Here is a 144,179-nt window from a genome sequence, read left to right on the forward strand (position 1 = left end):
TGCAATACCAATTAAAATACCAAAGACATTCTTCTCAGATCTGGAAAAATGATGCTGAAATTCATATGGAGACACAGCAGACCTTGAATAGCTAAAGCCATCTTATACAACAAAAACAGAGCTGGAGGCATCACAATACCAGATTTCAAGAAATACTATAGGGCTGAGAAAAAACTTCTAAGATCAATCCCATTCACAATAGCTACAAAAACAATCAAATACCTTGAAATAAACTTAACCAAGGATATCAAAGATCTCTATGATGAGAATTACAAAACTTCAAAGAAATAGATATCAAAAAATGGAAAAATCTTCCATATACATGGATTAGAAGAATCAATCATAAAAATGTCCATTCTTCCAAAAGCAATTTACAGATTCAATGCAATACCAATTAAAATACCAAAGACATTCTTCTCAGATCTGGAAAAAATGATGCTGAAATTCATATGGAGACACAGCAGACCTTGAATAGCTAAAGCCATCTTATACAACAAAAACAGAGCTGGAGGCATCACAATACCAGATTTCAAGAAATACTACAGGGCAGTTATAATCAAAACAGCCTGGTACTGGTACAAAAACAGATGGATAGACCAATGGAACAGAATAGAAACACCAGAAATCAATCCAAACATCTACAGCCAACTCATATTTGATCATGGAGCTAAAACCAATTCCTGGAGCAAGGACAGTCTTTTCAAGAAATGGTGCTGGGAAAATTGGATTTCCATATGCAGAAGTATGACACAAGACCCTTACCTTACACCTTACACAAAAATTCACTCAACATGGATTAAAGATCTAAATCTATAACCTGACACTATCAAATTATTAGAGAACATCAGAGAAACACTGCAAGATATAGGCACAGGCAAAGACTTCTTGGAAAAGACCCCAGAAGCAGAGGCAGTCAAAGCCAAATTTAATAACTGGGATTACATCAAATCAAGAAATTTCTGAACTGCAAAAGAATCAGGAAAGTTAAGAGGCAACCGACAGAATGGGAGAAAATATTTGCAAACTATGCAACAGATAAAGGATTAATAACCAGAATCTACAAAGAGATCAAGAAACTCCACAACAACAAAACAAACAATCCACTTAGCATGGGCGAAGGACCTAAAAAGACATTTTTCAAAAGAGGAAATTCAAACGGCCAAGAAACACATGAAAAAAATGTTCAGGATCACTAGCCACCAGGAAAATGCAAATCAAAACCACAATGAGGTTTCATCTCACCTGGGGTCAGAACGGCTTACATACAGAAATCAACAAACAACAGATGCTGGCAAGGATGTGGGGAAAAAGGAACCCTAATCCACTGTTGGTGGGAATGCAAAATGATAAAGCCACTACGGAAGACAGTTTGGAGATTCCTCTGAAACCTGAATATAACCCTACCACATGACCCAGCCATCCCACTCCTCAGAATTTACCCAAAGGAAATTAAATTGGCAAATAAAAGAGCTGTCAGTACCTCAATGTTTATTGCAGCTCAATTCACAATAGCTAAGACATGGAATCAACCTAAATGCCCATCAAGGGAAGACTAGATAAAGAAATTATGGGATACGTACTCTATGGAATACTACACAGCGGTTAAAAAAATGAAATCCGGTCATTTGCAACAAAATGGAGGAATCTGGAAAACATCATGCTGAATGAAATAAGCCAGTCCCAAAGGGACAAATATCATGTTCTCACTGTTCTGTGAAAACTAACTGAGCACCTAAAAGGAAGCCTGTAGAAGTGAAACTGGCACTATGAGAAACAATGATTTGATCAGCCCTTGTCCTGACTGTCAAGGAACAGCTTCCTATATTATTCTTTTTAGTAATTCTTGTTCTACTTAATACCATTGGTTGAACTCTTTAATTAACAAACAATTATTCTTAAGTGTTTAAATCCAATAGAAAATTGATCCCTGTTAAAAATAAGAATGGGAATAAGAGAGGGAGGAGATGTACTGTTCAACACACACTTCCTTGGACTTACCCATAAGGGTAAAGCTGAAAACTTGCCATGGAACTCCAAATCCCATTAAGTTGGCAGGTACCAATACCATCTTACTAGTTATAGTGATCAGTTTAAGTGTATAACTGATCAGAAAGATAGGATTAAGGGTCAAAGGTATCACATAAATAAGACCAAGTGTCTGTTAATAATAACTGATAGAATTAAAAAGGAGAGAATGATCCAACATGGGAAGCAGGACACACAGCAGACTCACAGAATGTCAAATGCCTTGAATAGCACTCTGGTCTCAGATTCAGCTCTTCAGGTGTTCGGATCCGGCTAAAAAGCCCATGAGAGTGTTTCAGGCATGGAAAGCCAAGATACTGTGCAAAAAAAAACAACCTAAATGAAAGATCTCTGTGAGTGAGATCTTGGTGGAAAGAAGGGGCCCTCAGAGAAGTAGCTACCTTTCTCTGAAGGGAGGAGAGAACTTCTACTTGATTATGGGCTTGTCTAAATAAGGTCAGAGTCTATGAACCCAAAAGGCTTCCGTAGCCTTGGTAGCTCATGGCAAGAGCCTCGGGTGATTACTGACGTCATAATAAGAGTGTCAATTGTTAAGTCAACAACGAGAGTCACTGTGCACTTGCTCTCCATGTAGGACCTCTGTCCTTAATGAGTTGTACTATGAGAATTAATGGTAAAACTAGTCTTCAAACAGTTTTTTATACTTTGTGTGTCTGTGGGTGCAAACTGTTGAAATCCTTCCTCAGTATATAAAGATAATTAAAAGTGAATCTTAATGAAGAATGGGATGGTAGAGAGAGTAGGAGGTGGGACGGGAGTAGGGGTGGGAGGGTGGGTATGGGGAGAAGAACCACTATAATCCAAAAATTGTACTTATGAAACATATTTATTAAATAAAAGCTTTCTATAAAAATTTGATATACTTAACAACAGACACAAAAAGTAGAGATTAAAAGGATTAAAAGAGGTAGACTACAGAAACAGTAACCAAGACAAAGCTCATTGTAAAAACAATGCCACGCCTGTAACAACAGGCACACCTAGGATCCAAACTGTGGATTCTATGCCATTTCCCAAGAAAAAGAACCAGGACTCTTGGGGAAATAGTTTCTTCCAGATTCGAGGCAAAGAAGGTACACAAGGAAACTGGAACATTTTGTTGTTTGGAAAAGCAACGAAAAATGAAGAACCAAATTTTAAAATGGGCAAAGGACTTGAAAATACATTTCTTCAAAGGATGTATACCAGTAGTCAATAGGCCGATGAAAAGATAATCAGCCTCATTAAGCATTAGAGAAACACAAATCAAACAGATACCAATTCCTACCCACTAAGATGTAGAAAAATTGGAACACTTTTGCACTGCTAGTTGGATTATACAACAATATAGTCATTATAGAAAGAGGTGTGCACTTTCTAAAAAAAAAAAACTGCAGTTTTCTTGATATTTCCCACTCTGGTGACCCAGCAAATCCACTTCTGGGCACATACCCAAAAGAACTGAAAGCAGAGGCATGAACAGATATTTGTACACCATGTTCATAGTAGCTTTATTCACAAACAGCCAAAAGGTGGAAGCAACCTGAGATATTGAAATAAAAATAGACATATAATGAAATGAAACACAGCAGAGAGTCTCTATAAATAGACCCACACAGGGGCTAGTGCCTTAGTGCAGTGGGTTAATCTTCCACCTTCAGTGCCAGCATCCAATATGGGCATTGGTTCTAGTTCCGGCTGCTCCTTTTCTGATCCAGCTCTCTGTTATGGCCTGGAAAAGCAATAGAAGATGGCCCAGATACAAGGGCCCCTGCACCTGCATGAGAGACCTGGAGGAAGCTCCTGGCTCCTGGCTTCAGATAAACGCAGCTCTGGCTGTTGTGGACACTTGGGGAGTGAACCAGAAGATGGAAGACCTTTCTCTCTGTCTCTCTCTCTCTCTCTCACTGTCTGTAACTCTGACTCTCAAATAAATAAAAAAAATTATTCAAAAATAATAGACCCATACATGTAAGTGCAAATGATTTTCAACAAAGATAAAGAGACAAATTAGTGATACTGAGATATCCACATATAAAGTCATTCATATGCAATAAAATGAACTTCAACCAATACCTCATCCATATACAAAAATTTCTTTAAAGTGAATCATAAGACTATGTATATAATCTAAAACTATCACACTTCCACGTTAAAACAGAGGACAAAACATAAACTAATACACAGTTTCAGAAGGCAGAGCAATAGTTTCCTGGGGAATGGTGGATGGGGCAACAAGAAGGGTTTGCAGACATGGCTACAAATAAGCATAAGAAAACTTTAAGGGACAATGGGAAAGTTCATTATTTTGTTTATGCTAATGGTTTCACAGGTGTAAAACTGTCAAACTTTAAGCTGTACATTTAAATATGCACAAAATTTAATAAATTGTAGACTTTACATAAGTAAGTTATATATTAATAAAACTATTTTACATATTTATAGATTAAAAATCTACTAATTATGTGAATTATAATGGATAAGTTTCAAATTAGTAGGTGTTGGAAGAGAGAGAAAGAATTAACAAATCCAGGAAAGCACTGAGGAAAAGCTAAAATGAAAAAGAGGGGCATAGTAAATGAGACATATAAAATAATACCGTAAAAACATGACCAAATACATAAGTAATCAAACAAATATGTGTGGTCTAAATGTCCTTATTAAAGAGAAAATTTTCAAATGACATAAAAATCAGCTACATCCTCTTAATTAAAAAGCTATAATTTTTAAAATAAGAGGTATGCCTAAAATGAAATGTCACAGAAGACTTGAAAATAAGGAGGCATAATGTAGGTGAGCGTTCAGTTTCCCATCAAGAAAAGACATATTCAGCTGGGAAGAGTGCAGGTAGCCGACGGCCTCCAGCTGAAAATGCCGTCAGGACCCATTTCAGCTTCTGAGCTGTGGCTGTGATCTTCCAGGGCATTCCTCAGCCAAGATCAATCTTGAAGGGGTATCAAGATTTCACCATCTATCATCTAAAAGACTATTGAGAAGCTATCTTTGTTCCAAGGCTCCGCAGTTGGTTTGGCCAACACTTGGACAGTTCTAATACTGTGATCTGAGATTCTTATTCAATCCTTTTACCCCCCTCTTTTGCTTTCAGATTCATTTCTGAACATCATGGTTGAACGTTTTTCCCTCCCCTACCCTGCTTCCTCCTCCTTTAATCTATCATGCTTGTTTTTGCATTGTCAAGTTAAGACATACTCACAGTTTTGTTCTTCAGTGATATTTAAACATAGAATTGGCCTTGCTAACTGAGCCATATCCCAACCACGGATATATGAAGGATTAACAAAAGTTCAAGGACAGGGTTAAAATGTCTGTTGTACACAACTTGATAATATTTGAATTATGTGCAGATACTTAACTGATTGGGTTTTTTGGTCATGTCAAATGGTTTGATCAAAATAATCATGTACCAACTGTGATAATATTATTTTTACATCTGAAATAAACTAAAAATCTCTTTCAGGATAAAGCCTACAATAACTTAAATGTCTGGAAGAAAGAAAAGATATTAATATAACAAAATAAACCAACTCAGACGGTATAACATGAATGGGTATTACTTTAATTTCCATCATAGTGAAAAAATACTAATGCTTTTCCTGTTCTAGAGAAAACAGATTCATTGTTCCCATAATTAGATATATTTTTCATGATATTAAAAATCCTCTGTATACATAAAACCAATCGTTTAGTCCACATAAAAATGGAGGAGAGAGTCACAGAAATTCCTGGCCACTCTTTTAGCACATAGAAACCAATTCCTCCACAGTGCCTAATTAGCTGCTTACATAGTCCATAGATATTTGTTAGTTGATAAATACATCAGAATAGAATGGACACCATAAAACACAATTCCAACTTGTCACATCTGCAAAACTACTGGCATTAAATATCAACACTTTTAGAGAGATGAATTCAGACAAAACTGACATCCTCACACATGCATTTTCTGTCTTACAAATGACAAAAATATAAACTGTTTTATTAAATAGTGTAATACTTATAATCTTACATCATATTTACTAACTAGTTGATTGAAAAGGGAAAGTGGAAACTGGAGATGTAGAAATAACAGATATTAAAATAAGAGTATAGGAAGAGGCACATTCAATCACTGTTGGAGGGAATATAAATTGATACAATTAGACATATCTTTCAATAATAAAAATACACACCCTTTGATCTGGCAATTCCACTCAAGTAAATTATCCTGCAGATATTCTCTAACAAATGTAAAGAGATAAATCCACAAGAAACATTCTAAGCAGTATAGTTTATAACACAAAACTCAAAACCATCTAAATGTCCAATCACTAGGACTGTGTTTAGTTAAATTATGACATAACCAGACATGGAATTTTATGTAGCGATAAAAAGAATGAGGTAGCTTTGCTTGTGTTGACATGAAAAGATACCCAAGACATGTTTTCAGCATTTTATAAATACAGAGCAACATTACAGTATGTCTCATGCCTGTCTTGGCAGGGATACGTATGTGCCTGTGTGTATGTGTATTATATATACATAAATAGACACATAAACACACCAACATACCATAGGCAATACACTGATCATATATATATAAAAATTTTCTAAAAGGTACATAAGAAACTGTTGATACTTGCTCCTGCATTGTTATTTCTTGAGAAAACTTGGTTTTCATTATTTACTGTATTGCACAATTTGAATATTTTATCATAAGCATGTGCTTTCTTTGTAATAACACGTTCTTCAAAGAAAGAGCTAAGATTCTAAAATTCCAATTGTATTAGGATATAAATGCAAATCCTTTAGAATGTCTTTTTCTTCTAAGGGACTGTTTTGCAATATAATGTTAATATAGATCTTCTGTTCTGGAACTATAAGCAAATCAAAGGAATATTTGGAATGCATCCTGATTCATTTTCCCTGGTGCTAATTCCAATGACCTATAAACTATTGAGGCCCATGCCATCAACTTCACTTTGTAACATCTGAGACATCTTTGCCTTGTTTGCAGTATCATAGAGTGGATTGCTCTTCTCTGTGTAGCTGGCATAGGGCTGCATTTCATCCTAAAAAATAATTCAAAGTCAAACTCAGTTTGAAAAGATCAGAAATTGTTGCATAAAATACTTGTGTTTTGTTACAGAAGCTATTTGTGTTTTCCTAACAAGTGCCCAGAAGCTTTAGTATCTGCCCATAGTGCTTATACTTGTATTTTAGGACCGATATAAACATTAAAGAGCAAAGCTTTGTTCCAATATTTTACCTGCTCCCAAAAAACTGTTGTTTACTTAAGTCTCTATGTGAAGCTATAGCTGTGAGTAAGTGGATTGGAAAAAGAACAAAGTGAAATGAAAATTATTCCAAAGCAGAGTCAAAGACATAGTTAGCAGCTGGTTATAAAAGATCAAGGATCAGCATAGTTTTTAAGTCTGGGTAAGAGGGAAATGATGATGACACTATAAGAGGGGAGCCAAGAATTAGAGATCATTTCCTGGGGGAAGAAACATGAATTCAGTTTCTCCAAAGTTTGCCCAGATGAAGCAAACATTTTGTGTATTAGGCTACAGTCACGAAATGAAAATGTGGTTCTGGAATAGAGTATAAATAGTACTTGGTAGACAGCTAATTAAGAAAATGAATGTACTTGACTATTGTAATAGTTGAATCAGAATGTTTGCATTTTTCAACTAAAACATGAATATTGCCACAAATTAAAAATTGTGCTGTTATATTTTTCAGGCTATGTGGCTTAAAAGTTTGCAAATATTCTTTTTTTATTGTTCTTGTTTTTATTTTTGTTTTTTTGGTTGATCTTACCTCCTCAACAGCAGGAGTAGCTTCTGGTTTTTGCAACTTACATTTTCTATAAAAAATAAATTAAGCCCCAGTGAGTGCAGGAAAAACCACTGTTCAGCTATAAAATGAAAAATTAAATAACTACTGACAATTGTGCTTCATTTTGATAGAAGCCATACTGAACCAGAAATGAACTATCAAAAATGAATGAATACTGTTTGTGTTTAAAAAATCCAAATAAGAAAATTCTGGTTATTGGAAAAGAAAGTAAAATTATGCAATAGGAGCACTGTGCAATAGAATATATATGACATCGCATCCTTGGAACATAAAAGGAATTGTAATTACTTTCCCAAATCAAAACAAAATATCATACATCCTCTCAAATTCTTATCCTAAATTGCCTAATTTATCATTTTTGTATGTCTAAATAACCTAGCAAAGTCCCTCCCATCATTCAAAGTAATTCAATTCTGACACCTTCAGCATACTATTCTTGATTATGAGAGGTAGTGTTAGCATCCTAATCTACCCAGTCAAGTCAATATTTGCAACTCTTTTCTAGTTTAATAACACTAAAGAAGAAAAATGACTCATTAGTCCATACCTGTAGATACAGATCAAAAACCAAATGGTTCCTATGACGACCAAAAGAATAGGGAAGATGATATATAGAATATATTCATGTGATGTTCCTTTAGGATCTGTAATTATAGAAACAAATATATATATATATATATACACACACACAAAAATATATAGATTCAAATATGGTAAGTACAGATAATGAGATATCATTCAGTACTAAAAACAGATGAGCTATTAAGCCATGAAAATACATACAAAAACCTTAATGTATACTGCTATATGAAACAAGCCAATCTGCAAAGTTTACATACAGTATGCTTCCCACTATATGACATTCTGGCAAAGGCAAAACTAGGAAAAGAGTAAAATTTGACCAGCGGTTGCCAGGTATTGGAGGTAGAGGGGTGAACAGATAGAACACAGAGGACTTTTAGGACAGCAAAACAGATTTGTGTGATGCTATAAATGTGGGTGCATTGTCATGCTTATCAAAACCCATAGAATGTGCAACAGCAAGAGTGAACTAGACTTTGAATGATAACAATATATCAATATAGGTTCACCAATTAGCATGATATGTCTGTTCATGATAGACAAGATTTTGAGTTCATAGGGGCAAGGGTTATATGAGAATTTTCTGTAGTCTTCACACAGTTTTGCTGTGAATCTAAAACTTCTCTAAAAAATAAAATCCATTATATATAATATGTATAAACCAGATTATATATCTATATATAATATTGTTTAAGGATGTCTCACAGTACATTTCATTGCACATTAATTTCCTATCATTGTAATTTCTGTGATTTCATTTCAAACACTACTGATCAATAGTTCAAAAAATTATTATAATAGAATCTCTTTATCAATTCAGACTCTAGAGTTTCCAGCAAAACACCACCCTATGTCAGGATTTTGACTAAGGATATGGGAATGGTGAATTCCTATAGCATATCTGTGCAATTTAGATCTCTCTGTTAAAGTAAGAGCAAGGTGTTTCTCACTTCCAATATTCAGAAATAACTGAGTTACTATAAGAAAAGTAGTTGGGAAAAAAAAAAAAAACAATTCTGAAGTCATCTTTCTGCCAGGGCACTACAAAAATGAATGTATAGCAGCAACTCTAAAGCATCTATTAGCTGATGACCATAGTGTAAAGTCACTCTGATAAGCACACAAGTCAACAAAGGACTTGCCATCTCTGAGAGGCAGCGGATTTCAAACTGTGCTCCCGGCGTTCCATGTATGTGGCTTGGGGGCAGCAGAATATGGCAAAGTGGAGGCTGAGCAGCCTGGCACCCAGTCCTCCCACCTCCCTTCAACAGCTTATTTTGTTTGAAAAGGAAAGTTTGGTTTTACTGTTAAAAACAGCCAACACCACTGTTTCAAAACTCTCTCAAACTAAAGAGCTCTGCCTTTGGACGAGTACCACGCAAGGAAGACACAGGAGACCTTTGCACTTATGGGAGTTTAGTCTGTATGGTCCCTTCGATTCTGAGAGCCCCTAAGTATGACATTGTACTGTAATACAGGACAGCGGAATGTCAAACACCACTGACAGGATATTTAGTCTTTTTTCAAAGACAAAAAACAAAATACCACTTTAGGAAAGAATATTGAAAGCATTGGTTTAAACACATGGGTTTCATTTCTCCACCTTTTAAAATTACTGAAGAATTAGTAAAGAAAAATTATAAAGCATATACTACAAAGACAAAGAGAACATGGATGAAAATAAGAATAGATGAAAAATTTCCACTGATCTTTAGGTTAAAAATGAATAGAAAAACAAATGACTTACCCAGTGGAATATGGAAAAACCTTAGTGCTCACAGAATTCCAAAAAGTGTAGGAAATATCAAGTACTTAAAAATAGCTAAAAGAGGATTCTGAATATTCTTTCCACAAAGAAATGATAAATATGTAAGGTGAGAGATATACCAATTACTCTATTTTGCTCATTCTATGAGGTATACATGTTTTGAAATCCCTGTGTACCCCATAAATATATACAATTATATGTCAGTTAAAAATAAAATAAATTTTAAAAAGAAATGAAGTTTTGAGTGTCAGCCTAAATAGAGGTATTCAAGGGAAGTTTGAGCTCAGAAAAGTGGGGGGCACACACCAACCCCACATCCCCTCCCAAAACACTGACAGTCAGGCTCATCCCTCCAAGACACAGAAAGTTATTTTCTACAAAACCTGAACAGTCCCAGAGAAAAGACTGTCAGATACTAGAGTAGTTTAAAACATTTATGGAAATGTGTAATCAAAAGATCTAGTTTAGTACAAAAACATTTGAAACCCATACACAGTTTTTTCATAATATACACTGTCTGTGAACTTCTGGAAGACCCTTCACATGCATGGGTATTACCACTTCCTCATTGTGTTGAAGCTAATCAGGTGACAAGCCACACCATCAGATAGTAGGGCTTCCAAACAGCTCTTTAATGTTCACTTTGAAATGAATCAATAGCCAAGGATTACCAAAGCGCTGAAAAAGTCTGGGATATGAAAGAAAGAGATCAAAACAAATATTTGGAAGACAAAAGGAACTTACATTAAAGTAGACACAGGATCAAGCAGAGGATTGAGGCAAAGAGATTGTCCAGGACAATAGCTGTGCAGCAGGTCTAGTTAGCAACCAGGACAGAGTAATCCAAGAGCACGGAAAAACTCAAGAAGAGATGCCTTCAAGAAAAATACTGCAACAGACAGAACACCAAATAAATCTGACCATCTGGAAAATATTACTAAGAGACTCTCTAGCTTTGTCAGTGAGTTTAGTGATAATTCACAATTGCTATATACATTTTTTTTTTTGACAGATAGAGTTAGACAGTGAGAGAGAGAGAGACAGAAAGAAAGGTCTTCCTTCTGTTGGTTTACTCCCCAGATGGCCGTTATAGCCAGAGCTACACCGATCCGAAGCCAGGAGCCAGGTGCTTCCGCCTGGTCTCCCACACAGGTGCAGGGGCCCAAGCACTTGGGCCATCCTCCACTGCACTCCCGGGCCACAGCAGAGAGCTGGACTGGAACCCAGCGCCCACATGGGATGCCGGCACCACAGGCAGAGGATTAACCAAGTGAGCCACGGCGCCAGCCCTGCTATATACATTATTAAGGAAGTGAAATAAAAGCAAAGCAATAATGAAGTTCAAAAAAATCAAAAAGTTGTTCAAAAAAGAAAGCATGAAGTAATTTTTTATTTGCTACTTAATAAGACTGACATAATTCAAATTAATGTGAACACTGGCCATTTAACGAAAAATTGCTCTACTACTGCATATGAAGGATGAGACAAAGAAGAAAGTAATAATGTAAAATCCTCATCTACCATAAGAGGAAGTATATGACAGTGTCTAAATTTGATAAAGAAATAGCAATACGAGTACATTATTCAGAAAAATGGGATTCATTTGAGGAGTTGAATGAGAACAGAATGACAGGGTCAGAAAAACAAAGGCAGAGCTAATATTTTTCAATTAGAGCCTTACAGAGAAATTTGAAGTTAAACTATTTATATCATATTGATTAAATAATATTTAATTATTTTAAAATAATAGCAAATGAGAGTAGAATGCAAACACAGAGTGAAGGAACTAAACAGGGATAAAGTGAATCATGGATGTTATTATAAAACATTTAAGAAATTCCACCAGAAAGAACCTAGAGGAGAAAAGCTTCCCAGACTAGAAGTGCATGGAAGGCAATTTCAAGTGACTTTACCCTTCTAATTAAAAAATAAGTGTTTGTTTAAAATTATACTTTATCCTTTAATTAAAAACCACAAATATTATTTTAGAAGTATACATCTCGGGGCCAGCATTGTGGCTCCGCAGTTAAAGTCACCACCTGGGACACACACTCTCATATCGGTGAGTGAGTTCAAGTCCCAGCTCCCTGAATATGCACATGGGAAGGCAGTGGAAGAGGGCCCAAGTGCTTCAATCCCAGATACTCACGTGGGACACCCAGCTGACTCGAGTTCCAGGGTCCCAGCTTTGGTCTAACGTAGCTTTCACTGTTAGGGGCATTTGGGGATTGAACCAATGGATGGAAGATGCCTCTCCCTCTCTCTCTCTCTCTCTCTCTCTCTCTCTCTCTCAGGCATTTGGGGAGTGATATATCTCTACACACTCTTTATCCCCTCTTAACATGATTGTTCTGAAAGAATAAAAATATCAAATACAAAACTAGGAGAATTACTAACCAGGAAGTAGATTTTGGGATAAGCTCTTGTTGCCACACAAATGGGAGACAGAGCAGGTCACAGCAGACACATTGCTATCTGGCCAACGGCACGTACTCCAGACAGTCACTGTGCCATTGTCCCAATGTTCTTGCTCAGTGACACAGTCCCCTACTGGGGCCCAAGAGACCTGCGCAGCCGGCTTCCCTGCAACAGCCTTGCACACCGCGGTTCTGTTCTTGACGGGAGACAGCGTCACTTCAGGGCAAACTGCGGAGATTTAAGGAAAAAATCTTACCATCAGGGATATGCAATTTACAGAGGTATTTGTTTTGGTGTCAAATCTAGTGATCTGAAATGCTACATACATGATGTCCCTTACCTGACACTTGGAGGCGATACCCATGATCGAAATTCCCATTAGATGCTGCCATTTGACACCTGTAATAGCCATCATGACTGAGAGCCACTGGGTGGATCTGAAGTCCAGGGTTTACATCAGGTCTGGAGGCCCAGGTGATTCTCTCATCAGTACAGTTGTTTTTTGTGATCTCATTTGTTCCTCCCTTGTAGGATATTTTGCAGATAGGCCTGTCTCTGGGGATTATTTCCCATGTTATTAGCACCACATTTGTCAATGGGATAGGATGGCAACAGAGTACAGCCTTTGTACCCATCAGCACAGTCAGTGAAGTATTAACTGGACACACACAAAAGGAGAATGACAAAGAAAAGCTGTTATGATAAGGCACTTCATGTGCTAAGTTTATCTACAACATAGTACATGGAGCTGTACTCAAAGATTACTTTGCTGCTGACCTTATTCCAGAAATATTGGACTTACATACAAAAATAATATTTGCAAAATACATGTAATGTATTAAAATTAATCCAAACATTAACTAATCTTCTCTGTATTATCTTTGCATTATTACAAAAACAGTAAGTATTGTAACATATGTTGAAATTAACATAGGACTTTTAATATATAGAAATAAATAGGAAAGAAAACAGGATTCCAAATTCTGTTTTAGAACACCAAAGCTATTCCAATAAGGACAATCTCTGGTGATAGACACTATTAGATTTATCTAATTAGTTTATAATCCATGCTCTTCAGGATAAAATGTAATAAATAGTAACGGCATTGTCTCCTTCTAAATTTTGATGAGTGAAAAAAAAAATTGGTAACATCAAAACTACAAATGCCTGTCCCTAAGGGCAGCCTTTCAGACAAACATAAATTTGGAAAACATATAGTACTTTCATTGGAAGTAACTAAGATAGTATTCAAGTTGGGCTACTTAAAAATTTTTATTTTTTATTTAGATGTTACAATCTCACAAAATGAAAAATAATGATGCCTATTGATAAGATATTTTTGTAATATTTATTTCTGAAAAAGGAAGTGTGGTATATAATTTTTTTTAACTTTTTTTCCTCTTTTTTTAATTTTGTTTAAGAAATACAACTTTAGTCTACAGCCATACCACCCCGAACGTGCCCGATCTCGTCTGATCTTGGAAGCTAAGCAGGGCTGGGCCTGGTTAGTACTTGGATGGGAGAAATACAACTTCATGCACTCAATATATACAGATTTGGGAACATGATGCTTCTTCCCCCTCTACCTCCCTCCCACCCATTATACCCTCCTTTCTTCCTCCTTCCTCTTCATTTCCCATTCATATTTTTTACAGAGATCGATTTTCAGTTAATTTTGATACTCATAGGATTATCCCTATACCAGGTAGAGAGTTCACCAAAAACCCACAGGTCACCATATTCTTCAGCTAGTCACAGAGTGGCCTTCAGTTAATGTTTCAACAAAGTTCAACCCTCCATCCCTTCCGTGTTGGGCACTAGATCAGGAAGCACATCACCTTCTATAGGAAGGGCCGAAATGTTCTGTGTCGTCTGCTTTCCATGCATGCATGAAGTACTTGAAACTGGAAGTATTGAGAGAGGGACAAAGGAAACAAATGTCATGAGTTCTAATAGCGTAGAAGCCACTGTTTCTACATTAAGATTTATTTTCTCCTGGAGTTTTTCCATAGAAGAATTTTACCGCAAATGGGTGATATTATCTAATGTGTAGCCTTCGGATGAATTTCCCTTCCTTCCTGCATAGTCACACACATGTTCTCAGATAGTGCAGCTGTGAATTTTGCTCACAGATTGTGTTTCTTTTTTTTATTATTATTTTTATTTTATTTTTTTTTTGACAGGCAGAGTTACACAGTGAGAGAGAGAGACAGAGAGAAAGGTCTTCCTTTACCGTTGGTTCACCCTCCAATGGCCGCTGCGGCCAGCGCGCTGCGGCCGGTGCACTGCACTGATCCGAAGCCAGGAGCCAGGTGCTTCCTCTGGTCTCCCATGCGGGTGCAGGGCCCAAGGACCTGAGCCATCCTCCACTGCTCTTCTGGGCCACAGTAGAGAGCTGGACTGGAAGAGGAGCAACCGGGACTAGAACCTGGGGTGCCAGCGCCACAGGCGGAGGATTAGCCTATTGAGCTGCGGCGCCAGTTACAGATTGTGTTTCTGAACTTGCAATCTAATTATCAGGATTAAATTTTTAAAATATAGTAAAATTCATCTTTTGTAAAAATTAACCCCTGAAACTATAAGCATCATTTAATACACTTGGGTACTTCAGAAAGTTTATAGGAAATAGAATGAAAAGATAAGTTTATTTAGGGATTAAAAATTTTGAAATCCATGCACAGCTTTTTCAGAATATGCATTTTACATGTATCTTTTGAAGACTCTTCATAGAAGCCAACACTTTCCGCAAACTAATATAATGTGTTCAGGAATGTTAGTGGTTAGCTGAGAGATGGCTGGACCACCCAAGTCTCTGATACATCTCACTTGTTACAAAGGTGAATGTCAGTGACGTCATCACTTTAACATAACCAGCTACAGTGGGGGAACTTCATGTAGACGATGCTTGTTTCTGCTAAACTCCGTATTTAATATCTCTCCACACCTGTTCTAGTGTCACCTGTCTCTTCTACAATACTCGAACACTTGCATTTCTGGGCCAAATGAAGATGACACACTTAGATGATGAAAGAGGTAGGATTTCAATGCAAATCTAAGATGCAATTAAATCCATGCTCTTTCCACCACTCCAACTTGGCAAAGATTTAGAGGCAACAAAGAATGTGGCTTCTTTGGAGAACACCCAGAGACTGGATCATTCAGAGCGCCTCATAACAGTGCTCACATCACCATATTCTTCAACTAGTCATAGAGAGGCCTTCACCTGATGTTTCAACAAAGGTCAACCCTCCAGCCTCTCTGTCCTGGCCACTAGATAAGGAAGCACATTACCTTCCATGAGAAGTGCTGAATTGTTTTGTGTCATCTGCTTTCCATGCATGCACGAAATTACTTGAAACTAGAAGTATTTACAGAGGGACAAAGGAAACCAATGTCATGAATTGTAGTAGGGTAGAAGTCAGTAAGACTTATTCCATGTGATACACAGTTAACCATAGCTAAAATTACACAAAAGTCATCACAAAGCCAGCACAGGGAAAAACATGCTAATATCTTAAAATTTACATTCAAAGTACGTTAATTGATTTTCCATTTATGAGATACCACTCTTTGTCAATCATTTTCAAAACACAACTCTGGAGCTGGTGTTGTGGCACAGCAGGTTAAGCCACTCCTGCAACATCTGCATAACATATGAATGCCGGTTCAAGACCCAGCTGCTGTGCTTCTGACCCATCTCTCTGCTAATGCACATGGAAAGCCAGCAAAAGATGGCCTAAGTACTTAGGCCCTACCACTCATGTGGGAGACCCCAATGGAGTTCCAGTCTCCTAGCTTTGGCCTGTCCCAGCCCTAGTCATTGTGGGCATTTGGGGATTGAACTGGCAAATGGAAAATTGATATCTCACTCTCTTTCTCTCTAACTCTGCATTTCTTTTTTATTTTTTATTTATTTATTTTTTGACAGGCAAAGTTAGACAGTGAGCTCTGTATTTCTAATAAGTAAATAAACCGTTACTCTAAAAATAAAACAAAAACCAACTCTGCATCCACCCACCACCCCCTCTGCCCCAGTCATGGAAATTGGTCCACTATGGGTATCCCACATGAGCAGCTCTGATTAAACAGCCTTCTACTGATGTCACTCCCTAAGCAAAGATATTTAACCACATAGCAGTCACTTCACCCAGATGAACAGAGTAGAGCCCCTTCCAAGAATTTTAGAATCTAGGATGGGCATTTAGCACAGTGATAGATATGTCACTTGGAATGCCCACATCCCATAATGGAATGCCCAGTTCCAGTTCCAACTCCACCATTGCCAATTCAGCTTCTTGCTACTGTGCACCCCAGGAAGCAACAGATAGATGATGGCTCAAGTACTTGGGCCTTTGCCATTCATGTAGGAATCCTGGACTGAGTTCTGGTCTCCTAGTTTTGGCCTGGCCCAGCCCTGGTAGCTATAGTCATTTCAGGAGTAAACCAGCAAATGGAAGATATCTTTCTGTGTGTCTCTCTGTCTTTCAAATAAAATAAAAATAAATTTTACTGAAAAGAATTTTAGAATCAGAAATGAGAAGCATTCGCCCACCTCTTCCTTCCTTGTTTTTCCTACTCTATAAAAAAATGGGGAAATGACAAGAAGCAAACCGAAGAACAGAGATAAGCATCCTGTGTGCCTTAACTTTCTAATTTCAGTTTCTGAGACCCACATGCATTCTTCCTCCAGGTTCTGTAGAGGTTCTTAACAAGAACAAGGGTTACATCTGATTTCGAATTTGGTTTCTGAAAAATTACTGCATTGTAGATTTTTTTGAAAATTAATGATGCAGGGGACAGTAGGGAAGAATTGAGATTCTGTCATCAAAAAGTACTCACATTACCCATGAAGCAATGTAATGTTTTTTGAAAGTGAACTTGAGGGGCCATCGCTGTGGCCTAATGAGTAAAGCTGCTGCCTGCAGTGCCAGCATCCCATATGGATGCTGGTTCAAGTCCTGACTGCTCCACTTCCAATCCAGCTCTCTGCTGTGGCCTGGGAAAACAGTAGAGGATGGCCCAAGTCCTTACGCCCTTGCACCCATGTATGAAACCTGCAGGAAGCTCCTGGATCCTGGCTTCGGATTGGCACAGCTCCAGCCATTGAGGCAAACTGGGGAGTGAACCAGAGGATGGAAGACCTCTCTCTTTCTGCCTCTGCCCCTCCTTCTCTCTGTGTGTAACTCTTTCAATTAAATAAATAAATCTTTAAAAAACATTTTAAAAAATTTTAAAAAATGAAAGTGAACTTGAGTTAGTTGGAAATGTATGTTTCAAATTCTAGAATAATTACTTAAAAGTTAAAAAAAGAAATATAACTGATGTGCCAAGAAAGGGAAAAACTTGAATCCTATGAAGTGCTCAGTTACAACCACAAAAAGCAGAAAAGAGTGAGAGACAAAAACAGGAATAACAAAGGGACAAAAAAATGTAAAAAATATATCAGAAATCACTTTGAGCATGAATTGTCTACTTACAAACAGATTGTCCAGTAGATCAAAAAGCAAGGATCCAAATACACATCTAATACAAGAAATTTATTTTAAATATAAAGATACACATAGTTTAAAACTTAAAGGATAAAGGCCGGCGCCGCGGCTCACTAGGCTAATCCTCCGCCTAGCGGCGCCGGCACACCGGGTTCTAGTCCCGGTCGGGGCGCCGGATTCTGTCCCGGTTGCCCCTCTTCCAGGCCAGCCCTCTGCTGTGGCCAGGGAGTGCAGTGGAGGATGGCCCAGGTGCTTGGGCCCTGCACCCCATGGGAGACCAGGAAAAGCACCTGGCTCCTGGCTCCTGCCATCGGATCAGCGCGGTGCGCTGGCCGCAGCGCGCCGGCCGCGGCGGCCATTGGAGGGTGAACCAACGGCAAAGGAAGACCTTTCTCTCTGTCTCTCTCTCTCACTGTCCACTCCGCCTGTCAAAAAAAAAAAAAAACTTAAAGGATAAAGAAATATATGCCATGATAACACTTAAGAAAGTGGTAGTAGTGGCCGGCGCCGCGGCTCACTAGGCTAATCCTCCGCCTAGCGGCGCCGGCACACCAGGTTCTAGTCCCGGTAGGGGCGCCGGATTCTGTCCCGGTTGCCCCTCTTCCAGGCCAGCTCTCTGCTGTGGCCAGGGAGTGCAGTGGAGGATGGCCCAGGTGCTTGGGCCCTGCACCCCATGGGAGACCAGGAAAAGCACCTGGCTCCTGGCTCCTGCCATCGGATCAGCGCGGTGCGCTGGCCGCAGCGCGCTGGCCGCGGCGGCCATTGGAGGGTGAACCAACGGCAAAAGGAAGACCTTTCTCTCTGTCTCTCTCTCTCACTGTCCACTCTGCCTGTCAAAAAAAAAAAAAAAAAAAAAAAAGTGGTAGTAGCTTATTAATTTTGGGCAGAGAAGACTTCAGAGCAAGGAAAGTTATCAGAGATAAAGAGGGGCACTGCATTTCATTATAAGTAGGTAAATTCTCCAAGAAGACATAATTAATAATCCTTAACATGCATGCACCTAACAACACAGCATCAAAATATGGGAAGAAAAAACTAATGGAACAGCAAGGATCAGCCCCTATTACCCATAAGGGCGCCCAGATAGAGTTCCAGGCTCCTGGCTTCAGGCTGGCCCAACCCTGGGATTGTGCCCATTTGGGAAGTGAACTTGCAGATGGAAGATCTCTGTCTCTCCCACTCTCTCTCTCTCTCTGCCACTCTGCCTTTCAAATAGATAAACAAATGAGTAAATCTTGAAGAAAAAAAATAGGAGGAGGAGGAGATGGGGCCACCATTGTGGTGTTGAGGGTAAAGTTACTGTCTACAACGGCAGCATCCCATACGGGCACCAGATTGAGTCCTGGTTGCTCCACTTCCAATTCAGCTCCCTGCTAATACACTTAGGAAAGCAGCAGAAGTTGGCCCAACTGTTTGGGTCCTGCACCCACATGGGAAACCCAGAAGAAGTTCCTGGTTCCTGGCTTCAGCCTAGCTCAATCCTGAGCCATTGTGGACATTTGGGAAGTGAACCAGCAGATGGAAGACCTCTCTCTCTCTCTGTCTCTTCCCCCCCAAATCTGCTTTTCAAATAAATCAATATTAAAAAACATTAGGGGAAATATTTGCAATACTCATATCTAATAAAAGATTGCCATGTAGCATATGTGAAAAACTGATACAACTCAATAGTTTTAAAATTCAATTTTAAAAATTGGGCAAATGATTTTAACCACAATCACAAAAGAAAATATATTCAAGTGGCCAATAGATATATGGAAAGATGTTCAATTTTAATAATCATAAAGGAAACAGATTAAGAACAGTGAGCGAATGATTTCACACTATAATCATGGATAAAATTTAGAAGACTACTAAAAAGTACTGGCAAGAACTAGAACTCACTTATATTACTAGTTGAAATGTAAATGATACAATAACACTAGAGACCTTCTGTCAGTTTTTTTTTTTTAATTCAAATATGTGCTCACCATATAACCTGTCCATGCTAATAACATTTACCTAAGATAAATGAAAAAATATATTTGCACAAGACTTTGTTAAAAAAAGATTTATTTATTTTAAAGGCAGAGTTATAGAGAGAGAAAGAGAAGAGAGAGAAGGATCTTCCATCCACTGGGTTACTCCCCAGATGGTCACAACAGCCAGGGGCCTGGGATTCCACTGGGGCTCCCACAGGGGTGGCCAAGGTCCAAGCACTAGGGCCATCTTCCACTGCTTTCCCAAATGCATTAGCAGGGAGCTGGATTGGAAATGTAGCAGCTGGGACTCACACTGGCATCTATATGGTATATCAGCATGGCTGGGGGGGGCCAGATAAACCCACTGTTCCACAATGCCATCCCTGCCACACAAGATTTGTGCATGAACATTCTTAGTGACTTAATTCTCTGGAAATGATGACAATCCTTTCTACCCTGTTTGTGGTGACTATTCACAGGGGTAGACAACTTTATCAAACTGTAAATTTTAAATGAATGCAGCTAAGTGCACATGTTCTCAATAATGTTGAAAGGGGACATATAAAAATAGTATCAGAAACACCCAGTTTTATTAGAAGACACATCCACACAAATAAAACCAAAACAAAATATAAAAACTTAATACTGAAAATAATGCTACCAAAAAAAATTTCCACCTAAGCCAAAGTCATCAGTAGAAATAAGTATGTTTTGTGATGTTTACTACTAGTGAAACTTCTTACTCACTTGAAGCACCAGAAGTTTCCTCTCCCAAATCATCGTTGTCATAATTTGCCTGAGCAAGCACAAGCCACCCACGCCAGAGGCCTACTGGGCATGACTGTGCAAAGCCACATTCAGGAGAGGCTTCCCCCAATAAGGAAAAAAGAAAAGGCACATGATTCTCTTGTGATGGTCAACAATTTTCATGTACTGGAAAACGCTGTGCTCTGCATGAACTACTCTCTTAAAAAAACACCTGCCAATAGGCACTTCTGAAATTTCCCAATTATCGATAAAAACTCCCAATACAGTAACTGTGAACAACCAAAACAGAACAGAGCCAGGCCATAATTCAGTAATGAGTATTACTGTCAGTATTATGTATTACTTCCAATGTGTGCAGGTGCAAAACAAACACATGAAGATTCCCTGCCCTTTCACTCTTTTGTAGACTTTTGCAGGAATAGAAATAAAGAGGTTAGGAATCTGATACATGAACTTCAAACACACACCCTGAACTTGGCTCAAAATTGTGGGTTCAGAAATGTGGCTATGATTTAATAAAATAATCACATGGTTGCAAAAGATAGTCGTGGATGATAGTTTTGACATTTCTTTACAAGACGTGACCTTCTCTGTGCTAGAATAGAGCAAATTAGAACTCATTCTTATTTCTGGTAAGATCTTTACAACTCATCACCTTTATTGTTATTTAGCATTTACTAAATTTACTCCTTCTAGGGCCGGCGCCGCAGCTCACTAGGCTAATCCTCCGCCTAGCGGTGCCGGCACACCGGGTTCTAGTCCCGGTTGGGGCACCGGATTCTGTCCCGGTTGCCCCTCTTCCAGGCCAGCTCTCTGCTGTGGCCAGGGAGTGCAGTGCAGGATGGCCCAGGTGCTTGGGCCCTGCACCTGCATGGGAGACCAGGAAAAGCACCTGGCTCCTGGCTCCTGCCATTGGATCAGCGTGGTGCGCCGGCCGCAACGCGCCGGCCGCGGCGGCCATTGGAGGGTGAACCAACGGCAAAGGAAAACCTTTCTCTCTGTCTCTCTCTCTCACTGTCCACTCTGCCTGTCAAAAAAAATAAAAATAAAAATAAAAAAAAATTTACTCCTTCTAAAAAACAGAACACAAAATAAATAGTTGAAATCTGAAAACATCCTGACATTTCACATAAGGGAAACCTAATAAAATTATTTCACTCTTCATTTAGTGGTTCAGGCCTTTGGACTTCAAAAACTGTTTTCCCTCAAATTTCCATAACTCTTCAAGGTTCTTATAACATCTACAAAGCTGAACCATTAAGGATTAAGCACTAAATCATTCCTAAAAGCTAGGAAAAATGAGAGGCATGAGTTTTACTCCTTGCTTTGTTTCTTGTTTCCTGAATTTTTCAGGTAGTTATATGAATTTGCATGCTCTCATTTTGTCCTCTGCAAATCGTGCACTCTCATTCTTATCTACTTAAAAATAAGGAATAACTCATAGGGGTCAGTATAATGGTGCAATAGGTTAAGCCACCTCATACAATACCCCCATCCCTTATAAGAGAGCTGGGCCCTGCCATCCATAAGGCAGAGAGACCTGGACGAAATTTCTGGCTTCTGGCTTTGCCTGACCCAGCTCTGGCTGTTGGAGGCATTTGGAAAGCAAACAAGTGGATGGAAGATCTCACTCTGTCTCTCCCTCTCTCTCTGTTGCTCTGCCTCTCAAATAAACAAATAAATCTTTTTTTTTTTTTTTTTTTTGACAGGCAGAGTTAGTGAGAGAGAGAGAGACAGAGAGAGAGGTCTTCCTTTTTCCATTGGTTCACCCCCCCAAGTGGGCGCTACAGCCGGCACGTTGCGGCGGGGGCACAGCGCTGATCCGAAGCCAGGAGTCAGGTGCTTCCTCCTGGTCTCCCATGCAGGTGCAGGGCCCAAGGACCTGGGCCATCCTCCACTGCACTCCCTGGCCACAGCAGAGAGCTGGACTGGAAGAGGAGCAACTGGGACAGAATCCGGCGCCCCAACCGGGACTAGAACCCAGGGTGCTGGTGCCACAGGCAGAGGATTAGCCAAGTGAGCCACGGCATCAGCCAACAAATAAATCTTAAAAGATTAAAAATAAAGAACTCATAAAATGTATTCAAAGCACATTACAGACTGATATATTCAACCTGTTGAAATTAAGCTGTACATTTCTGCTAAAGTTTCAAGGTTTTATTTAAAATGAAGGCAACTTTATGATTGAGATCTTTTTTTAACATTTTATTGAAATACAGCATATATACCAAGAAATATATATGACTGAGATCTTACACAAAGATAGGAAGATTCAACTTATAGTACCAGAGAAAACTTTATCTAGCTACATTAAGCCTATGTCTTTCTCCAGTCATTATTATGATAAAAGCAATATAGTACAGAAGCTTTTTGCCATGAATCTCTTGCCTCTAAAAGCTCAAAATCTAAACCTGAACATTTTAGTTAGTGAGTATTTTTACTATGGTCTATAAATTGCATATTAAAGATATAGATTAGGTAGGAAAAGTGTTAATTTCCAAGACTTCTTAGAGTTATGAATGAATTCAATAAGAAGCTGTGTAATTGGATTGCCTCTTTATTGCAGAGGTCCTGAAAAATGAGATTAATTCTCATCAAATGGGTTAATTATACTCATGTCTCTAATGTAGTGGTTTTTGCAGTATCTGTGAAACAGTGGAATTCTTGATCACCAGCCAGAAGCTTTAGGGTCTTTTGGAGGACAGAGCCTGAATTATCATTTCATTCCTGATACATAATTAAAATCAGTATCACTCTGCAGAAACAACTGACAGTATCACCATATTTCCCCCAATGTTATTTTTAAAAAACAAACAGGGATGGTTGGATAAGAGATCTATATGATCTTCCTCTCTACAAAAGTAACCTGAGGATGAATTATTAGTTGTTTAATGTGTTTTATTTATTTAAAAGGCAGAGTTACAGAGACAGATAGACAAGATCTTCCAAGCACTGGTTCACTCCCCAGATGTCCACAATGGCCGGGGCTGAGCCAGGCCAAAGCCAGGAGCCAGGAGCTTCATCTGGGTCTCCCACACAGGTGTCAGGGGCCCAAGGACTAGGGCCATCCTCTGCTGCTTTCCCAGGTGCAAGGACAGGAAGCTGGACTGGAGGTAGAGCAGCCAGAACTCGAACCAGCACCTACCTGGGATGCTGACATTGCAGGTAATGGCTTAACTTGCTACACCACAACACCAGCACCATTAATTGTATGATAAATATTAAAAGTAAAGGAACTGCTTTATTTTATGCATCTAGCATAGTTACAAGGTTCCCACTGGTAATTTTCATTTGAATAGCACCTGGGTGACCACATATCCATTATATTAAATCTTTGGATGGAAAAAGGGAGGCTGGAAATGACACTAATATTCATTTAATCAATAATAATTAGATATTCTAGTTCTTCTGGCTTCAGTCTGGCCCAGCCCCTTTGGGAAATGGATTAGCAGATGGAAGATATATTTCCCTCGGTTTCTCTGTCTCTCTCTCTCAAATAAATTAAATAAATAATTCTCACTATTTCTAACAAATTAAATAATTTTTAACTCCATAATTATGTGACATTGCAATAGCAATAGAGAAAAATTATGGAAAATGTCCCAGGAGTTACTTATCCCAGAATTGAGATGTTTAGAAGGCAGCCTCTCAGCTCCCAAAATGCTTTCACTTTTGTAAACTGCCCTCCTCTTCAGTATGGACCTACCAACTCACTTCTAACAGAATACAACAGAAGTGATGGAATGTCACTGCTGAGCTTAGGTTATAAAAAAGATGATGGTTCCTGTATTCGTGTGCTCTCTCTCGTTCATCTTGGATCACTGCAAGATAATAAGTATTTGCTTGTGTGAAACTTCTTATAAGCAATAGATAACTAACATAAGATCCAGTGGATGAGAAGCAAAAAAGGAGAAAAAAGCATTCCAAACAAAAGCGCTATTATAAGAAAAGATCATATGGCTACAGGGACTATAAAGTATACTAGCAGTATAGGCTCCATTTTAAGACCCGACTGCTCCACTTCCGATCCAGCTCCCCCCTAATATTTCTGGGAGAGCAGTAAAAGATAGCCCAAGTACTTGGGCTCCTACGTAGCAGATCCAGATGAAGCTCCAGGCTCCTGGCTTTTGTCTGACCCAGCCCTGGCCATTGCAGCCATTTGAGGAGTGAACCAGCAGATGGAAACTCTCTCTCTTAATCCCTCTCTCTCTTTTTCTCTCTCTCTCTCTCTCTCTTGCCCTCTGTATCTGTAACTCTGCCTTTCAAATAAAAACTTTTTTTTAATCTTTAACCACACATACAAGGTACTAACTAAGATCTAAAGATAGGCCAAAGCTAAAGACTCTCAGTTTCTGCTGTTATACTGCCCTCATAAATGATTTCAGGACTGTTTTTTTCACTGGGACAAATGTATCTCTCAACAGAAAGGTAACAGGCAAGAAAAATAATTTGCCATTTGGTGATATGAAATGCAACAGAATTTTTAAAAATAAAACATGTCTTAATAGTCTTATGTTTCAGCTGTCATAAATCCTGGCTTCTAAAAAGGAAAGAAATTAAAATACTAAATATAAGATCTCTTATTTAAACTATTTTGTTATTTTTTTCTTCTTTTTTTTAAACTTTTATTTAGTAAATATAAATTTCCAAAGTACAGTTTATGGATTACAACGGCTCCCCCCCATAATTTCCCTCCCACTCACCCCTCCCATCTCCCGCTCCCTCTCCCATTCCATTCACATCAAGATTCATTTTCAATTATCTTTATATACAGAAGATCAATTTAGCATATATTAAGTAAAGATTTCATCAGTTTGCACCCACATAGAAACACAAAGTGTAAAATACTGTTTCAGTACTAGTGATAGCATTACTTCACATTGGACAACACATTAAGGACAGATCCCACATGAGGAGTAAGTACACAGTGACTCCTGTTGTTGACTTAACAATCTGACACTCTTGTTTATGGCGTCAGTAATCTCTCTAGGCTCTAGTCATGAGTTGCCAAGGCTATGGAAGCCTTTTGAGTTCACCGACTTCAATCGTATTCAGACAGGGTCATAGTCAAAGTGGAAGTTTGCTCCTCCCTTCAGAGAAAGGTACCTCCTTCTTTGATGGCCCCGTTCTTTCCACTGGGATCTCACTCACAGAGATCTTTCATTTAGGTCTTCTTTTTTTTTTTTTTTTCAAGGTGTCTTGGCTTTCCATGCCTAAAATACTCTCATGGGCTCTTCAGCCAGATCCAAATGCCTTAAGGGCTGATTCTGAGGCCAGAGTGCTATTTAGGACATCTGCCATTCTATGAGTCTGCTGTGTATCCCGCTTCCCATGATAAACTATGTTTGTTATTTACACTCCGGAATTTTTCCAAGAAGGAAAAACTATTTTGCAAGCATCTGAAATTTTAGGCTAAAAATTATCTAAATTCATCAATTACAAGTACAAACTTAAGCATGAATAAATCTAAAGTAGAATATTGAGTAAATGAAAAATGTTACCAAAGAATATACACAATGTGATTCCATATATGGATAACACACAAGAAGGCCAAATAGATTTTACTGTTCAGGGCTCCATGTGGCTGTGATAAAATTAAAGAAAAGCAGAGAATGGCCATCACTCCAAAGGAATGATTATTGCAAAAACTGATGGCTTCTTCTAGAGAAGAGATTGGGGAATAAAACAGGTAAGAACTGGCAATAATTTGTTTCCTAACTTACATAAGTATTCACTGTGTAATTATTTTCTTTGAAATTTAGTTATATCATTCTATAGTACAAAGATATACAAGTACAAATTAGTGCTTACTTTGTTATATAACATAATTTGCACAGTTGATCATGGCATATATTTCCTATTCTTGTATTTTAGGAAACTGATTTTCATCTTTAAAGACATTTTATACTAAACATCATCTAGATATTCAATGAACATTATCTTGGGTAAAGATACAAAATTTTAGCAAATACAAATATAGAAAAAACACCAAAATTAGAATAAGAAATAGACTAACATTTTAACTCTTCCATTTGTTATCTTTGTAGGACTGAACAAATAGCAACTTTAGTTGCTTTAGTAGCAGATACCACAGCTCTCTCAAATTCCTAAAGGATGATTATTTATATAATTGAAAATGTGTATTAGGAAAACTAGCTAGCCATTTGGGGAGGGAGATAAAATATGAAGTTAAAATAAAATGAAAAGGTTTAAATCAGAAATGAAAATAGAAGTACTGGAAAGAAGCATGAATGATTTAGTTTCTTTCATCATAAACAGATGACAGAGTGACTAACATCTCGATTTACCAGGATTTAAATATTTTGTGAGACATAGGACAGTCAATGCCAAAGTCAGGGAGCAAAGTCCCAGGCATAGTGGCATAGTTGATCCCTTTAAACAAAGAAACTTTTCTAACCCTGATATAAAACATCTAAACCATAAAGAAATATACTGAGAAGTTGACCTTGGAAAGAATTTAAAACTCGGTATGACCAGAAAAAATAATGATGGCAAGCAAAAACCTGAAGGATGTTTGCCACATTTATGACAAACAAATGCTACTTTCCCTCAAAAAATATATAGAAACCATACAAAACAACAAAAAAGAGATAACCAAAAAATGGGCAAAATATATGAACAGGCTGACAAAAGATTAATATCTTGAAGGTGACATTGTTAGTAACTATACTTCTACTTCTTAGATACAATATAGAAACAAAGATAAAATACCTAGATGGTTTATAAAGAGAAAATCTGAGTATATAAGAAAAGTAGCAAGTTCCAAAACACAAAAATTTAATAATTAATTCAATGGATAGATAAAATTTAGAAAGCAATAAATAATTATGATAAATAATAAATTTGATCCTAGTTTCCAAAACAGTATAATTGTAACAACTGTATCAGTTGGTTAGGGCACAAGGCTAACAAAAACCATTTTGCTGGACATACTTCCTTTCTGCTCTGCTTGTTTTGTTTCTTTGAAGCAGTTACTGTCACATAGTCCAAAACTAGTCCATGGAGACAGACGTGTTCCCTGACCTAACACACATGTTGTGCACACATCAGTCATCACAGGTATGTTCACATGTGCCAAGACATACGTACTAGAATGGTAATTCTAGCATTTTTTAATTCCACAAAAAAAAAAAAAAAACTGAAAATAACCAAACAGTTGATCTATAGGGGACTAATTAAATGTTATAAGAGAATATATGTGAAACAGCTTTGAAAACTAAAATGAAAATTTCGTCTTCACTTTTGTCAGCATCAATAAATGTAGACACAATGCTAGGTAATTTATAGGCATCATTTGACTTAATCCTTACAGCTACTCCAGGCACTAGGTCAGGGATTTCAGATACAATGTCTCAATTTTATTATTAATTGACAGCTAATTCAAACTGAGAAAATATTACATGAGCAAACTAAGAGCGTCTGCAAGCCAGACTTAGCCTGTGAGCTGCCAAATTGCAATCTTTTATGTGGAAATTAGGGCAGAGGCCAAAACCAGAGTGTTGAAAACATTTATATTTAAGGCTCTGTTGGAGGTAGTAGATTCAGCAAAAATGATGAAGAAAAGTAGAAAGTAAATGCAGTGCCATAACGCCAGGGAAAGAGATTGCAAGATGGGAGAACTCAAGATCAAAACACGCAGGGAAAAGCCATCAAGTCAGAACTAAGAAGCTTTATGATCCGGTAACAAAAAAAGTCATCGTGACCTTTAAGAGGGCAGCTTTCATACAGAAGTATGAGCGGAAACCAGACTGAACTAGGCTGAGCCGACACAATCAGGGCAACAAGTGTAGGCTTAGTGTTCCAAGAATTCTGACCTTGAAAAAACAGGAGAAATGGTACACCTACTTTATCCCTTCGTATCAACCTTGAAAGAGAAAGATGGGGAGACACCTGGACTGAGGACTGAGAGGGTGCTTAAGAATCATGGAGAACGTAGCGTGTTTGTAGATAGAAATTGGGACCCCTGGAATTTAGAGGAATGAAGGAAGCTAACTGGTAAGTCAGGATTCTAGAGGTACTGCAGGAGAAGAGACAAAAAGCATAGTGAGGGGTTGCTTTTCAAAAGACGGATATTTCATCTCAGAGAGAGCACCAAAAGGGTCTGAATGGGTAGACACAAGAAACACGTTGTGCCCATTCAGGTTGCAAACATTTTTTGAGCATCTGTGTAGCATCAGGGAGCTATGCAGAGCTCTGGGAACGGTGGGGAAAATGAGACAAGGTCCTTGCTCTCAGAAACTTTACCATCTAGGGACATTAAAAAAGTCCTCACTGGATATTGCATAAATCAAGAGGCGAGAAGCCATCTGCTGAATATGAAAGACAACAAGGATAGATTGAATGATGAAGAAACTAAGGAAAACCAAGGATGATGCTCTTAGCCCTGGGTCCTACCAGAATCACCTGCAAAGCCTTGTGAAAATCCAGATGCTTAGGGAGTGCATTTGGCCTAGCAATTAGGATTCCAGTTGAGACACCCGCAACCCATATCAGAGGACACGGATTTGAGTTCCTGCTCCACTCCCAGTTCCAACTTCCTAGATAACGGCTCAAGTGGCTGGGTCCCTGCCGTCCACATGCGGAACCTGGATTGTGTTCCCTCTTGCCTCCAAGCTCTTGGCTAGCCTAACTCTGGTTGTTACAGGCATTTGGGGAGTGAACCAGCAGATAGGATTCATTCTCTCTCTCTCTCTCTCTCTCTCTCTCTCTCTCACTCACACACACACACACACACACACATTCAAATAAATGAATAATTTGTACTGTGCCCAGATACCTATACCATAGAAAAATCTGATTAACTAGGCTTGGAAGGAACCAGTATCTTTAATATTTAACACAGTATCTTTAATATTTAAAGTTCTGCAATCAATTCTGTCTGGAAACTATGTTAAGATTAGTGGCTTGAATCAGTCCTGGGGGAACTGCAAGAAGTAACCAACGACAGAATGGATAGAATGATTTCTTTTTGGAGAATAACTATGATTTCATTATAGGGATCTACCAATATTCTCCACTTGAACATATTTTTCAAAAAATTGTCAATACCACAAAATGGTTTGCATAATCAGATATTCTCATATTATGTAATGAAATCCCTCTGGGGAAACATAGCATTTGATGGTGAAATAACAAAATGGCAAGGAAAAAGAGAAGAAATGACTAAACACCTGAAAATTATATACACAGCACAGAACTGGAAAAACATTTTTACTGAATTTTCTCAAGTGCTACTCTTCAAACACACCCAGGTCCCCCTAACTGATGGGGGAAAAAATGGCTACCTGCTGCTTTCCCCTTGCAGCCATATTTCTTTCTCTTCCTTGCTATCTGATTTCTAGAATGAGTGATCTGTGCCCACAGCCTGTTTCCTCCCCACCCACTCCCTGCTCAATGCCAGCAATCTCTCTGCCCCCACAGCCCTGTTACTCAAACCGTCATTTTAAAACTCATCAGCCTGTTTGGCCTCTTTTCAGTGTTCCTGGGTTGCTTGGCAGGTTTTGAGACGATTAGCCATTCTCCTCTCCTAGAATCTCTCCCTTCCCTTCACATGTGCATTTCCTTCACTGTCCCCTTCCCTGTCTTCACTGCCTACTTGCGTGTCTTCTTAGCACGTGACCCTCCTCCTCCGGCACCTTAACGTGGGTATTTCCTCAAAGTCTCACCTGCTCCTTCTCATCACACCTTCTCCTTCGGGACTTCAACTAGACATCCACACAGGCCATTTCCTCTTGTTTCCCCAACTTGCTCAGACCCTCGCAGAGGCCCTGAGACCTGCTGGAATGTTCAGCCCACAACTCTGCTGCTTGCCATTTCTGCTCATTTTATCTTAAACATCACTTTCTCAGGAAAGCCTTCCCAGTGCTTTAGACCAGATTACATTTACCACTTACACATCCCTAGGTCACCCTAGATTTCTCTTAACCCACTTAACATTATTTAAGTATTTGCGATCATTTATTGAATAGCTCTCTTCCTGATACTCTAAGCTGCAGAGAACAGGATCTATGTCTCTCTTGACAGAGTCTTCCCAGCATATAGCACAGAAACCCATCTGGGCACTCCTTCAAGTCCCAGCTGCTCCATTTCTAATCCAGCTCCCTGCTAATGCACCTGGGATAGCAGTGCAGCATGGCCCAAGTCCTTGGGCCCCTACAGCCACGTGTGAGAACCAGGAGAAGCTCCTGGCTTCTGGCTTCAGTCTGGCCCAGCCTGACTGTTGCAGCCTTTTGGGGAGTGAGCCAGCAGATGGAAGACCTCTCTCTCCCTCCCTTGCTCTCGCTCTCTCTCTCTCTCTCTCTAACTCTGCCTTTCAAATAAATAAATCTTTTTTAAAAATGAAAGAATGTAAGGTGAAAGTTCCTAAAGTCCTTCATACCAGAAAACTCCATACTTCTCAATACTGCCTTACAGTTTCTTCATTGGACAAATGAAGAAATTACTGCCTAAAGACATTAAGGAATATCTTAAAGACAACATAGCCGAGGAGTTAAAATGACTTGGTAGACCATCCAACACGCGGTAGGCATCCAAAACAGAGATAAGTTTGTATCTAGAACTGGGGGAAGGGGAATGAGATTTCATTGAGAAAAGCGAAAAGCACAAAAACATTCTATGTGTGGATGATATTTAGAAAGCAAAAAGGCATTTAATAATTTGATGAATTAAATCTCAAGGACAAAGACAATATAACAAAGTCAGTAACGGCTGGTAATGACACTGTGATATTAAAAAAGAATGGATTAGAAGAAAGTTCCACATCCTCTCTGGCCAAGTAAGCTTCCACAGATAACAACTATAAAGTGACGACCAAAATATGAGAACAACTACTTGAAGCCACTGGAGGGTGAAAGAAGAAGGAAGATTCAGTGTTGACTCTTGAAAGAAGGAAATGGCCCAGAGTTGGGGGTGTAAGTTCCCGTTTTATTGATACTAGGCTCAGAGAGTGCTGTAGTTGGCACCACATTAGGCAGCTAAAACTCTGAAAGAAAAACCACAGTTTTACGTAGAACCAGAGGTCAGCTTTCAGACAAACCCTACACTGAAAAGTGAGAAAGCCAGGAAAAAAAACAGTTCCAAATCTTGCACATAAACTCCACCCGCATCTCTGCTAATCCTAGAAGCAGACCAGCCAAAGCCAAAAGAACTGTCATTTAAGATTCTCTACAGGGAGCGGGAGATGGGAGGGGTGTGGGTGGGAGGGAAGTTATGGGGGGGGGGGAGCCATTGTAATCCATAAACTGTACTTTGGAAAATTATATTTACTAAATAAAAGTTTAAAAAAAAAAGATTCTCTCCAACTGACTCAAATACTTTAAATATATGCAAATGTACTTCAAAAAGGTCATAGAAAATAAAATTAAAATGTTTATTTGATGCAAAAAATTTTGAAATCCATGCATAGTTTTTTCACAATGCAAATTTTCTATGAACTTTTTGAAGACTTCACATACACACACACACACACACACACATACACACAAGGATGCTTCCAAAAGTTCATGGGAAATGGAATTAAGAAAATTAGATCTTAATATTTTAATTAAGATAAGTTTATTTTGGGACAAAATCTTTTGAAATTCATGCATAAAAGGATCTTCAGAAAATTCATATTATGAAAAAATTATGCATGGATTTCAAAATTTTTGCACCAAAAGAAATAATCTTTAAATTTCATTTTTCCATGAACTTTTCCAGATTCCCTTGATGTGTGAGTATGTATGTGTATCAATGAACAAAACATAATCCAAGTAGCATTCACAATTCAAATACAATTATTCAACATACAGCCACAGAAACTAAGAAAAAGTGACCCGTTCTTTGGAGAAAAGACATCAAGAGAGATCAATCTCAAATTGACACAGATACTGGAATTATCAAGTAAGACTCTTTTTTTTTTTAATTTTTATTTAGTTATTTATTTGACAGAGTTAGACAGTGAGAGACAGAGAGACAGAGAGAAAGGTCTTCCTTCCATTGGTTCACCCCCAAAAATGGCTGCTATGGCCGGCACTGCACCAATCCGAAGCCAGGAGCCAGGTGCTTCCTCCTGGTCTCCCATGTGGGTGCAGGGCCCAAGCACTTGGGCCATCCTCCACTGCCTTCCCGGGCCACAGCAGAGAGCCGGACTGGAAGAGGAGCAACCGGGACTAGAACCCAGTGCCCATTTGGGATGCCGGCACCACAGGCGGAGGATTAACCAAGTGAACCATGGCGCCGGCCCCCTCAAGCAAGGCTCTTCGTGTACATATTAAACTGTGCTCAGTGATACAAAGGAGAATACACTCACAATGAATTAAAAAACCAAAAACTCTCAGCAGAGAAAAACACTAGTTAAAAAATAAACTGATGTACTAAAACTGGAAGCACAACATCTGAATGAAATATTCACTACAATGGACATATCAGAAGAGAAGAGAAAGGAGACTGTCGGTGAATTTGAAAATGCAGCAGTAGAAATAATCTCATCTGACAAACAGAAAGAAAAAATTGACAAATAAAAAACATAAGAAGAGATCTGGGGATCTGCAGTGAATCAGCCAAGGTTGTAAAACATACATAACTGGGGCTGGCACCGTGGTTCAGCGGGTAAAGCCACCGCCTGCAGTGCCAGCATCCCATATGGGTGCCAGTTCAAGTCCCGGCTGCCCCACTTCCAATCCAGCTCTCTGTTAGGGCCTGGGAAAGCAGTAGAAGATGGTCCAAGTGTTTGGGCCCCTGCACCCATGTGGGAGACCTAGAAGAAGCTCCTGGCTTCTGGTTTTGGATCAGCACAGTACCATAGTGGCACACTAGGGAGTGAACCAGAGGATAGAAGACCTCTCTCTCCCTCTCTCTCTCTCTCTCTCTCTGCCTTTCTGTAACTCCACCTTTCAAACAAATACATAAATCTTTTAAAAATATATATATAATTGGGCCGGCGCCGTGGCTCAATAGGCTAATCCTCCGCCTGCGTTGCCAGCACACCGGGTTCTAGTCCCAGTCGGGGCACCGGATTCTGTCCCAGTTGCCCCTCTTCCTGTTAAACTCTCTACTGTGGCCCAGGAGTGCAGTAGAGGATGGCCCAAGTCCTTGGGCCCTGCACCCCATGGGAGACCAGGAGAAGTACCTGGCTCCTGCCTTCAGATCAGCAAGGTGTGCCGGCCGCGGCGGCCATTGGAGGGTGAACCAACGGCAAAGGAAGACCTTTCTGTCTCTCTCTCTCTCACTGTCCACTCTGCCTGTCAAAAAAAAAAAAAAAATATATATATATATATATATAATTGAGTTCCAGAAGAGAGGAATGAGTCATTACAGATAAAATATTTGAAGAAATAATGATTTAAGATTTCCCAAATTTAGGGAAAACTATAAGTTTAAATTCAAGAAGCTGGATTCCCAAGCAGGATAACGTTGAGCAAAACTACACACAGATCCATTGGATGAGCTGAAGTCAAACAACAAAGAAACAAAGAGCAAATGCTTAAAGTAGTCAGAGAAAAGAAATCAGCATATGCAAGAGTTATCTGCACCCCCATTTTTATTGCAGCTTAACTCACAATAGCTAAGACATGGATTCAACCCAGATGTCCATCAACTGATGATTGAATAAAGAAAGTATGGTTACATACACTATGGAATACTACTCAGTTGTAAAAAAACAAAAATGAAATCTTGTCTTTTGCAACAAAATGGATGCAAATGAAAACCATTATACTTAGTGAAATAAGCCAGTCCCAAACACAGATATCAAATGTTTTCCCTGATCTGGGGGTAGTTAATAGAGTTTCTAAAATATAATGTATTGGAGTGAAATGGACATTTTGAGATTCAATAATTGTTTACAGCCCTTATCTTTACTGTTGAGGAACAGTGTTATTTTCTTCATACTATTTGTTGAACTCTTTACTTAGTGTAGGGTTTATCTTATGAACTGAAAGTAGATCTTTGTAAAAATTAGGAGTGGGTATAGGAGAGGGAGGCGGAAGAAGGGTTGGAGTGTTGGTGGGAAGTATCACTATGTTCCTTTAAATCTGTATTTATGAAATACATGAAATTTGTATACCTTCAAAAAATTTTTAAAAAAGAAAATAGTCAGAAAAAAATAATAGATTATATCCAGGAGAACAATGGCTTGAGTGCCTACTGCCTTCTCATCAAGATGTTGAAACAAGTCCTTAAGGTGCTGAAAGAAGGAAAAAATGTCAACACAGAATTCTATTCCAGCAACAATGTGCTTTAAAAGTGAGAGTGAAATACTTTCATATATAAAAAAAAAAAAAAAAAAAAACTAAGAGAATGCCTCACCAGCAGGCCTATACTATTTCACAGGATAAAAGAAACTATTCAAGCTGAAAGAAAATAATGCTATACCCAAATTCACAATGTCAAGAACACTGGAAATGCAACTCTGGAGAATATAGTATGTACCACCCAGAACTGCCTACAAGGAATGAGTCTTTGCTCCTGTTGCTAAGAGCACAGTCAGCAGACAGACTTCCGTTTTCAGCAAATTCGGGACTGCATAATTGCCTTGCCCAAAATCAGATTTTCCCCAGGCAGCCCACATTCAACGACTGAGGGAAACAGAAGTATAAAAGACCAGCCATCCTGATTCAGTGAGGGGCCCCTCCAAAAGAACATGCTATCTCCAGAGTTCTCCATGGGGCCAGCTGAGGGGGCCAGCTGAAATTGCAGATAGACTTCTGCTCAGAAGTAATTTTCTATATGTGAAACTCTATCCCAGAGTCTGATCCCAAGAGAATCTGCAACAGCATTATCATGCAAAGTAGCAGAGTTTTTTTAAAAAGCTTTTATTTAATAAATACAAATTTCATAGGTACAGCTTAATTATCTTTATATACAGAAGATCAACTCTATACTAAGTAAAGATTTCAACAGTTTGCACCCACACAGACACACAAAGTATAAAGTACTGTTTGAAGACAAGTTTTACCATTAATTCTCATAGTACAACACATTAAGGACAGAGGTCCTACATGGGGAGCAAGTGCACAGTGACTCCTGTTGTTGATTTTAACAATTGACACTCTTATTTATGACATCAGTGATCGCCCGAGGCTCTTGTCATTTTTTAAAGAAAAAAAAATCTTTCTTTAAAAACAGAAAAACTTCCAGTCTTGTTTCAATCCTGGAATTTTTCTACACTGCTTTCCTTAAATGCAAATAAGACTTAGATCTTAGAATGGGGTGTCAAGGGAAGACATTTGGTCTTGTGGTTATGATACTGATTAGGATGCCCTCATCCCACATCTGAGTGCCTGGGTTCAAATCTCAGCTCTGGCTCCTGATTCCAGCTTCCCGCCAAAGCAGACCCTGGGAGGCAGCATTGATGGCTCAAGTAGTTGGGCTTCCTACCATCCATGTGGGAACCTGGACTGAGCTTCCAGCTCCAGGCTTGCATTTGGGGAATGAACCAGAGAGTAAGACTCTCTCTCTCTCTCCCTCCCTCCCTCCCTTCCTCTCTCTCCTCCCATCCCCTCTCCTTTCCTCCCCTTTCAAATAAACTAAAACTCTTAAAAAAAAGAAAGAATGAAGTCTAGGTTTTTGTACCTACATGGTTTTAAATTTTAACCAAGAAAACTGTGAAATTATTTGCTTAGCATTAATGAACGAACAACATCATTTCTTTCTGGAAAACAAAATGAACTGACTGTGACTATTACATAAATTATGCTAATGCTTGATTTTTATTATCATTATTATTATTTTTAAAGTAAGAGTTACTGATTTACTTCTTAGGAGCTATCAGCATCACACAGTGCATGGTTATTTCATAACCACGGATCTGCTACCTAATTACAGCCAGGAGATATCAGTGTGACAATGTCAGCAATGACAAGGAAGACAAAAATGCAGTTATGGTTACTACAATTTAATCACCATAAAGATTAAGTGTTCAGATAAAACACGAAACCAAATGACAACTGGGTTATTTTATCAATGAGTACTAATAACTGAAATTAGTAGGAGGTAGCTATGTACTCTGAGCTCTCATTTTTTTCCCATCTCCTTATTACCACCTTCAACTTAGTAGCATCCCTATTTCTATTCATCTTACTCTTCAATTTCAGAAGATATTTTCTCCTATTTAAGGATAAGACCCCAATTTATATCCCATATTACTCCCTTCCCATCTCTTCTGAGATCATGCCCTGTTACGGACACAAAAGAGATCAACATGGCTCCTAGGACCCAAACCCAAACATCTCTAGGCTTTATTCTATTACTTTTTATCTCTATGTTTATTTTCTTTGTAGGATCATCCACTCCACGAGTGATAAATAATTTCTGTGATTTTGCTCTACTTCAAATACCCATAGGAATTTTCCCCCTAGGCATCCTCCCTCCCTATACTGAATATTTTAAAATATATATTTATTTGACAGGTAGAGAGAGATATATCTTTCATGTACTGGTTCACATTGCAAATGCCTGAAACAGCTGGGGCTGGGACCTGGAATTCCACCCAGGTGTCACACATAGGTGGCAGGGACCCAGGTATGTGAGCCATCACCTGCTGCCTCTCAGAGTAAGCATTAGCAGGAACCTGAAATCAGAAGCAGAGCTGAAACTTAAACCTACACATTCCAATAAAAGATGTGGGAGTCCCAAGTGCCCTCTTAACGACAGTGCCGACCCCTGATCCTGAATTTAACATCTTCCACAAACTCCCTTCTCAGCCACCAATGCCTCTCAGTACATCACAGAACTTTCTAAAATGGGAACTAGGCTACCAGCCCTTGACTCCTGCTTTAAAATAAATCCTTTACCAAATGACACTATCTAGCAAAAGGATTCTGTTGCCACATTATTCTAAAAAAAAAAAAATGCCTTTTTATATGGTTTTTCTGTTCCCTGTACAACAGATGGCTCCTCATTGTCTGCTACACAGTGTCCAGATTCCCCTATTTGGCCATCAAGGACCCCCGAAATCCAGCCTTTTTTCCCTGTTGTCATATAATACATGGTCCAGGGTTCTTTCTCCAAATCTCCTTGCTTCTGCTCATATTACACCTTCCCGCCTTTCAATTTCTTTCTCTGCCATCCCTCTTCGATGCAAACACATCATTCAACACCCAGCTCAGGAGTCATCTCCTCTGCACAGACTTCCCCAACAAGACTGGAATTCTACCTTTCTTTAGATTTTTACAAGTTTCATAGATAACTTCAAGATTCACTGATTTTAAATGTTGACCAATGAGTTCACCTTAGCTTTGCTCCTTAATTTAGATTGCTAATAACTTTTAGGCATTATTTTCTATACATGCACTTAAAAAGAGTTCTTATTAAGAACTTCTGATTAATTTATTCATTACTTAGCGGATAGTTAGAGGAAAACGCACCTATAAATCATAATATGTAAACTTGAAACTCTCACAAACTAGAAACGGAAGATAGAACTGAGATTATGAGAACAAACTCCTTCACAATTGCTTTTAATCTCTTTTTTCCATCTTCCACAAAATCTGCTTAGGCTTCCAAATAGCCCTATCTCGATTTTTCTCTCCTCTTCTTGTTACTGCCTGCCCTCTAGTGGAAGGAATTAGCAAATGAGTAAAAATTAGTCCAAGCACAGCAAAGGGGGGAGTCTCCAGTAACTCCTAATTGGAAAAAATCAGTAACTTTTATAAGGGTGAAGTGATTTTAATTGGAATAGAATATATAAGTGGAACATAAGAAAAAATTCAAGAAGACAATAGGTCTTGAAAAGAGAGGAGGGGTAGGCGCCGAGGCGCACTAGGTTAATCCTCTGCCTGAAGCACCGGCATCCCGTATGGGTGCCGGCTGAGTCCTGCCTACTCCACTTCCGATCCAGCTCTCTGCTATGACCTGGGAAAGCAGTAGGAGATGGCCCGAGTCCTTGGGCCCCTGCACACATGTGGGAGACCTGGAGGAAGCTCCTGGCTCCTGGCTTCGGATCGGCACAGATCCAGCCGTTGCAGCCATCTGGGGAGTGAACCAGCAGATGCAAGACTTCTTTCTCTGTCTCTCCCTCTCACTGTGTGTAACTACCTCTCAAATAAGTAAGTAAAGTCTTTAAAAAGAGAGAGAGAGAGAGAGAGAGAGAGAAAGTGGAAAGAGAGGGGAAGAATCAGGGAAGATGCCAGGTATATAGCTGGGAACTTTCCTCTGGAGTGAACAATTTTGGTTGTTTTTCTTTTTCCCCTTCAAATATTTTCTTAATAAATCTTATCTATGAACTGCCATATTGCTTGAAGTTACAGGCAAATCAGTTGACACAAAAGTCAATCAATAAACTGAAAAAAATGCTATGTGTAACACTGAAATATTGCTCTTTTGTGAATTTATGTTGTACAAAATAAGTTATTTCCATTTGAAAGTATTAATAACAAAATGGTTTTTGTAAAAAAAAATAAAAGGACAAATTCAGCCCTGAATTATTTTCTTCTCATTATTCTAAATCATTTCATGATAAATTTATTTTAATATTATTTTTCTCTCTCCCAAGAGTAATGGTGCAACTTGAGATAAACAACTCCTTGTTGTTACCCTGTCCAGCTGAGACCTGCACAGGTTTCTACAAGGGCTTTCTACAAGATCCCAACTAGTGACAGATTTAGATCACTTATGGTTTTTCTTAGTCTACTGAGTTTACAAGTAAGTACTGGACTAACTTCTTTTCAGTGATGTTATGAATTGCAGTTCTCTAGAGAAAAGCCTAATGGTCAGATATTGAGGAAATGGCCCAGCATGCAAATTGCTCAAGTGTTTCATGATGGCTACTGACATGCATTACAACTGAGGGTGACTCTGTCGCATACCAGTAATAGCTAACCTTGAACAAATCATTTCAACTCTCTGGGCCTTGGTTTCTACCTCTGTGAAATGCAGATATCTCCCATGCCTACTTCACTAGGTGGCTCTGTAGATCAAAGGAGAAAAAGCATGTGAAAATTATCAGCAGAAAGGCACAGTAGTAGCACATGGTCGCACCTCTTTGTGGGTGCTCACCGGTAAAATTAACACGTAGAACATAGATTGCTTTGGTGGAAGATAGACAACATTTTAAAGTCACCCAGAGGAGAGAAAAAAACACATTTTCTTCTTTCAATGATCAAACTGTGAAATTTAAACCCAACTATACTGTTCTTTTGCGGCTGCTCCATCTACTCAAAGTGAAACCTGAAAATGCCCTCCCACATCCACTCCTACCAACACTCTACAGTGAAACCAGGACGCCCCCACAGGAGCCCCAAGTTCTCTACGACTCCTACAGGAACCTAGACGTGTTCAGAGTATGCCCTCTAATTCAGAAAGTGTCTCCTAAAGCCCACACATCTTTGAGATAAATAGACACACATCACAGATGTGCCACCATGACTGTAAGAATATTGTGTTAGAAAAGCACCGAGTCATAGAAAATGGTAGAAAGCAGTAAACTTCTTGACTTGTAACACTAGCAGTGCCGACCTAAATGGCTTAGGGATGTTACTCCTTTTCTTTTAAGGTATGAAGATAAAGAGAACCCAGTTGACTTTGACCTACACTGGTATGATTTTAATTGTCCCTGCTTCATCCAAAACAAGGGTGGAAATAAAGTGGTGAGAGAGACAGCTTCTAGCGATGTGCATATTGTAGTAGGATAAAAATCAAATCAATAGAACAGAGAAGAAAATGAGGGTGATAAAATAAAATAATAAATCTTGGAATAACTCCCTATTGCTATGATTGTAATTGGCTCATGCTACCCCATAAGAAAGGCAAGGGAAACTCACAACAGGAGATGAGAACAAATCTTCCATCAATCATTTTCCCAAAGAGAATTCAGACTTACCAGCCACCAAAAAGACGGTTAAAATCAGTAGGAGCCATAAGTCAGAAGTTCTCCAAGGGCAGACCATGTCTGCTTTCTTTTTGTCAGCCCTTCACACGATACTTTTCCTCCATACAGGTGGAGAAGCAGCTGTGAGCATTACGAGGCTCCCTCCGGTCAACTTCTCAGTGCCGAATCCTCTTAGACCATCAGCAGTGAGGCACTCCCTTCCTTCAACACTATGTGTTTCAGCCTGATTAGTAACTTGGGAGAGAAGTAACTCTTCTGTGGAACTTGACACAGCAATAGATTTCCTGTACGAAGCACTGAAGCAAAGACGGAGGAAGCAGAGTGATTGAGCTGTCTTCCAGCTCATTGGTTCTCTTCTCATTTCTGCTGCATACAGATAAACTACACAGAGAGACACTGAATATGCCCAGGATAAACGGATTTGCCTAAACTTGCATTGAAAAAGAAAAAGGGAAATTTATCTATTTTGGTCCAATCCCTGTAAATGTCCCAATCACAGTAACTGCTAGAAGCTTTCTCCAAGTTAACAGGTGTACAACCTTAATGTCCAAGGCTGGATTAGAATATTTCCCCTTGAAAATGCCTTGTGAACTTGCTGTCTATAATGGAAGTCAGTACACACCTCTAGAAGCATTACAAGTGATTTTGTTTCTTATTGTGACTGAAACAAATTTTGTGGCTTTAGTGCAGCACAAATGTACTACCTACAGTCTGGAGATCAGAAAACTGAACTTGATCTTATGGGACTAAAATCAAGGTGACGGCAGTGCAGCATTCTTCCTACAGGTTCATGGGGAGACTCAGCACCTTGCATTTTCTACGAATCACAGGATGCCTGCATCCTTTGGCTTGTGGCTGCCTCATTCTGGCATCTGCTCCCTTGTCTCATCTCCTTCCCAAGAGGGAAGGCTCCTTCTGCCTCTCTCTTATAAGGACCCTTGTGATTCTATAGGGCCCACTTGTATAATTTAGAGTAATCGCCCAGTCTCAAGATCCTTAATTTAATCACATCTGTAGGGTCTCACTGGCCATGTAAGGTAACATATTCATAGGTTTCTGAAATTAGGACATGGACATCCTTTTAAAAAAAAAATGATTTGTTGTCTATTTGAAAGTCAGAGTTACAGAGAAGTGCCAGAGGCAGAGAGACAGAGACAGAGAGATCTTCCATCCATCATTGGTTCACTCTAAATGGCCACAATGGCCAGGGAAGGGCCAGGCCGAAGCCAGGAGCTAGGAGCTTCCTCCAGGTCTCCCATGTGGATGCAGCAGCCCAAGTTCTTGGGCCATCTTCTGCTGCTTTCCCACATGCATTATCAGGGAGCTGGATAGGAAGTGGAGCAGTCAGGATTCAAATCGGCTCCCATATGGGATGTGGACACTACAGGCAGAGGTGTAACCTTCTATGCCACAGTGCCAGATTGGACATCTTTCTCAGGGGGCCATTACCCTACCTACAATTCAGTACTTACTGCCATTCACCTTTGAAGAGTTAGACTGATCTTTTTAACGAGATTACAAATAAACACTCTGTAATTGCCACACCTCTGGAATTTAAACTTTCCAGAAAAATTTTTCTGTGATGTTACTAGTTAATATGCATTTAGATTACATTAACAGGATAGGAATCTCTTTATATGCTAAAAATTTCCTACCCCAAAGCAGTACTCTCCAGGAAGGGGAAGAAAACATTGCAAACAGGAAAAAGATTAAACAGCATGCATTTTTTTTTTCTAAGTTAGCAGTTCTATCTTCCCTCTTAAAAACCATTAGACTGTTTTCTCCTTCACCTTCTCAAGCTTTCCTTTCAGTGAATCAATTTGATTCAGACAGTGAAACCTGGTCCTTACGGGTGTAGAATACTGGGGAATGAGATCTGATAATGGATGGACTATAATAACATCTCTTCTGCCTAACGTTTAACTAGGTGTCAGAAAAATCAGGGAGGAGGAGATAGCATTTAGAATAAAGCACTCTGATTTCCATCACGAAAAGTGGTTAAGACCATGGGCTTTGATGTTCGATAGCTGGGAGACCCAGCGTTAAGTCACTGTGGGGCAATTACCAGGCTCATGATTCTGGGCAAATTTCTTAATCAACTGTACAACTTGGTTTTTCCACTTAATGTTACATTAGCATGGAACTTTTTCTCATCAAAGATTTGTTGATTGTCATTTACTTTATATATATGTTACATATAAATATGTGATATAATATGTAATATATGATATACTTTATATATCTGCATTTTAAATAAAATAAATAAGAATTTAAATTTAAAAAATAATATTCTTAAAATGGGATTGATTTTTTTAAAGGCTGGAAAAAAATATATCCCATGACAGTTAATGGTTATTTTTTATTTTTCATTATAATTTTGCAGATTGTGCAAAAAGAAAACTTTAGAAACAGTTATTTGAGGCTGGTGCCGTGGCTCAATAGGCTAATCCTCTGCCTTGTGGCGCCGGCACCCCGGGTTCTAGTCCTGGTCGGGGCACCGGATTCTGTCCCGGTTGCCCCTCTTCCAGCCTAGCTCTCTGCTGTGGCCCTGGAGTGCAGTGGAGGATGGCCCAAGTGCTTGGGCCCTGCACCCGCATGGGAGACCAGGAGAAGCACCTGGCTCCTGGCTTCAGATCAGCGCGATGCACTGGCCGCAGCGCACTGGCCGCAGCGGCCATTTGAGGGTGAACCAATGGCAAAAGGAAGACCTTTCTCTCTGTCTCTCTCTCTCTCACTGTCCACTCTGCCTAACAAAAATAAAAAATAATAATAAAAAAAGAAACAGTTATTTGAAACTAAATGTGTGCAATATCAAATAAGCAAATAAAACCAGGGCAGAAAAATCAGTAATTACATTTTTATTTTGCTAAATATCAATTCTAGATCTCAATGGCCATATTCATAGTAAATAATATTTGCCAATCTTTAAGCTAATACCCAGACTCTCTTCTAAGAAGTTTATAAATATTGCCTCATGTAGTTATTTGAAGAACCCTATAGTAAATACTATTATTGTCTTGTGTTGAGAAAATGGAATTCAGACAGGTTAGTTAAGTAGTGACAGAGACAGGATTCAAGCCTGAGAAATCTCATTCCAGTATTTCTCTCTTATGACTTGGTTATTTTGTCCCTCCTTTAATCTCTGCTTTTTAATTTTCTATCTTGTCTCCAACACATCACCCACACTCTTAACCCCTCCTAAATCTAATCATTTTTTCACGCACTCTTCCAGATGCACACTCTTACAACTGCATAAACAAATCTTGTGCTATCTCTAACCTATTTGCAATAAGATCACTGCCTGCTGCCCCCTGGAGGTAATTTGGTGAATTCAATACAAATCAATACTATCTAAAACAAATGTTAATGGATCTAAAGGGAGGCATAGACTCCAATACAACAGTAATGGGGGACTTCAATACCCCTTGCATCAAAGAACAGATCAACCAGGAAGAAAATCAAAAAAGAAATATCAGAACTAATCTACACTATGGACAAAATGGACCTAATTGATTTCTACAGAACACTGCATGCCACAGTTGAAGAATACACATTATTTTCATCAGTGCAGGGAACTTTTCTCCATGATACACCATATGCGAGGCCATATAGCAAGTCTCAGTAAATTCAAAAAAAATTGAAATCATGCTGCTTATCTTTTCTGACCACAATGGAATGAAACTGGAAATTAACAACTTAAGAATATCTGAAAAATATGGAGATTGAACAACACGTTCCTGAATGAACAGTGAGTCATTGAAGAAAGCAAAAGGGAAATCAAAAAAATAATCCTGGAAATGAATGAAGACAACAATACAACATATCAAAAGTTATGAGATACAGCAAAAACAGTATTAAAAGGGAAGTTTATGGGGCCAGCATTGTGGCATAGTGAGCTAAGTCTCCACTTGTGGCGCTAACATCCCATATGTGTACCAGTTCTAGTCCCAGCTGCTCCTCTTCCAATCCAACTCCTATTATGGTCTGGAAAAACAGTGGGAGATGGCTCAAGTCCTTAGGCCCTGCACCCATGTGGAAAACCCAGAAGAAGTTTCTGGCTCCTGGTTTCGGATCAGCTCAGCCCCAGCCGTTGCAGCCATTTGGAGAGTGAACCAGTGGATGGAAGACCTTTCTCTATCTCTCTCTCTTCCTCATTTTGTGTATAACTCTCTCTCAAATAAATAAATAAAATCTTTAATAAAAAAGGGAAGTTAATAGCAATTAGTGCCTACATCAAGAAATTGAAAAGATATCAAATAAATGAGCTATCAATACATCACAAGAACCTAGAAAAACAAGAAACCAAACTCAAAATTAGTAGGAGAAAAGAAAAATTAAAATTAGAGAAGAAATAAAATTGAAACCAGAAAATCAATACAAAGGATCAGTGAGATGAAAGCTGATCTTTTGAAAAAATAAACCAAATATACACACCATTGGCCCAACTAACCAAAAAAAAGGGGGGTGAAGACTCAAATCAATAAAATCAGAGATGAAAAAGGAGATGTAACAAAAGTTACCATAGAAATAAAAAGAGTCATCAGTAATTACTACAAATAGCTGTATGCCACAAATTGGAAAATCTAGAAGAAATGGATAGATACCTGGACACATAAAATCTACTAAAATTGAGTTGTGCTAACACAGAAAACCTAGACAGACCATTAACCAAGAGAGAGATGGAGTCAGTAATAAAGACCCTCCAAACAAAGAAAAGCCCAGGACCAGATGACTTCACTGCTGAATTCTAGCAGACTTTTAAAGAACTAATTCCAATTCTTCTCAAGCTATTCAAAACAACTGAAAGGGAGTGAATCCTCCCAAACTCCTTTTATGAGGCCAGCATCACCTTAATTTCAAAACCAGAAAAAGATACAAGAAAGAAAGAGAATTATAGACAAATATCCCTGATGAACATAGATGTAAAAATTCTCAACAAAATACTAGCTAATTGAATCCAACCACACATCTGAAAGATCATTCACCTGGACCAAGTGGAATTTAATCCTGGTATGCAAGGATGGTTCAACATACACAAATCAATCAATGTGATACATCACATTAACAAACTGAAGAACAAAAATCATACAATTATCTCAATACATGCAAAGAAAGTATTTGATAAAATATAATATCCTTTCATGATGAAAATCTTAAGCAAATTGGGTATAGAAGGAACATTTCTCAACACAATCAAAGCAGTGTATATGACAAACCCACAGCTAGCATTCCCACTAGGATCTGGAACCACACCAAGATGCCCAGTCTCACCCTTGCTATTCAATATAGTTCTGGAAGTTTTAGCCAGAGCCATTAGGCAAGAAAAAGAAATCAAATGAATACAAATTGGAAAGGAGGAACTCAAATTATCTCTGTTTGCAGATAACATCAATCTGTACATAAGGGAACCAAAAGACTCCAATAAGAGACTACTGGAATTCATAAGAGAGTTTGGTAAAGTGGTAGGAGCAGGATATAAAATCAACAGACAAAAATAAATAGTCTTTGTATAAACAGATAATGCCATGTCTGGGAAAGAACTTCTAAGATCAGTCCCATTTAAAATAGCTACAAAATACAATCAAACTATGCACACATACATACCTAGGAATAAACTTAACCAAGGAAGTGAAAGGTCTCTATGATGAAAATTACAAAACATTAAAGAAAGAAAGAGAACAAGGCACAAAAAATGGAAAAATTTTCCGTGTTCCTGGATTGGAAGAATTAATATCATCAAAATGTCCATACTACCAAAAGCAATGTAGAGATTCAATGCAAGCCCAATCATACCAATGACATTCTTCTCACATCTAGAAAAAACAATGCTAAAATTCATGTAGAAACACAAGAGACCCAAAATAGCAAAGGCAATCTTAAACAACAAAAATAAAGCCAGAGGCATCAAAATACCAGATTTCAAGACATATTACAAAATAGTTATAATCAAACTAGCCTGGTACAAGCACAAGAAATAGACATGTAAAAAAAAAAATAGACATGTAGACCCATGGAACAGAATAGAAATCCCAGAAATCAACCTATGCATCTACAACCAACTTATCTTTGACAAAGGAGCTAAAATCAATGCCTGGAGAGAAATGACAATATTTTCAACAAATGGTGCTGGGAAAATTGGACCTCTGCATATGGAAGTAGGAAACAATAGCCCTACCTTATACCTTATACAAAAGTCATTTTAAAATGGATCAAGAAACTAAATCTACAACCTGATACTATCAAATTACCAGAGTATAACATTGTGAAAACTCTGCAAGAGGTTGGCAGAGACTAAGACTTCTTGGAAACACCCCAGAAGGCAATCAAAGCCAAAACAGAAAATGCGATCACATCAAGCTGCGAGGCTTTTGCACTACAAAAGAAACAATTAGCAAAGTGGAGAGACAATCTACAGAATGGGAGAAAATATTTGCAAACTATGCAATTAATAAAGGATTAATATGCAAAATCTATAAGGAGCTCAGGAAACTCAACAACAACAAAACAAAGAATCTAGTTAAAAAAGGAGCAGGGACCCAGTGCTGTGGTGTAGCAGGTAAAGCCACCACCTGCAGTGCCTGCATCCCATATGGGTACCTGGCTGCTCCACTTCCAATCCAACTCTCTGCTGTGGCCTGGGAAAGCAGAGGAAGATGGCCCAAGCCCTTGGGCCCCTGCACCCACATGGGAAACCTGGTAGAAGCTCCTGGCTCCTGGCTTTGGATCAGTGCCAGCTGTTGCGACCAACTGGGGAGTGAACCAGTGCATGGAAAACCTCTCTCTCTGCCTCTCCTCTCTCTGTGTAACTCTGACTTTCAAATAAATAAAAAAATCTTTAAAAAAAAGGGGGCAGGGGGAATGACTTGAACAGGCATTTTTTCTAAAGAAGAAATTCAAATAGCCAACAGACACTTGAAAAAATGCTCAGGATCTCTAGCCACCAGAGAAATGCAAATCAAAACCACAATGAGGTTTCACCTCACCCCAGGTAGAATGGCTCTCATGCAGAAATCAGAAAACAATAAATGCTGGCAAGGATGTGGGGTAAAGGGTACCCTAATTCACTGTTTTGGGGAATGTAAACTAATACAACCATTGTGGAAAACAATATGGAAATTCTCAGAAATCTGAAGATAGATCTACCATATGACCCAGGCATCCCACCCCTTGGACTTTACCCAAAGTGAAATCAAAATATGAAAGAGTCATCTGTACCCCCATTTTTATTGCAGCTCAATTGAAAATAGTTAAGATATGGAATCAACCCAGATGCCCGCCAACTGATGACCGACCGGATAAAGAAAAGATGCTATATACACACTATGGAATACTACCCAACTATGAAAAAGAATGAAATCTTGTCTTTTGTAACAAAATGGATGCAACTGGAAACCATTATACTTAGTGGAATAAACCAGTCTCAAAAAGACAAATATTGTTATGTTTTCCCTGATCTGTGATAACTAATAGAGTATTAAAAAATGTAATGTATATGAGCAAAATTGATGTTTTGAGATTTGATTATTATTATTTATAGCCCTTGTGTCTACTGTTTTTTTTTCCTTCTTACTTTTTGTTGAATTCTTTACTTAGTGGAGGGTTCAGCTTATAATTATAAATAAACTGAAAGTATGTCATTGTAAAAATTAAAAGAAAGAGTAAGAAGGGAAGGAGGAAGGAGGGAGGGAGCCTGGGCAGGAGAGAGGGTGGGGTGGGAAGTCTCACTATGCTTCTAAATCTGTACCTATGAAATACATGAGATTTGTTCATCTTATATTTTTAAATTAAAAATGTTTTAGTTATAAATTAATTATTATTTATATATAATTTATTTATATAATAATTAAATTATTAGTCATAATGATTGGATTATTATTTGATTGGATTGGTTGTAATTTTATTGAAATGATTTAACCCCAAGCAAAGCATCCTAAAGAGAGGCAAGTATCATCTGATCACCAAATACCTTAATTACTAAAGTCACAAAGGACCAAAAATTACAAAAATAAATATTCCATGATGACTCAAATGCAAGTACCTGAAATGACTCAGGCAGCATTAATAAATCAATGAGTTTTTCGTAAGTTTCTAGTAAGAGAATATGAAACATGAAAGTCATATCACTCATAGAGTCTAATATCTGCCGGTAATTTCATTCAAATTTCACCATGCCTTTCTCAGGGTAACGACAAATGTTCTATTGAGATATCATGCTTTCTGGGGCCGGCGCTGTGGCTCACTTGGTTAATCCTCCGCCTGCGGCGCTGGCAGCCCATATGGGCGCCGGGTTCTAGTCCCGGTTCTCCTCTTCCAGTCCAGCTCTCTGCTGTGGCCCGGGAAGGCAGTGGAGGATGGCCCAAGTGCTTGGGTCCCTGCACCTGCATGGGAGACCAGGAGAAGCACCTGGCTCCTGGCTTCGGATCGGTGCAGCGCCGGCCATGGCAGCCATTTGGGGAGTGAACCAGCGGAAGGAAGACCTTTCTCTCTGTCTGTCTCTCTCACTGTCTATAACTCTACCTGTCAAATAAAAAAAAAAATCAACCATTGAGGTTTATATCAGAGTATTAGTCTGTTTAAAAAAAGAGAGAGAGATCATGCTTTCATTATATCATTCTTTAAAGCTTTTGTTCTCATATTACGTATTTGACATGCTATCCATCTTTTGTGAGTGATGTCTTCATGTGTTTTCTGATGTAAATAATACGATACTGAAGATTGAATGAATTATAAGGAGTGAGGCTTACTTTAGCTCCTGGTTCTAGCTCAAAGTCTAGCAGCTGCATCTGGTGCCAGCCTTCTTGAGGCAGCACAAGGCATCGGGTAGTCGGACACAGGGTGTGTGAGGATAACTCAGCCAAACTGGCTCCTCTGGCAGATCTTTCTTAGATTAACCTATTAATCACATGAAAAGATGAATTCATTCACTAGTGCAGAACCTCTTAAATGTTCCCCCTAGTCTCTTCTTCTAATATCTCTTAATAGGGATTAAATTTCAATGAGGTCTGGAGGAAACAAACCATGATCAAATAACTGCAGAATATACAGTGTTTACAGTGAGTTATTGGAAAATAATGTAACTTGGTTGAACTCCAATTAGTTAATTTTAAAAGAACATCTCAATTTTTTTCCTAGTTTTGAGAATAGTGCTGTTAGGACTATGGATCCTAAAGTTGAACTTCCTGTATTCAAACTTCAGTTCTGCTACTTGATTTTTTGGCAACTTTTTTTCTGTTGTAGAAGGTCTATTTGATTCTGTTTTCAAATCTACTGTCATTTTTATATTTTATATTTCCAGGAACCTACAAGTGTTAGCCATTTTCAATCACCTAATCCAATTTTTTTTTTTTTTTTTTTGACAGGCAGAGTGGACAGTGAAAGAGATTGAGACAGAGAGAAAGGTCTTCCTTTTGCCGTTGGTTCACCCTCCAATGGCCGCTGCGGCCGGTGCGCTGCGGCCATCACGCTGATCCGAAGGCAGGAGCCAGGTGCTTCTCCTGGTCTCCCATGGAGTGCAGGGCCCAAGCACTTGGGCCATCCCCCACTGCACTCCAGGGCCACAGCAGAGAGCTGGCCTGGAAGAGGGGCAACCGGGACAGAATCCGGCTCCCCAACCGGGACTAGAACCCACCTAATCCAATTTTTAAGGACTCCCATGTTTCAGGACTTCAAGGGACTCAAAGCTAGGTTGCCACCTATACAATAAGTGATACTGTTGTCTACCTCCTCACCCCCTTCCCAAGGGGCTATCAAAAGCCCTGCTAACCTTTCAGCAGCTCTTCTAGATCAGTCAGCAAACATGCTAGGGCAAACTGGTTCCAAGTGCCAGACTAATCAATCATTCCTTTTTCTGGATCCTGACAAGGTAATTCCTTTTATTAAGATTTGTTTATTTATTTGAAAGTTGGAGACAGAGAGAGAAGGAGAGAGATCTTCCTTCTGCTGGTTCATTCCCCTGGTGGCCACAACAGCAAGAGCTGAACAAGGCCAAAGCCAGTTACCTGCTATTCCTAAATGCCGGCCCCCAGGTAATTCTTCATGACCTTGTTATATTGCTGATGTCTTCCAGAAACTTTTTTTTTTTTTATTAATCTAGCTTTTCTACTTTCCTTCAATGGAAGAACTAGTCTAAATTTCTTAGTCTGACATCCACTTATATAAAAGTGTCCTCTTTTAATTCTTTACTTTGCCTTCTCTCTTATTTTAACTCAACGCTCATCTGCAACTTTTTTGTTGTTTGTTTGATTGTTTCTCCTTTAAAATATTTATAGAGGAGCAAGTTTAGAACACCGGCATCTGATATCACAGTGCCTGGGTTCGAGGGCTGGCCACTCCACTTGACATTCATCTGTTAATCCACACCCTGGGAGGCAGTTGGTAATTGATTTAAGTACTTAGATCCCTACCACCCCCGTGAGAGACCAGATTGAGTTCTCCGATCCTGGCTTTGACTTGAGCCAGCTTCAACTGTTGTGGGCATTTGTGGAAGGAAGCCGCAATGGTAGATATGTCTGTCTGTCCACCTCCTTTTGTCTTTCTGCCTCTCAAATAAATCAAAATCTCTAAAAATAATTAGATAAATTAAATATTTCTAGGATTTGGCCATTTCACACAATCTCCATGACATTGGACTAGGGGAGAAATGAGGAGGGATGGAATAAAGACACAAATTCAAAATTATAGTTTTTAAAAAGAAATCACTGTGTAGTATAACTTGAGGGCAGTGGCAAAAAGATAACAGATACCAGAAGCTTAAGAAGCCTTGGGTTTGGATGCGGTTCCATTCATTCACAACTTTCTTCAATCTGTTTTAGTTAAATCTTTATTCTAGTCAGTTGTATCACTGATTAAGTTAATGAGACATAAAAGATCTATGTTCCATGCATGAAATTTAAGAATATTAGAAATCTGAAGTCCTTTACTATTTTTTCCATAAAGTAATTTATTCTGCATTAACATCTAAGTTACAATTTTTTCTTGTCTGCTTTGACTCTTAATTCACATGCTACCAATAATTTTAGAGAGGTTTAATGATGATTTGAAAGTGTATCTAGGGGAATTTTCTGACGATTACTGTTATGATTATCTCACCTTGGGAAAAGAAGAAGTTAGGATTATGAAACTGTTGAAAATGTTTAGATGTTGCATGTTCGGTATCGAGAAAAGGAAGTAGATAAGATCTTTCTTTGATTTACTGTTTCTATATTTTACTTGGCTGAACATGATCAAGCAATTAAACCTATAAGTAGTAGTGCTTTTTCTAACGAATTTGCCCTATGTGTAAATAAACCAATTAAAACTGAGCTCCTGCAGGTGCTCTTTTAAAAGCACATGAGGGCAGATAAACCAGGGAGAAGCTAGCACCACAAGTTGCTCTGTAAACCCTGCTTCTTCAAAATGAGACCTCAGAGCCAATGGCACAGGAACCACAAGCAGCCTTTGGTCTTCAAACGTAAATCACTATTATGATATCCACCACCAGGCACCTCCATTCAGAGGGAGGTAAGAGGGTGTCTTGGGAGGCACTTTTGGGAGAAGGGATGTGGGCAGTGACATAAAGGACATCAATCTTTTGTCTCTGTCCACTGTACATTTATTAAATAAATCTCTTTTAAGAAAAGGTGTTTGTGGCTGGTGCTGTGGTGTAGTGCTCTAAGCCTCTGCCTGCGGCACCGGCATCCCATATGAGCACCGGTTTCTGTCTCAGCTGTTCCTCTTCCAATCTAGATCTCAGCTAACGGCCTGGGAAAGCAGTAGGTAATGGCCCAAGACTTTGGGCCCCTGCACCCACGTGGGAGACCTGAAAGAAACTCCTGGCTCTGGCTTCAGATCGGCTCAGCTCCGGCCATTGCAGCCATCTGGGGAGTGAACCAGCGGATGGAAGACCTTTCTGTCTCTCCTTCTTTCTGTGTATAATTCTACCTCTTAAATAAATAATAAAAATAAAAAAATTAAGATTGCTGGGGCTAGTGTTGTGGTGCAGCAAGTTAAGCCACCACCTATGATACAGAAAAGAGAGACAGAGACAGAGGGAGGACAAGAGAGAGAACAAGAAAGGAAGAAAGAAAGAAAATGTGTTTATAACTGCTTAAATTTGGTTTGCCTGTGTGAGAGGATTTTAAAGAGAGGGAAATAGGGGCCGGCTCTGTGGCGGAGCTGGTAAGGTCACCTCCTGCAGTGCCACCGTCCCTTATGGGTGCCAGTTCAAGTCCCGGCTGCTCCACTTCCAAAACAGCTCTCTGCTAGGGCCTGGGAAAGCAGTGGAGAATGGCCTGCATCCTTGGATCCATGCACCCACATGGGAGACCCAGAGGAAGCTCCTGACACCTGGCTTCAGATCAGCTCAGCTCCAGCCATTGCTGACATTTGGGGAGTGAACCAGTGGATTGAAGACTCTCTCTCTCTCTCTCTCTCTCTCTCTCTCTCTCTCTCTGCCTCTGCCTCTCTGTAACTCTGCCTTTCAAATGAATCTTAAAAAAAAAAAGCAGGGAAATAAACTACCATTACTGCTAAAGAAATTAAGCTTTCCTAGGAACATGCTGTCAGGTACTTAGTATTTATCTTGGGCCCATTTGAAGCAAATAACAACTCATCAATACTGGGACAACAGTACTGATTAGTAAGACTCAAGACACAGATTGGACTTTTTTGGGGGAGTGGCACTAAAATACTTTCTGAGCATTTTTTTACCTCGAATACAATCATATATTCCACTCTTATTCTTTCTCTGAAAGATATTCCCTCTCTTAGAGTATAAATATAAGGCAACTCAATTATTCTGTGAATACATAAATGTGTACATTTATTATTATAAACATTATTCAGTCATTTATTCACTCCCACTTCCTAGATCTCCTTGTTCTCCTCTGGATTTATTCCTCCAAACTTGCTTTAAAAAAAAAAGATTTATTTATTTACTTGAAAGTCAGAGTTACACAGAGAGAGAAGGAGAGGAAGAGAGAGAGAGGTCTTCCATCGACTGGTTCCCCAACTGGCTGCAATGGCTGGAGCTGTGCCGATCCGAAGCCAGGAGTTTCTTTCAGGTCTCCCATGTGGGTGCAGGGGTTCAAAGACTTGGGCCATCTTTTACTGCTTTTCCAGGCCATACCAGAGAGCTGGAGCAGAAGTGTAGCAGCTGGGACTCGAACCAGCACCCATATGGGATGCCGGCACTGCAGGAGGCGGCTTTACCTGTTATGCTACAGTGCTGGCCCCCAAACTTGCCCTTAAAAATGATTCACTATTGCCTTATATGTTTATGGCTCTTTATTTTATCATCATAATTAAGCAATGGCTTATTTATAAAGTTCTAGTTCGATCTTCATTTTCTTCAATACTTTATTCTTTTCTTATACATAGTATTACTACTCAAAAAACCTAATCTAACTGTTGGTGCTTTGTAGATGACCAGCATCCACCCTCTAGAAGCTTGAAGCATTTGCTTTTCACTCTCATCCTCTTAAATGTTAATTTAGTGTGTCTAGGTGCCAGGTTTCTATTGTCTAGTCTGTTGTATGAGCCCTTGACACCAAAGTCTTCTATCTTTAATTCTGTAATTTCTCAGTAATTATTTTCTGAAATATTTTCCTCCCTCCACTTATTTTAAGTGACTCCTATCACATTGATACTAAAATTTCTTTTTTTTTCATCCATACAGCTCTTAATGTTTTCAATCATCAAACAATTTCTTGGAATATATCTAACCTAATCATCCAGCTCATTTTGTTTTTTGGATAAATTAATTCTGCTATTCAACTATTACATTCACCCACTACTTGATTTTATTTTAAATTCTTTTTCCACCAGAGGCAATCACCCTGATTTCTTCTAGAATGATTTACTTTACCTTTCTGTTACCGCACCTGTAGGTTCATATAATGTGAGTCCAGGAGATCATTTCATAATGGTAGATCAGCTACCTTGGCAAATAACAGATACTTGGAGAGAAGAGTGAAAGAGTGAAAGTCTGAGCTCTGACTTGTACTAGGCTAGGCATTGCAAGGGTGCATCAGAGCCTGCGAACCACCCGGCATTGCATTCAGTCCCGATCATTCACGTTCCCTCCATCCAGGAGATCTTGCTTATCAGCCAGCCGCCTAGCACTTCTATACCTGGCATCATTCCTTTCTAGAAAGAAATCACAAGAGACACTTTGTACTTGATTGCCCAGTCCATGGAGGAGAGTTGTTTAGAAGGTTGGAGATGTTCCAGGATCTAGCTGCACCCAGTTCCAGCTAAATAATCCAGGGTTCAACCTACAATGTGCTGTTCACACCAGGTCAATCACTACATCCATGGCCCTGCTTTTCAGAGGCCCTGTACTTCACCTCAAGTGACTAAGGCAGCCGCTTTGATTACCATCTCATGCAACACATAGAATTCAAGTTCTCCCATGCTCTACTGAAATGACTGGAACAGCCCTGTGGTACTTTTATCAAAACTCTTAAGAAATCATTTTATTTAGAACAGAACCTGTAATATAACTTTACTGTAGTTGATAAACATCTCATTTTTAAAGTGTTTACCTTGTAATCTCATGTGCAGAAAAAAGCTAACATAGCAGGCCAGTGACTACTGTCTTTGGAAAGTTCTTTTTACAAGATTGGACCTGGGCTGGCTCCTGAGAACTCGACTGGTAAACAGTTCCTACACTGATAGATAACTTCACCTAAATGTTTAAGAAAGGCTCACTGTGCCCAAACCGTACAAACAATGTAGTTGATACTGAACTTCCTTCTGAGAATCTGGAATTTCGTGACTACAGTCAGTCACATGGGCACCAGTTGCCTACATGACCAGCCTGAAATGGACACGTGTTCTCCTAGGCTCGGCTGAGCTTTCCTGGTAGATAACATTTCACATGTGTTGTTACCAGGGAGTGCTGGCAGAATTGTGTCTTTTGCAACACCATGCTGAGAGGACTCTAAACTTGTGCCTGGTTTCCTACAAACTTCTCCTTGAACACCTTTTCCCTTTGCCAAATTCACTTTGTAACCTTTTACTGTGGTTATCATGGATCTCCATGAATACAATGAGATGCTAAACACTGTGTATTCTCCTGGCATATTATCCAATTTGGGAGCTTGTCTTGGAGAGACCTGACATATACAACCTGTGAATGAGGTTGAAATCTGAACAGATATCAACATAGGGTACCTATTGTAGACTGCTGCTGCCTCATCTCTTCAGCATGACAGAGAGTACACCATTCATTTCCAAAATGACAATGAGATATAAGTTAGAGGTATACAGTAGTATCTGTGGTTTCAATTTCCATGGTTTCATTTATTCATAGTCAACCATAATCTGAAAATACTAATTGGGAAATTCCAAAATTAAACAATTCATGTTTAAATTATATATTTTTCTGAGTAGCATCATGAAATCTCATGCTGTTCTACTCTGTCCCACAAAGAATATAAATCATCCCCTTGTTGGGCATATCCAGGCTGTATATATTACCTGCCAGCTAGTCACTCAGTAGCCATTTTGGTTCTTAGAACAATTTTTGGGGTACAGAAGTCATTGTGTAAATAAGTGACCCTTATTTTACTTATTAATGGCCCCAAAGTGCAAAATAAGTGAGTACAGAAAAATTCGAATCTGCCAAAAGAAACAAGAAAGTGATTCCTTTAAATGAAAAGGAAAACATTTTATCATAGGCATGTATGTATACTCATGGTTTCAGGCATTCACAAAGGGAGACTACTATATTTTAAAGTAAACTTGCCTACCAAAATAATTTCGCCTAATAGGTAATAAGAATTAAAATTTTAATTGATCAGTCAGAACAGCAAAATCCATGCTTTTTCCCAATGACATTTAAAAAAAAATACCTGACATAAGGAGTGAGCGTTTAGCCTAGTAGTCAAGAAATTGTCCTACACTGAAGTGCCTGGATTTGATTCCCAGCTCCAGATCCTGATTTCAGTTTGCAACAGTGCAGACCCTGGAAGACAGCAGTGAAGACCCAAGAAATTGAGTTCTTGCCTCATTTGGGAGAGATCAGGACCGAGTTCCTGGTTTCCAGAAATGGGAGTGGGAATTGCTGAACCAGTAAATAGAAGCATTCTTTTCTCTCTCTCTCTCTCTCTCTCTCCTGCTAAAATAAGTAAAAAGTTAAAAAGAGCAAGGTATAAAAACTGATAACTGTAACTAAAATGAAAACCATGAACTGGGACAGGTATTGTGGTGCAATGGGTTACGCCACTGCTTGGTATACCTACATCCCATATCAGAGTGCCTGTTCAAGTGCTAGCTCCTCCACTTCTGATCCAACTTCCTGGCAATGCAGATGGGAGGCAGCAGATGACGGCTAAAGTACGTGAGTCCCTACCACCCATGTAGGAGGCCTGGATGGTGTTCTTGGCTCCTGTCTTCAGTCTGGAATCAGGTATTTGTGGAGTAAACTAACAGATGAATGATCCCCATCCCCTCTGTCTGTCTCTGTTTCTTTCTGTCATTCTGCTTTTCAAATAAATAAATAAAGCTTTTAAAATACACACACATACAAAGTTAATGTGGTAAAGAGTGTTCTAGAATATTTTAATAGCCCTGGTATAGTAGAGACTCAAATATACAATTACAAATGAGAAAAATTAAGACTACTTAAAGCAATTATTTTCTCTCTTTTGATAAAAAAAAACAACCTGGAGGGAAGTAAATCTTTACTCCTCCTCCAGAACCCAAATATTTTAAGAACTCACCTCTCATATATGAGTAATGTCTGATAGTTGATCTACAAATCTCTTTAGAGAAAGGTTCCTAGAAAAAAAAAAAACAACTAAAATTGAAGATATTCTTTAAAGATATGATATAAATAAAAATAATATGTAATAATAAATAGTATATAGTAATAGTATATAATAAAGATTAATGAGATACAAATGAAACTCAGTGATTTGATGAGTTTCCAGAGAAGACCATGGGAAATATGTCTCTGCTACTTCTTAAGTAAATCTCAATAATAATGACCTACACCCTAATAAAGAAATTTATTATGGACAAGTCATAGGTCATAATATATGTGTGCCACAAATTTGTGTCAATGTGCGAGGTGCTGTGTAACGTAAATTTTTACAAAATGTTTCACAGAAAACTTGAGAAAAATAAACTAAATGCATTTTGATTTTGTTATTACAAGTTATTACAATAGAAGAAATTTAAGTTATATGTAGAAGGTTCTCACGTGTCACCTTCACATAAAGCCTATTCTTGCTTCCTTTTCTTCTTAATACAAGAGTTTGGAGTTTCAATCTGAATGTGAATAGTTTATCCCTAGTGTGCAGAGCAACTCTTGGCAAAGCAGGTACTCAAAAAATGTCAATTACTGTTGTTAAGACAGGAGGAAAGTGATGGTAGGAAAAGGGCTTATATAAATTGGCCACTGAAACCTAAACCATTACCTCTCCCTACATCTAGAAATAAGTTTTCCCAGTATTTCTGCCCTTGCTTCTGTCAGAGCATTCAAATCATGTCTAGGCTATGATGACAGTTAAAGCTGTGTATATGCTGTGCTTGCTGACTTCTGTTGTCTGCAATTCTGTCTACCTAGCTAGGCCTGAGCCACTTCCTTCATGTCTTAGTTGAATTTCCTAAACTTGACACCTGTAGCACTTGGATACAAACTGGAAACATCCTGGTTACAATGGCCATTCATTACTAGTGGTAGATATCACAAAAGGAACAACTGAGATGACCCTAATGGTAAGGTGTCACTGATCTACTTACCTTTTTCCGGTTCTCAATACCGGAACATGACAAAGGAAAACTATGGCATTTATGTCAGATGAATTTTAGCAATAACACATCATTTCTAAAACCTGTGTGTGAAGTATGTTAAACTTGTTCAAGTTGTGTTGTTTAAATTTGTTAAGTTTGTGGTTAAACACCTCCTCATCTGTCAAACTAGAAGGCACCTTTCTCATAAGGATGACTGACCACAGACACTACTGAATGGTAGAACATGCCAAGGGATTATCAGAGGAAAGCATTCCAGACAGAAGTGTACAGACAGTGGCAGCACAGTGTATGGCTTGTTTGAAAAACAGAAAGGAAGCCAGTGTGGCCACAATGGAGTAACCAAGGAAGAGAACAGTAGGCAATGTCAGATAAGTAAGGGTGGGAAGAGCATGATCATGGAGGGCCTTTCAGATTAGTGCAAGGATTTTGACTTTTCTGTGAATGAGACAGGAAGCTGTTGAAGGTTTTAAGATTATGTTTCAACAAGACCATGGTTGCTGCCGTGCTGAGAAAATACTAAAGGAGTCAAAAAGCAAAGGTATGTGACCAGTTTGGAAGACACCAGGTGGGAGACAATGGTGACTTAAGTCAGGGTGGTAGCAGAGGATGTGCTAAACAGTGTCAAATTCAGAGCATGTTTTGAAGGAAAAGCTATCAGCATTACTCATGGATTGAATGCAGGATTGAAGAGAAAGGAATCGAGAATTGCTTCCAAGAGTTTTGGGTTGGATCAATTAGATAATGGAGTTGCCTTCATTAAGATGGGAAAGGCTGCAAAAATGACAGATTAGTGGAGAATGAAAAAATACCAAGAATTCATTTCGCACATGGTAAAACTGAGATCTCTATTAGCATGGCTTTCTAGTCCATGGTCCTCACTTTCCCACCCTAGGACTAAAACTGCTCCCAATCTTAGCTCTGACCTAGCCCTGATATAGGAGGCTAGATCCTGACTCCCAGTCTATATCTATTGTCTGGGGTCCTATTGAAACTGTGGACAATAGCTGGCGCCGCAGCTCACTAGGCTAATCCTCCACCTAGCAGCGCCGGCACACTGGGTTCTAGTCCCGGTCGGGGTGCCAGATTCTGTCCCGGTTGCCCCTCTTCCAGGCCAGCTCTCTGCTGTGGCCCGGGAGTGCAGTGGAGGATGGCCCAAGTCCTTGGGCCCTGCACCCCATGGGAGACCAGGATAAGCACCTGGCTCCTGCCATCGGATCAGCGTGGTGCGCGGCCGCAGCGTGCCGGCCGCGGCGGCCATTGGAGGGTGAACCAACGGCAAAGGAAGACCTTTCTCTCTCTCTCTCTCTCACTGTCCACTCTGTTTGTCAAAAAGAAAGGAAGGAAGGAAGGAAGGAAGGAAGGAAGGAAGGAAGGAAGGAAGGAAGGAAGGAAGGAAGAAAAGAAAGGAGGAAAGAAAAAAACGGTGGACAATAAAGCATCCTCCTCCTCCTCCCCTTGCCCAACAGCAAGTTTCCCTTACCCACCTTAAGTACTAACAACCCCTAATAGTTATTCACCAGCATGTTGCATAGTAACCTCCTGCCCCATAATCGTTGTCTTTGCCAAATTTCTTTTTTTTTTTTTTTTTTTTGGGGACAGGCAGAGTTAGTGACAGAGAGAAAGGTCTTCCTTCCATTGATTCACCCCACAAATGGCTGCTATGGCCGGTGCACCACACTGATCCGAAGCCAGGAGCCAGGTACTTCCTCCTGGTCTCCCATGCGGGTGCAGGGCCTAAGCACTTGGGCCATCCTCCACTGTACTCCCTGGCCACAGCAGAGAACTGGACTGGAAGAGAAGCAACCAGGACAGAATCCGGCACCCCAACCGGGTCTAGAACCCGGGGTGCCAGCGCTGCAGGCAGAGGATTAGCCTAGTGAGCCGCGGCACCCTCCTGTCTTTGCTAAATTTCTTCTGAGCTCTTAGGAGGGTCCCTGATTAAAAAAAAAAAAAGCCAAGAGAGTAACCTCCTTGATCTGCTCCAAGATTGACTCAGGTGGACCTGAGGGTTCCCTTATGGCCCATGATACTGCTAAACACAGCCCTAATGATGTCGTGGTAGCCAACATTGAGCCTGTAGCATATGTAGAAGCACGGACTGTGAATGTGCATGCCCAGGGGACTCTGCAAACCCCCTTTTTTGCCCTTCCTACAGTGTCCCATCACCTGGTTACAACCAATTATGTTTCATTAAACCAAACACCATAAACTCCCCAACCCTTTTTGAATGAGATCTATTAGGGCCGTCCTTAATCTCCTTATTTGGCTACTTTGTAAATAAAGCTTCTTTTTCCCACTCTACTCCTCTCCGCGCCCCCCAAAAAAAGTGACTCCTGGTGTTTGATTCCCTGTGTGCAAACAGGGCAAGTCATCGCTCAGCAACATTTGTTCATAAAGACAAGACCCCCAGGAACCAAGAAACTGCCCACAACCAGACAGATTCAGAGGATGGCAGAACCCAGAGTCCTATGACAACATCCATCTACCCCACTTGAGACCTTTCCATACTGATTTGGTGGATTTTGATAACTCCCTTTAAACTCTACAGTTTCTACTGCAGCTCTGCAGTAGGTTAGTTCTCTTAGGTAATTCCTTGCAAGTCTAGCTTTCCTTTCTCTCACTCGTAGATCTCGCTGCTATCAATGTTTCATCTTTGGCCTTCTGCCTGCTTCAAAAATTAGAGAAGAATTTGATTCCATGTGTCCAAGGAAAACGTAGGCTGTTATTGACTCCAAACTCTTCCTGAACTTTTGTATACCTGATTTTTACATAGGTGCCTTTAAAAATGAAGCAAAACGGGGGAAAGATAAATAAATAAACTACTAAGCAACATTACTAGTCATATTTGTTTCTAGGGGACTATCTGTCTGACTTCCCAATCTTTGCATTACAAAACAATTTATGTTGCAGAAACTGTCCTATCAAATGATTCCAAAATGATTTGTCCTGTCAAACAATATTCAAAATGACTCATGATTCAAAGCTATGACTTACAAAATGAATACTATGGTGTCCATTAATCCCTCACCACCTCTAAAACACCTCTCAAAATTGCCAGAAGTCCTTTACCATCTATTTTGTTTCCAACCCTGGGGCTCTATGTTCCAAAAAATAAATTGGTACATATAAAAGCACTTCCAATGTTTATTAATTACACAATAATATATGTCCCCCAAACTCCTGGGTGTACATAATGTGTTTTATTATAGGGGAGTAAAACTAGGGAATGGAGGGGAGGCTCAAAGCTTATTGAAAAATAAGCAAAATTAGTTAATCAGCAGCAGATGAGGCTGCTGTATTAGTGCCCCTCATTAGTTCTAATCATTAATTTTCATCATTGTATTTATTCAATAATTGCCCTGTTTAATTATTGAACAACCTGGGAAATTGCTCAGGAAGCCATGAGTTACTGTTCCTTTTCTGTTTGTTGCTGTTTTGGAAGACAGTATTTTTTTCACACAGTACTTCGTGGTTTTTTTGTTTGTTCTTATTTTTTTTACATTTATTTCCCCAAAGAAACCTTTTATTTAAGGAATACAAACTTCATGCATTTCATAAGTACAACTTTAGGGATATAGTGGTTCTTCCCACCATACCTGCCCTCCCAACCTTCCTCCTCCTCCCTCCCATAATCCCAATCCCGTTCTCCACTAAGATCCATTTCCAATTAACTTGATATAGAGAACAAGTCTATACTAAATAAAGAGTTCAACAATTTGCACAAAAAAGAAAAAATAAATAAATAAAAACATACATACATACCTGTTCCTCACCAGTCCAGACAAGGGCTGTTCAAAGTCATTGCAACTTGAAGTTAATTTCACTTTTTTTTTTTCTTAGAAAATCAACTTTAAAGAAGCACCCAAGAATGATACATCTTTTGCGAGCACTTGGACATGATTATAATACAACTCTTGAGGACAGAGGTCCTACATGAGAAGTTAGTGTACACTGACTCCTGTTGTTAATTTAGCAATAATACTCCTATGTATGACGTCAGTGATCACCAGAGGCTCTTGACATGAGCTGCCTAGGCTATGAAAGCCTCTGAATCCATAAACTACACGGTACTTTGAATTATTCATTTCACCAAACGATAAAATTCCAGCATTGATCGGCTTAAACTGCCAGGAGAATAAACTTTTGAAGAATGTCATTATGGAAAATCCATGAAAACAATTCTGGAACACCTGTGCAAAAAACCGTCTTGCCTTCCATTTGCAAGAAATCCTTAGACATAGTGAATTTCCTGCAGCTAGGAAGACTGATATATGCACAGATCTAGGGATGCAGACGAATGACAAACATAAATGTTGAGTAAGACCACCAGAAACTATAAAGATAAAATGGGCATGGAATCCACCAACGTTTCACACGTTTACTCCTTCACTTGACACTCCAGGGCCAAATAGGTCTTTCACCTCCGAAAACCGTTCAACACCCTTCCAACATCGAGGTATTTTCAAGCTCACGGTCGGTTAAGCCCAAGGTGTTAAAAAAAAATAAAAATACAGTGGCTTTTCCCTGAGTCCCGCCGGCTTCCGTTTGTCTCCCACGCACTGAAAAGACTAGGCAAACAAAGACTACAATTCCCAGCAGGCGTCGCGGCAGAAAAGTTCACGCACGCGCATCCCCGACCCTGCGCAGGCGGTCCCGCCGCGGGGTCCCTGGGAGATGAAAATGGCAGCGCCGGGGCTGCGGCATGGAATGCGAAGACTGCTAGAGGTGTCGGCGGCGCTAGGGCGCGTATGCCGAGCTTACAGCACGTCTCAGGCTTTTGCTGAGGTGCTTCGGCTGCCGAGGAGACAGCTGACGAAGCTGGTATACCCGCTGCAGGATCTCGAGCAGCACCTCGCGCCAGACGCGAGGTCGGACTTGTGCCTGAGGGTCTTCGATCCGAGCCTGGAGGACTTGGCGAGGGCAGAGAGCTTCTTCACGGCCAGCCCCCGGAACCGCATCGAGTACCTCAGCTCAGCCGTTCGACTGGACCACGCCCCGGACCTCCCCCGGCCCGAGGTGAGAGGGCGACTGCTCACCGCAGACCCCGAGCCCGTGGCGGCTGGCGCGGGCATCTGTCGCCAACGAGAGAGATCCCAGTTTTGTGCGGCTGCGTAGATTGCGCTAACAGAATAAATATATGTATCATTGTAATTACTCTGATCACGAATATAGTACATTTTTCAAGGTTCTGAAACCCAAACTAAGCCTTCCAGGAAGTCCATTTACTATCATTTTATTGTTTAATTGAGCTAGGGAAAACCTGCGGAGAGAATTTAGTCAGTGAATGGTAGGAACATGCAATAGTTGAACAAATGAGCTCATTCTTACCACCATGTGACTTTCACCCAATCTAAATTTCCTGTAACGTGCAAAATTGATTATATGTGTGCCAGTAATGTGAAAGTCTTTTTATTAATGAAACTCCGTGAGTGCATTTTATGGATAATACACTATTTTGTTCTAAGTCTCCTTAAAGGACGCTCAAATGTCTGCCTTTTCCCCAAGCTACACCTTTACCCAAAAGTATTTTCTTCTAAATATCTGTAGAACTGCTATAATAATTTAAGTAGTCAGTACTCAGGAATACATAAATTATTTAATAATTTTGTAATGCCATCGCTTTTTGATTTAAACTTACCCATTAAAGAACTTTATGTCTACTGTAATTCATTTTATATATATGCATGCATTGGATTTACTCTGGTGAGAGTATTTGAAATTTTTTTTAAAGATTTATTTATTTGAAAGTCAGAGTTATAGAGAGAGAGGAGAGGCAGAGGGAGAGAGAGAAGTCCTCTATCCAATGGTTTACTCCCCAGATGGCCACAACGGCCGGAGCTGCGCCGATCCAAAGCCAGGAGCCTGGAGCTTCTTCCAGGTCTCCTACACAGGTGCAGGGCTTCTACTGCTTTCCCAGGCCACAGCAGAGAGCTGGATCGGAAGAGGAGCAGCCAGGACTAGAACCAGTGCCCATACTGGATGCAGGCACTGCAGGTGCCACCTTTACCCACTACGCCACAACACAGGCCCCAAGAGAATTTGAAATTTATGCAGGACTCTGATTAATTTATCTTAAACTACTAACCCTGGTTTTGCAAAATATATAGAATGCCTGGCCTCTGCCCACTAAGTACCCCCTAATTGTATAGATAACCAAAAGTGCCCTTACAAATCTCCAAAATGTCTCCCAAGGGATAGAAGTGACTTCGTTTAGAAAAATAGGTTGGTGGAGTCTCCCCTTCAGTGCCCTGTTAAAAAGCAAAGCCAAGTATATTAGTGATTACTATCAAGAATACTTTATTACTTTACACACTGCCAAGGAAAAAAGCTTAATTGGAACAAGAGAGGTCAAGGAGAAAAGAACACCTTAAATTTCAGTGGTGTTACAGTGTACTCTTGGAGTTCTTGAGAAAATGCCGTTGCTCCATAAATGGAGTTCCTAGTATGTCGTACTTTTGAGCCAGTTTTGTTGAAACATCTAGTTTTTATTTCAAAAAGCTTTGTAAATATGGAATATTTAATAAAAGTGGCAGATATTCTTGGGTAGCATAGTGTAATTAAAAACAAAGGTTCTGGATATAAATATTGCAAGTTCAAATCCCAGTCCTTTCACTTTATACTGTATAATTTGGGGCCAGTTATGTTTTCTCATCTGTAATGGTGATAATATTACCTACCTCATAGAGTTGTTGTAAAAAAAGAATAAGAAAATATGAGGAGTCTTCAAGAAGTTTATGGAAATGTATATTATGAAAGAACTATACACAGATTTCACATTTTGTTTTACACCAAAGCAAACATACCATATCTGACCAGGATCTAGTAAGTGGAGTAAACTTTGAGTTTGATGGATGCCAAAACTATTATACCCAGATCATCTGTACATAGTAGTAAAGCTTTCATTAAAAATTTTAAGCAAGTGAAATCAAGTTCTTGAAGCATTTCTTCGAGGAATTTTAACAGAAGATCTAACATGGTGTTTCCACTATTGTCCTGAAGACATAGCACAATCAAAGCAATGGCACCAAGTGGTAGAGTGGTTTGGTCAAAGCAGGAGTGGACGGGTTGAGAGCAACATCATGGCAACAGCTCTTTGGGATGCTCATAGTATTTTACTTGTTAAGCTTCTGCTGTGCTAAAGAACCATAACATCTTATGAGAGTGATTTGAGAAAGTTAGCCAAAGCCTGAGCAAGAAAAACAACTAGCAAAGCTTTGGCAAAGTGTTTCTCCTCCACAACATGCTCTGATCATTTCTCTTAGCAAATGAGCAATTTAGGGAGAATTTCAATGGGAAATCATTAAGCATCTTCCCTACAGTACTGATTTGGCTCCTTCTGACTTCTTTTTGTTTCTTAATCTTAAAAAAAATCTTTAAAGGGGGCCGGCGCTGCGGCTCACTAGGCTAATCCTCCGCCTAGCGGCGCCGGCACACCGGGTTCTAGTCCCGGTTGGGGCGCCGGATTCTGTCCCGGTTGCCCCTCTTCCAGGCCAGCCCTCTGCTGTGGCCAGGGAGTGCAGTGGAGGATGGCCCAGGTGCTTGGGCCCTGCACCCCATGGGAGACCAGGAAAAGCACCTGGCTCCTGGCTCCTGCCATCGGATCAGCGCGGTGCGCCGGCCGCAGCGTGCCGGCCGCAGCGGCCATTGGAGGGTGAACCAACGGCAAAGGAAGACCTTTCTCTCTGTCTCTCTCTCTCACTGTCCACTCTGCCTGTCAAAAAAAAAAAAAAAAATCTTTAAAGGGAACTCATTTTTCTTCATTAGTAATGCTAAAGACTACATTGACTTCTCAGGATCCTCAGTTCTTTAGGAGCAGGTTAAATGGCTGATAATCACCACTAATAACAAAAGTTCTGAGCTTGATGGAGTTTAAGTTGAGAAATAGTTTGTGGGGTGGTTTTTTTTTTTTTTTTTTTGTATTTTAATTACATTTTCCTGAACTTTTTGAAGTCCTTTTGCAAATGCTGAGTGCTTAGAACAGTACCTAACATATTGAAATCATTCAATAAATGTTAGCTGCATACTAGAATTCAGGGTTTGACTAAACATAAGTCTATTTTATGTTTTATATGGCTTAACATGTCTGACTAGTTCAACAGTTCTGCAGTGAATAAAAAATTTTATACTTATATTAACCAGTACTCAATTTTGTTTTTTCTTGTATAAGGTGTGTTTTATAGGCAGAAGCAATGTTGGAAAATCCTCCCTAATAAAGGCTTTATTTTCATTGGCCCCTGAGGTTGAAGTCAGAGTCTCCCAAAAGCCGGTATATTAAAATTTTATGTTATCTAGACTATATCTTGAATTGACTAAAATGAATAATATTGGAAGGTACAAGAAACTGTAATTGCTAAGTTGCTAGAGAAATGTTCTTTCAAACGAGTAATAAATATATTTTATTGATGCCTTTGTATATCTGAAGAAAATGAAGTGTGGCTGGATTTATTTTAGTAGTCTGGCTAATATCTTGCAGAATTCTTCTGTTGTCCAAATTTTCCAAAGAGTTGCCAAATAAACTGTTTTATTGTTATTCTGCATTTCCTTTTTTAAGAGTGATCATCTGGCCAGCGCCGCAGCTCACTAGGCTAATCCTCCGCCTTGTGGCGCCGGCACACCGGGTTCTAGTCCCGGTCGGGGCGCCAGATTCTGTCCCGGTTGCCCCTCTTCCAGGCCAGCTATATGCTGTGGCCAGGGAGTGCAGTGGAGGATGGCCCAGGTGCTTGGGCCCTGCACCCCACGGGAGACCAGGATAAGTACCTGGCTCCTGCCATCGGATCAGTGTGGTGCGCCGGTCGCAGCGCGCCAGCCACGGCAACCATTGGAGGGTGAACCAACGGCGAAGGAAGACCTTTCTCTCTGTCTCTCTCTCTCACTGTCCACTCTGCCTGTCAAAAAAATAAAAAAAATAAATAAAAAAGTGTGATCATCTAGTTCTACATTGATTTTAGGGGAACCAGCCTTAAAAGGCTTTGCTTTTTGTTTTTTCTCCTTACTGACTCATATACACACACATACATGTTAGGGCTTTTCCAGAGCAAGTCTGTACTTGTTATCCCAGCCAGACTGCTGTAATAGTTTTCTGTCATTATCTAGTTGCCTCCACTTTCTTCTTAATAATACAGACTCTACCAATATCTAAGATACCCTTTCCTCAAAACTCATGGTTCTTTCCGTTCTTTAACCCTCTCATCCTCCTGCCCTGTCTCATAAAATAAACCAAATAAATTATAACTTCTAAGTAGGGTGATCCTCTTCCTTTTCGGAGAGGGAATGTATTCTTGACATTCACAATCTTAATTTTTTAAATAATTTTTAATTTAATATTTATTTATTTATTTGAGTCAGAATTACAGAGAGGGAGAGACAGAGAGGAGAAATCTTCCATCCACTAGTTCACTCCCCAAATGGCAGCAATGGCCAGAGCTGGGCCAATCTGAAACCAGGAGCTTCTTCCAGGTCTCCCATGTGGGTGTAGGGCCCCAAGTACTTGGGCCATCTTGTGCTTCTTTCCCAGGTGCATTAGTAGAGAGCTGGATCAGAAGTGGAGCAGCAGGACTCGAACCGGTGCCCATATGGGATGCCCACACCAAGGCAGGGGCTTTACTCGCTATGCCACAGTGCTGCACCCCCTCCCCCAGTCTTTAATTCTAAACTCATTTTGCTACATGTGGACAAATAAGCTGACTGGGAACTTAATCATGATTTATAAAAATTTCACTTTGATATTACTTAAGATCCAAATAACTGGCTGCTTTTTTAAATTGTCAGTCTCCTTTTCTGGTTAATAATGTTACATATGTTGTGGGCCTTTAGCCCAGCAGTTAAGTTGCCACTTTTGGATGCCCCCATCCTGTACTGGAATACCTGGTTCCAGGGCCAGCTCCTCCACTTTGGGTCCACCTTCTTGCTAATGCACATTTTGGAAGGAACAGATGTTGACTTGGGTCCCTGCCACTCGTGTGGGATACTGCCTGGAGTTCCAGGCTCCTGACTTTGGCCTAACTCAGCCCTGGTTGTTGTGGGTATTTGAGGAGTGAACCAACAGATGGAAGATTGATCAATCTCTCTTTCTCCCTCTCCATTTCCCTTTCTCTCTGCCTTTCAAATAAAAATGAAAACAAATCATAACAAAATTTTTAAATATTCCATAGACACAAAAGCATGCATAAGCCATATTTTAGCATTTTTATTTTTTACACAACTATAATTATAGTGCTATGTATTCTTTTTTTTATATAAGATTTATTTATTTATTTGAAAGGTAGAGTTACAGAGAGGCAGAGGCAGAGAGAAAAGTCTTCCATCTGCTGGTTCACTCCCCAAATGACTGCAACAGCCAGAGCTGGGCCAATTCAAAGCCAGGGACTTCCTCTGGGTCTCCCATATATGTGCAGGGGCCCAAGGATTTGGGCCATCTTTTACTGCTTTCTCAGGCCATACGAGAGAGCTGGATTGGAAGTGGAACAGCCAGGACTCGAAGTAGCACCCATATGGGATGCCAGCACTGCAGGCGGTAGCTTTACCCACTACGCCACAGAACTGACCCCCATATGTATTTTTTTAAAAAAATTGTTTATGGAGAGCACTAAAACCTACCTAATAAAATGTGCAAAACATCTTGAATTTAGGGAATCATTAGTCTAAATAAAAGAAGTACCAAGCTTTGGATCTAGGTTTTATGAAAAGCTATGTGACTGATGGCATCATTTTAATCTGTCGTTGGCAAAATTCATTTCTCTTTAAAGTGGAGATGCATCAGAGAATACTGACTAATGCAGTCATACAGTGTATGTAACAGGGTTACCTTCTTCAAGAGTTAATGAAATAGGAAAGACTCAAATATTTTGCCTACATATTTCTAATACAGTATAAAAAGTTCTTCTAAAGTCATAAGATTCTGTTTTAAAAAATGAATTCGAGGCCGGCGCCGCAGTTTACTAGCCTACTCCTCTGCCTGCTGCACCGGCACCCCAGGTTCTTGCCCTGGTTGGGGCACCAGATTCTGTCCCGGTTGCTCCTCTTCCAGTCCAGCTCTCTGCTGTGGCCCGGGAAGGCAGTGGAGGATGGCCCAAGTGCTTGGGCCCTGCACCCGCATGGGAGACCAGGAGGAAGCACCTGGCTTCTGGCTTTGGATCGGTGCAGTGCACCAGCCCTGGCAGCCATTCTGGGGGTGAACCAACAGAAGGAAGACCTTTCTTTCTGTCTCTCTCTCTCACTGTCTAACTCTGCCTGTCAAAAAAAAAAAAAAAAAAAGAATTGGAGGGAAGAATTCTGATCTTAGCCTACCTATCTCCAGCTGCTTCTCTTTATCTGCTTTTCCTGTGTCATCATCATCATCATCATAGCTAGAATTAAATACCTAGGCTTTCAAAAGTATTTGTTGATTGACTAGAAAGCATTTTGCAATACATAAAGAACATATTTTAAGACAGCTTTTATTTTCCCTTCTACTTTGTCAGGGGCACACAAAGAAAATGAATTTTTTCAAAGTTGGAAAATATTTTACATTGGTCGACATGCCAGGTTATGGCTATAGAGCACCGGAAGATTTTGTTGATATGGTAGAGACCTATCTAAAAGAACGAAGGAAGTAAGAAAAAAATTTTCTTATAATAGTTATACATTTAACTCCAAAGCACATTTTCATCAAGAGAGTATTCAACACATGATGAACACTTTAGTTTTATCAAATGACTTAATCTAGAAGGTCCGTTTTATTTTCACAGTGTTCTACAATACTATATTTAGGATGAAGGTATGTGTTGCTTGTTGAGTTTCTGCCTGTTGGTTAGCTTACTCTTAACTTCAAGTGTTTTCCTAAATTGAGACTATAAAGATAACATCAGCAGCATTCAATAATTTTTTTTAAAAACCAAACTCTCAGCTGGCTAATTTTGAAAATGAAAAGTGTTCGTTAATGTGGTATTCAACAGACTTAAATACACTTCAGTAGATTCTGATCACTCTTAAAATAACCTCATACATCATACCCTCTGAAAAATCTTTATTTTTTTTGTATCCATAGGTAGTCAAATAAGTTCTATATTTCAGGAATTCACAATCTATAGAAAAGTAACGTTAAACTTTTGAAGTGTAAAAAAGTTTATAAGTATCTTGCTTGTAGCTTTACACAGAAACTAAACATTCTACAATAACTTATATTAATTGGGCTTGTGTCTCTTTCTCCCACTAGAGTTAAGCTATTATAGAAAGGGGCCCACTCATCTTTGTATACAACCCAAAGCAGGTTTATGTCAATAGATGCTTATTGAAATAAATTAATATTTAGTGAATTTAGTTATTTAAAGTAAATGATATTGACACCTGCTGGACTGTGGAATGAACTCCCAAGGAAATTTTTAAATTTTGAATTGAAAATTATTCAAATGGAAATTTCATAGCATAGTTAAGGTTCAGAGAAGGGGAAAAATGAATGGGTATATTTTATATTACTATTAATCTTCTTTTCTACATTCTTATAGTTTGAAGAGAACATTTTTATTAGTGGACAGTGTTGTTGGAATTACAAAAACAGATAATATTGCTATAGAAATGTGTGAAGAATTTGCATTACCTTACGTGGTAAGTATTTCCTTGAAATCATGGTTGTAGATAGAAATATCAGTTTTGTGTGCATGCCCTTTTAATGAATGTACTGGTCTCACCTCCTTAAAAGATAAAGGAGAATGCCTTTTGAATAATTTTTTCAGTTATCAGCCATTAATATTAAAATCACTTGTCCAGTACTTTTATTCCCTTCTCCTCTCAGCTAAGTTTTTAAAATTATGGTCAATATAAAAGTTTTTTTGACCTGTTCATTTAGTGATCCTAAGTACTTTTCTTTTTAGTATACATATGTGTGTATTTTTTTTGGCAATATAAACAGAAGCTTGGCACATAATACTTACCAGAATGAAAGTAAAATAGCAACTAGAAAACTGCTAACCTAATTTAGAATTTAAAAATTGTTTCAAGAATGTAGGAGTTCAAGCATACACATATAGTATTTTTATATTCATAAAGAAAACAAAAATGAATTTATAAATTTCAGCACATTTGCCTTTATGAGGAAAGGATACTATTTATGGGGATTCATAAGTCATTAGAAACCACAGAGGTTCTGCTTCTCATTCCTTCTTCTCATTACCATTTTTCTAATTAAAAAGCATAAATTATTCTTCATGAATTTTCAATTCATAGAAATTCCCCAAGAAAATATACGGTTTTACTTAATTGATTTTGTAATCACTCATGCCTTGACCTTCTTCCAGCATGTAGTTGTATTTGGACAAGTAAAATTCTGTAATTACTTGGAATATAGCTAGAGTAGATAAAAACAGCTTATAAATACTCCTTTGGGGAATTATTTATGAGGATAAAGCATTGTGTAAGTCAAAAATGATCATAAGTTTGCAAATCTATGTGGAGTAACCTAATAATCATTTATATCTTAGTCCAAAAGATATAATGTGATCATATCAAACAGCTTATGGCAATTGAAAATATGGCTGCATGGTCCTTCTCATTTAACTTAAATCCAATATATTACAGCCCTGTGTAGTTAAAGCACCATTAGACAACAGACACAAGGTATATACTTTATACCTTCAAACATTAACTCATTCACTGTTCACAGCATCTCCTTTATGAGTAATTGTATTTTACAGATGAAAAAATAGATCCAGAGACTGAGAAATCTGCAGAGGGTCATATATTTATAACTAAAATGTGTAAAACTGTATATTAAGAAATATTTCTAATGCATTGAATTTTATTTTCTTGTAGATGGTATTAACAAAAACTGACAAATCTTCCAAAGGACATCTTTTAAAACAAGTGCTTCAGATCCAGAAGTTTGTTAACATGCAAACCCAAGGATGTTTTCCTCAGTTGTTTCCTGTAAGGTAAGCACTGAATTGTTTTTATAACCAGATGTACTAAAAACCTCTAATATCCAATCAGTGTTTCTTAAATTGCTGTGTCACTTGTAAGTAGAGGCATGTGGAAGCCCGCACGTAGTCATGATTTGTTGGTCCAGTCCGTCAGTTTCTCTTCCGTCTGTCGTTTCTTTCTTCTGCTCTTCCTTGCTGGATGTTCACTGCAGGCACTTCCTTCTCTTTCTGCCTCAGCCTACCTCAGCCCCAGACCACAACAGAAGTAAGAACGTTTTACCTTTTTAAATCAGCTCAACAGCCACAATAAAGAAGCTACCAACTGAATTTCAAATAAAAACAGCGTATTTTTATACTAGAAAGCTCATGCAGGACGTGAGGAATAAAAAATTTTCCTTTAAAGGACTATAACGGAAGGAAAAATGTTTCCTGCAAGTTAGTTAGAATTACACACTGATAGCAAACAGAATGCTTATTTGCTGAGCTGTTTTTTGTTTTTTGTTTTTTTTGTTTTTTTTTTGTTTTGTTTTGGATACTTTGATGTGGTTTAGTGACAAGGCAAGAGTTTTTTTTTTTAAGATTTATTTATTTATTCGGAAGGCAGAGTTAGAGAGAAAGAGAGAGAAGGGGGGTGAGAGAGAGAAAGAGAGAGAGAGAGATCTTTTGTCTGCTATTTCACTTCCTAAATGGCTCAGCCAGAACTGGGCTGAGCGAAAACCAGGAGCCAGGAGCTTCCTCCGGGTTTCCCACATGGGTGCAGGGACCCAAGGACTCGAGCCATCTTCTACTGCTTTCCCAGGCCACAGCAGAGAGCTGGATCAGAAGGGGAGCAGCCGGGACTCAAACCGGCGCCCGTATGGGATGCCGGCACTGCAGGTGGTAGCTTTACCTGCTACACTACACCACAGCGCAAGCCCCCAAGGGAAGAGTTTATATTTTCGTTGCATACTTGCGTGCAGTAAGCAATGTGTACTGGGGCACAGAGGGTGCCACTGCTCTCTGAGTGTCTGACTCTGACTTCTTTGTGAAAGCATAATTAGTTATTATGAGGAAATACTAGAAGTATCACTTCGTTGTATAGAGATTGCCCCATTTGAAATGGCAGTCATTTTACTATCAATCTTGATAAGACTTAAATTGTAATTAGCAAGGTGTCTGTTGGAATCCCTCTTCCGTCAGTCTGACAAAACGCTCTTCTGTGACTTCCACGCAGGTATTATTTCGCTTGTTTGTCTTTGTCCGCTGTACACAATGGAAACTCCTAAGGTTTGGGCTCAAGTCCTAGTCCTTCTCAGAGTCCCGAGCATTTTTATATAGAGACAGCCATCTCTTTTACTTGTTTTTGAAGAAGGAAGTGAGACTACAGCTACACAGGAAGCACGAATAGGAGATGGGCAAATTGTGCCTTACCAGCATTTGTTGAAAAAAAATTGTTTTAGTTGACTGTAAACTGAGTTTGAAGTAACAGTATATTGAGGTTGGGGAAAAACTGTTTTCCTGAGCTACATTAATGGAATTATGGAGTCCAAAACAAGGTTATGATTAAGCAGTAATATCCAATGCTATGCAGTCAGATTGTGGCTTAAGAACTTTCTGAAAGCAAATGGTCTGGGGGGAGTTTTGTCACTAGATAATTCAAAACATTTAATTGACCCTCAACAGTAAACATCCTATTAAAGTTGCAAGTCAGAGAAGTTGAGTGAGTTGCAGGGGCCTGATCTGCGTCATAGCAGGTAAAGCTTCCACCTGCAGCACAGGCATCCCATGAGCACTGTTTCAAGAACTAGCTGCTCAACTTTGACCCAGCTCTCTGCCTACGCACCTGGGAAAGCAGTGGAAGATGGCCCAAGTCCTTGAGTCCCTGCACCCCACAGTGGGAGATCCGGAAGAAGCTCCAGGCTCCTGGCTGTTGCAGCCATTTGAGGAATGAGCTGGCAGATGGAAGATTTCTCTCTCTGCCTCTGCCTCTCCCCTTCTGAAACTCCGACATCCAAATAAATAAATAAATCTAAAAAAAATGGAGTTGCAGAAAGGTAAGAAGATACTTCACGAAGTTTATGGTAGCATGGAATAAAAGATAATCTGTATTTCCCATAAGCTTTTTAAAGACCAAGGCACTGCAAAAGGTCCCACAGCACTTAGAATCTACAAATCAAGACATGGGAGCCCATTGCCTTCAAGAACTTCACCATTTCCTATACTGCAATTGGAAAGGGAGGACATATATACTTCTTGCTCTGACTTGCATGACCAAGCCCCAAGCCATCCCCCAAGCAGGGAGTCTGGTCTACTCAGAAATGGTTCTTATAAAATGTCACATTCTGTTTCCTTCTCTTCCTGTATGCTTGTGGTAGGTGAAAGTAAAGTGCAGGGTAGATATCTAGTCCAGTAAGGTTTGGCCTGTGAGCCTGTCGGCAAAAGTCAAGTGCTAATCTTCATGTCTGAACTCTGTCCTAGCAGCGGAGAAAAGTAGAAATGGTGAAAGGCCCTAATTTAAGGGCTGTTGCTAGAATCAGTCTGTTTTATAAATGGTCTGATATAATTTCCTCTGTGCATTTCTCTATATTGATTCCAAGCAGATGAGCATGACTCTAAGGATAGAGAAAATACTAGGAACTGATAGAAATGTTGCAAATGAGTTCAAGGTGCCAGTATAAAAATCATTGTGGGATGTTTTCAAGGAGGCAGTTTTAGCCAAAAAGTCTAAAGTGCTGTACTTTATAAAGAAGAGAATTAGCAATATAGCAGTCGTTTCACCTGTATGGAACTTCCTAGTATATCCATGCCTGTGAGACCATGTGGTTAATTAATTTCTGTATGTATGGCTGGATGAATGGATAGTGGAAGATAAATATAAGAGACACAGTAATGGTAATGGTAACTTTAAAAAAACAAGTCAAAACCTCAAAAACGGTCTAAATTATTAAGATGACTTTCACAAAAAAAAAAAAAAGAGAGAGAGAGAGAGAGAGAGAGATAAAGACTTACTTTGGGAAATAGAAAGGAAAATACAGGATATGGCAAAATTTTTAGAATCACCAAGAAAATGGATCAGATATTAAATGAATTCAGATCTGTTACTACCTCTGAAGTAAAAAAGAAAATTATTTTTCTCTTTTTACAGTGCTGTGACCCATTCTGGAATCCATTTATTAAAATGCTTTATAGCAAATATAACAGGAAACCTTGACTCACAGCTCCCAGTTTAGCTGAAGATTCAGAATTCTTCATACCAACTGAACATAAACACTAAAAGAATCAACATTGTTTTTAATGTGTACTTGTAACATGGAGGAGGCTCACTGCAGCTTTAAAACCTGCATCTAGGGGCCGGCGCTGTGGTGTAGCAAGCTAAGCCTTCACCTGGGGTGCCGGCATCCCATATGGGCGTCAGTTCGAATCTCAGCTGCTCCTCTTCTGACCCAGCTCTCTGCTATGGCCTGGGAAAGCAGTAGAGGATGGCCCAAGTGCTTGGACCCCTGCACCCGCAAGGGAGACCCAGAGAAAGCTCCTGGCTCCTGACTTCCAGATCAGCCTAACTCCAGCAGTTGTGGCCATTTGGGAAGTGAAATGGAAGAATTTTCTCTCTGCCTGTACCTCTACCTCTCAAATAAATAAATAAATAAATAAAGATTTCTCTGTCTCTCTTCCTCTCTCTCTAATTCTTTCAAATGAATAAATTTTATATAAAAAAAAAAGCCCTGCATCTTCCTCCAGCAAGAATGAATTTGTACCTGGGAGAAAAAGGTTTATAAGTAACTGAACTATGCAGTTCATTAGAATAGATACTAGCTGATTTTCCTACTGTAACAAATCCACGAACAAGATACAAAAGTTCATAAAATAGAAACCTGTCACTATGTAGGTAAGGATTTGCCATTTCATTTATTGGGCTTTATCTTTTAAATAAGCTTATCAAGTATCTTTTTTTAAGTATAAAAATAGACTTGAGTAAAGGGATTGCTTTGCATTAAGCATTTAGAAGTAAGCTGAAAGATAAATGCCCCCATAGAAGCCTATTATTAATCTTTCTCCAAGTCCTTACTTGAATATTAAAGAATTACTCCTGATCAGATTTGTCAGTCTACATTGGAACCACTAGTCATTTCAGGCAGGACACAGGATTGAAACTTAGAAGGTCAGGATGCAAGTTCCAGGTCTAATATACAGTACCGGTTGCACCTTCGGAAAATTACTTGATTTCTCTGGATTTTATTCATAACTGTGACCTCATAAGCTATTAATTAAAATGATATTATGAATCAATATATATGAGGACAGTGACATATTTGTGAAGCCAGACCAACCAAATACAGCAAAATCTAGTTATCTGTCAAAAAAAAAAAAACCATTTTGTCATAGAAGTAAAATTTTCTCTAGTGAAAAGCCAAAACACAAAACTAGCATTAAGTGAAAAAATTTGTTCACGAAGGGCAAGAGGAGGCTGGTGGGACAAGTTCAGAATTGGTTCGCTGAAGAGTCAAAATGGCAAGATAAAAGCCTTACTTTAAACTAAAGTTAATGCAAATTGCTTTTATGAAGCTGACTCTACTTATTCATTTAAGTGGCAAAGCTTTTCAAAGCAAGACGTAAAAGGTTATAGTTACAGTGCTGAGTGAAAAATCAAAGCAATAAAACAACTGTGTAGCCTTTTTGGAAAACCCAATTCTGAATATATTTTCCAATTTTTTACGGTTGACAGAATTTGTCTTTTATTCTAATCAGTGTCTTAAGTCAAAAAAAGTTTAATATACATACTCACAAACTAAATCATATGGTGACAAAAGATTTATCTTAGAAATTGTTCTGCTGGCTCCGCCTGTGGCACCGGCACCCCAGGTTCTAGTCCAGGTTGCTCCTCTTCCAGTCCAGCTCTCTGCTGTGGCCCAGGAAGGCAGTGGAGGATGGCCCAAATCCTTGGGCCCTGCACCCGCATGGGAGACGGGGAGGAAGCACCTGCCTCCTGGCTTCGGATCAGTGCAGCGCGCCAGCTATAGCGACCATTTTGGGGGGGGGTGGTGAACCAACGGAAGGAGGACCTTTCTCTCTCTAACTCTGCCTGTCAAAAAAATTAAAAAAAAAAAAGGTTGTTCTTCTACCTGCTACGGTTACTTTACTGCCTGTCCAGCCTTGGTTCTCCTAAACACACAGCCTAAGACAAATGCTTGCGTGCAGTTTATCTGGGAAATGATCCCAGGAGAACACAAGTGGTGAAATAAAGCAGAGGCAGGAAAGCCCATCAAGGATGCTTGATCTTGAGAGACTTTCTGAAGAGCCTTAGAAACGTGCTTCGGCTGTCTTTGAGGAGAGGGGACAGCCCATTCTTCTACCATGTTATAACTGCCTGAGTGCCAGGCATTCCTGCAGCTTGTCAAAAGCCCAGGGGCAGGAAGCGAGAGGCCCCTGGAGCAGAAGGCAAGTTCCGGCCCTACTTAACGGATTGCCAAAGAAGTGACTGAATAAGAAAGCCAAGAGGATTTGAAGTGACATACAGGAAGTTTACACTGCTCTTAAAAATGACCTCAGTGCCCTGATACCACCACAATAAAATTGGTACTCTGTGATGAACCTGATATCATTCCTAATCTCATTTACTAGGAAAGTTATGTGGCATATTGTACATTTCATTGCTCAAAGTTTAAGACATTGGATTTAAATTATGTTTGGAAGAAAAACTCATAGAAAACGCCATTCCTTATAAATACGTAAGTTACCATTTTGTGAAACCTTTTACTATTTTCCCAGAGTTGTAAGGGGTAGAGATGAAAAAAGAGAAAATAAAGATGTTTGCTCCAAAGACACATTAATGGAGTAAAAAAATGCCAACCTGATCCATACTTTATATTAGTCAACTTCCTTAACTTACTTAAACATTCTGGTTTTTCCAACAAGAGTTTCAACTATTAAAGTTTATAATTCTTTACACACATTTCAGGTGCAGAAACCTGCACTTAGGAAAACTACCTCGCCTCAGTGGAACCATGTGAAAATAGAAGCAGAAGCAAGCCTAGACTGTAACTCTCCTAAGTTAGAACATCTAGGAGCTGGCGCTGTAGCACAGCCTGCAACACTAGCATCTCATATGAGTGCCACTCCCTGCTAATGTGCTTGGGAAAGCAGCAACAGATGGCCCAAGTGCCACAACATGTGGGAGACCTGGATGGAGTCCCAGGCTCTTGGCTTTGGCTAGGCCCAGCCTTGGCCATTGCAGCCACCTGGGGAGTAAACCAATGGATGAAGGATCTCTGTTTCTGTCTCTCCCACTCTAACTCTGCCTTTCAAATAAATAATTTAAAAAAAATTGAATTGTATTGAACTTCACATGATTATTTAAAATACATAAGCTTTACCTTCAGAGCAATTATATGAGCAATGTACAAATATGGCATCAACATCAATTATTAATTTGTGTCAGCCACATTCCTGGGTCTATTTTGTGTCTCCAACTGTATTTTTTCATTTATTTTCTCACCTACTTTATTATCCCATTGTATTTAATATCTAACCATAAGCCACCTTATATCCTTTTTGGAAAACGTTACTTGGAATCAGTCATTGGCATCCAAATAAACACAATTAACAACAAGAAAATAACCTTTTAGAGAACTTCAAAAGCATTTTCTTACCTGCTCCTATGATAAGGTGAACAAATGAGAAATAACCATGACCAGTCCCCAGTACAAAACTTTTGAGAGTCCCTTTGAAGATCCTTTCTAATATAAGCCAGACACAAGCACAACCATCAGAAGCTACAGATTTTGGTACTTAGAGGTGGATGTACCTATGATGAAGCTGGTAAGGCTTTTTAGGTAGGCTTTTAGGGGCTTCCTTGCGATGCCCCATTTTCTTTATGGCACAAGAGTTTTTGCAAACTTAATTACTTGGGTATTAATTCCCTGAGAAATCATAAAACTATTGAATTTTTCAGTGACCTAACAGCCCCAGCCAAGCAATTACATCAGCTTTCAAAGGCCATCTATGGCAGATTTTTCATTTTAATACCTGACACTTAGGCAAAGTCAAATAAATACTTGATAAAGTGACACACAGCTACCATGTTTATTGAACTAAAGTGAACTCCTGTGCATATTGCACAAATGCATCTTCTCCCTGAGTGCCTCCAAGCAGTACTAAAAAATTTCAAGTTATACTAAAATAGCAGGATATTAAATGAGCTTTTTAATTGTTTAAAAGTCTCATGTATGAACATCTAAACCCCCATTAAAGCAAAAATATCATCAATGTCATCTGTCTCCTTAGTGGTTCCTGGTGCATTAGGTGTGTTTATTTGCATCTTTCTCCATGAATCCGTTTCCTGTTCACTGCTTCCCGTGAGGTTTTCATGAGTCTGTTTCCCTGTGGCTTGTAAGGCCGGATTTAAAACTCTGCTGCTCAAGGGTCGCACACTGTCAGGATCAGGGGAGAGTGCAGCGCTGCGAGCTGCATGGTGTGCCAGTCCCCGCTTGGCGCTGGCATCTGCAGCAGTCTTCTGAGTCCCTTGACTGAACTGCTGAATTTCCTTTAAAAGATCTGACTGCACCTTCCTCTGTGGTTTCCTTTGTCTTGGTAAAAGTGTATTCTGTGATCTCCTTTGTCTCGGATAATGCTTTGAAGTTTTGATACCCGAGCCACGAAGAAGGCAGTTGCAGATAGATGTTTTTATGCATTCGAGTTTCTTGGGCAAACTTCAAGGGACAGAGAAGGGAAAAATGTGCTCTTGTTAAAATGCAGAAAAACATTCCCAAGCACTAATAATGTACATTCCTTCTACCAGCTTCCAACAGAAAAGTGTACAATCCCAGAATCAATGAAAAGGAAATAGAAGTTTCAACCCAAATCTGCATTTTCACAGCATAACTTCCCTCTAACTCAGGTTGCAGGTAGATGTGTCTGGCTGTCAAAGTAAACTTCTACAACTGCTTGGCAAAGCAGCTGAATAACAAAGGAAATACCACCACACATGAGTGCCAAAGAGTCTCCCTCACAGCTGCTCATCTGTTCACAATGTAACAGGAGTGGAGATGGAAAATGTCCCAAGTGAAAAACTCTGCCCCTCCATATTCACTCTATATCTGAATAAGCAGTTTCATGTCATGGTAGGAAACGAACAAAGAATCTGAATACAGGCGAAGAGGGGGTTTTATATAAAAGAGTGAGAAAACAGGTTTCTGGCACAGATGAACTGAAAGCCTGAACTACCCTAACTGTGCTTCTATTATGCCATCTTCCGGTCTGGAAACTGAGAACTCCAAACAGCTTCCGAGTCGAGCGCACCTAGCACAGAGTTCATGAGTGCCTTGCTGAACTGCGCAGCTTTTAAAAGATCAGCACAGGTCTATTCTCGCTACCCCAGAAGCCTCCCCACTTCCTTTTGAAACATAGAGAACTTTGAGAAAGCCCATGATAATGAAGTAATTCCTGATCTTTGGTTTCAAACCATTTTCTCATCTTACTGTAAGTGGTGACTTTTCAAGTGGGGAGGTAGATAAACCTCCAAGTTGAAAGAAAATGAATTTATAAAAAGAATCAGAAAACCTGAATTGAGATCTAGATCTCTAGTTCTAATCCTTCATTTCCACATATATGTAACAGGAAAAATACTGTCTACCTCAGAGAATTATGAAGGACATTAAATAAATGGTAAAATGTACTACAAATAAAACGTATTAATGAAGCAGCACTATATTTTAGGTAGTACAGAATAATGGTTTCGTCAATAAACACAAGTTTGTTACCCGTCTCATTAACTTTTGATCTAAAACCCAGTCTCGACCAAAACAACTCTGTCTTGGGCTGTTTCCAACAGAACGGATCCCTTTGGATATGTACAGGCCTTTTGGGGTACCTAATGTAAAAACCTCCCCAGCAATTCATCCCTTTGGAAGACAAGGGTTCTTCAAGAAGTCTGTGGAAAATGGAACTAAAAGATAAGTTTCTTTTAGTGGAAAAAACTGTGAAGTCCATACATACAGAGGGTATTCCAAAGTTCATGGAAAACCCATATTATGAAAAATCTACACACATACTTAAAAAATTTAGGGTACCAAAATAAACTTATCTTTTAATTCCATTTTTCTGCAAGCTTTTCATGGTATCCTCATATTCAACAATGTCTCTTGTGGTTTTTATTCAAAACTTGTTATATACCAAATACATTTTCCACAATTTTTAGAATAAAATATAACAAGTTTTAGACAGCTGAAGTGGTTTCTTCCACAGGACTCATTATGAAGCTCTGAATAGGTCCTTCTTTAACTACAGATAAGACATTATATGGCATGCACAGAATATTTCTTGAAGGATATATTTTAAAAAACTAGAGTAACTGCATGTATGAAGAGAAACTAAGGACCTTCATACCCCTTTGTGACTGAAATTGTCACCACCGGCATTGGTTTTTTTTTTTTTTTCCCCAATAAAATATAAAGCCCTGAGTGGGACTTCCTGTATGCTTCAAGAATTCAGACATGCACAGGCCAGCTCTGGTGCACACTGCCTCTGCCTGGACCAGCAGTCTGGTAAGGGCCTGGTGGGAGACAAGCAGCTTCTGCCCTGCTCTCAGACTCCTCCACAGCGGTCTTCAGACGGCTGCCCGCCCACCAGAGCAGGAGCTCCCTAAGGACTCTGTCCGATGCAGCTGTACCCACAGGCTGAGCACACCAGTCACTGAATGCTTTCCTGATGAAAGCAGCAAGAAATGAATGCTGGACATCCCACTTTAAAGTGCAGTGACTTGCATGGAAGCACTTTCACCCTGCCCAGCAACAGGAGAGGAGTTTTTGCAGTAGACTCACCTGTAGCCTTGGGCTTCCACATGTTTGAGCCGGTTACTTTTAAGAAGTTTGCTACCCAGAAAGGTGGCCTGAGCCCTGAGCTTTTTGCTCTTGCACCATATAATTGCTATTTGAATCTCTTCAGAAAGTTGTACGAAAGTCTCGGCTTCTCGGAATCTCTGCACAAAACTTTTGACACAAGGAGTTGCTCTCACTCTCTGAGAAGAACGTTTGGTTGTCTTTAGTTTGGATTGAGAACACTGGAATGCAAAGCTGTTCTGAAATGTTAAAGGTAGGGAAAATATTGAATAAGTTATGTTACTGACTTACAGATATATGACAAGAGAAAAAACCAGTCACAGTCAAACCTTAAAGTCTTTCTTTAAAAGAAGGAATTTTAGGTTTTGTTCACTGAGTTTTCCTTTTATCTTAAAAAACTTAACTTTTTAACCACTGCTAATACAAGTAGATAGTTTTTTTTCCTTCTGTACTAACACAAGTCCATCTGCAGTTGAATCAGAAGTAATCCAAGATACATACCTATTTATCATACACACAAAAATAAAATTCCACATGATTGAATACTGGCAAAAGCCTAATGGAGGGGGAAAATTGCTGATGGGGCTTCTCAACTATATCACTGGACCACCACAACCTGTTTTCCACTTATTTCCATTCCACGAATACCCTCCTCAATGATGGGTCATTAATGTTACTGCAAACACCTGAGGACAGGGAGCATGTGAGGCCTCACCCAGCAACCAGCACACTACTCCCATTAATCAGTTAACAAACGTACATTAAAACAAACTGAACAACATTTCTAATTCCCCTCCAACTACCTTCTGGCAAGGGTCCTTTGTTTCTTTAACTCCTTTCTATAGGATGTAAAGTCTGAATTTTGCTAGCTTTTACAGTATCTTTATGAAAATATGCCACCTGCCAGGTCTGCTTCTATCCTTCATTCACTCTGCTCACCTACTTCTAAATTTCCCACACTTAAAGAGGAGTTTGAAAAAGTAGAAAACAGAAGAAGCAGCTATTGGTAGTTTATGTCTGGTGATGTAAGAAGTCTGCAGTGGGGGCCGGTGCTGTAGCACAGTAGGTTAAGCCCTGGCCTGCAGCGCCGGCATCTCACATGGACCCCAGTTTGAGTCCCAGCTGCTACACTTCTGATCCAGCTCCCTACTAATGCGCCTGGGAGAGCAGCAGAGGATGGCCCAAGTCTTTGGGCCCCTGCACCCATGTGGGAGACACAGAAGAAGCTTCTGGCTTCGGATCAGCTCAGCTGCAGCTGTTCAGGGAGTGAGCCAGCAGATGGAAGACTTATCTCTCTGTCTCTACCTCTCTCTGTAACTCTGTCTTTCAAATAAGTAAACTAAATCATTTAAAAAGAAGAAGAAGAAGAAGTTTGCAGTTAAGACACTGCTTGGGATGCCATGTGCCAAATTGCAGGGCCTGGCTTTGAGTCCCAGTTCCACTTCTGATTCCAGTTTCTGGCTAATGCACACCATGGGAGGAGGCGGCAGGTGATGGCTCAAGTACTTGGGTCCCTGACAGCCATCTGGGGGACCCAGGCTGAGTTCCAGGCTCCTGGCTTCAGCCTGGCCCAGTCTCAGTTTGGCAGGCATGTGGGGAATGAAACAGTAGATGGAAGATACCTGTCTGTCTCTGTCTCTCTTCCTCTCTGCCTTTTAAATGCAATGAAACTAAATAAATGAATTTTAAAAGGTATTTTAACAATGAGCTTATCAAAAAAAAAAAAGTCTCCTCTAAAAGCAAGCTGAGGGGGCGGACACTGTGACACAGCACATTAAGCCACTACCTGAGACGCCCACATCCCATATCAGAGTGCCAGTCTGTGTCCTAGATACCCCACTTCTGATGCAGAGCCCTACTCCTGTGCACCCTGGGAGGCACTGAACGAGGGCTCAAGCACTTGAGTCCCTGTCACCTGACTACATGGGAGATCCAAAAGGAGTTCCCGGCTCCTGACTTCAGCCTGGCCCGGCCACGGCTATTACAGCCATTTGGGAAGTGAACCAGGGGATAGAAGGTATCTCTCCCCAGAGCTCACCCTATAACTCTGCCTTTCAAATAAATAAATAAATCTTAAAAAAAAAAAAAAAAAAAAAAAAAAGCTGAGCATACTAGTGCTAATTACTAAAAGTATTCCAGTGATTCTTCTTGAGTAAGAGGGACACTGACCAATCTGCTTTAAATACAGCTCATTTACAAACAAGTGGATAGCTTGAAGGAGTTACAAAGAACCATAGTTCTGCTTGGGATGCAGAGTTGAAAAAACTATTCTTGGGACTGATGTCGGGATACAGAACAGAAACTATGAAACCAAACTGCCTGCACTGAATGCCCAGCTCTGCTCCTTTTTCATGGTGCAGCCCAGGCAAGTTTCTTGGCCTTTCTGTGCCTCCATTTCCCATCTGGAATATGAAAACAGTAGTAAGCGCACCTTTTTCATCATTCACGGGCCACACAAAATTATCAGTTTAGGGGCCAGTGTTGTAGTATAGTGGGTAAAGCTACTGCCTGCAGTGTTGGCATCCCATATGGGCACTGGTTTGAGTCCTGGCTGCTCCTCTTCCAATCCAGCTCTCTGCTAAGGCTTGGGAAAGCGATGGGAGATGGCCCAAGTCCTTGGGCCCCTGCACCCACATAGGAGACCTGAAAGAAGCTCCTGGCTCCTGGCTTTGGATTAGCCCAGCTCTGACTGTTGCAGCCAATCGGGGAGTGAACCAGAGGATGGAAAACCTCTCCCTCTCTCTCTGCCTCTGCCTTTCTGTAACTTTGCCTTTCAAATAAATAAATAAAATTTTCAGTTTAAACGTGCTATAGACTTACTGAATTTCAAGTCCCACAAGTGGTTGCCTTGGCAGGGCCAGAACAAATGATTTTGTAGGCCTTACACAGTTCATGAGCTGGACATTCCCCACCTCTGCTGGAATCTTATGGACTGCACAGAATACAAATACAGCTGGAGTCCTTGGAAAAGTAAAGACAGCAATCTGACTTACTAGAAATGCTGAATAAGTCTTAAATAGAAGAAATCACCCAGGAAAGAAAACAGAAGAAAGCTATTTTCCAAGACAGTGGGTAATAAATGCCAGAGTGACTGAGGGAAAGAAGGAGACACTGACATACTTATCTGTTAGGGCCAGAACAAACAGAATTTTCAGACTACTGACAAGGGGAGTCATGTCAGGGTTTAACCCTCAACAAAAAGAGAGGATCAGAAGCTTCAAGACAAATGATGAGGCAGGCAACAAACAATGATGACCAGAGCTAACAACATCAATCAAATGCTTACTATGCTTTAGATTGCCGAACACTGAACGTGCACTAAAACCAACACAACCTTATGAGTTACATACCAGTATTATGAAATGGAGATATGGGCAGGTCAGGAAACACACAAGGCCACACAGCTAAAGCCAAAGCCAGGACTCAAACCTACTGTCTGCCAGCAAAGTTCACACTCTTAAGCTGCAGTACAATTCATACTTAGGATGGATTTTACTCATTTTAAAATTTTATGTAAACTCCTAAAACATTTCTGAAGACATCCTATTAATTGAATTCACTGCAAGCATTAAAAAAAAATCCCCAGCCTCTACTCAGAAGCCCACACTGGAAGTAAAAAGGTACTAAGCTTAGAGCTAGGGATAAAAAAGACAAGACTCCTGTCCTTAGTAAATAGAATCCTTTACAAATTATCAAAAACTAATCAACTGTATTAAATTAAGCCAGACAGACCTGGGTAGCTTTGTGTTTCAGCTGTTTGCAGAAACTTCTCACATCAAAATCTGATGACTGCTCTGTGGAGATGGAAAAATCAGACACAAAACCTTAGTCATACACTTTCAGATTTATAACACATTGTTAAGTGCATGACATTTCTTGTCAAATTGCTGCAAAAGAAATAAAAGCTTAAAAAAGAAAAGCAAAGAACTATGACACAATAACAAAAACAAATAACTCTAAGTGCTCGTTTAGAAAATGCAAGCATCCCATACCCCTATTTTTATTTTTTTAAGATTTATTTATTTGAAAGGCAGAGTTACAGAGAGGCAGAGGCAGAGAGAGAGTCTTCCATCTGCTGGTTCACTCCCCAGATGGCCACAATGGTCAGAGCTGTGCTGATCTGAAGCCAGAAGCCAGGAACTTCTTCTGGGTCTCCCACATGGGTGCAGGTGCCCAAGGACTTGGGCCATCTTCTAACGCTTTCCCAGGCCATAGTAGAGAGCTGGATTGGAAGTAGAGCAGCCAGGACTCAAGTCGGCACCCACATGAAATGCTGGCACTGCAGGCAGCGGCTTTACCCACTACGCCACAGCACTGGCCCCTACCATACCTCTCTAAAGATAATCCACAATCAGAGCCAGTAGTGTGGTGTGGCAGCTTAAGGTACCACTTGTGAGACTGTCATCCCATACAGTGCCAGTGCAAGTCCTGGCTCCTCTAATTCTGATCCAGCTCCCAGCTAATTTGCCTGAGAAGACAGCAGATGATGGCCCAAGTACTTCGGTTCCTGCTATCCATGAGGAAGACCCACAGAGAGCTCTGGGCTCCTGGCTTTGGCCTGGGCCAGCCCTAGCTATTACGGCCACTGGGGGAGTGAACCAGCAGATGGAATACCTGACCCTCCCTCTTACTTTATCATTCTGCCTTTCAAATAAATAAATAAATAAATCTTTTTTAAAAGCAAGGGATGGAAGATAATCAATATGGATTGAAATTAAGAAGGGAGATGTTTAATTTCTACACAATGCATGTTTTTTTTTTTCTTTTTTAAAGTAGAATATGTGCTACCTGCAAGCAAATTACCTTTGGAGACTCTGTTATTCTTCACCGGCTGCCCAAGATCCACATTATGCTGTGTATCAATCTTCATTTGTTTTGCTTTTTTGGAAATTTTATGTAAGGTTTCTTCACTAGAGCTTGGTGACTGCGCTTTTGTTAAAAACAGTCTATTCAGCAATTTAGTTACTCCTTTAGCTGCAAAAGCTGTAGGTATTTTTTTCTGAAAAATGTCAAAATATGGCTGTCCTAGAAATTCAGCAATATCAGAAGGAAAGGTAAAATCTTTGAAGTAAGGCATTGGTTGAATCCTGGAGATCTGCTGAAGCAATCCAAACAATGGTTCATATAAGGAAACCAACCTTTTTAAAACACCTTTGTAGAGAACCCTAGAGAAAGAAACAGGAGCTATGAATCACCCAGCATTAAAATACACAAGATTATTATGATTAACTGCATGATAAAAAGACAAAAATAAATGACTATCAAGCTCTTGCACCACAGATTTTTAAAAACCTACAATACGTACTTGCAAATAGCCAGCACAAACAGAAACGTCAAAATAGAAATGTTACTCAACAAATACAGTATTACATGAAGAGGCGTGTCAAAGGATGCACAGCAATATTCTAGGGTGGTGTTGTCTATACGGTGAGATTTTAGGCAAATTTCTTTTTCTTCATATTTTTCATTTTTAATATTCTAAATTAATCACATTATCATCAATAATTACAGTTATTTTCATTGCAGAAAATAGCAAAGTTTAGTATTTTTAAATGATCAGTGATTCAAACAGTTTTACTTCTAATTAAAAGTAAGCAAAATTTTAAAAAGCAAGAGGATAGCAAACATACTTAAAATATCAAAGCAAAGTTTTCAATCTTGGAAGGCAAAAGAATTTTCTACCCTTGTACTTTCTTCGTTTTCTTTTCATTTTCTCACATTCAAATTAGAGATCCTAATTGTCTGAAATAGCCACAACAGATCTCCTTATAAACAGAGACAGATTCCAAGTGTCACTATCCATCAGACCAGTTTCATGATATATACCAATACATGCAGTACAGTGTCTGTACAGTCTGCAGGTATTACCAGAGTTCTTTATAACAACCAAATATGCTTCAAAAAGTAAAGGTGCAGGGCCGGCACTGTAATGGGTAAAGCCACCACCTGCAGTGCTAGCATCCCATATGGGTGCCGGTTCGAGTCCTGGATGTTGCACTTCCAATACAGCTCCCTGCTACTGTGCCTGGGAAAGCAGCAGCAGATGGCCCAAGTACTTGGGTCCCTGCACCTACATGGGAGACCTGGAAGAAGCTCCTAGCTCTTGGCTTCAGATTAGCCCATCTCTGGCCATTGCAGCCATTTGGGGAGTAAACCAGCAGATTAAAGATCTTTCTCTCTCCCTCTCTATCTAACTCTGCCTTTTAAATAAATAAATAAATAAATCTAAAAAAAAAAAAAAAAAAAAAAAAGCAAAGGTGCTTCCAGCAGAAGAAATTAGTCTGGAGCACATGGGAATGTCAAAATTGTATTTGTCACTGCCATTGCAAATTAGAAACCAAAGGTCAGAAACAAACAAGGCTACACCAGCCCATCATTTTCAATAGCCTTTTACAATATGATTATCCCAACAATTTCTTTACTCCTAGTCCTAGAAATACATCGTTTAGTTGTTCTATGGGTTGATCTCGTGGCTTCAAATATGAAGCTTACATCTTTGATATTACTCTTATCACTCAGCTTCCCAATCTACCTCTGCCAAATAGAAAAGGAACTCACACACCCACTCTATCCCATGGGAAAACAAATATGAAACTACTAGTAAGAAACCTAGGCCGAGGTAGAGAGAGAAAAAAGCAATGAAGGAGTTCAGAGGTAGATACGTACCATAATCTGCTCACCAGCCCAACCATCACAAGGTTTAATATAATGAACTCTTCCAAACCTAAATGCTTCACAGTCAAGCTAGAGAATGTGTTAAGGTGGGAAAACAAAACCAAAGTAATTTGGATTTCACAGTTTTTTTTTTTTTTTTGAAACTATGAAAGAAGAAATATATTCCAAGTAATAAGAATCTTTTGGAAAGCATTAAAGCCTTAAAAAATGTTCTATTTAGCTCATGGAAACTTAAAAATATAGTAATATATACTCTGCTACAGTTGTGATTATTAAATTTAGTTTCTGAGGTTTAGTTTCAAAGATTAAAAAGTTCTAGCTGCCCATGTTCTTAGGATAAACATACTCGATAGAGACAGGCATTCTTGGCAATGGCCACATCAGGCAATTCCTGGGGAAAGGAGACCAAGAAGCAAAATTCTAAGAATTTCCACAGGCTAAACCTCCCGCAGAGCCCAAAAAGAAGTGATTTCATTAGATTCGAGGATACAGAAATGTCTTGCAGCAGCGGTCCAACAAGCGGAGCAATAACTTGCAGGCTCCCAAAACCTTCAGCAGCACCAGCTCCACCACCGGTTGGCTGGGGAGCACGCATGTTTTGGTAGTGACAGGCTGATTTTCACTTGACAAAAATAGAAAAATACATTACTTTCACTTTTAAACACAGCACATTTCTCAAGGGATGACTTACTTGAAGTTCAATTTCAAGTTGCCACATTCAGTAACAACCCACTGATGTTTCACTATAACCTACCATGACCCAGATTTCAATTTCATTCCAGTCTCTCCCACAGACCAGCACAGGGAGATTTACTACCACAAACCCTAGGTGCCCTATATAAATATAAAATATGTACAGCTGAGGTATAATTGATTATACTCCAACAACATGTAGAGAAAAGTCCAAAAGCAGGTCACGAAAGTGTCAAATTTCCAGCCCACATCACAATGCACCTGGACCACTTACTTAGAGGAAAACGACTCAGACAAATCTTGAATAGAACCCTCCAAATTCATGTTTTTCAAACGTTTTAAACATTGTTCAACCTGAAAGACAAAGAGTAGCTCAAATTTATATATTTATCATGCAGATAGGGTCCCTTATATGACCAAGAAAACAAAAAGATCCAGATTTTCAAAGTATAGGGATACCTTAAATACTGCAGAGTAACTTTTTTGTGTATGTAAAGAAATTTCAAGCCAAAGCAATTGCTTCTGGTTATAAACCTGGAATTTATCCAGCCAAACAAATTTATCAAATCAGGCCATTAGTAAGTGTAAGATTATTTTCAAGATTATAATTTTGCTGAGGCAGTGCCATTTTTAAGAGTAAAACTATTAAAACAAGGTAGTAAATTATTAAATTCAGCAGTCTGTAAGTACCACAGAGATGAGAACAGTGGGTTAGTCGCTGGACAAATGTATACTGAACATCTATTACCTGTAAGGCAGACTGAGGAATAAAAAGGTATTTAAGACAATTCCCTATCTCTAGTTGGTAAAAATTAAGGAGTAAAAATAAAAGGATGTAGAAAACATTTAATACTAAAATAAAAATAGGTATATCTTATTTAAAATATAAAACTGTATTCCTCCTTCTGGGCTTCATAGCACTTATCACCATCTGACACATGATTAATTGTGTTTCTCTCCCAACAACATGCCTCACAAGGACCATATATTTTGTCCATTCTGTTCACCACCATTACCCAGTCCTTTGAACAGTGTCAAGAAGGCACTCAATAACATTTTAAATTTTTTGTTTTTTAAAAAATGTTAAAGGGGCCAGTGCCGTGGTGCACTAGGTTAATCCTCTGCCTGTGGCACCGGCATCCCATATGGACACCAGTTCTAGTCCCCCCAGTTGCTCCTCTTCCAGTCCAGCTCTCTGCTGTGGCCTGGGGAGGGCAGTGGAGGATGGCCCAAGTGTTTGGGCTCCTGCACCTGCATGGGAGACTGGGAAGAAGCACCTGGCTCCTGGCTTCGGATCGGTGCAGCTCCGACCATTGCGGCCATTTGGGAAGTGAACCAATGGAAGGAAGACCTTTCTCTCTGTATCTCTCTCTCACTGTCTGTAACTCTACCTGTCAAATAAAATAAATAAAATCTTAAAAAAAAGTCAGGACCAGCGCTATGGCACAGCGGGTTAACGCCCTGGCCTGAAGCGCCAGCATCCCATATGGGCTCCGGTTCTAGTCCTGGCTGCTCCACTTCCAATCCAGCTCTCTGCCATGGCCTGGGAGAACAGTAGAAGATGGCTCAAGTCCTTGGGCCCCTGCACCCACGTGGGAGACCCAGGGGAGGCTCCTGGTTCCTGGCTTCAGATCGGCACAGCTCTGGCCATTGCAGCCAATTGAGGAGTGAACCATTGCTGGAGGACCTCTCTCTCTCTCTCTGCCTCTCCTCTCTGTGTAACTCTGACTTTCAAGTAAATAAAAATAAATCTTAAAAAAAAATATCAACAGCCATACATTTGTACAAAATTTGAACAACTCTGTAGTCCTTAGACCACGAAGGGCATACACGCAACTGCATCAGACTGAAAAATGTAAAGATCTTGAGGGCCACAACAGTATCTTGCTGGAGCTACATCTACTATACAAAAAAGTGAATCCAAGTTCTGAACTCTAACTTAATAGCATAGTCCTTCAGAACAACAGAGACAACAATCCTGAAATTCCCTTATCTTTAAATTTTTAAGTCTGGACACCACCTTAGAGAGCTAGTGACAAACCAAGACAGTAAAGTACTTGGAAAACAGTAAGATAAGAAGTGAGACATTAAGAAGCAACTATTTTCTGTGCTCCATTTAGGGGAATGTTAGAGAAAGGATAATTCCAATACTGAACTTTTGATGGCAGAATAAAAAGTAAGTCTTACAGTACATAAAGCTGTCTGCAAACTGTAAAATGTGAAGCAGATACATGTAGAAATAGCGGTGGTAACATCAACTGCAGAAGCCACAGCTGCATAGGACATGCTCCGTTCCCTACCTAAGGAATCTCAGGGAACATAAAACATACCACAGAAATAACCATGCTACAGCACAGGCTCATTAAATGTTTTATGAAAAGTATAAACAAGAGGGCCAAAAACTGAGGACTTCAACTTCACTAATATTCAGAAAAATGCAACTTAAAATGGGATTACCATTCGACACACCTTGGAAATGTTACACCTTGGAAACAGCATTACTGTCAGGAAATGTAAAACGGGAGTTAGAGGAAGGCCCTCAAGAGGAGACATGGAGAGGCCGCGTAACTTGAATGTACAGGACTAGGTAGCCAGGAGTCTAAAGGGGAAGCCAACATGGTGAACCTTTAGACTCATCACAAATTCAGGCTGGCTGGAATGGAAGATATCTGAAGGTGAGAGGGAAATCCAAGTACAGAAGCCTGAAGAGGCCAGATCAAAGAAGATCTTGTAAGACAAGCTAAGGAGTTTGGTCTTTATGCAGAACACAGTAGAGAACCATTAAAAATCAAAGTTGTGTTTTAGGATAATCAACTGGGCTTTGCTGTAGAGAATATGCCGAGTGTAGGAAAGACTGGAGGAGGAAACCTCAGTTAGGATACTGAGACAACTATAAGCTGACAAGGTCTAAGAAAAGAATGGCAGCCAGAATGAAAGAAGGAACAGACGCAGAGAAAAGTCTGACCTCTCAATTAACCAGATGGGAGAGCTACATGAGAGGAAGAAACACAGACCACAGAGCATCAGATTTCTAACACTGGATGATTATTCACAACCTGAAGTCCATCAGCCAGAAAGCATGAGTCTGTAAGGCTGAAGACCGGGCTATATACGCACCAGCACCAAGGACAGTGCAGTTTAAGGTGGCTCTGTCATACAATAGGTAGCACTGGACTTCTGACCTGCAGCATTAATAAGGAAACAAATGAATGAGTATATAAGGAACCCAGATTAAGACACTCTACTCTGTGGTACTGTCCCTTGGCTAGAGAACCCAGTTTTACCATAAGCTCCAAAAATTACGTGAAACCACTTTACACCACAACTCACTGAAACTCCACCCATTCACTCCAACACACTACTGATTAGTTTATGCATAGTGCAACAATAGACTGTGACCTTGTTCAAAATTTTTATGATTTTTTTCAGGAAACTTTCATAATGTCTAACACTCTATATTGATCAAATCACTGTATCTTTGAACTGGGCAAAGGCACTGTTATTATAAATCACATATAATGAAGAACATGTTTACTTACCCACTAGAAACAAGACCTGCAAAGAATGAATCTAAACATCATTCTTTTCTAACAAAATTATTTTCGTAATGCTTTTAGGAAAAAAGACAGCCTGTATGTAACTGTAAGTCATCACACATAATTTACTGAGACTTCCGGAAATAACATCTGCATCAAGAAGCAGGCTGGATCTGAAACACAGGCTTGCTCCTCACCTGTTTGAGAGCTAGATGGGGTTTGTGACGGCCCATTCTGTTGTGATGGCTATAAAGGATTGCACATAACACATCTGCTTCAGCATCTAAGATTTGACTCCTTAGAGACAGTGTGACAAGACGGCATTCTCTGATGACAGCTCCGATGCAATGGTCTAAGACAAAGACATTTAACAACATTCAGTATGTATTTCTACATTACACGTATTATATAAAAATAACCAAAAGAAGCATCTCTCCGTATTTGCTTTAAAGGAATCAAGAACAAATTAATGTAATCAGCCTCAACTGTAAGAACACAATTCATGGTTCTAAGTACATGAGAAGTTGGACAATGGTGATAGATGGTATAAAGTTCAGAAATCACTAAGACATCAGTTAAACAAGAATGTTGATTATCACATTTTATCAGGACATTGCAGTCAGTCATTTGGTGTATTTACATATGTATCTTGAAGGTGGGACCCACAAGTATGCTTCTCTGAATCCGAGTCTTATTTTGCAATGCACATAAGCAAGACATAATAAATTCAGAGCCTGCAAAGTCAAAGGAACTGTAGTGTAGCAGGTTAAAGCCCCAGCCTGCACTGCCAGCATCCCACATGGGCAACAGTTAGAGTTCTGGCTGCTGCACTGCTGATCCAGTTCCCTACTAATGCACCTGGGAGAGCAGCAGAGGATGGCCCAACTCCTTGAGCCCCAACACCCACCTGGGAGACCTGGAAGAAGCTCCTGGCTCCTGGCTTTGGATTGGCTCAGCTCCAGCCATTGTGGCTATCTGGGGAGTAAACCAGTGGATGGAAGACCTCTCTCTCTGACTCTACCTCTTTCTGTAACACTTTCAAATAAATAAAAATAAATCTAAAAAAAAAGTCAAAAGAAACTGAATTTGTATGCCACTTGAAGAATTCACAATTGTGGACCAGCACTGTAGCAAGCACTGTAGCACAGTGGGGCAAGCTGCCACCTATGACTGGCTCTGGCAGTCCATGTGGGTGCAGGCTGGAGTCCCAGCTGCTTTCTTTCCAATCCAGCTCTCTGCAAATGTGCCTGGGATAGCAGAGAAAGATGGCCCAAGCACTTGGGTCCCTGCCATCCATATGGGAGACTGGGATGGAGTTTCAGGCTCCTGGCTTTAGCCTGGCCCAACCACAGCCATCACAGCCATTTGGGGAGTAAACCAGCAGATGGGAGATCTCTCTCTCCAAAACTCTGCCTTTCAAATAAATAAAATAAATATTTAAAAAAATACACAGTTGGCCCTTTGTATCCATTGGTTCTGCATCTGTGGATTCAACTAACCATGGATTGAAAATATTTGGGAAAAAAATGCCATCTGTACTAAATAGGTATATACTTTTTCTAGTCATTATTCCCTAAACAATACAGTATAACAACTATTTGCATAGCGTTTACATCCCATTAAGTATTGTAAGTAATCTAAAATTGACAAAACCACGGAGGAGAGGCAGGCATCTGGTTTAGTGGTTGGATCACCCTTGGGAAGCTCCAATCCCATATCAGATGGCCTGGTTTGAGTCCCAGTTCCCTGCTTGTCTTTCAGCTTCCTGCTAATGTGCACCAGGGAGGCAGGAGATGATGGCTCAAGTGCTGGCCCTGCCACTCATGTGGGAGACCTGGATGGAGTTCCCAGCTTTTTTTTTTTTTTTTTTTTTAAAGATTTTACTTATTTATTTGACAGAGTTACACAGAGAGAAGATGAGTCGGGGGTGGGGGGGGGGTCTTTCATCCGTTGGTTCACTCCTCAATTGGCAGCAATGGCCGGATTTGCGCCGATCCGAAGCCAGGAGCCAGGAGCTTCTTCCTGGTCTCCCACACAAGTGCAGAGGCCTAAGAACTTGGGCCACCTTTCACTGCTTTCCCAGGCCATAGCAGCGAGCTGGATCGGAAGAGGAGCAGCCAGGTCTCGAACTAGCGCCCATATGGGATGCCACCGCCACAGGGGGAGGATTAACCTACTGCACCATGGCGCTAGCCGATTCCCAGCTTCTTGCATCAGCCTGGCCCACCCCTGCCTGTTGTGGGTATGTAGGAAGTGAACCACTAGATGGAAGTTCTCTCTCTTACTGTCCCAACTACATGAAGAACTGGCTGCCTTGGGATGGGTTGGTGAATTGCCCATGCCTAATGGGAATCCTTACAGAATTTTTGGATAAAGGAAAAGGCAATTTAATTTGTAAGCTGCGTCGAGTGGACAGATAAAGGGACGCGATGATATGACAGGTTCTAAGTGTTTAAATTATGCTGTCTGAAGTGCATGGGCGATGCCCCATCTGCTGGGAGGTCGGGACACGGCGGATCCAGGCTTCTGGCGGCCTGAGAACATTGCGTTCCCACGCAGCACTTCTGGCGTTTCCCGTGTGAGCCTCTCTCCTCGGCGCAGGAGTTGGCCCTTGGCCTTTCATTGCTCGCGCGAAAGGGCTACGAAGCCACAGCCCCTAAAAGCGCCCTCAGCACACTCTCCCCAACTCCAGACCCGGCTCAGTCCCGGGCGCCCCGCGCCGCTTCCCAGAGTGCCACGGGCTCCGGAAGTCCCACCCCTGCCCCACGTGCGCCCGCCCCGGCTCCGCGGCCTCCTCCGGAAACGCCTGCCTTGCTGGCCCGGCGCCGCACTCACCCAGGTCCGCGCGGGGGTGCTGCACTGTCACCGTGCTGCGGCTCCCCGCTTTGGGGATCCTCACGCGGTTCCACGGCTCCTGGCCCGGCAGCATCGTAGCCATCTTGCGAGGTGGGGGAAAGGCCTGGGAAGGGCGAGGCTGGACCAGACCAAGTGGAGCCACTGCAGGAGGGGTGGATGAGACCAAGTCCGGGAGGAAGCGGGGGTAAGGGGCGGGGCCGGGGCGGGGCCAGGGGCTGGGAGCGAGGTCGCTTCCGGGAGTGGACGCGCTGGTCAGAAGCAGGGCGAGGAAGCCCGGGCCAAGTGCCGGAGGTAGGATGGACCCAAACAGCTTCCCGGCCCGCTTACTAAGCCCTGGCTGTGCATCGAAATCCCGGGGAAGACTTGAGAGACGGGGAGAAAACATCCCCGTACGACTCAGTCAAAATGGGCGCGCAGGGCACAACCAGGTTTGCAGCTGTGTGCTTTACATACATGGAAATTGAAGCCGAGATACACTCTCAATTTGGCCTCACGCAGTAGGGAAGAAAGAGATGAAATAAAGGTGCGTATACGTGTTGTGGCAGTTGCAATGAAGATGCGATGTACTCTGGATCAAGGGAGGCTTTGTCTTAACCTCGGGCAGCGCAAAACCGGGATCACACCAAAGAATCCCGGAGGTCGTCGGACTGTCCATCACCTCTGTCCTCTGTCAGTGTTCAAGGGGAGATGATATTCCAAGCGCTGCTGACCGTTCCTTTATTGTCTTTATTATTTATTTTGTTGGGAAGGCAGAGACTGTGTGTGCAATATCTTTCTAATAGTTCAAATATACTCCGCCACACTAATGCACCCTAAAGCACTTAACAGTGCCCAGTGTATTGAAATTAAAGATGCAAGTGGTAAGTTTGGGAGACAGCCTGCCAAAGTTCTAATTCTAGCTGCCCTGGATACTAGCCCTATGACCTCATGGGTCAAGTGAAGAAGATAATAATAATAACATTTACCTGATCCGATTGTAAGTTTCTTTAGACTACGTGGCATACAACATTTACTCTTAACCATGATTAATAATGTGGGTACTACTACTATTTAATGGAACCTTTCTGTGCTCTGTGCACCTCCGCACATAGTGCTTCCCCTACCTGGACCATGGGAATCCAGTCTCCCTGCCTCAGCTCCGGGGTCATTGCCTTCTGTGATTCTTCCTGAACACCCGTCCTTACTCCCTAACTTGATATAGAGACCCCTTGAGTGTATCAGCACAGTGCCCTAGGGGCTGTGTATTAATTCCCTGTTGCTGCATTACCATTGACATTACCACAAATGTAATGGCTCAAAACAACACAAAGCTATATTGGGCTTCTGGAAGTCGGAAGTCTGAAATCAGTGTCGTTGTACTAAAGTTAGCAGGGCTGGTTCCTTCTCAAGGATCCAAGGACGAGTTAGCTTCCTTGCCTCTTCCACCTTCTAGAGCCTGCCTTCATTCCTAGCTCGTGTCCCAATCCTGTGCCTTCAGTGTCAGTAGCACAGCATCGTCCAGTGTCCCCTCGCCTTCCTCTGCCTCACCCTCTCCTTGCCTCCCTCTAATCTTGATGTGAATGGAAGGGGAGAGGGAGTGGGAAAGGGGAGGGTTGCGGGTGGGAGGGACGTTATGGGGGGGAAGCCATTGTAATCCATAAGCTGTACTTTGGAAATTTATATTCATTAAATAAAAGTTAAAAAAATTTTAAAAATAAGATAAAATAAATTACACACTGAAAAAAAATACCCTGATGTGTACATTTGGCCCATGGAGTTACCAGAAGAATCTCTGTCTCAGAATCTAACTGCATCACATCTACAAAGGCCCTTCTGCATGTAAGGAAACAGTCACAGATTCCAGGGATTAGGATGTGGACATCTTTGGGGGAACCCTTATTCAACCTACCACAGCCCCACAGAACTTAACCCACCGTTAGATTGAACTGACTATATTGTACTTGTAAGTTTATCCAATGACGTGAAATACTGAAGGCAGTACTATCAGTATGCTCTACTGGCTGTTACATCTCACTGCTAAGCTCAGACCTCAAAAATGAGAGATTAGGTGATGCTCAAAATAGTTTTTCAACGATAAATAGGAATTTCCAAGCAGTTAAAAGAAAAAGGATATTCCTGATGGAGAGGCATTAAAGAGTATGGAGTGAAGAATCGCTGTGGGTAGGTGTTGTTGAAGCAAGATGTATGCAGCCAGACGAAGCTGGGAGCGCTGATGTCAGATCATGGCAGAATTTAAATTTTTACCCTGAAAGCTAGTGGTTCCCAAAACTGACTGGTTGTTGAAATTAGCTGTAGCTGCATAGCTTTTGAAAATAGATTGCAGGCCTGGCTTTGGAAATTCTTACTCATTACTTCTGTGTAGGGCTTTCATCTGTGTTTTGTAAAAGATCCTTGTGATAGTCTGGGTTGAAGTGCGCTCACTGTGCCTGATAAAGTAGTCACTCATTGAGTCTAAGGTAGTACAATTTTGGTGGCTTTGCATCAAAGGAGGAGCACTGGAGAAGAGGCGTGAGGAGAAAGAGCTGGAAGCAAGGAGACCAGATAGGAATTTATGATGAAAGCTGAGGCCAGAAGTAAAAGCCTGAGCCTTTAAGCATTGTTTCTGGAGAAAGAAAGTAGACTTTACTTAGACGTCTGCTATTTAGATATTTGAATGTCCAGAATGACTTCAGGATTTTTGCCTTGAGTTTGAGATGGGACATTCAGAGCAGCAGATTTAGATAGGCGGCAGGGATAATGAGATACACTGAATTTGAGATTTCCCATGGGCTACTCACAAGAAAACATCCAAATCACCAGGTGAATAAATGGGACCATAGCTCAAAGGTGATAGCAAAAGGAGGAATTAGAAACAGTGACTGCCGGATAATGTTTCTAGATGTTTACATGAGAAGGGAAGATGAGAGTTTATGTGGTGACAGATGCAGGATCAAGAAGGGTATTGTTTGGTTTTGCTATGGTTTGAAGGATGGTGACACAATCAGGATCCCAACAAACACCAATTGGACATATAAAGGGATTTATTGGGGGAAAATGGCGTATGCAATTGTAGGGGTTGAATAGGAAAGCCCAAAACCCATAGGGAAGACTGAAGGCTCAAGCAGGAGCTGAAATTGCAGTCCACATGTGGAACAATTTTTGATTATACATCCGGGTGGTTTTTTAAGCAGTTTAGAAACTGTACACTGTGATCTCATGAAAAAATCCACATCCACACAGCAAGGGAAAGGTCTGGATGAATTGAAAAATATTAACAGTGGCCATCTTTCCTCTTCTATGAACTTGGTTATATTTTTCTACAGAAAGAAGGATGAGGTTCCAGCATCGTGGCATAGTGGGTAAAGCCACCACTTGTGACACTGGCATCCCATATCGGCGCCGGTTCAAGTTCCAGCTCCACTTCCAATCCAGCTCCCTGTTAACATGCCTGGGAAAAGCAGCAGAAGAGGGCCCAAGTACTTGGGCTCCTGTACCCATGTGGGAGATCCAGATAAACCTCTTGGCTTCTGACTTCAGCCAGGCCTAGCCCTGGCCATTGCAGCCATCTGGAGAGTGAACCACCTTTGGAAGACCTCTCTGTAACTCTGAAATTAAATTAAAAAAAATCTTTTTTAAAAAAATGAGAGAGAAAGAAGAAAAATATTGTTACTGTTAGAAAAAGAAATTATTTTAATGCCAAAATACTGTGTACCAAAATCTTGAGAGGCATGTGTATATGTGTGTGTGCATGTTCACACATGCACATGTGTGCACATGAACCTATATATTCAGAGACATAAATTTTTGACCCATTTACCTATGGCCTTTCACCCCAGTCGGGGGCGGGGGGTGCTTCTGTTATTTGTTCTGTGATGCTGGAACTAGAACTCAGTAAGCTACATTGTCTTTGCCGGCTGGTAGTTTTACCAAAATTGGCCACCAGAGGGCGGTGGAAGGCAATTAGAAGAGAGAAGGTACTTTCGTGCTCTCTGATCCCTGGCAGTGTTGACCCGAAGAGTTCTTCAGTCCAAGTGATGACAGTTGATTCTGACTGTTTCTGACACACTCCCAGAACTATCCTCAGAGGTATGGTAGCTCCAGATGGTGCTGTCTCAGAGATCTGAGTCCCCATGGCCAGGTCCCTCTCTGCGGGTTTAAATTCTGGTAACTCCAAATTCTTGGCCAGCCCTGGTGGCTGCGATTGCTTCCAGGGGTTATTTTTGTGTTAGCCCAGTGTTTCATTTTTCCCCAATTCTTATATTCCTTTACCTTTCTCTGCTGAAATAGATGTAGTGTTCTGGCTTACTGATGGGCTCTGACATTATGCCACCAGAAGTGGTCCCAGAAAACAGCCCTTCAAAAATGATATACAGTAGTTTGGTGATTTCCTTAGCTTTGACCGCAGTAACGATCTCTTTATCAAGGGAAAGTGGGGTATGAGAAACCCATGGTTTGTGTTTAATTGCCCAAGGTGGATTGTGACGAGGCGCCCTCTGAAGTCCTTGGGGACCCTAGGAGGATTGCAGAGGCAGCGCTGCCTCTCAGAGCACTGGGTAGTCTACGGGAAATGACAAGCTCGGGTCTTCAGTTCTTAGCTCAAGTCACAGAGAATCAGGGAGCTTCTAGTAATCCTAAAAGAACTGTTTTTATCTTCAGGACTGACCTTGACCCAAATTTAATTATGTGGGTTGCTGAATTACAACCCGAATTATAAATTCGTAGACTCACAGTCTTATGTGAAAGAGTATTGACTAGTGAGAAGGACTCTGGGCCTTGTAATAGGAACCAGCCAATTGGGCTCTGGGAAAACTGGGACTGTGCAAGCAGCAGGCCTGCCCTCCTGTGTCTCAGGAGACTTGGGTGAAGGTCTTGCAACAACCTCACAAACCACCCCAACCACACTCATCACTTCTAAAGTTACAATCCCCAGCCTCTGGTTTGCCAGCTTTGGTTAACTTGCTGTGCTTTTCTCTTGATAATCTCTTGTTAAAGGGGTGTCAGCCATGAACCTTGCAATGGATAAGGAAATGATACTACTTTTTCTCCTCTACAATGTCCATGTGTCAGTTATCCATTGCTGGTGAGCAAGCAATAGCCTGGTAACCTAACAGTCATTTTAATACTCAGTGTCCTGGGGCCGGCGCTGTGGCACAGCAGGTTAACTCCTTGGCCTGAAGTGCCAGCATCCCATATGGATGCTAGTTATAGTCCCAGCTGCTCCACTTCCGATCCAGCTCTCTGCTATGGCCTAGGAAAGCAGTGGAAGATGGCCCAAGTCCTTGGGCCCCTGCACCCACGTGGGAGACCTGGAAGAGCTCCTGGCTCCTGACTTGGGATCAGCGCAGCTCCAGCTATTACAGCCATTTGGGGAGTGAACCATCGGATGGAGGTTCTCTCTCTCTCTCTCTCTCTGCCTCTCCTCTCTCTGTGTAACTCTGACTTTCAAAAAAATAAATAAATCTTTAAAAAAATACTTACTGTCCTGTGGCTCAGGAATTTAGGGCTCTGCAGGGATGACTTATCCATTGCTCCTTCACGTGATGGTATTGGCTGGGGTAGCTTGTCTGGATCTAGAGGATCCAAGATGGCTTCACTTGGGCAACTGGTATCCCTTCTGGAGTGGCTCACATGGCTGAGAGTGCAGTGGAATGGCTAGGTCTCCCTCTTCTTGGGGCATTAAATGGGCTCACACTCATGTCTGAGGCCCTAGTGCACCTCCATGTGGCTTCTGTCTCCAAGTGGTTTCACATCTTGTAGGACATACCTTTCCAATGAACCCTCTCTCCAATAGGACTCCCTGTATAGTAACTGAGATCCACGCTGAGCAAAAGCAAATGCCTCCTAAGAGCTCAGAAGTCCTCAAATGCCACTTCCACCACACCCTACTGGTCAACATTTCTGATTCATCAAGTTCAGCTCTTGTTGGGGAAAACAGTAAAGACACATTGCAAAGAAGCATAGGGATAGGGAAACATGGTTTGTTTACTCATTGGGAGCCATTTATAATGACCTACTACAGTTTATGAAGCATTTCCTCTTAAAATGCTGCTTTGTAAATAACACCCATAGTATAAAAAAGAATAAGATACCAAACACTCTAGAAATACCAAAGAGCAGCCGGCACCATGGCTCTCTTGGCTAATCCTCTGCCTGTAACACTGGCACCCCGGGTTCTGGTCCTGGTTGGGGCGCTGGGTACTAGTCCCGGTTGCCCCTCTTCCAGTCCAGCTCTCTGCTGTGGCCTGGGAGGGCAGTGGAGGATGGCTCAAGTGCTTGGGTCCCTGCACCTGCATGGGAGACTGGGAGGAAGCACCTGGCTCCTGGCTTCGGATTGGCTCAGCGCCGGCCATGGCAGCCATTAGGGGAGTGAACCAACGGAAGGAAGACTTTTCTCTCTGTCTCTCTCTCACTATCTCTCTCTCTCTCTCTCTCTCTCTCTCACTGTCTAACTCTGCCTGGCAAAAAAAATAAAAATACAAAATAAAGAAATACAAAAGAGCTCAAATGCAATTGCTCTTTTTTCCTCACCCACATTGTCTTCATTATATTGTCATTCAGAATTTTGTGCTCTTTCCTTCGTGTAATCTTGAAACCTCCTTGGGCCCTGTCATTATCTCTATCCAAGCAGCTATGAGAAGGGGGAACAGGGCAAGTATTTGACGTAGCAGTTAAGATACCACTTGGGGCCGGCGCCGCGGCTCACTAGGCTAACCCTCCGCCTAGCGGCGCCGGCACACCGGGTTCTAGTCCCGGTGGGGGCGCCGGATTCTGTCCCCGTTGCCCCTCTTCCAGGCCAGCTCTCTGCTGTGGCCAGGGAGTGCAGTGGAGGATGGCCCAGGTGCTTGGGCCCTGCACCCCATGGGAGACCAGGAAAAGCACCTGGCTCCTGCCTTCGGATCAGCGCGGTGCGCCGGCCGCAGCGCGCCGGCCGCGGCGGCCATTGGAGGGTGAACCAACGGCAAAGGAAGACCTTTCTCTCTGTCTCTCTCTCTCTCTCTCACTGTCCACTCTGCCTGTCAAAAAATAAAAAAATAAATAAAAATAAATAAATAAATAAAAAAAAGATACCACTTGGGATGCCCATATCTCATATTGGAGTTCAAGTCCTAGATGCACTTCTGATTCCAGCTTCCTGTGAATGCACACCCTGAGAGACTGTATGTGATGCCCAAGTAGTCAGTCCGTGCCACCTACATGGGAGATCAAGGTTGAATTCTGAGCTTCTGGCTTCAGTCTGGTGCTGTTTCAGACATTTGGGGAATGAAGCATCAGATGGAAGATCTCGCTTTCTTGTGCTCTCTCTCACTCTCACACGCACACACACAGACACACATACTACTTTCTGTCGCTCTGCCTTTCAAATGAATAAATCTTTAGAAGAAGAAGAGGGGGAAGTAGGGGGCACTTCCTTTCTCAAGTCCTGGCATCAGGACTGCCTCTGCCTGACAGGGTGAGGGCCAGGGGCACAGGAAATGCTGGGTTCAGCCTGGGGCAGGGGTTCCCATCAGCGATGATCACATGATACCCAGGGTCCTGAAGAACTGAAGAGTGGTGGGCATGGCTTTAGGTTGAAGAAGATGATCCAGACTCCCAGGATGGGAAAGAGGTGTGTTCCTCATTCACTCCCCCCCACTTCATCTTAGAGACCGGATCCTCTCCATCCCACCCCCCTTCATCCCAGGAGCTTCGTTGTCCTGTCTCCAGTCCCCTTCACATCCACTTCACTTCATGCACTCTCAAGTCACGTACCAGTTCTCCCTGTCAGTCAAAGGTGTTCTGTCTCTGAAATCATCAATCCAGACATTTCTCTGTCAGACAGTAGCTTCCTATTTGTCAGCTTTCTCACTCAAGTTACCCCTTACACATTTGCCCTTTTTTAAAAAAAAAAAAAGATTTATTTATTTATTTGAAAGAGTTACAGAGAGGCAGAGAGAGAGAGAGAGAGAGGTCTTCCATCTGCTGGTTCACTCCCTAAATGGCCACAATGGCAGGAGCTGAGCCAATCTGAAGCCAAGAGCCAGGAGCTTCTTTGGGTTTCCCATGTGGGTGCAGGGGCCCAAGGACTTGAGCCATCTTCTACTGCTTTCCCAGGCCACAGCAGAGAGCTGGGTCAGAAGTAGGGCAGCCAGGACTCTAACCAACACCCATATGGGATGCCAGCACTGCAGGCAGTGGCTTTACCCTCTGCGCCACAGCGCTGGCCCCCACATTTGCCTTAAGCCTCATTGAACCACCAGTGCCCAATCCCCTCTTCTTCCTCACTGGTACATTTCTTTCCTGAGCCTCAGACTTCAAAGTAGGCCACTGGAGTATCCACCTGCATCTGATGATCCTGAAGCACCTCCTAGTCAGGGTGAACCCGACTGAGCTCCCTCTACCCCCTCCCCTGAAAACGTGCACCTCTGTCTGTGTCCACTGAATGACATACTGGCCACCCAGCTATCCAGTCTATCACCCAGGCATTCTCTTTCCTAGAGCATGACTTTCCTCCTGCATGGTCAATGCCTTCTTAATAATGAAGTCTGTGCTTCTTAACATGGTTTACAAAGCCTACAAGACTTGGGTTAAATACTGCCTGCTGTTCAACAAGATCCACGCTCTGCCCTTTTTCCTAGGTAGGGCGACTTTTCCCAGCTTCTCTTGAATAACAGAAGGCAAATGACTTGATTCCAGTCAATGGGTTCCATTTCCTGACCAGCGCTTTAAGAAGCAGCTGCCTCTTCCATGCTCTCCAGTTGCCCTTCAGCAGGGAGGAAGGAGCCCTATAGAATGATCATACCACAAGATGGAATGGCTACATGGAGGAAAGCCAGTGTGGGTCAGGAACACCTGCTTGGGCTGTCTGTGAGCTAGGAGTATATTTCTACCAAAAACTGAAGTGCCAAGAAGTTAAATAAGTAGCCCGAGTTTGCATGGTCTGTATTTAATGGAACCCAAGTTCGAGTTCAGGTTGCTTTGCACCAGAGGCCAGGTTATTGACCTTTGTAGTATATTGCTTTTCTTATTATACATTAAGAATTTTCATTCTATCTATTAACTGCCTCCAGCCAGTAATTAAAAAAGAAAGAAAGAAAAGGTCCATACGCACTTGCTAAGTGTCACCTCTCAGTTCCTAGCAGACTGAAGAGGTGCACAATAACTATTAGCAAATGCTCTGATCTGAATGTTATGCTCCCCAATTTGTAGGTGGAAATTCTAACCCCAGGATGATCTGGGCAAGTGATTACATCACGAGGATGGGACCTGTGGCCCTAAAGGAGCTCGTCTGGCCTCTTTCACTTGCCAAGCCACAATGAGCAGTCACCGTCTTTGAACCAGGAAACAGATCCTCCCCAGACACCCAGTCTGCTGGCACCTTGATCTGGGATCGCCCCATTCCCAGAACTGAAAAATCAGTGTTTGTTGTCTATAGCCCGCCCAGGGAACCGTGGTTTTGTACGGCAGCCCAAGTGGCCAGAACATCATGTGAATAGCATCAGTGGCTGAAGGAAACACGGACAAAGAGTAAATAAAATGATTATTCCTCCTCTCTCGCTTTACAGCTTTGGGGAGGGGAGGGGAGGGAGGGAATTACATTTCCTAGAAGACAGAAATCTTCTCATATGTGATGGACAGATGTGAATCAAGAATTGCTATTATCTGAAATATCATTAGTTTTCACATTTCAAAAGGCACCAAACAGGACAGTCACTTATGTGGCACTTAGTGGTTTTCTATATTTTATATCCCTGAGAGAGTAAATTCATAAATTTCTGCCACGTGGAATGATTTTATGTGCAAATCCTTTTCATCCTGTAAGTCCTAGCTCAGATGTGCCTAGCTTCACCTCCCCCAAGGCTGAAACTGACATAGCTCCTCTCTGAGCTCCCACCTCATTTGCCTTCTACCCCTTCCTGGTGACAGACTGTGGTCTCTCTCGCTCTTGAGACTGATGCTAAGTTCTGCAAGCGCCTTCATGCAACTGATGGCTCTCTGTTCCTCAGAGCCGGTGCATGGGTGCTCAGTAAATACTGCTGAATCCATGCTGAGTAAGTGAATTAATCCACAAGTGAGAGAAGTCTTCCAGGATGAGCCAAGGACTAGTCTGGTGTTCAGAATTTCTACATTCAAAAACATTTGAAGTCAGTCATGCATGATGTATAATGTGTTAATACCTCCTCTGATAGTCTCCAAAAATTTTTCCTGATTCTAAAAAGTAAACTGTGGTACATTTCAATAAAAAATCCATGTTCCCATTGGGATGCAATTTTTGAAAATTTTGTCATTTCAAGTTTAAGAATAAAAAAATATATCAGGGCCGGCACTGTGGTGTAGCAGGTAAAGCTGCCGCCTGCAGTGCCAGCATCCCATATGGGTACCCGTTCCAGCCCCGGATGCTCCACTTCTGATCCAGCTCTTGCTATAGCCTGGAAAGGCAGCAGAAGATGACCCAAGTCCTTGGGCCCTTGCACTCTCTTGGGAGACCCAGAAGAAACTCCTGGCTCCTGGCTTCAGATCAGTGCAGCTCCAGCCATTGTGGCCAATTGGAGAGTGAACCAGTGGATGGAAGAACTCTCTCTCCCTCTCCCTCTGTCTCTCTGTCTCTCCTCTCTCTCTGTAACTCTGACTTTCAAATAAATAAATAAATCTTAAAAAAGATACACTTTGGGGGGCCAGCACTGTGGTGCAGTGGATTAAAGCCCCAGCCTGCAGTGCCAGAATCCTATATGGGTGCTGGTTAGAGTCCTGGCTGCTCCACTTCCAATCCAGCTCCCTGCTAATGCACCTGGGAAAGCAGTAGAAGATGGCCCAAGTCCTTGGGCCCCTGCACCCACATGGGAGACCCAGAAGAAGCTCCTGGCTCCTGGCTTCGGATTGGCTCTGCTCAGGCTGTTGCAGCCGTTAGAGGAGTGAACCAGCAGATGGAAGACCTCTCTCTGCCCCTACCTCTCCATAACTGTCTTTCAAATAAATGAAACAAATATTTTTTTAAAAAAAACTGCATTTTGTTTTGCAATGTAATTTGCAAAAAGTATTGGGAGATAGCCTCACTTGCCTGGAGGCCCTCTCAGGAGTTCTGAGTCTGAGATATTTCACTTGGATTTCTGAAATGAGTTTGGTTTTGGAATTTCTAGAAGAACAGGTACAAATCCTAGCTAAAATCTAGAGTGCTTAAGAATTTCAATTTTCCATGGCTGGCACTGTGGCGCTTTAGGTTAATCCTCTGCCTATGGCACTGGCATCCCATATGGGTGCCAGTTCTAGTCCCAGCTGCTCCTCTTCCCATCCAGCTCTCTTCTGTGGCCTGGGAAATCAGTGGAAGATGGCCCACGTCCTTGGGCCCCTACTCCCACGTGGGAGACCAGGAAGAAGCACCTGGTTCCTGGCTTCAGATCAGTGCAACTCCAACCATTGTAGCCATTTAGAGAGTGAACCACCAGAAGGAAGACCTTTCCCTCTGTCTCTCCCTCTCACTGTCTGTAACTCTATCTCTAAAATAAATAAATAAAATCTTTAAAAAAAAGAATTTCAATTTTCCTGGGTCAAATACTGATTCTGACTTTCTGGAAATGTTTAAAGACAAGAATCTCATAATCAACTCAAGATACAGGAGATGATAGTTGAAGAAAAGAAAGGTTTTGGAGAGAGAAACAAAAAATGAAGTGCCCAGCAAACAGAAAAAGGGAGTGACTTAGATTACCTGTGCTAGGGAGATCAGACCTTCTGAGAGGCCCCCCAATGCAAGTGAGGCTATCTGCTCAATACTTTGGTTTGCAAATTATATTTCAAAAGAAAATGTGGGTTTCCTTTTTTTTTTTAAGATTCATTTTATTTATTTGAAAGGCGTTTGGCATAGCAGTTAAGGTACAGGCCGAGACACCTGCCTTTCATTTTAGAGGGCCCGGGTTCAAGTCTCAGCTTCTCCTCCTCAGTCAGCTTCCTGCCAGTGTGCACTGTGGGAGGCAGCTGTGGTGGCTCAAGTAGCTGGATCCCTGCCACCCCGGTGGGAGACGCAGACTGCATTTCTGACGCCCAGGGTTGCAGGCATTTGGGGAGTGAATCAGTAGGTTTGAGATCAATCTCTCTGTCTGTATCTCTCTGTGTTGCTAAATTAAAATTTTAAAAAGAAATTGAAATGTGTTTTAAAAAATAAAGTGCCCAGGGCTGGCACGGTGGCATAATGGGTAAAACCAACACCTGAGGCACTGGCATCCCATATGGGCACCGGTTCCTGTCCTGGCTGCTCCTCTTCTGATCCAGCTCTCTGCTATGGCCTGGGGAAGTGCTTGGGCCCCTGCTACTCATGTGGGAAACTCGGACAAAGCTCTTGGTTCTTGGCTTCAGTCTGGACCAGCCCCAGCTGTTGAGGCCATTTTGGGAGTGAACCAGCTGATAGAAGCTCTCTCTCTCTCTCTCTCTGTAACTCTACCTTTCAAATAAATTAGATAAACCTTAAAATAAATAAGGTGCCTGTTGCTGAGGAGTCAGACTATTGCAGAATTTGATTTCATTCTATTCACTTAATGTGTCCCTTACATTCAAACTCCATTAATTTACTGTATATTGATTGTACAACCTTTAGATGAACATTTTAGTGTTACCCCTGCACTTTTTTTTTTTTTTTGACAGGCAGAGTGGACAGTGAGAGAGACAGAGAGACAGAGAGAAAGGTCTTCCTTTTTCCGTTGGTTCACCCCCAGTGGCCGCTACGGCTGTCGCACTGCACTGATCCAAAAGCAGGAGCCAGGTGCTTCTCCTGGTCTCCTAGGAGAAGGGTGCAGGGCCCAAGGACCTGGGCCATCCTCCACTGGACTCCCGGGCCAGAGAGCTGGACTGAAAGAGGATAAAATGGGACAAAATCTGGAGCCCCGACCAGGACTAGAACCCAGTGTGCCTGCGCCACAGGCGGAGGATTAGCCTATTGAGCGGCAGCGCCGACTTCACTGACACTTTAATGGCTTAGTCTTGAGAAGTCAAAAGTAGCTATGGCTTATTCAATACCCCTCCTTTCCACCAGAGGGCAGTAAGAGGCTATGCCTGGATCACCGGCTGTGAGTTGGTGGTGCCAACTTCAGTTACAAGCCATGCACAGGAATCTCATGTGCGTTCTTTCTTGCCACAGAATCACAGCTCCACAACCTCAGACACAGTGGAGACTAGTCGATTTGTGCCCGGCAGAGGAGAGACACATAATCAAAGGAACACCTCGCAGTCAAAGCAGAGGCACATGACACCCCTCCCCCCCAAGAGGCCGATCTTGTGACCCAAGGACCAAGCTTTGGGCCATTCTGGCCTAACCCAAATTGATTTTCAAGGAGCAGATTTGGGATTCCAGGGTCGGCTAGACACACACACACACACACACACACACAGAGTTGATAATCTGATAATTGGATGTATTTTCTCTCCAGTGAAGACTAAGCGCCCAAGAATTGGAGAAAATGAAATGATTTCTATTCTTTGACAGCCTTAAGGCAAAATTTCGAAGTCAAATTTATAAGGTGTGTAGGGATTTGGTTGCTTGTTTTGCTTTCTTTTCTCTCGCCAGTTACCTCCTGAGAGCTGGGCATGGATCAGTAAGATCCCTGCGCTCCGGGCTGGGCTGCCAGCAAGTCTGTGCCTGATTTGGCTGCTTTCTGAAAAGGTACCAGTGCCTCCTCCCACAGGGCCCCTAATGGAACATAACACCCTGGAACTGTGCCAAAGCACAAAGCCAAGCCACGTTTCAGTGTCTGCCGCGGAACCAAGCTCTGAGCAAGAGCCATCCTTTCTGCTCCAGACGTTGTTACTGGAATCTTTCAAATGCTGGTTTTGAGGGCTACAATGGTCAAGAAAGCTGGTCTCTGTACATGCAGCAGGTTCAAGATCCCCATCCATCCATGTGTGAATGCCAAGAGCAAAAGTGCTTAAGTTGGGACAGCCATGCTCCTAAAAGCTTTCTCTGTACACCAGTTTTTCTTGCTACCTATTCTCATGGAATCTACTATAAAAGAAGCTGGCATAGCAAGAATTGTGCATCAGGAGTATAAGACAAAACAGGATCAGGGCAGTAAGCAGGTGCATTCCAATAGTGACAAGGTATTAAAGTGTGGTAAAAACCAGCAACATATGGAGTCACATCTGATTGAGGACAACTCTGAGATATAAAATTAGCATTGAAAATTTTCCCCTATGAGCATAAGGCACAATGAGAACAGACATGTTTAGTTCTTTCTTTTATCCTGAGTACCTAGAACATTTTAGATGCTCAAGGAATATTAGCCGGATGAAGAAAAGACTTAAGGAATGTACCACACCTGAGAACAACATGCTATTGGAAAATCCAGTTTAGACACTCTTTCTAAACCTGCCAGATGGTGATTTCTTCAGTCCAACATGAGCTGAAATGTTCCAGAGTTACAAGATATGCCCCCTCTTGGTGCAGGTGACAGAACAAATGGAAGATCCTCCACCTCTGGAATAGCGTTGCCAGATTTAGCAAATTAAAAAAAAAAAAAAAAGGTGTTCAGTTAAATTTGAATTTCAGGTAAGTGAACTTAGCTTGGGAAAAGCTTACACTAAAAAAATACTATGTTTCTGAAAATCCAAATTGTTCTGTTTTATCTGGAACACTGCTATGGGGCATAGACTTTCTGAGCTGAAGGGCAGGGGGTATTGCCTGACTTTTTAAATTGTGATTGATGGGCACATGGCATCGGTTATAGCACTTGAACTTCAGTATAGCAATGCCAATGTAGTACCATGACAACAATGGATTCCATGTCATCCTCTCAAGTGTGAAATCAAAACTTCTAGTATTTTTTAAAAGATTTTTAAAAAATTATTTGAAATGCAGAGTTACAGAGAGAGAGAGAGAGAGAGAGAGAGAGAGAGAGAGATCTTTCATATACTAGTTTATTCCCCAAATGGCCACAGCAGCCAGGGCTGGGCCAGGCTGAAGCCAGAAAGCAGAAACTCCATCTGGGTCTCCCACATAGGTGACATGGGTATACTTAAGACATCTTCCACTGCTTCCCCTGGCGCATTAGCAGGGAGCTGGAGCAGAAGTGGAGCAGAAGGGAATCAAATCAGCACTCTCATGGATGTCGGCATTGCAGGCAACAGCTTAACCTGCTGTACCACAATGCCAGTGCCCAAAACTCCAGTGTTTTAAAATGCTCCTTGAGTTCAAAGATTTGCAAACCAGCAGTATGCGGCCTTTAGTAAGTAGTCTTATTGGATCTGAATGACGTGTGTGTTCTATCACCGTCTTCCTCTGTCCGCTTTGGAAAATGATTTCAGTGTACCTTGGTTTAGCCTGTTGCAATTTGTAGCCTGTTGTATTTCCTCAGCGACTCCCGGCCAGTTATCAACCTCTTCATCATAGAGCAGAGCTAAGACCCAGTTTTGAGGTAGGGCAGGGGTTCAGAAAGGAAGTGTAGGGAGTGGGGAAGGACTGAATTAAGTGTTGGCATTAGGTCAGCTTTCACAACATAAATACAGCTTAGAAAGTGATCCTCAGACTTCTGTTCCCATATATCCAGTGTTGGAAGACCAGAGCCTGTCTTTCCTAAGAGCCTATTCCTGGTAGTGACCCTAAACAAACCCTAAACCAGTTCCTGGTTGTAATTCCAAAGGGACCAGGTCCACACTCACCCTGAGCTCAGCCCTGGGCTTCCTGGGCAGCACCAGAAGACTCAGTGGGTAACCCTGGAGCCCTGGGTGGGAGTGGGATAGGGCAGAGGGATATGAGTCAAAGCTTTAAGCTACATCAATTACTCTATTTCCTAAAGGAATATATGAATTTTAGAATCTATCGAGTGGACTAATTTAGGCTCAACTAGACCCATTTTCCTCACCTGGAAAGTGCTACTCTCATTTCTCCCTGTCAAAACCCTCCTCAAGTACCACCTCTGCTTTTTTTATTTTTTTTTAAGATTTTTTTTTATGTATTTCAGAGGCAGAGTTACCAAGAGATGTAGAGACAGAGAGAAAGATTTTCCATTCACTGATTTAGTCTTTAAATGGCCATAAGAGCTGGAGCTGGGCCAATCCAAAGCCGGGAGCTAGGAGCTTCCTCCAGATCTCCCACGTGCAGGTGCCCAGTCATTCAGGCCATCCTCTGCTGCTTTCCCATCTGCATCAGCAGGGAGCTGGATTGGAAGTGGAGCAGCCAGGACTCGAACTGGCACTCATATGGCATGCTGGCACCATAGGCAACAGTTTTATCTGCTACACCACAGCACCGGCCCCTCCACCTCTGCTGTTTGCAACCGTAGGCTCACACACATACACACAACACACATATGCACACAGCTGCATTGACACACACACACTGACCTCTGCCTTTTGAAAGTAGAATTTCTTTTTTCTCATACTTTCTAGCTTCCTCATTCTCCATCCTATCCCCAAAGGTCTTCTCCTAAAGTTGGAGCTTACTACTTAAAGGCAAAGACTATATCTTCCCTTTTTTGTTTCTGAAGCTCCTCCAATGTGTATGAGTGGATCATACATATTGGCTACAGAGTCAGCACTTATTGAATGGAATAGAAAAATCAGAGGTTTTCTAAAAAACACTGTTAATATTCAGAGACAAAATGTGGATAAACACAGAAGGGAAAAAGAGGTTGTGACACCATGTGAGTGAAGCTTTAGAAAATGAGTTCATGTGGTTTGGGAAAGAATGAGCATGCACGCACTCCCTGGGCATCCACAATAGCCTAAGGGGGAGGTAAAACCACCACTTTTATAATAGTAAATATGGTAGAAATCATTTCAGAGTAACATAATCCAGGATCTGTTCCTTTAATTGGAAATGGGGCAAAGGAAGAGAGGAATGAGGAGTAAACAGTGTCATTCAGATCCTGAGTCTGTGGCCTGGCATGAGCCGATGGTCTCCCTCTCCCAGATATGAAGGTGGTGGGAGAACACAGCAAGGTCAGCATCTGAACTGACAACGAAAGCATTACAGCGGCTGGCACTGTGGTGCAGCGGGTTAATGCCCTGGCCTGAAATGCCGGCATCCCATATGGGCGCTGGTTCTAGTCCCGGCTGCTCCACTTTCGAACCAGCTCTCTGCTATGTCCTGGGATAGCAGTAGAAGATGGCCCAAGGCCAGTTGGGGAGTGAACTGGTGGATGGAAGACCTCTCTCTCTCTCTGCCTCTCCTCTCTCTGTGTAACTCTTACTTTCAAATGAATTAATAAATCTTTAAAAAAAAAAAAAAAAGAAAAGAAAGCATTGCAGACATGGTTGGAAATGGAAATCTAGGGTTCCAAGACGCTGAGGAATGCAGAGACAGGGCTTGGGGGTTGGTAACAGGCCAAGGATGGCTGGGGCAGTAAGGGGGGAGAGGATGTGTAGCCAGAGAAGAGATAGGAGCTGGTGGGAGAGGCAAGCAGGAGGCAGAGGGAAGCTAGGGATACAACGCTATGGTATTGGAGAGGGAAAAACATCTCAAGAATTTTGGCAGCTTAGGGGTATACATGATGCATGGGTTTGTGAGAATGACAGCTGGCAACAGGCCTGTGGATCCGTTGATAAGGAAGTCTGTTGATTTTTGAGAGATGAGACTTAATGGGGAGGAGGGGCTGAAAGCCAGGCCATTAGGAGGTAAGGGCTGAAGGAGCAGAGAGAAACTAATGCCCAAGATGGAATAAATCAATTTCCTGAACAAGTGTGTAGTAAAAGGAAGACAGTCAGTACCACAGTAGCTGGCGGGGATAACAGAGTTCAAAACGGGTTTGTTTGTCTTCAGACTTGAACTTGTTTGTTGACAGAGGGAAAGCAGAAGAATTTGAAGCCACGAACGTAGTAAGCGAAGCATTGGGGAAGGTGGATGAGACTGGGTTTCCCGAGGAAGGGATGTAGGGACATCTTCCTCCGAGAGAGAAGGAAACACAAGGGTAGGAGGAAGCGCCTGGCTAAGGTAGGGAGGAGAGGGAACCTCACCTCTAGACATTCTCACTCGTGGCCCGAGGCCTACAGGTGTATGGAGCTGCCGTGCCATGCACATGATCCTAGATGATTGCTTTGGGGGAATTAACCAGAGATGGTTAATGGGTTGCAAAGCATCAACAAAATCCTAGAACTCCTTTCAGGTGGATATATATATTTTCCTGGAAAACTCCTAATTGCTCTTCAACACCCAGCTCCAATATTCCCTTCTCTGTTTCATCCAGTGGAGATGAACTCATGGGAGTCATTCTCTTGCCTTTACATCCGCAATCTGAACACAAACATTGACCTTGTTGTACTTGAAACTTTTCTGCTCACTCATTTGTTTCCTCATGAGTTCTTAAGCTTCTCAGAGGTCATCATTCTTGAAATCCCAGTGCCTAGCAACACAGCTAGGGCACACAACTGGCCCTCCATATCAGCAAGCTCCACATCTGTGGATCCAACCAATGGGAGGCTGGACACTACACCTGGGCTGAAGATATATAGACTTTTTTCTTGGCATTACTCACTGATCAACAGTCAAATAAGCATTTACATTGTCTTAGGTATTATAAGTAACACAGAGATTGAAAGACTACAGGAGGATATGCATAGGTTATAGGCCTTTTATCCAAGGAACGTGAGCATCCAGGAAGCTTTGATATCCACATGGGTCTGAGAACAAATCCCTCCCAGATACTGAGGGGCACCTGTATTACAGGCTCGAAAGCAATGCATGATTGAAAGAAGGAGGGGACGAGCATATGAATGAATGATGTTTACCCCCTGGGTCAGAAGCTGCCTTCTGCTTATAGCATCATTAAGTAGAGCAGAGAGCCTCAAAGCGGCTGCTCCTCTGGCCTGGCTACTGAAGATGAGCGAGAAACTGCCCCTGTGCGTGCATGTGAAGCAGAAGCGAGTAAGAGCAATCGCAGCCACAAAATGCAAGTGAAAAGCAAATGGTTTCCTCAAGACTCACATGCAGTCCCCAAGAGCAGGAGGCAAGTGCGAAGCTGGGGCACTGAGGTGAAAAAACGCAACAGGCCCACGAGACGATTTTCCACTGGGTATGGAACGACTTCCTAAGATGTAGAGTGTGTGGTCCAGAAAGCAGTGCACCGCAGACACCGTTACTGTAAAAAACCCTCACGACTGGTTTTTGGGGAAAGAAAAAGAAAGTCTGTTTAGAATCTGACTCTCTACCATAATCTTGCCTGTTTGTCACAGCTCCATGAAACCTGTGTGGGGTGGACTTCAGCTGGATGCGACTCTGGCACCTGGCAACCCTGAAGGTGTTGTTTAGTGACCTCCTACTATGCGCTCTGCAGGTCTGTCTGTATTTCTCACAGACTTCTTGCTAGACACACAGGAAACTAATGCAAGGAGCAGATAGGTGAGGAACCTACACACTGGTAGACAGGGCCCAGATTAAAGACCAAGTTTTCCTAACTGCAAAGTCCACGTTCTTCCCACTCTCTTATGCTCCCTCAAGTGTGATCAGAAAAGGAGTCTTGGGAATGCACAGAATCAAGGCTTGGAGGCCGGCTCTGTGACCCAATGGGTTAAAGCCCTGGCCTGCAGCACCGGCATCTCATATGGGTACAGGTTCCAGTCCTGGCTGCTCCACTTCGATTCCAGCTCTCTGCTGCGGCCTGGGAAGGCAGTGGAAGATGGCCCAAGTCCTTGGGCCCCTGCATCCATGTGGGTGACCCTGAGGAAGCTCCTGGCTCCTGGATTTGGATCAGCGCAGCTCTGGCCATTGCAGCAGCCATTTGGGGAGTGAACCAGCTAATGGAAGACCTCTCTCTCTCTCTCTCTCTCTCTCTCTCTCTCTCTGTGTGTGTGTGTGTGTGTGTGTCTACCTTTCTCTGTAACTCTGTCAAATAAATAGAATAAATCTTAAAAAAAAGAATTAATACTTGCTCCATGGACATGCTGCCTTGTTTGGGCTTATATAGGACTCCACTTTTATTTTGTTAAGGTTTGTTTATTTATTTGAAAGAGTTACAGAGAGTGAGAGAGACAGAGACAGAGAGAGAGGCAGAGAGAGATCTTCCATCTGCTGGTTCATTACCCAGATGGCCACAACAGTCCAGATTGCACCAGGCTGAAGCCAGCACCCAGGAACTCCATTTGGGTCTCTCAGATGGTTACCAAGGACCCAAGGACTTGGAACAACTTCTGCTGCTTTCCCAGGCAAATTAGCAGATGGCTGGATTGGAACTGAAGCAGCTGGGGCTTGAACCAGCATTCATAGGGAATGCGGATGTTGCAGATGGTGATTTAACCCACAATACCACCCGCCAAGAATTCTACCTTTAAAAGGGCCTAAAGCTTGGTTTATTATTCTTCTGTTGCTAGCTTAAAATTCTTAATAAGTTTTTAATCAGGGGTCCAACAATGTTCATTTTGCGTTGAGAATCACAAATTGCATGAACAGCCCTGTCTGGATTGTTGGAGCTGGAAGGGCTTTGAGAGGTAATCCAGTCCACGTCCACCTGTGTCAGAGATGAGGAAGCAGGGGCAGAGAGGGGGACTGGCTACCTTTGATCCCACAGCATATTAGTGGCAGGCCAGCAATAAGACCCTGGTCCCCAGGGTTCTTGCCTCTTACAACAGTGTCCTCACACGAGCCTGGCAGTGGGGAAAAGAACATTTCCCCTTTGATACAGAGCCTATCTCTGGCCAAAATAGCATTTGTGGCTGAGCTAGGTCAACTCATTACACTCCTGGGCAAATGGCTCTGGATTTTTCATAAAACCAAATGCACATAAACCTGAGTGTGATTCCAGCAAAGCCACAAGTCTGCTCTGTGGTCAAAGAAACCTTCAGCTAAATGTCTCACCAAGTACTTCTCTCCTGCCCAAGCTTCCCCAACCTGCATTTTTTATGCTGGGGAAGGCGCTAAGGCACTCAGCCAGCATAAGGCAAGGACCAAGACCAGGGTAACCAGACGGAGGTCAAGCTCAAGGCCAATGCTGGGGCTCCCACCACTGCTGACTCAGAGAGGAGCAAGCATTGGGCCCAAGATACAGATACTCACTTCTGCTCAACTGATGTCACATCAGCCTCCTTCAGCAGCGTCTCCAAGAGCCATCCTCAGGTGGTTAAGACAGATACTCAAGCAATAGTAAGGGTCAGGTTCACTTCACACATGCCCACCTATTTGGAAGTTACAGTAGTGAGGACGTGGGGCTCTGATTTCCAGCCCAAAAACATGCATTTGGCTCAGACACACCTGAGCAGGTGACCATGGTTAGAGGAGATCTGGGGCTGTGATGGACTTCATTGTGTTGAAGATCCTATGTGTCTGCCACAGCCCAGTGGAGAAAAGTGTGGTGTATATATGTTACCAAGGAAACTTGGTTGTGTTTACAAATCTTCTCTAGATTTCCTGGAATCGTGGAAAGGTTTTGCCTGCAGAAACAGCATGAAAGTTTCCATTCTCAGCTAATCAAGGTGGTGTAGACATACATAACGACACTTAACATAGACACACCACAAGGACAGGGAACTTGACTTTCATCCATTCATGTGTCACAAGTACCTGAACAGGAACTGGCACATAGCTGGTGCTTAGTCACTGTTTTCTTAGTCAATGAATGCTGCCTATGATTCTGAAGGCTTTTTAAGATATCAGGACAAATGAATGGGAAGTATAGTGTTACTGATTTTCCTCTTTGGTTTTTAAGGATTAGTTTATTTATTTGAAAAACTGAATGACAGACAAAGGGAAAGACAAAGACAGAGAGAGAGTGAGTGAAGAGAGAGAGAGAAAAGGAAGGGAGGGAGGAAGGGAGAGGAAGAGGGAGGAATGGAAGAAGGAAGAAAGAGAGAAATCTTCCATTTGCTTGTTCATTCTCCAAATACCCACAAGGGCCAGGGCTGGACCAGACAGAACCCAGGAGCCAGGAACTCCATCGGGATCTCCTACATGGGCAGCAGGGACACAAGTACTTGGTTCATCATCTGCTGCCATCCCAGGCACATTGGCAGGAAGCTGGATCAGAAGCGGAGAAGCCAGGACTTGAACTGTCACCATGATATGGGATATGGGTGGCCCAAGTGGCCACTTAACCACTTCACCACAACACCCAGCCCATACTGATCTTCAATCTAAGATGACAAGCAAAGAGGGGTATTTCAGGGACTCTAAGGAGGTAAGTGGGTCCGCTATGCTCTGTGATCCTATGTAAGAATGAAAATTTGTGACCTTACACTGTTCTTTCACTTGTACTGATATCTTAAGGATCCCTTTGGTAAGGTGGGCAAGATATTAGAAGTTACCATTCCATTTGTTGCACTATTCTCCTATGGCTCTAGGGGTTTAGGCTGATCCTAGTAACTCTATCAGATGACAGGGGTAGAGGATGTCGAGCCCTCATCCCCTTCCCTTTCTTTCTGGGGACACTGTCTTTCCCTTTGTATACAGTTTTGATGAAATTGTAAATCGAAATGCTAAGTCCTCCTACAGCCAAGGGTTGGCCAATGATTCGAGAGGAGCCCATCATATGGCTACTAGTGGACCCCCAGAGCTTCACAAACAAAAGGCCCCAACAAGTATTGTGGGTAGGAGCAGCCTGGGATACTCAGGGTCTCTTCCTACCTCTACTCTGGTGCTAGCCCCAGATGGGTCAAATGTCATAACATATTTAGTATTAGAGGACACAGGCAAAGCAGCCAGGGCCATTGAAGACCCTAGCTTCTATATGATTAACTTTACCTTCCACTCTAAAGGAATCACCATGCTCAGAACAGCCCAGGGTCCCATGACCTATGGGCTCTTCCCTGGTTTTAGCCTTGAAGGTAGTGATATTTCAAAAATCTTTACCCTTTTGCTTGTCCCTTAGTATCAGTTTTAGGCTTCTGACTGAGACACATACAGATGGCTCAGAACTATGACTCTCAATGCTGGTCATGCCTTCAAATTACCTTGATACCTTTAAAAATACATTTACCCATATATGAATCCATTTCAGATGTTTGGGATTGAGACTCAGGGACTTTTATAATTTTACATACATATGTATATTTAAGATGTATTTATTTATTTGAAAGGTAGAGTTAGAGATGGAGAGACAGAGAGCTCTTCCACCTGCTGGTTCACTCCCCAAATGGCCCCAAAGACTGGAGCTGAGTAGGTCCAAATCCAGGACCCAGGGGCCTCTTCTAGGTCTCTCATGTGGGTGCAGGGGCCCAAGCACTTGAAGCATCCTCTACTGCCCTCCCAGGCACATTAGCAGGGAGCTGGATCAGAAGTGGAGCAGCCAGGACTCCAACCAGTGCCCAGATGGAATGCTGGCTTCACAGATGGTGGCTTTACCTGCTATGCCCCTAATTTTATATTTTGAAAAAGCTTTAAGTCAACAGAAAAATGGCAAGAAATTAATCCTTCCTTCCTCCCTTCCTTTTAAGAGTGTAGATCTTTTCTTCTCCAGGGTGATCCTCAACAGAGATCAGGCAGAGGCTTCTTCTGTCATAAGCCTTGTGTCTTCAGCAGCTAAGCCAGCACAGTGGTGCAGTGTGCTTCTCAGTGTGTCACATCTGGAGGCTGTAAATCACCTGCCCTGCTACCGGTGATGCTGACCTTGAGCAGCTGGCCCAAACTGTGCCTGCCAACTTCTCCCCTGGAAGGTCACCATTGTTCTTTGTATTTGTGGAGAGATCTTGCAATATGACACCAATATACTACTTCTCATCAAACCTTTGCTAGCCAGCTTACTATGCATTCATGACCTGCCTATGCAACCATCCCTACAGTGACTGCCAAGATTATCTGTTGCCATAAGCTAATAACTAGTTTTCTACTGTAACAAAGAACGTTTCTTCCCCTGCATTTGTTTATTTGTATATTCATTATTTACATCGGTGTGGGCTCATGGATTTTTATTTTATTCATTAAATTTCAATGAAATATTTTAATTATTTATCTCTATGGTTTTTTTTTTGTCCTAGATTTGGTCACAGGAAAGTCATTCAAGCTGACTTCTACTGCCTACTGACACATCCCCATCATTCTTTGAGGACTTCTTCATTTTCTGTCCCAAGATCATCCAGATTCACCTTGTTCTTTCCTTGCCCAAGCCTTAAAATCAGCTATTTCCCCTAAAAAGGCATACCCTTCTTTCAGTGAAGGAGATATTTAGAAGTCAAAGTCGGGGCAGCTGTTGGGGTGCTGTGGATCAAGCTGGTACTAGCCCACACCCTATATTGGAGTGCCTGGATTTGAGTGCTACCTCCTCTTCTGGTCCAGCTTCCCACTAAATGTGCACCCTGAAAGATAGCAGATGACAGAGACCAAGTACTCAAGTCCCTGCCACCGGTATGGGAAATCTGGGTGAAGTTCCTGGCTTCTGGCTTCAGCTTGGCTTAGCCCTACTATTGTGGGTATTTGGGGAATGAATCAGTAGATGCAAGATCTCTCTTATGCTCCCACTCTTGCTCCTGTTCTTGCTCTTACTCTCTCTCTCTAGCTCTGCCTTTAAGATAAATACATCTTTTAAAAATCCCAAATCGAATGTGTTTGTCACTACTTGTTTCTATACCTGTTTATAAATCTAAACATTGTGAGTTTACACCAATACTTCCAGTTTCAATATAACCTCTCAGAATCTCCTTAGTTATTCCTATTTCCGTGTTTCTTTTTTTATTTTTTTAATTTTATTTGACAGGTAGAGTTACAATCAATGAGAGAGAGACAGAGAGAAAAGTCTTCGTTCCATTGGTTCACTCCCCTAATGGCCGCCAAGGCCAGTGCTGCGCCGATATGAAGCCAGGAGCCGGGTGCTTCCTCCTGGTCTCCTATGCAGGTGCAGGGACCCAAGCACTTGGGCCATCCTCCGCTGCCCTCCCAGGCCACAGCAAAGAGCTGGACTGGAAGAGGAGCAACCAGGACTAGAACCTAGGGTGCCAGTACCACAGGCAGAGGATTAGCCAAGTGAGCCACAGTGCCAGCCCTCTATGTTGCTCTTTAAAAAATGTTTTATTTATTTATTTATTTGAAAGTCAGAGTTACAGAGAGAAAGGGAGCGACAGAGACAGGGGGAGAGAAAGAGATCCTCCATCTACTGGTTCACTCCCCAGATGACCACAACAACCAGGGCTGGGTCAGGCGGAAGCCAGGAGACAGGAGCTTCTTCTGGGTCTCCCACATAGGTGGAAGGGGCACCATCTTCTGCTGCTTTCCCCAGGCCATTAGCAGGGAGCTGGATTGGAAGTGGAATAGCCAGGATTTGAACAGGTGCCCATATGGGATGCCAGTGTCACAGGTGGTGCCACAATGCCAGCCCATATTTCCATGTTTGTACTCTTAGATAGTGTGATCTGTGAAACTGACTATTCTCAGTATATCTACCTATTTGCTAGATCAACTAACTTCTTGTTAAAGCATGTCCCAAGTGATTCTAAATATACAGACAAATTTGCACATCACTGAACTAGAGGTACAAAATAAAGGCTACATTTGCACCTAAACTGGAGGCCCCAAATTTCAAATTCACCATATAACAGTCTCCTTTTTAAGAAAGGATTCACTGGGGTATGGTGCTGTACACAGCACCTTGAGCCACTGCCTGCAATGTTGGCATCTCATATGGGTGCCAGTTAGAGCCCTGGCTGCTCCACTTCCAATCCAGCTCCCTGCTAATGTGCCTGGGAAAGCAGCAGCAGATAGCCCAAGTGCTTGGGCCTCTGCCACCCATGTGGTAGAACTTGCAGAAACTCCTCGCTCTTGACTTCAGCCTGGCCCAACCCTGACCATTGCAGCCATTTGGAGAATGAATCAGTGGATGGAACATTCTCTCTCTTCTCTCTTTCTCTCTCCTCCCTCCTCTCCTCCTCTCTCTCTGTAATTCTGCCTTTCAAATAAATACAGAAATATCTTAAAAAGAAAACAAGCAAAAAATAAAGGATTCAGGGTCTGATGGTTAAGGATGAAGTTGGAAGACCCCGGAAATGGTGGGGAGTCATAAGACTTCAGAAAAACAAGGCAATGTGGTGCCTCAGGCAATGCCAGATTCTAAAGCACATCACAGCACACAGGTGACTTAAACAACACACATTCATTTATCAAAGTTCTGGAGGCTAAGAAGTTCAAAATTAAGGTGCCAGCAAATTCGGTGTCTGGCGAGAGCCTGCTTCCTGGTTTGCAGATAGCCCGCTCCCCGTTACATTCTCAAATGATGGGGGGCAGGCGGTAGGAAGCTCTCAAGTCTCTTCTTATAAATCCTTTATTCATAAGTGGTTCGTCACCATGACCTAAATACTTCTCAAAATCCCCCACCTCCTAATATCAGCATATTAGGGTTAGGATTTCAACATGTAAATTTAGCGGGGGGGATACCCAGACACTCAGTCCATAATGTGTAGTAGAATAGCAGAAGCAGGGGATATCAACAAAATTCCATAATTTTGCTTCCAGCTGGCCCTGACTTTTTCTTCTTAAAATTGTCTCAGTTGGCCCCTTTGGAACGTGCACCTGAGTGGCTACTGCCTAATCTAACCTAGAGTCAACCTTCTTTGATTCTTAAAATCTTTGAAGAAAATAATTTGCTGAAGGTTGCCCTCTATTTCTGGGGATCTTGTATTTTTCCACTTTGGAGAATTGATGGCACTCCTGGTAAAGAAATAACCGGTGGCTATACAGTTTCGTCTTGAGCTCATCTCTGCCAGCACCTCACCCTTGACCTATGATGTCTGTTCTTGGACATCTCAACCTTGGACCCTCACTCTGCAACCTCATTGCCTTCTTTTTTGGTCTCTGCCATATGGCCTGGTAGGAATAATAAACTCGACACTAAACTCCACAGGCAAGAAGGTAAAGCAGTAGAAATCCACCTGAGCCAAAGTTACTGCATTCCCTCCTGTTCCCGAGGAATAAAGAAATTTGCCAAATATTTATTCTGGAAGAGAAATTAAAATCAAGTTAATAGGAAAGGAGGGCCAATGATTGAATCCTGTAATTGCCTTTCCTGGCTCTCTCTGTTGTTGGAGAAAACCATAAAACCTTATTTGTGCTGCTCATTTTCATATTTTCATGCTTACATTATAGCTGAAAGAAAAGTCAGCGCTGGCTCCGGATGAAACAGTTCTTCCTGGAAAAGGAACACTCTGTCCCAAAGCCACAACTGGCACAGCTCTGCAAAGCAAACTTACACAACAAAGTTAGGGCTGAAGTTAAATAGGAATTGAAAGGAGAGAGGCTCTTTAGGTTATTAAAGCTTTGAAAAAAGGTCCACAGGCCATATAATGAAAATCTGACTTGCTGGTAACAGCAGGTTGGTCTCCAAAGTCTTCCCCTAACCTGTCAGTTCCCAGCAGCCACCAGGAGACTGAATTTCGAGAGGGAATCTCTAAGTAAATCGTAGACTAACGCGGGAGAAATTCAGTGAGAGATGCAGTTCATGCTGCTCCAAGCTTAGCTTTAGACACACTTTCTCATTGTTAACCTGAAAACAGGAACGTGCACAGGTTATTTTGTTTCCGTGTGTGTTAAAAATCAAAGTATAGAAGAAAATTTTAAAATACCATGAGAGGAAAGAAACAGAAATAAAAAACAAACCAAACTAATTTGTAATGTGAAAACAATACCACAACAAATAGAATAAATTAGGGCCTGGAGCCAAGACCAGACAATTATTTCAATTACTTGCCTTAAGAAAGATTATGAAAGTAAAGATTATACAAATCGAGGCGTGAGGAAGCTCAATCAAGGGCTTCACTTGTATTCCTACTGTGTGCACAAAAGTGTGTTGACACCACGGAGTGATGAAAGGAGTGGAAAGTCTACTTCCTCTTACAGTCTATTCCAGGCTGGTGGTGCACTACAGTTGGTTAGATGGGCTTATGGAAGTAGATTGTTAAATATTCAGGGAATTCTTGAGAAGTCCTTAAACTATTGTTGGCTTGAAATGGCCACAAAAGGAATATTTAAGCCATGAAAATAGGCAAATGTGACAAATCCCAACTAATTTCAGAAAGCCAACACATTGCTGCCAGGCAACATACAGAAATACAAACCCAAGGTTGGAGATGGTAGTTAGAAGGAACGTGAGGAACAATATTAAAAAGGACACAAAGCTCCAGAAGAGACAAAACAATGGGTGTCATAGGGAGGCTCCTGTTGCAAGCAGGTCCTGAAGAAACCAACATCCGTTTTCTCCCTAGGCAGCCTCAGTCACCATTCCCACTTCAGCCCCAACCTAGGCCATCGCAGCAGGCTAATCCATTTCCAAGGAAAGGCAGAAAGGAGCACACACAAAAGACAGGGAAGGCAGTAAAGCTGCTGAAGCATAGAATCCACTGGCTGTTCATGGAAGAGCCTTGACGGGTACCTAACCAACCTACTTACTTATAGTTTTAGATATAGAACCAAAGAGGTAAAATGACACCAAGGTCATATAACTGGTTAAATGACACAGCCAGGCCAGAAACCTAGCCTCATTCACTTTCACTAGTACTTGTCAGATGTCTATATTGGTTCCTAATCCTGGCTACCCTACTGCTATCTCAATATGAAGTAGGGTGGAGTTGAAAGAACTAAAGCTGATTAATAATCTCTTCATCCCAGTCAGCACATTGAACACATGTTGTTAATTCCCACTGCTAAGGACATAGTGACTCAGAAAAGGGGTGTAAGACTCAAGAACTAATAATGAAGACACTATACCTGAGCATCTGGTGTAACTGGGGAAAAGTGTCATTTGTCTTAAATTGAGTCACAAGTCATCATTTCTCAAATAACTACCTTCACTCCCTAGGAGACTACCAAAACACGAGATGGTGATTTCAATTCCTTCCAGATGGAAAAATGTTGATGTCATCCTGAGTCTTGCCTCTGTGAGGGTCATTTTGTTCTGCCCAACAGCCAAGGCAGAGGTGTCAGAGCTGGAATGAGTCCCTGAGACCAAACAGTCCCCTCTAGAGCTATTTCCTACCTGTCAGTTACGCCTCTCAGATTGGAAAGAAAAACTTGTGCTGTGGCTGTGCCAGCCGCAGCTTCTCAAGGAACAAAAGATTTGATTCTGCCAACTCTTTTCATTGGCATTAAACTCCCATTATATTTCAAGAAAAGAGGTTCATATGAAACCAGGTGATATAAAGCTTTCGTGCGAAAACAACTCCCTGCTGGTGCCCATAGGGTTGGGTGGAATGTATAGTTTGATTGTCTCTCTGCCTCTGATTGTAGTGATCACGCCAATAGGAGAACAAAGGAGAAGCAGGACCATCTTCTACCATGGAGACTTGCCTTGGCAAGACAGTTTTAAAGGCTTTCTTTAAACGGTCATTTTAGGAGCTAATCTAGGGGAAGAATTAGTTAATTTTTGCAATTCTTCCTTTGTGTCTAATAATTAATTATAGCTGAGATGATTTCAAGGACCAGCTCATTATCCACAGAGATGTGCACCAAACAGATGGTAACTCCCACACAGCTGGGAAGAAGTGGGACTATATAGACACAGAGCAAAAGAAAACTGAAAACATGTGCTACCTACTTATGTTCTGACCACTCACTCACCTTGCAACAACTCTATCTGGGAAGGGCAGCTATTGCATGATGGGTGAGCTTCCTAACACCTCCGCTGGGTTAGGAGGCAAATGACCTTCTGCCCCCATTTGTCTACAATGCTGAAATCTAATTTCAAAATTACAGTAGTCTGGAATTAGCCAAGAATAGTTGTTAACACCATTAAATCTCAGTTCCCACTTTCTTTAATTCCCTAAGAAGTTGAGACTCTGGATATGTGCTGTGGCGTAGCAGGTCAAGCCACCACCTGTGACATTGGCATCCCATATGAGCTTTGGTTCCAGTCTTTACTTGTTCACTTCTGGTCCAGCTTCCTGCTAGTGCACCTGGGAAAGCAATGGAAGATGGTCCAAGTTTTTGGGCTTCTTCCACCCACATGGATGGAGTTCCTGGCCCAGCCCTGGCCAATGCAACTATTTAGGGAGAGAACCAGTGGATGGAGGATCTTTCTCTCTGTCTTTCTCTCCCTGTAACTCTAATTTCAAATAAATAAATAGATCTCTTAAAATAAAGAAGTTGAGAATCCAAGAAATTAAGAAACTTGCTCAATATCATATATTCTCAGAGGGAAGAACCTGAACTTTATCCCACTCTGAATTCAAAGACAAGATTTTCCTTACAGTGGCCTTTAAGGAGATTTAGACAGTTATGTGTTACTAAGCAATGGAACAAGTTCTGAGAAATGCATCACTGAGCAGTCTTGCCATTGTGCAAACACCATGGAGTGTACTTACACAAACCTAAATGGTCAATCACGTAATACGGCCTCTCGATTGAATCAAGAGATGCAATAAACACGAGATGGACAAGTACGAGGCTACTGGCTGTGTGACACAGCATACGGTTTTATAGTAAACTTAATTTTTTATAAGTAGAAGGCATATCCTCTAAAATAATGATTAAAAGCATAGTAGAGTATAGTTAATGTGTAAACCAGTAACATAGTCATTATGTACTACACGTAATTGTATGTGTTGTACTTTTATGTGACTGGCAATGCAATAGATTTGTTTACTCCAGCACTACCACAAACACATGAGCAATGTGTTGTGCTGAGATGTTACCATGACTACAGACCATTGGTGACAGGGATTTTTCAGCTCCACCATAATTTTAGGGCTCACTGGCGTACATGTGATCAGTCACTGGCTGAAACAATGCTTTGCAGCTCATGATATCCACAGAGAAAGACATGAAAATATTAAAAAGGTTATGTGTTTTCTTGTAGCCCCTCCCATTGGAGAACATGTTGCAAGCAAACATCCTTAAAAATGAGGTCTGGCTGAGGAAGGGTTCCCAAGTTTCCTTGGGAAGGAAGCCTGGAGAACTCAGAGCTTCCTAACTTTCACAAGATGCAGTTTCTGATCAGGAAGGCTAGGTCATGAGGAGGGAACCCTCACATTTCAGTTTTCCAGTCCTGGTTTATTCCTGCTGTTCTGAGGAACATTAGAGTGCTCCTTTCACTCAAAAAGATCCTCATTAAGATGATAAGTTAGATGATCCTCCAAGCCAAGAAACTTACCGCTGCGTAATGGAAGAAGCATGTTATATAATATAATGTTATATAATGGAAAGAAAAAAAAAAAAAACACCCTTTCTGGCTAAGTAGTTGTGGGAAGAGGGAAGCAAAGGTTAACAGAGGAAGGATCCAGCCAGACAGTGGAATGCTGGAGCCGGATGTCCTGGACAGCAGAGTCTCGTTTTAAATATTCACAACTTTTCTGAGAAGGTTGTTTTTTTTTTTTTTTTTTTTTGACAGGCAGAGTGGACAGTGAGAGAGAGAGACAGAGAGAAAGGTCTTCCTTTGCCGTTGGTTCACCCTCCAATGGCCGCCGCAGCCGGCGCGCTGCGGCCGGCACACCGCGCTGATCCGATGGCAGGAGCCAGGAGCCAGGTGCTTTTCCTGGTCTCCCATGGGGTGCAGGGCCCAAGCACCTGGGCCATCCTCCACTGCACTCCCTGGCCACAGCAGAGGGCTGGCCTGGAAGAGGGCAACCGGGACAGAATCCGGCGCCCCAACCGGGACTAGAACCCGGTGTGCCAGCGCCGCTAGGCGGAGGATTAGCCTAGTGAGCCGCGGCGCCGGCCTCTGAGAAGGTTGTTAAATCACTGGTAGCTTGAAACCAGTCATGAAATATGTATACTACAGAAATGAGCGACCTCTACAAACTGGGGCCTTTTAGCCCAAAGATATTGGTGGCTACCTTAGACGTTCCCCCTCCCATCTCTCTCTCTCTCTCTCTCTCTCTCTCTCTCTCTCTCTCTCTTTCTCTCTCTCTCTCTCTTTCCCATGCATATATTGGGTTGGGTCTTCAGAAGTACATAGAAATATATATTAGGAAAAAAACTATTCCTGGATTTCAAAATCTTTTTCACCAAAATAAATTCATCTTTTAATCTCACTTTTGCACAAAGCTTCTGAAGTACCCTCATTTATACACAGGCCATGAGCTAAAAATGTCAGAGTGTTCTAGAACTACCAGATCAAGTCAAGCGCATTTTGAGGAGAGGAATTTTAGTTCTGGCTCTTCAGCTGGGGCTCTAGAGAGATATCATCTCCTATGCTGCTCTAAGATCAGAGTGCAATGTGTTACTTTTATGTAAACCTAGGGTACAATGTAGATAAACAGAGAAAGGCACATCAATGTGGCTTTTCTAAGTCACTTTCAGTTGCCCATGGAGCACAGAACTCAAATTTAGCTGAGAACCTCTCTGGAAAACTTGCCAAAGAGGGCCAACCAACCTGGTATGTCTCTCATCAGAGGGGACCACCAGGTTCAAAGCCAAATATCTAGTAAGTTCTTGGCTCAACTTCTTTCTTTTTTTTTTTTCTTTTTCTTTTTATATTTATGTATTTGAAAGGCAGAATTACAGAGAGCATAAAAGAGATAGAGAAAGATCTTCCATTCACTGGTTTACTTCCCAAATGGCTGCAATAGGTGGGGCTGGGCCCCATTGAAGCCATGATCCTGTAACTCCATCCAGGCATTCTACATGGATAGCAGGGACCCAATTCATTGGGGCATCTTCTACTGCTCTCCCAGGACAATAGCAAGGAGCTAGATCCGAAATAGAGCAGCTGGAATGTCAACCAGCACTCCAGTAATGGGATGTTGGCATTGCAAGGGCCAGCTTAACCTGCCACACCACAGCACCAGCCCCTCTTGACTCAATTTCAGAGAGATCCACAGGTGAGAGAAGAGTCGTTAATATCCCTAGTGGATACAGAAGGGATCTGAGTAAGCATTACGCCAGCCACTGATTTCAGCTATGAATGTGAGCAAGGCCGGTGGTGACCAGCTGGACAGAGGATATCATTGTGGGTCCCTGAAGAGCAGAGCATATGTAACAGTAGGCACTTAAGTGTTTGCTCTCTCTCAGCTTCTATTTTTCTTGCCTGACTATTGGGTCCAATATCAGACACAGAGCAGTAAACTTGAATACACTGCTTACATAGCTATTGTAACTGTCCAGGGTCTAATCCTTGTTAAAAGTTCTTTACATTTCTTTTTATCTTGCCTGTCTTATCAGATCCTATTTAATAAAGAAATTGGTATTAGAACTGGCTTTAAGAATCATAGCCTTAAGAATGCATTCTTTGAACTGATTTTGGGTTTTCTGGAATTGTTACTCTGATAGGATTAGATTTAAGACATTAATTACCCTATTGCTGGTAATTACAGGGAAAACTGGTTGTCCACTGCATGATGAGGCAAATGTACAGTATCATCTATCACCTACAAGCACATGTCATCAATTGCCAATAGACCTAAAGGCTTCTTCATGACAAAGACGCTGCTGCCATAGAACATTTTAGTAAAAATATGAAGTAAAATCGAGTTAGTTGGATGGTTCTTAGAATTTGAGAGAAAAAGGGCCTGTGTTGTGACACAGCAGGTTAAGCCTCTGCCCGTGACACAGGCATCCTGCGTGGGCGCTGGTTCAAGACCCAGCTGCTCCGCTTCTGATCCAGCTCTCTGCTAGTGTGCCTGGGAATGCAATAGAAGATGCCTCTGCACCTACATGGGAGACCCAGAAGAAGCTCCTGGCTCCTGGCTTCAGCCTGGCCCAATCCTGGCCATTGCAGCCATTTAGGGAGTGAACCAGTGAATGGAATCTCTCTCTCTCTCTCTGTAACTCTGCCTTTCAAGTAACAAAAAGATAAATCTTTAAAAAAAATAGAACCTGAAAGAAAGAAAATTATAAATTCAGGGATTAACATTTCCAGTTTACCTTTTAATGAGGACATATGGGCAAATTATGACAAAGCTGCGGACTTTAACCCCCTAAATTCTATTGCATCTTCTTTTTTTTATTCTTCTTATTAATAAGAAAGGGGAGAGAGAGAGATCGATCTTCCGTCTGCTGGTTCACTCCCCAAATGGCCGCAATGGCTGGGTCTGGGCCAAGCCAAAGCCAGGAGCCAGCAGCTTCCTCCAGGTCTCCCACATGGGTGCAGGGGCCCAAGGGTCATTCTCTGCTGCTCTCCCAGGCACATTAGCAGGAAGCTGGATGGGAAATGGAGCAGCTGGGACTCGAACCGGCGTCCATATGAGATGCCAACGCTGCTGGTAGAGGCTTAGCCTGCTACACCACAGCATACGTCTGCATCTTCTTTTTTTAAAAAATATTTTTATTTCTTTTTTATTCATTGGAAATGCAGAGAGAGAAGAGAGAGATGGACTTCTTCCTATCTATGTGGGAATCACCATCTGTCTGGTACATGTATCTATGGAGGATGAACTGATCTTTAAAGACTTCTCAGTCTTCCCTTTTGCTTCTGCCCTATTTCTGCCCTCATGGTCCTTGTCTGTCCATCCAGTTACTAGCAGGTCTGTCCCAGATGGGGAGAGGGGGGTCTTCCATATTTAGAATTGAGAAGATGCAATCAATGTTTTCTCTTAATCAACCATAACTTTATCGCTCCTCCCAAAGTAAAGCTGTCTCATAAGAATCTTCCAAGTTATGCCAGGACTTGTGCGTCCTGCTGTCGTCTTCCCATTCATGTGCCTCATCCCATTCATGAACAAGCCAGTTCACAGAAGTAGCTCAGGAAATGCATGCTGAGCAAGTGGGTGATTGTTCATTCTCAATCTTGTTGGATCTGAGTATTGAGGTCAGTGCCCAGAGCACCTGAATACTGCCTTTCCATACCACATATGAGAAGATATAGTACATGCCTGGGTATACAGAAAAGCATTTGCCTAGGTACACAGAAGGCTAAGTAATCCCAGAAAACAGAAGTATCCACCCCAACCACTGGGTGCCTCAGTAAAAGACCTCCATAATGTGATTTTTTTGTGTGTGTAGCTAAGAATGTATCTATTTTTTTTTTATTTATTTTTTTTTTGACAGGCAGAGTGGACAGTGAGAGAGAGAGACAGAGAGAAAGGTCTTCCTTTGCCGTTGGTTCACCCTCCAATGGCCGCCGCGGCCGGCGCGCTGAGGCCGGCGCACCGCGCTGATCCGATGGCAGGAGCCAGGAGCCAGGTGCTTTTCCTGGTCTCCCATCGGGTGCAGGGCCCAAGCACCTGGGCCATCCTCCACTGCACTCCCTGGCCACAGCAGAGGGCTGGCCTGGAAGAGGGGCAACCGGGACAGAATCCGGCGCCCCAACCGGGACTAGAACCCGGTGTGCCGGCGCCGCTAGGCGGAGGATTAGCCTATTGAGCCGCGGCGCCGGCCCAAGAATGTATCTAATGATCAAATATTTTCATTTGAAGTATTTTTAAAGATTTTTTTATTTGACAAATAGAGTTAAAGAGAGAGGGAGAAACAATGTTGTCTTCCATCCCCTGGTTCACTCCCCAGTTGGCCTCAATAGCCAGAGCTGGGCCGATCCAAAACCAGGAATCAGGAGCTTCTTCCAGATCTCCCATGCAGGCGCAGGGGCCCAAGAACCTGGGCCATCTTCCACTGCTTTCCCAGGCCATAGCAGAGAGCTGGATCAGAAGTGGAGCAGCCAGGATTAGAACCGGCATCCATATGGGATGCTGGCATCATAGGCTAAGGCTTATCTCACTCTACCACAGCATCAGCCCTTGAAGTATTTTTAAATTTTTTTTAATTTTCATATACTCCTTGACTTACAATCGAGTTAAATCTCTCAAAACCCATCAAAACTTGAAAATATCATTAAGTATTTATACAAAAAAGTATTTAATACAAAAATTTATTTAATATTACCTGACCCACTGAACATCAGAGCTTAGCATAGCTTATCTTAAATATGCTCAGAACAGTTGCATTAGCATGCTATTGAGCAAAACCATGTAACATAAAGCCTATTTTATAATACAGTGTTGAATATCAAATGTGACTTATTGAGCACTGCACTGAAGGTGAAAAAAAAACAGAATGCTTATATGAGTGTACTTTTGCACCATTATAAAGTCAAAAAATCCGAAGTCAAGCTCTTGTAAGTCATGGACCATCTGTTCTGCTAATTTACTGTGTATTTTTCTTATAGCAAATGAAAATGTCATATCCATAACAAAAATGTATATTATATTATCTGTGTTATATGTGTGTGTATGTATATGTGTGCTTTCTTAACCAGAACCTGTTGTACATAATTCACTATTATTTTGAATGATGAATTATGGCTACTGACTATTAAACATGGTTTAATGTAATTCAGTTCCTGAGGCAAATGGATATGTCTTCAAGTTAGTCAAGAGTGGGAATCTGTCTCAAAGAATAAATCCAAAGCTAGACACTGGGGTAGACTAAATGTTCCCCTTCTTTTTATGTTTGGGGAGTAGTTCAAGAAATCTGTCTATTATATGCCAACTTCATGCCAGGCTCTGTGCCAGGGCCCAGAAAGCTTGCAGGCCTCATGGAAGTTCCTTTAAGAAACAGGATGAGACGGTGCCCCTGGAACCTTCCCCTTCACAGCCAGTGTGTCCTCTCTCGTCCAAATTGAATTGTGACCAAGTGTCTTTTCCAAGGTTCCTTTTCATGGCTTTATTTTTCCTGGAGAAAAAGTTTTTGTGTCAGCAGCAGCAGCAGCAGCAGCAGCAGCAGCAACTCTTTCAATGTGTTGAGTACTTTTGCTAATCAGTGATCTGGCCCCAGTTTACTGATTCTTTGCTCTGATTATTTATTATTTATAGAATGTGGTAAGTGCAGATGGCATTTTGCAAAGCATGGAACTCTGAGAATGAAACCCTAGCCTCAAGGCGTTGACTGTCTGATTTAGACATAAACAAAACACTGACTAAACAGTGAGACATCTAGTTGAGTTGATGTGACTGCAAAGGAGGAAAAAACCAAGAGACCCAAAGAAAGAAGAGAGTTTTAGGGAAGAATTTGAAAAAGGGAAAAGGAACATGAAAAAAGTGAAATGTTTCAAGAGGCATACAAGAAAGGTTACCAAACCAAGGGGTTAAAAAGGAAACAAAAGGAGTATTGAGTAGAAAGTCCCAAGAAAAGAAAGAACTCAATGAGATTTTCTGCTTGTGCCTTTTGGCTGGAGAGCTGAGAGGCAGTGGTGTCTGGCTGAAGAAAACCTTAATGACCATAGGCGAAGGTGACAGGATCATGCATGAGTGTCCAGTTTCTGGAGAGGAAGAGAAAAAATGGCAATTGGGAATAGGAGAAGACTGAGACAAAGTCTGAATGAGAAGAGAGGAGAAAAATGGAGCGCTCGAATGAGGAGATTTAGACATGGGCCAAGGAGCTGGCTGATCACTTCTGTTAGCTGGGCCATCCGCACCTGATTTCAAGTTTTTAGATTCAGAGAATTCCGCTTAGTGAGTCATCCAGCGTTGACTCTCAAGATCTTACTCAAACTAGTGCAAGTCACAAAAGTCCGTTCTCTAAACAAGACTTTAGTTGACTCAGAGTGGGTAACAAAGGTTGAAGGTGACTGAGTAGGAAAGATAAACCAGGCACGCAGTGAGTTTAAGAGGGGCCAGACCAGCTCTATTGACTCAGATAAAATACCTTTCAAAGTGCATCACCAATGACAGAAAGTAATATTTCACAGTGAGAACTGTGAAATTACCAAAATGATCAAGGAGACTGTTTATCAAGAAGACATAAAATAATGAGTACGCTTGCATCTAATTACCATTTCAAAATACATGAAGCCAAAATATACAGAATTGGGGCCAGTGTTGTGGTGTAGCAGATAAAGCCACTGCCTTCAGCACTGGCATCCCATATGGATGCTGGTTCGAGTCCCAGCTGCTCCACTTCCAATCCAGCTCTCTGCTAATGGCCTGGGGAAAGCAGCAGAAGATGGCCCAAGTGTTTGGACCTCTGCACCCATGTGGGAGACCTGGATGAAGCTTCTGGCTCCTGGCTTTGGGTTGCCCCAGCCCCACCAGTTGCAGCCATCTGGGGACTAAACCGGCAGATAGAAGATTTCTCTCGTTCTCTGTCTTTCCCTCAGTAACCCTGACTTTCAAATAAATACATGGATCTGTTCTTAAAATGTACAGAATTAAAGAAATAGAAAGCCACCACTGGTGATTTTCACACTCTTTTCTCAGCAAATGATAGAACCAGATTTAAAAAAATAGCAAAACTACAGTGATTTGACAGCACTATCATCCACCCTGGGTTAACAAATTAAAACACTTTACTCAACATCTCTATAACATATTCTTCCCTAAAATGGGTGGTATCTCTAACCTCAAAACACCTGAAAAAATTATGTTCTCCCAAATGGTAGAGCATGCAGACCCTGCATCCAACTTATACCATGGTATCTTACGTCTGTTTCTCCTTTCTGATTTTTAAGTTGTGATTCTAGGTCTCTTAGTAAGGATTGAGGAACAACCCCACTCTGGCAAACCTACACATTTTCCTGGAGGGTGAATCATCTTCACACTCTGCTGCCGGTGTTAACTCCTGGGGTAAAACAGGATGTTTCTTCGCCAGCCCTCCTCTTCAGCACTGGCACAGAACATTCTGGACTGGGGTCAGAAGACAGCACTCTTTCTGTTCTGCCCCCTACATCTTCCTCATGTGTTTCTTTGGACATGTAACATCTTTCAGCCCTGGTCAGTTTCTTTATTTGTGTAATTCTTAGGACTGTAGTAAATTTCAACTGAAAGGCTATTTGGGGACGGGTGCTGTGGCGCAGCAGGCAAGCCTCCCCCTGCAGTGCTGGCAACCCATATAGGCGCCAATTCGAGTCTCAGCTGCTCCACTTGCCATCCAGCTCTCTGCTGTGGCCTGGGAAAGCAGTACAAGATGGCTCAAGCCCAAGCCCTTGGACCCCTGCACCTACATGGGGAACCTAGAGGAAGCTCCTGGCTCCTGGCTTTGAATTGGCACAGCTCCAGCCATTGTGGCCAACTGGGGAGTGAACCAGCAGATGGATAATGTCTCTCTCTCTCTGCCTCTCCTTCTCTCTCTGTGTAACTCTGACTTTCAAATAAATAAATAATTTTTTTAAAAAAGAAAGGCTATATTAAACCTTTTTATAGACTATGAAGCACTTATACAAATGTCACGCAGTGATAGATATTTTTTTCCTAATTCTGGTTCTGTGATCCTGAGAAAGCAGAACTGAGACACATATCCTGCTTTTTACTCCCAAAAACAAGTGCATCAAACCTGGTATGAGTAGAAATTGCATGGTGGCATAATAAAGTACAGGTTAAGAGTTTATTCTGCTCAGCCAGAAGCTTAAATTTCATACCATATGACACCTTATAAAAGGAGGAATGAGCCCCTTTGAAAGCTTGCACAAGAAGGAGACAAGGCAAAAGGTTGGACATAGAAGAAAGAAGCTTTTGGGAACGTGGCTGGAGAACATACTGGGCGATGCTGATCTTACAGGAAAGCAGGAGGATTTCAGCCTAGGAATGATGAATTTGGGACGTCATTCTACCGTGCTGAGTAAATTTGTTCTAGAGATTCAATGTCCCCAATCCTGTTTCCTCAACTGAAATATGAGAATAGTAATAAGCTCCACCCACCACTGTCCCAAGGCTGAATTAGCATCGGCAAATGCTTTGAGTCATCTGAAGGGACAAGGTTTTTATGAATATAACGTGCTAGTTAGCACGAGAGGACCCGATCCAAATGTCTCCCCCTATGTAGGCTTTTATGAGAGTCTTCTTTTTGTCTTATAAGGCAAGAAAACCAAGTCAGCAGATGAGCAATCCCACAAGCTCATCTCTCCCCTCGGTGTCCTCTGGACACACTCGCCTCCAAAAGGAGTGTGTTGGAACTTTGTCATTCAGATTTCTCATCAGTATAAATACATTCTTTCCTAGAAATCTGATCACGCAAGATGAAGGCTGTGGTTTTGCAAGGCGCTGGCTGTGGGCCCAGCAGGCAGATGTGCAGCCGCTCTGCCTCTGCCTCGGACCTCGGGCAAATCTCCGTGCTGCTCAGCTTCCTCTCCTCATCCGTACGTGGGGATAAAAACGCCACTCTCTGGGCGGTCAAGTGACAATGAATTAGCTGTTTGCTGGAAGTTCATCTCCATGGATATTTCAGCACTCTGTAGTCATTAGTTGGAACAACACTTCTAGACACTGCTACACCCCAAGACCACAAAACTTTGCATGGAAATAAATATGAAAGGATCTGGAAGGCTTACTAACCCCTGAAATTGGAGGATCCTGGTGGCACTTCCCAGGCTTTATATTTTAAAAAGGCACAAGAGACCTTTGCCGAAGTGACTGACCCCTTTCAATTAGACATTTCATTAAGAACTTCAAAAAACAATTTATCCCTCTCTTCTCTCTTTGTGGTTATTTGTCTCTTAATCTGTGTTTTCCTCTCTTCATTCTCTCTCTCATTTCCCTAAGATTCAGCAAACTTGTGAAATACAATCCTGCAGTAGCTACACCTTGGAGCCCTGCTAGAAATAAAATTATTTCAGCTACCGGCTGGCATCACCCCCATGAGTGCCCGCCTCCCTCGCCTCCATCCCATTGGGTCACTAACAAGTTACAATGTTTTCCTTTTCCTTTGCAGTCTCCCTTGTTGGAGGTTTTGTTCTCTTCTTCCTCATTTCTGCCTTGCTGTGGCCCATCTTAGAAGCTGGGTTGCCCCCCACAGCCACCGCTGCCATCAGTCCCCAGCTGACAGAAAGGCTAAAATGTCAAAAGATGCGCTGGTTGCCTCCAACAAAGGCACAGATCAGCTCTGAAAGGGGATAAATATGATAGGGGGCACAATAATAACAGGGTGCACTTGTTAACTACAAAAATCCAGCAGGAGCTGGGGGCAGGGCGGGAGGGAATCCTACAGCATAGAAGCTGCCCAGGCAGGAGCCCCCGGGGTGGGGTGGGGTGGGGAGAGGGAGGGGAGTCCACCATCAATTATATGGGCTGGTTTTGTTTTGTTTTGTGAGGTCTGAACTGGGGCTCAGCTGATGGGGCAGGGGTGGTGGTGGGTGAATAAGGGATTTTACCCAAACCAGTGACTCTGAATGGAGGTCTTGGGCTCCGTTGAGGGGGCCTCTGCAGTGAGAGCTTGAAAAGAGAAGGTCTTTGGGCTCTTCCAGGGAAGGGGGAGGTGGGGCTTGGGTGGGGGCTGGGGGAGCATTTTGAGGTGGGCGGGGCAGGGGGATGGAGAATAGCACAATAATGGGAAAAAGGAGGCCAGCTTCTGAGCTCTCATTGCTCACAATGAGTCCCATGTGGTTCTCTTTATCTCTCTCTTTCAGGAGTCAATAGAGGGAGCTTTTTAATTTTCAACTCTAAGTATAGGGCCACCCCACCTCCCCAACACACTCACACACACACACATACACACACACATGCACATACACACACACGCGCATACACACACACCACCTGTAAATTGTAGGACAGTGAGCAAAACCCTAGAAATGCTTGCAACGCTGTTTGCTCGGAGAGAATTTCAGGTATTCCCCTCTACGTGCTAGGTCTACACTGCCAGGACATTCACTGCACCAGGCCACTCCCCACCTCAGCTCTGCTGTCTCCCTCCACAGCCCCTACCCAGCTTCTAACCCCCCTTGCCCTGTTACACATACCCCTCTCTTCTCTGGAGAGGTGGAAGGGGCAGGAAGGCATGAGTCCCATGGGGACAGGTGAGGCAGACAGCCATGATGGAGTGATGGAGATCTGTAACGAAAAAGAGTAAAACTCAATGAGCAGCCCAAGCTTTAATTCAGAGTGTTTAGAAAAGAACAAACACAAAAAGGCTTTTTTGGGTAGTGGACGTCTCTGAAATGTTAGGTTCCCAATTGGACAAATCCCTTTCAATTCCTAAGTCTGTGATTAAAGCAGACACCATCTCTGAACTTACCCAGCTTGATAGAAGATACTTTGCTTATCTTTTAAAAAATATTTATTTATTTCATTTATTATTTGTAACACAGGGAGACTGACAGCTCCCATCTGCTGTTCACACACCAAATGTCTCCAGTGGCCAGTGATGGGCCAGGCTGAAGCAGGAGCCACAAGCTCCATCTGGGTCTCCCACATGAGCGGTAGGGACTCAAGTCCTTGAGCCATCACCTGCTTCCCTCCAGGTTGTGCTTTGGCAGGAAAATGGAATTGGGGAAAAGAGCCAGGACTCAAACCCGGGCACGCCAATGAGGGCTGCAGGTGTCTCAGGTGGCATCCTTCACTGCTGCACCAAATGCCCACACCTGTCTATTTCCCAAACAATATTGCTAGACATTCCAGAGGATGCCAAGTCTCAATAGGCACAGCATTCTTTTATTTTATTTATTTATTTATTTATTTATTTATTTTGACAGGCAGAGTGGATAGAGAGAGAGAGACAGAGAGAAAGGTCTTCCTTTGCCGTTGGTTCACCCTCCAATGGCCGCCACGGCTGGCGCACTGCGGCCGGCGCACCGCGCTGATCCGAAGGCAGGAGCCAGGTGCTTCTCCTGGTCTCCCATGGGGTGCAGGGCCCAAGCACTTGGGCCATCCTCCACTGCACTCCCTGGCCACAACAGAGAGCTGGCCTGGAAGAGGGGCAACCGGGACAGAATCCGGCGCCCCGACCGGGACTAGAAACCGGTGTGCCGGCGCCGCAGGCGGAGGATTAGCCTATTGAGCTGTGGCGCTGGCCAGCATTCTTTTATTTTTTTTTATTTTTATTTTTATTTTTTTATTTTTATTTATTTTTTTATTTTTGACAGGCAGAGTGGACAGTGAGAGAGAGAGACAGAGAGAGAAAGGTCTTCCTTTGCCGTTGGTTCACCCTCCAATGGCCGGCGCTGCAGCTGGCGCACCGCGCTGATCCGATGGCAGGAGCCAGGAGCCAGGTGCTTTTCCTGGTCTCCCATGGGGTGCAGGGCCCAAGCACCTGGGCCATCCTCCACTGCACTCCCTGGCCATAGCAGAGAGCTGGCCTGGAAGAGGGGCAACCGGGACAGAATCCGGCGCCCCAACCGGGACTAGAACCCGGTGTGCCGGCGCCGCAAGGTGGAGGATTAGCCTATTCAGCCACGGCGCCGGAGCATTCTTTTATTTTTAAAGATTTATTTATTATTTATTTGAAAGGCAGAATGACAGAGAAATAGAGTGAGAATCTTCCATTCACTGGTTCACTCCCCAAATTCTGGCAACAGCCAGGCATGGACCAGGCCAAAGTCAGGAGCCAGAAATTCCATCCAGGTCTCCACATGGGTGGCAGAAACCCAAGTACCTGGGCTATCATGTACTGCTTCCCAGGCACATTAGCAGGAAGCTGGAACAGAAGAGGGGTAGCCAGGGCTGGAACTGACACTTCAGTAGCTGGGCTTAGCTCACTGTACCACATTGCCCGCCCCAGATGTCACATTCTTAACCAGGGGCTCACTCCTCCAAGATTCTGACTCAGGAGCTTTGAATGGGGTGCACGTGCATGCGTGCATGTGTGTGTGTGTGTGTGTGTGCATGACAGAGACAAACATGACGAGGGATCTGAAAAATCTGAAAATCGAATAAGGTGTTCCCCCGCAGGTGAAGGAGCAGGGGGACGGAGAATAGCATTAATTAGTAACAGTCACCAGTCTAGTGCGAGGCAAACGGTTGAATGCTTGAGCCAGATCCATCTTTGCCCTCCAAGACTTGTGGCTGCATGAAAGAAATCAGAAGGATAAAATAAGCATTTTTCATTGCCCAGAAATGAAGATAAGGGGAAGGTAAGAGTAAATGAACATGGCAAAACAGCAAGCAACAGCTTCCTGCCAGCCACCTCTCCCCCAAGGATTATTACTGCACTGGGAGGGAAAGGAGGTTCCATTGTCCTGAGTGACTTGCCCGATTCACACACCTGGTAAGGGGCAGGGCCGGAATTCCTCTGTGGGCTTCAGTGATCTGGGTGAGCATCATCAACCAGGCGCAAGCCCCGGATCGGGAACAGGAGTGCAGGAGTAATCCAGAACCAGACTCCCCACAGCTGGGGGAGTGCCCCCAAGGGTGACCTTGCTCAGTGAGCCACAGGGTGGCTCCGGAGGGTCGCCTTCTCTTCAAGACTGTGCGCTTCTCCTTACCTCTCTCACGTCTTGTTTGCTTGTCCTAATTCAACTTACTCCGGGGAGCAAAGTGCCTCCCACCATGTGTGGAAGGAAGATGGTTGCTCTCCTACAGTCTCTGAGCAGGAAGATGATACAGCTTTCACATACAGCTCTCTCTCTCACACAGGCGACAAAAGTTACCTTTTCCTTAGCTCCATTTCCAATCTCTTGAGAGTGCAGCTGTGGAGTTTGGCTGTAAGGGTTGGGCAAGATGGAAAGAGGGCAGCGCCGGCACTCTGGGTTCTAGTCCCAGTTGGGGCACCAGTTCTGTCCTGGTTGCTCCTCTTCCAGTCCAGCTCTCTGCTGTGGCCCAGGACAGCAGTGGAGCAATGCCCAGGGCCTTGGGCCCTGCACCCTTCTCCTAGGAGACCAGGAGAAGCACCTGGCTCCTGGCTTCGGATCAGCGCAGTGTGCCGGCCGTAGCAGCCATTTGGGGGGCTGAACCAACGGAGGGAAGACCTTTCTTTCCATCTCTCTCTCTCTCACTGCCTAACTTTGCCTGTCAAAAAAAAAAAAAAAAAAAGAAAGAAAAAAAAAGAAAAGAAAAGAAAGAGGGGAGGAATGAGGATGCCTCCCATTCTGCATTGCTGCCAACTTGTCCACCAGCCCTGCTCCAGCCGGCTACTCGCAGCCTCTAGAGTCCTATCTCTGCTGTACAAAGTGGCTGCTCTTGTGGGGTTCGGGGGTGCTTAGCTCTTCTCTGTAACTCCACTGAAACTCCTCAAGGCCAGGAACACTGCCTTCTACTTACTCTCTGTACCCAGCATGTTCAAGCCTAATGCCGATGTGGTGTTCAGTAACTTACTGTTCTTTGGTTGGTACACAAGTGCTTTTTGGATTACAGTACTCAGGACTACAATACTCTCTCAACTGCTCTTTGTCATCATCTTAGAAAAAAATTGGGGGGAGGAATAGGAGACTGAGAGAGCATTCCCATCTGCTGGTTCACTATCCAAACCCTGACAATGGCCAGGGCTAGGGCAGGATGAAGCCAGGAGCTGAGAACTCAACTCAGGTCTTCCACATGGGTGACAAGAACCCACTTACTTGAGCCATCACCACTGCCTCCCGTGGTCCGTATTAGCAGGAAAACAGAGCCAGGAGACATAGCTGAGAATTAAACCTGGGCTCGCTGATGTGGAAAACAGGTGTTTTAACTTGTGTCTTAACCACTGTTCCCAACACCCGCCCCTTGGTGACCATTCTTAATCATCCTCCTCCTGTTGAAATGCTGTGTGTCTTCACTCTTCAAATGTAGCTCTATTAACCCCATGTGAACTCTGACAGCCTTCTGGAGCTGCCTTCATCAGCAGTTGGCATTCTGCTGCCCAACTCATTCCCCAGTCTGCTACGTTGGTTCCACGCCCCTGAATCATGCCCACTGTCAATTCTCCTTAGCTCTATGTGTGTACTGACCTTGGTGTTTAGAAATTATTTTTCTTCCCCTTCTGACAATTTCCTAATACTCTGGTCAGTCCCAAATCCTCCTTTCCATCACTTTGTTTCCAATTTCCATCCATTTTTCCTTTTGTAACACCCTAGCTTTGTTAGGGGTGATTGTTCCTCTCTCTTGTCATCTGGTTTCCACCCTTGCACTCTGTACTGTCCACACTGGAAAAGGCACTCACAGCGTTAAGGAACCTGTCTCTGATCTCATCTGCATGCTTTCTCTGCGGCCTTTCATCCGGGGTGGGGGGTGCTGCTCAGCCCTGACACCCCCTCTTCCCTCTGCTTCTTTGATATCGTGTGTACCTCTGTTCTTCTGCTCTGTCTCATCCAGGGCTCACATAGTAAGTGTTATGCAAGATTCAGTCTTTGCATGCTTTTCTTTAGAGAGGGTCTTTCCTCCCATGGCTTCAGTTAGAACCACCTGTAAGTAAGCAAGACCCCACTCCTCAGCTGTCTACTGGATTTTTCCATGTGTCTATTCTATGGTTACTTAAAATTTAAGCCATCTCTAAAATTGTTTCTCTTATTCTGCTTACTTCAAGCTTCAAGGTCTCGGCCCATTCACTAATTACAATATGCATCAGTCATGACAGTCTACAATTTCTTTAGATCTACTCTCTGTACTATCTATTAGACTCCCTCTGCCACTATCCTGATTCTGGCCCTTATCCCCCACACACAGACTATTGAAATACCTTTGTTAAAATGCACTCTTCTATTCAAAACATTCAATAGTTTACCATTATTTAAAGAATCAAGTATTACTCAGGCTAATACTTTTTTTTTTTTATTTGAGAGGCAGCAAGACAGAGCTCCCATTGGTTCACTCCCCAATTGCACACAGTGGCTGTGTCTGGGACAGGGCCAAAGCTGGAAGCCAAGAACTCAATCCAAATGTCCCACATGGGTGGCAGGAACTCAGTTTCTTGAACCATCACCACTGCTTCCCAGTGTCTACATTAGTAGAAAACTGAGGCAAGGAGCCAGAACCTGACATCAAACCTATGTACTCCAATCTAGGACAAGAACATCTGAACAGTTAAGCTAAATGCCCACTTCTTAGGCTAACATTCAAGATTTTCCTTAACCTAACCTCAGCTTTATCATTCCCACTATTTCTCCCTCTATCATATTTGCCTTAAACAAATAAATCACTCCGGCAGAACTTCTGGTCATAAGCTCCCAAGCACATTTAAAAAAAAATCATTTATTTTTTTGAGAGGCAGAGAGACAGCAATAGAGAGCTTCCATCTGCTGTTCCACTCCCCAAATGCCTGTGACAATTGGGGCTGGGATAGGTCAAAACTAGGAGCTCAGAATTTACAACAGTCTCCCGTACAGAGGGAGGGAGGGACCCCAGTACCTGAACCATCACCTGCTGCTTCCTAGGGCACACATTGGCAGGCAGCTGGAATGACAGCAGAGACAGGACTCGAATCAGGCTCTTGAATACGAGCTATGATGTTCCCAGCAGCACCTTAATCAGTAGGTCAAACGGCTGCCCCTCCCAAACACTACACGCTCTCTTCTCCACACAGTTGTTCACCCCTTCTGCTCACCTGATGTATTCATCGCTCCTATTCCCATCTTGCTCAGCTTTACCATCCCTCAAATTCCAAGTCAAGTCCTACCTTTCAGAAAACCTTCCTTGACCATCTCAATCTAAGTTAATCTCTTCTTCCCATAAACTTTCTTTAACTCTCATAAATTCCTGGCAATTTATGAAATTACATAAATTAAGTTGATATGTTTAATTACTGCTTAATTTTTCTTGTTATCTTCCTACGTAGATTGTTTGTTCTTTTTGACTCTGGATCCCAAGTGGCACCCAGCATGGATTTAATAGATGCTACCTGTTCTTCTTTGAGTTTCTATGTATTTATAAATACAAAATTTTCTCTTTAAATTGAGTCCCAAGGGGCCTATATTTTGGCACAGCAGGTTAAGCAGCATCCCGTATGAGCACCCGAGAGCCCCAGCTGCTCCATTTCCTATTCGACTCCCTGCTAATGTGCCTGGAAAAACAGTGGAAGATGCCCTAAGTACTTAGGCCCCTGACACCTATGTGGGGAGAACTGGATGGAGCTCCAGGTTCCTGGCTTCAGTCTGGCCCAGCCCTGGCTGTTGCAGCCATACGGGGAGTGAACCAAAGGAAGGAAGATCCCTCTCTGTCTCCCCTCTCTTTCTAACTCTGCCTTTCAAATAAATAAGTCTTAAAAAAAAAAAAAGTAGAGTCCCAAGCCTGTGTATCTATGACAGCGAACACCTGGTGCAGGATTAACCATGCAGATGTGCACATGTTATACTGCTTTCCAAATAAAATCTTGTTTATTGGCTGCTCCACGTCTTAGTCCATTTGCGCTGCTATAAGTAGCTATCACAGATGGAGTAATTTATAACGAACGGAAATCCATCAGCTCACCGTTCCGGAGGCTGGGAAGTCCAGCACCTGGCCAGGGCCTTCTCCTTCCATGCTCAAGTGGCAAAAATCATCAGATGGTAGAAGGCAAAGAAGAGAAGGGGGCCAAACTCTCCCTTTTTTAATGCTATTAATTCTTCCAGGAGGGCAGAGCATGTAGGTGCTGACAGGTCAACAACATCAAGTGGCTACAGTTTGCACCCTGGAGTCCTGCTCTGAGCAGTGTCCCCAGCCCCACCTGCCACTGGTCCCAGTAATGCCCCAGCCTGCAGGAGCTGGCAGATTCATGCCTACAGTCTTACCCTTGGGCTCAGGAAATCCCTCCAAGATTCGCTCTCTGTCTGCCGGTCCTCCTTTGTCTCCACCACACTGCCCGCTTCGTGGGTCTCCCCTCTGCCTTCCCACGGTGGTCTTAATGGGATGGGATGGGAGCAGCTCCCTGCTGCTGCCCTTGGGTGACCCCTCTCAACACCCTGTACCAGGCCAGGCTCCAGGAGGGGAAGGAACTGGAAATACATAGAAGGCCGTCACAGATTGCCTCATGGTATTTTTCT

General features: G+C 41.9%; 3 protein-coding genes across 8 annotated transcripts; 1 reads left to right on the forward strand and 2 right to left on the reverse strand.

Annotated features, from left to right (window-relative positions):
• Nucleotides 1-5,581: 5,581 nt before the first annotated feature.
• Nucleotides 5,582-62,917, reverse strand: CD200R1 (CD200 receptor 1). Of its 6 annotated transcripts, XR_016232056.1 has the most exons (9): nucleotides 62,200-62,917; nucleotides 57,402-57,459; nucleotides 14,491-14,556; nucleotides 12,993-13,310; nucleotides 12,632-12,880; nucleotides 10,979-11,123; nucleotides 8,432-8,528; nucleotides 7,846-7,891; nucleotides 5,582-7,094 (listed from the first exon to the last, which is right to left on the reverse strand). XR_016232056.1 is itself a non-coding variant. In XM_051858840.3 (8 exons), exons 2-8 carry the CDS (start codon nucleotides 57,406-57,408, stop codon nucleotides 6,969-6,971), a joined length of 909 nt encoding a protein of 302 aa, XP_051714800.1. In that variant the 5' UTR covers nucleotides 57,409-57,459; nucleotides 62,200-62,325; the 3' UTR covers nucleotides 5,582-6,968. The 6 variants fall into 6 exon arrangements, 4 of the variants coding, with proteins under 4 accessions (XP_051714800.1, XP_008265165.1, XP_089186461.1 ...); XR_016232055.1 differs by lacking the exons at nucleotides 57,402-57,459; nucleotides 62,200-62,917 and adding an exon at nucleotides 40,690-40,994; XM_051858840.3 differs by lacking the exon at nucleotides 10,979-11,123 and having other exon boundaries at nucleotides 62,200-62,325.
• A 70-nt stretch (nucleotides 62,918-62,987) lies between these two features.
• GTPBP8 (GTP binding protein 8) lies at nucleotides 62,988-75,960 on the forward strand. Its single transcript, XM_002716702.6, is given in 7 exon segments — nucleotides 62,988-63,453; nucleotides 66,605-66,703; nucleotides 69,897-70,027; nucleotides 70,920-71,019; nucleotides 72,223-72,341; nucleotides 75,454-75,518; nucleotides 75,521-75,960. Coding segments are annotated over 7 exon segments (918 nt in total). The 5' UTR covers nucleotides 62,988-63,111; the 3' UTR covers nucleotides 75,583-75,960.
• Nucleotides 75,961-79,366: 3,406 nt separating this feature from the next.
• RMP64 (ribonuclease MRP subunit p64) lies at nucleotides 79,367-101,149 on the reverse strand. Its single transcript, XM_002716700.6, has 9 exons — nucleotides 95,881-101,149; nucleotides 93,243-93,397; nucleotides 89,784-89,863; nucleotides 89,307-89,438; nucleotides 88,808-88,885; nucleotides 86,945-87,306; nucleotides 85,874-85,935; nucleotides 82,124-82,380; nucleotides 79,367-80,014 (listed from the first exon to the last, which is right to left on the reverse strand). The coding sequence occupies exons 1-9, from the start codon at nucleotides 96,284-96,286 to the stop codon at nucleotides 79,540-79,542; spliced, it is 2,007 nt and encodes a 668-aa protein (XP_002716746.4). The 5' UTR covers nucleotides 96,287-101,149; the 3' UTR covers nucleotides 79,367-79,539.
• Between the last annotated feature and the right edge of the window lie 43,030 nt (nucleotides 101,150-144,179).

Source organism: Oryctolagus cuniculus, chromosome 4 (assembly GCF_051225735.1).
Source record: "Oryctolagus cuniculus isolate XC-2025 breed Fujian yellow rabbit chromosome 4, ASM5122573v1, whole genome shotgun sequence".
NCBI lineage: Eukaryota > Metazoa > Chordata > Mammalia > Lagomorpha > Leporidae > Oryctolagus > Oryctolagus cuniculus.

What these genes read in the sequence shown, in the direction of transcription:
- CD200R1 (XM_008266943.5), bottom strand. Translation starts at nt 40,756, where the DNA reads ATGGTCTGCCCTTGGAGAACTTCTGACTTATGGCTCCTACTGATTTTA. An exon ending in GTATCGCCTCCAAGTGTCAG is followed by an intron (nt 12,881 to 12,992) that starts GTAAGGGACATC and finishes AAATCTCCGCAG; the next exon opens with TTTGCCCTGAAGTGACGCTG. An exon ending in CTACTCCTGCTGTTGAGGAG is followed by an intron (nt 7,095 to 7,845) that starts GTAAGATCAACC and finishes ATTATTTTTTAG; the next exon opens with GATGAAATGCAGCCCTATGC.
- RMP64 (XM_002716700.6), bottom strand. Translation starts at nt 96,286, where the DNA reads ATGTTTTCTCCCCGTCTCTCAAGTCTTCCCCGGGATTTCGATGCACAG. An exon ending in GGGCTGGTGAGCAGATTATG is followed by an intron (nt 87,307 to 88,807) that starts GTACGTATCTAC and finishes TTCTTTCTCTAG; the next exon opens with GGTTCTCTACAAAGGTGTTT. An exon ending in GTGGAAGCCCAAGGCTACAG is followed by an intron (nt 80,015 to 82,123) that starts GTGAGTCTACTG and finishes TGTCCCTTGAAG; the next exon opens with TTTGCCCAAGAAACTCGAAT.